This window comes from Equus przewalskii, chromosome 8 (genome assembly GCF_037783145.1).
Source record: "Equus przewalskii isolate Varuska chromosome 8, EquPr2, whole genome shotgun sequence".
In the NCBI taxonomy this organism is placed as follows: domain Eukaryota; kingdom Metazoa; phylum Chordata; class Mammalia; order Perissodactyla; family Equidae; genus Equus; species Equus przewalskii.
In genome coordinates, this window is record NC_091838.1 from 27219913 (window position 1) to 27360811 (window position 140899).

Sequence of the window (140899 nt, forward strand, 5' to 3'; positions counted from 1 at the left end):
TAAAGTTGGGTGGAAAAAATAATTTACAAAATTGAAATGGCACAATGTATGCAATCTGTTAAAATTCAAAGAAGAATTCTAATTTGATTCATTTAATTCTCCACAATTTCCTCTTTTGATTTTCCTTTGATTTTCCTGTTCGATAGGAGGAAAAGTTGTAATAGAAAACGTAGATGACTTGATTATCTGGAAGTTTCCATATCAAAGCAAGTGTATTGTGGTCCACAAAAATGTGTTCACTTAATGAAATCAGAAAAGCCTCTTTTTGTCACTCAATTGAATTCTTTTCTCAGGCGTGCACACTGGAATGTGAAGGGAAACTGCCTTCTCTCAAAACCTGGGAAACCTGCAAGGAGCTTCTGCAGCTGTCTAAACTGGAGCTTCCTCAAGGTGGCACCAGCGCCCTCAGAGAAAGCAGCAAACAGGAGGAGAGCCATTTGCTAGCCAAAAAGTATGGAGGCTTCATGAAAAGGTACGGAGGCTTCATGAAGAAAATGGATGAGCTTTACCCTGTGGAGCCAGAAGAAGAGGCAAATGGAGGTGAAATCTTGGCCAAGAGATACGGGGGCTTCATGAAGAAGGATGCAGAGGAGGATGCCGCCCTGGGCAATTCCTCAGACCTGCTGAAAGAGCTGCTGGCAACAGGAGACAACCGAGACAGCAGCCACCACCAGGAGAGCAGTGACGATGAAGAAGTGAGCAAGAGATATGGGGGCTTCATGAGAGGCTTAAAGAGAAGCCCCCAACTGGAAGACCAAGCCAAAGAGCTGCAGAAGCGATACGGGGGCTTCATGAGAAGAGTGGGTCGCCCAGAGTGGTGGATGGACTACCAGAAAAGGTACGGGGGCTTCCTGAAGCGCTTCGCTGATTCTCTGCCCTCCGACGAAGAAGGTGAAAGTTACTCAAAAGAAGTTCCAGAAATGGAGAAAAGATATGGAGGATTTATGAGATTTTAATGCCCTTCCCCATCGGGGCCCCCAGGCCCCCACAAGCCTTCCTCTCTCCCCCAGTGAGAGACTGCCTCGTGGATAGCCTTTTATTGTCATGTGTTGCTTGCATTGTATAGTTGACTTTATTGTCTGATAACTATTTACACGACCTGAAAGCCATCATTTCAGGTGCTGTGTTCTGAGAGTCTTCAAGCTTAGTATTGGTCTATTACAGCTATCTGGTGTTCATGCTAAAATAGTTTTTGCTACCTTGTCCTTTATTTTTGACAAAACATCAGTAAATGCTTACTTGTATATAGATATAATAAAGCTATTTCCCCAACTGCACAACACTCTTGCAAGTCTCTTCTCCTCCAAGGCCCTCATTCGCCGTTGGGTTTCCACAGCAAATCCTAAACTCAGAGACAGTGAAACCATCTGCTTTTGACAGAATCATCACTGGCCTCCTTCTCTTCCAACAGCTGAGGCTGCAAAAACATTTTTCATTTAATTCTTATACATGAAATCTTAGATGAGTAAACACAGTGGAGATGTATTTCCACTCTCATTTCTGGAAATTAGATACATAAAGGAAAAACAAAACCTGATAAAGAAACAAACTATGCCCTCCTAAATATGGAAATCTGCATTTACATCCAGATGTCTATGTCTCTTTTCTCCGTCAAAGTATTTTAGAAGCTAATACGAAATTAAAGAAAATTTAGTCCCATTTTGCAAATAAAGTGAAGCCCAGAAAGGTTAAGTAGTTGCCCCAAGGCTGCCCAGCAGTTGAAGGATAGAAATAGAATTAAGACTGCAAACTTCCTGCTCCCAAGCAATGTCCTTTCCACTCCAGTTCTCTCTCTCATCCAGGTCACTACCAAGAATTGGAAGGAGTCGGGACTATATCTTATTACTATTGTACACCTCCCACCAGACCATAGTGGGTTCTCCAATATCTGATGAATGGATATATGTGTGACTAAAGGAATGAGTAAAGGAATTTGGTGACCAGATCTCTGAGAAAGGTATTATGAAGGTTTTATAAGGCAAATTCTCATCACACAAGTAGCCATGACTACTTCATGTTAATTTAACCATATGGGACAACATTCAGGTACAAAAAGGTAACATTTCTTCCTTTTTCTTATTGAAACTACCTGCAGCTAAACTCCCATCTACTAAGTCATTTTTCCAGGACCCTCACTTACCCTCTCCTTTGTGTTCTTCCCCCCAAATTCAGAGTTTAGAAACTCAGGAAAGTGGAAGACAAGTCTCTGCTCTGTAGTTCACCACTGTGCAAGCCCACAAGCTCCATTCTCATGAGGGAGCTCCACTGTCCCAGGCGGTCCATCCCTCTGAGCTCAGCCCTGCCAGGGTTCCCAGGACATCCACCCAGCCATGTGCCGTTAGAAGACCCATCTCCTTCTGGCCAGTGCAAGGGGTCACAGGACCCGCCACCCCCAGAGCCCCACCACCGTCTATCTTCCTGATCCTTGACAGATTAACGTTTTCTTCCAGGCAAGAGCCTTCCTCCTTTTGAACTAGAGATGCAAGTAACGTAAGTGTTTGAAGCAGATGAGAAGGAGGTGATAGAGAGCAGCTGGCCCTTGGAAATCAGTGTCGGGAGCAATAAAGAGTGGTGGGGCTGTAGACATTAGGTCTCTAATCAGCCACAGCCAATTGTTTCCCTTGGAAATGCCAGCCCAGTATTGCCAGATTTTTCCAAAGAAACCCCAAACCTAGATTTTCATCATAATGTCCCAAATTTTTAATTGTGGCCTTTGATTCCAATTTAAAACAGTGTGGACCAAACAAAACCCACCTGCAGATCATATTTGAGAGACATGGGGCTAGTCTTTTGAGAGAAAAAAAAATCGCTTAATTCTCTCCCCTAGAACAAAGGATTCCCAAACCTTGAAAACAGGGATCTGGCCTACACTCTAGAGATGCTAAGAGCGATGTGCACTGTCCTTCCATGATAAGATAGGAAAACCTCATTATGTTACAATAACACAATGTGTATGCATACATATCTCACACAATATGTTTGAGAAAATAACACACTCAAATGAATACATTATTTTTCAAATCAAGCACAGTTCTTTGTCTAGAAGCCCTTTTCTACATTGGGGTAGCTGTTAACCACTCAGATTGGTTAACAGACAAATATCTGTCCCTCTGTTTCACCACCTGTCACCTCTGCCAAGGGCCCGGTGATGCCCCAGGTGGCACAGAGCCGCTCACTCTTGTGTTTCTTCACCCCCTCATGCCCGGTGGAGAACCAAGGATGTGCCACAAATGTTTCGGGAGGGAAGGAACAGAGGAAAGGGACAGAGAAGCACGAAAAGGAGGAAAGAAAGAAGGGAAAGGCCAATGGGGCGAGATGGCTCCTTCTCTTTAGGCAGTGATGAGGCTCCTGTGCTGATGGCGCTCCAGCCCCGGCCGACCTTAGCAAGAAGTATGGCAGTTGTCCACAAAATGTGACTTGAGGGGTGCTATACAGGTCTCCCCATGTCCTCAAATATCTCCCGTCCTGTCTGGCCTTCAGTCTGAAAATCTACCCTTAGAATTTTGCACCTTTAATTCTTAATGGTTTTGATTTTCAAGAATTTCTTAAATTCTGAGAGGCATTTGCCTAAGCGTCACCTGGAAGGCTATTTTAAACACAGCTAATTGGACTCTGACTGTGGAACTCAGCGTGTTCTCAGCCAGGTGTTCTGGCTTCCATGAACACAGGAAGGGCTGGAGTCAGAACCAGCCTAGGACGAGGACTAGGGTTAGATGGGCCGGAGTTCAGGGTAAGATGAACTCAAAACTGCTGCTGACTGAAGAGGCTCTGGGAGAAACTCTGTGTATAGAGTAGACTGGAGAGCCACACTAACTGCAGAGGGCGCTGCTGCTCCATTCTGGACCTTTCCTGGTCCTTGGGCTTCCTCTTCACCTCAGTTCCACTCTCTTGGCCTCCCCACTTGCTCCTCCAAGGCTGAGTCCTGGTCTGGATTTCTTCTGAGAGTTAATAACTCTGTGAATCTGTGTGTAAATTCTGGGAACAGATTGCCTGGGTTGAAATCCCAGCTAGCTGTGTGATCTGGAGCTCTCACGGCCACACCTTCCTCATCTGTACCTCCTTACGTTCTTGTAATAAGTAAACATGTTACATTCACAGAGCGCTTAAGCCCAGGCCAGCATACGGTCAGCACTTACAGGGTTGGCTACGCTATTGCTCAGTGTCCCAATTCTTACAAGTGAGTTTTGGGCTTTTCCTCACCCAACCCTGCCTCACCCCAGGCCTCTCAGGGACTGGGCACCATCCCACCCAGGGCCTCTCAGAAAGCAGATACTATCCATGAACTTTAGTCCTCATCAGAGACTGAGAAGGCCCAGGGAGAGGGTTTCCTCTCCTGATGGTTGTATCCCATGAGACAGAAACTATTTGCAGAGCCCCTTAATACTCATCTTCACTTTCTCAGTTTTCTACTACAAACATGCAAAACCCATGTTGTAAAAAAAGTTATCCAAAAACAAAAAGCATGAAGAATCTGAGCCTTGAGCTACAAAGTTTTCTTCTTAGGAGAAGATGGGGGAGTGGGGGACAGCTTTGAATACTTTGAATATTTATGGGTTTTTTTCTTGTGTATTTCAAGAAAATAAGGACCCCACATGAATCAGTTCACTCATTCAACAATGAAGCCAGCTACATAAATATCTGGTGAAACAGCTTTCCAGACTGAAGAACAGTGAGGGCAATGCCCCCTAACGGGAACATGTGGATTACTGGAGGAACAGTGGGACACATGAGGCCTTGTGTTGGTTGTGGAAAGGGCTTTGGGTTTTAATCAAAATGATAGAAAATAATTCAAGGTTGAGAGCAGGTAAATGACAAGATGGGCTAACGTATTTAAACTTCACTGTCTGCCATACGGAACAAATTTCCTCATTCCTCGTTCTCCTGAGGGAAGGATGCAGTAAGTATCGGTAATCATTTTGCGTCCTTCGAAGCGTCTTGGTTTACTTGGGGAAAAAATGTTATATAAAGCTCTCATGTTTTATAATAAAAATTCAATGAATGAGTTTTCTTTATCAATTCCTACACCAAAAATCAGAGCTTAACAATGCTCACGCATTGCTTAGAAAATGAAAAACAAAAACACAACACATGCAATTATGTTATCGACCAGGAGCACACGTCTCTGCAGAGAGGGCGGGGCACAAATCGCAGCAGCACTGGGAGTGTGACAACCACTTAAACATACCCATCCGTGTTACGAGCTTTTACTTTTGCCTTAGCTTTTTTATCAAGTATAACATATGTACAAATAAGTTCACACATCGTAAGCGTGCACTCACTGAATTGCTACAAGGCAAACATAGCCGTGAACCATCAGCCTGGTGAAGAAACAGCATCACCAGCGCCCGCTCACGTAGCCTCCAAATAACTAGCTCCCCCTTCTCCCTAAAGGGGACCACTCCCCTGACTTCCATAACCATAAATTAATTTGCCTATTTTTAAATTTTCTATAAAAAACACCTTTTTTAATCTAAATTTATGAGATCCATCCATGCTGTTGCATCCAGCTGTGGTCAATCATTTTTATTGCCATACAGTATCGCATTGAGTGAAAATATTACAAGTTCCATTCTATTTTTGATAATCGACAACAAACAAACAAAGAAGGTAATTTCAGATAGGTCTAAGTTCCCTACTTGTCCCTCATAAGAAGATTCAGACAAATACAGAACTTTACAGCGTTAAAAATGAAATTTCTCTCCCCTCCCGTACCTTCCACACAAGTAATCACTATTAGAAGTTTGATGTTTACCCTAAATATATATTTTTTCATTAATGAATACATACGTGCATGCACAGACACACACACAGTTTTATTTTTATTGTTAACATGAATAAAATAATTCTGTGCATATTTTTCTGCACCTTTTCTTTCACTTAATATATCTTGGGAATATTTCTACATCAACATGTAAATCTGCCTGATGCTTTTTAATTACTGCAAGGTGTTGTATAATACGTATGCTTTGCTTTTTTTAACAACTCCGCTAATAATTGATTTTTTTCACATTACAAACATTGTCGCAGTAAACATTCTTATAAATATGTGAGCACTATACATCCTATACTATATACAAAAGGCATGTATGTTTGTGTGTGTATGTAGTAGTTGTCAAGCATAGTGCCATGCAATCCTAGGGGAGGACTCTAAACACTTCTGCCCATTGCGTCTTGGTATCAGAGTCATCAAGGAAAACAGAAGGCAGTCAAGCACTAGACTGAAGAATGTTTCACTTACAAAGAGAAGAGACAGAGCAAAAGCAGCTTCAACAGTGGGTGCCAGTTCCCCATGGCCAGCAAGTCTCTCCCTGGGGGCAATGCGGGACAATTTGCCTACCAGCACCCCTCCCATGCTGCAGAAGGAACCCCATCCCCTATCTGCAGTGGGCTGATATAGCAGTAGGGTTGACAAGTGTCATATCACACACACCATGCTTTAAGCAAAGACGAAAGAGCGCTCCTCGAGATGAAACAAGGAGAGAGATTTCCACCCCAGGCACTAAGGCTGGCATAGGCTGTGTGGGCTCTTTATCTCTTGGTAAGAAAATGCTCCAGGCTCAAGGCCCATTCTTATGCGGCTGAGGTGGGGTCGCGGTGCCAGGGACTTGGGACACACTGCTCACTGCTCCTGAGACTGCCTTTCCTAACAGTAGTGTATATTGCAACTAAACCATAGGATTAACTCCTGAAAGTGGAATCGCTGGGTCAGAGGATATGCATATTTTATGGTTATTGCCACATAGCTTTCAAAAATACCACACCAATTGATATTCCCATCTACAATATATATGTGCCCACTTATCTTTCGGTTTGTCCTTAATGATTTATACATAACCTTTTAACATATTGTACTAAATAATCCTTTTTTCTGTATGTGTTGAATTATGTAATTCAGAAGTTGAAGCTTTTCATCATTGTATATTTTAAGCAGGAAATGTAGTGCCTTAAATTACAAGTCTCTTGAAAAAGCTTTGGAATTAAATTTTTTTTAAACTCTAAGAATCACAATAATTGTCTTCTACGTAGGAAGTTATTCCAAGTAAGAAATGAGTCTAAATGTCTCCCTATGGTTGCTTTGTTAATGTTAAATCGTTCTTTGTACAATAAAGCGCAAAAAATGTGGAAGCATTTGAAAGTTGGAGTACGATGCATGGAAACTCCTTTGTGCACAAATAATTTCACAAAACAAGCTGTCAACCCCTAATCCATGCATTCAGTTATTGACCCAATCAGCTTTTCAAAACTGTAGCCTGATAGCAATGGCTGCCATAGCCAACAGAGTGTGCAGAGCCTTTGAACGAAGAATAGTGAGCCACAAAAAGAGATCCAGGCAGAAATGGTTTGATATGATCAAGGATCTCTAAACTGAAGCCTGTAATCCTCCTTGAAACAGCAATAGGAAGATTTGTTTAGTTGAAAGTCTTCCAGACGTGAAAGTCAAGTGAAACAAAAACTAAATTTTTTGTTTAGTTGACTGGCTCCTTGCTACACAGGGTCTTAAAAGACGTTCTAGCAAAGGAAAAAGCTTTATAGAATTTGATCAGAAGTTAAAAGCCACTAAAACAAGACATTTCACTTCAGATCAATCAAACATTGTAAATCAATTGCACTGGAAAGCTAGTTACTGATTTATTCTATGATTGATGGAATCCAAGGGTCCACTTCCACTCTCCTCTCTGCTTAGATTATAGTCTTTCCTGCTTAGATTTCCCAATCTGATCAGGTTCTTTTATTATAGCTCTCATAGAACACATTTTTGTTTGACTGTTTGGGTTTTTTTCCTTCACAGCACATGTTTCATTTTATAATTATTTGTTAATTTGTGTGATTGATTTCTGTCTCAACAAGTAGAAAAGTAGAAACTATCTCTGGTTTGCTTGCCATAGGCATTCAAAAAAATATCATTAGGAGTCCATGCTCCCATTTAAACTCACAGCAAAGATATGTAAATTGTTTTAATTTAAAAGACATATAATTATGCTCAGAAGAAGATGAACCCATGTGCAGCCTAGAATCAGAATAGAAACACACCACACGAAGCAGGTGCTGAAACGGTGGCTGCTGGCTCTGAGTCTAGAGTCTCCTGGAGGCAGCCTCCTACTTTACTTCTTCGTGATATCTGGGACTAAGTGGCAAGGCACAAGAGCTAGGTCCCTTGTCAAGGACCTTAGACCTTAAGATTTCACCCATCGATTGAAAAAGGCTTTAAAAAAAAAGGCAAGGATACTGACCATGGCTACTGGTTATGTGGGGTGGAAGGAGTGAGCAGACACAATTGAAGAACCAGCATCTGGGCAAAACCACCTACTGGCCTGGCCACCAGATTTGCAAAATGATTGACTTCATTATGAGGAAGTGGCCCCAAATCTCCAATGTAAATTCTATTTCTGAACCAAAATGCTAAGTAAGTAAGAATGAGGAAAGAGAGAGAGAAAAAAAAATACTCCCATTTGATAAGAGTAGCACTATAAAATTCCAAAATATATAAGGAAAATAACTTTAAGCCAAAAATTGCAACAATAATGACTTCACTTGTGATGAAATACAAATATTAAGACCATTTGAAAAGAGAGTTTAAAGCAAGTATTTCAAAATTTTCAAAGAGGTAGAGGCAGAAAGGCCATCCATTAAAAAGCAATAAATTATGACATTAAAATGTATTAGCGATAAATGATATATAATTATTGCGGGAAAAATAATGAAACAGGATAAATTCTAAACTAAACACAGTTAAGTATTGCATTAACTAATAGAAAGTTAATAATGGAGAATTCAGCCACAGCAAAACAAAATAAGATTTTTTTTTTTTTTTTTTTGGTGAGGAAGATTGGCCCTGAGCTAACATCTCTTTCCATTCTTCCTGTTTTTGCTTGAGGAAGATTGGTCCTGAGCTAACATCTATGCCAATGTTCCTCTATTTTTGTATGTGGGACACTGCCACAGCATGGTTTGATGAGTGGTGTGTAGGTCCGTACCCAGGATCCAAACCTGTGAATCCCGGGCTGCTGAAGAAGAGCACATGAACCTAACAACTACGACATCAGGCCAGTCCAAAAAAGATTTTTTTTAAAAAAATTGAGGAAAAAGTGACAAGAATAGATTGAATGGCTTCGATAAATATCCTTTAGAAGTTCCAAAAGAAGAGAGTACAAAGTATGACAAAGAAGAAAATAATAGCCCTTCACACCCACTAGAATGGCTATAATAAAAACGATGGCTAATAACAAGTGTTCTCAAGGACACAGAAAAGTTGGAACTCTCATACATTGCTGGAAAACAGTTTGGCAGTTCCTCAAAAAGTTAAAGATATAGTTACCATGTGACCCAGCATTTCCACTCCTAGATTTATACACAAGAGAATTGAAAACATATGTCTGCACAAAACTTGTATACAAATGTTCATAGCAACATTATCCATAATAGCCAAAAAGTGGAAACAAGCCAAATATCTATCAGCTGATGAACAGGTAAGTAAAATGTGGTATATGCATAGAATGGAATACTATTCAACCATAACAAGGAATGACATACGCATTCATGCTGCAACATGGATGAACGTTGACAACATTAGGCTATGTGAAAGATACAAGATGCAAAAGATTACATATTGTATGATTCCATTTATATTAAATATCCTGAATAGATAAATCCGTAGAGACAGAAATCAAATTAGTGTTTGCCAGAGGCAGAGGGACAGGGTGAAGGGGCAGTGACGGCTAATGGTTCTGAGGTTTCTTGTTGGGGTGATAAAAGGGTTCTGGGATTAGATAATGGTGATGGTTATGCAACTTGGCAATATACTAAAACAACCGAATTGTACACTTTAAAAAAGTAAATTTTATAGTATGTCGATTATATATCAATAAGGATGTTATTTAAATGTACAATGGCTGCAAATTTTATGGGATTGAAGACTTTAAACCAAAGATAGAAAACATGAAGAAAGTGCCAGCAGTAAATCCATAAAAGTAAATCCATATCTAGCTACGCCACAGTGAAACTTAAAACACCATCAGTAGAGAGAAATCTGAAAAAACTACCAGTGATAAAAGTTAAACTACAAAGGAATAATAGCAGACAGACTGAAGTTTTTATATCAGACATAATATATTCTAGAAAACATTGGAAAATATCTTTTAAAGAGTGAGGACAGTGGAAGGAGGGTGGAGAGATTGAAGCCAAAAGCCTATATTTAGTTAAACTAGTATTTAAGAGCGTAAATTGAGAAATTTTGAATACTATAAACATTAGGAATATTCATAACTCTTTCTGGAAGATATACTAAAGGATATACGTAGCAAGGAAAATGGTAAATGGAGAAGGAAGGGGTAAAAGGAAAGAAATGAAATAAATCCAGAAAGGTAGGTGAAAAAGTTAAGTCTAACTAACATAGAGACTCTTGTAGAATTTACCTCTTTCCTGCTAAAATATTAATATTAATTAACAGTGACTATTTGAAAAAGCAAATTTGACATTTTTTAAAGTGAAATAAAAATTCCAGATGAAAATAACTAGGAAGTAAAGAGGCAGAAAATTCAGTGGGTAAATAGTGCTAGAGTCAAAACTGCTTTCAAAAATAGCAAGAGAAGAAAACAAGCTACTCAATTCTTTTTCTAGGGCTTGTAAAACCTGTAACAGCTTTATTGGTGTAAAATTGATATACAATAAACTGCACATATTTAAGGTGAGAATGTTGATGAGTTTTGACATACATATACAACAGCGAAATTATCATCACAATCAAAATAATAAACTTAATTAGGCCCTAAAAAAGTTTTCCAGTGCCACTTTGTAACCCGTCCTTTCCCTTCCAACCCTGCCTAGTCTTGAGTCTTTCAGCGTTAGGCATGATGTTATCTATGTGTTTTTCATAGTTGTGCTTTATCATATTGGGAAGGTTTCTGTATAGTCCTAATTTGGTGGAAGTTTTTAAGAGGACGACTGTTTTATTTTGTCAAAGTCATTTACATTTTCTTCCAAGCACTGTTTTACCTAGATCTCACAAATTTTGATGTCCTATTGTTGCTTTTATTCAGCTCAAAATTCTTTCTAATTTCCATTTTGGTTTTCTCTTTCACTCACTTTTTTTATGTGTACTGTTTAGTTTCCAGATCTTTGGGGATTTTACAGATATCGTTTTGTTAGACTGCTAATTTAATTCCATTGTGGTCAGAGAACAGACTTTATATGACTTGAAATTTTTGCATTACCCAAGAATTATTTTAGGACCCAAAGTATGGTTTATTTTGGTAAATATTCTATGTATTGTTCACTTGTTGGGTAAAGCATCTCTAAACGTCATTCAGATCAAGTTGGTTGATAGTATTGTCAAATCTTCTATATCCATTCATATTTTCTGTTTCCTTGTTCTATCAATGATTAAGAGTGAGGTACTGAATTTCTGGCTATAATTGTGGATTTGTCTATTTCTCCTTGCAGTTCTATTGGGTTTTATACAATGTATTTTGAAGTTCTGTTACTAGGTATATAAGTATTTAGGATTATTATATTCTCTTGATTAATTGATTCCTTTATCATTATGAAATAACCCTCTTTATTCTTTGCTCTGACATCTACTTTGTCTAATATTAGTATAGCTATTATAGTTTTTTAAAAACTGGTATTAAAAGAGTGTATCTTTTTCCGTCCTTTTGCTTTTAACCTATTTGTATCTTTATAGTTTAAGTTTTTTCAAAAACAAAAACAACTCATAGATACAGAGAGCAGATTGGTGGTTGCCAGAAGGGAGAGGAGGTGAGCAAAATGGGTGAAAGGGGTCAAGAAATACAAACTTCCAATTATAAAATAAACAAGTCCTGGAAATATAATATACAGCATGGTTGCTATGGTTAATAATACTGTGTTGTATATTTGAAAGCTTCTAAGAGAGTAGATCTTAAAAGTTCTCATTACAAGAAAAAAAATTTTGTTACTATGTGTGGTGATGAATGTTAACTAGACTTATTGTAGTGATCATTTCACAATGTATACAAATATCAAATCATTATGCTGTATACCTGAAACTAATATAATGTTGTATGTCAATTATATCTCAATTAAAAAAATAAAATAAAAAAATAAAAAGCGTTTTTCTTATAGACCCAACATATGGTTGGGTCTTGCTTTTCTTTATCCAATGTGACAATCCTTGCTTTTTAATTAGGATGTTTAGACTGTTACATTTAATGTGATTATTTACATGGATGAGTTTATATTTGCCATATTGTTATTTGATGTATAGTTGTCTCATCTGTTATTTATTGTCTTTTTCCTCTTTCACTACCTACTTTTGGATGAACTAAATATTTTTAATTATCCTGTTTTATTTCCTTTATTGACTTATTAGCTAATCTTTGTTTTATTTTTAGTGGATGCTTTAGGGTTGGTAGATAATTCTTTAACTTCAAGTTATACCTTCAAGTAATATTATACCACTTCATATGTAGACTACATATCTTACAACAGTATACTTTCATTACCCCTCTCCTGGCCTAAGTATTATTGTTGTCATATGTTTTACTTCTACATATGATATAAACCCCACAATACATTATTAAACTTTTTGCTTTACATGATCAATTATCTTTTAAAGAGGCTTAAAAATAAGAAATAAAAGAATATTCATTTTCCATCGTATTCATTCATTCCTTTGTGTAGAGTCAGACTTCTACTTGGTATCTTTTTTTTTTTTTTTTTGCCTGAAGGACTTTCTCCAAGTATTTACATTTCTTGTGGTGCTGGTCTTGTGGTGATGAGTTCTTTTACCTTTTGTATGTCTGAAGAAGTATTTTATTTTTGTTTTCGAACTGAATATGGAATTTATACCCAGTATAGTTTTTAAGGTATACTCTTTAGCTGGGTATAGAATTCTAGTTTGATGGGGGTTTTTTCCTTCTGTACCTTAAAGATATTGCTTCACTGTCTTCAGGACTAAATGCTTCTCACAATAATTATGCTGTCATCCTTATCTTTCTTCCTCTGTTTGTATGATATCTTTTTTCCTCTGCTTTCTTTTAAGAATTTCTTTCACTGGTTTTCAGCAATTTGCTTATGATGTGCTTTGGTGTATTTTTCTTCATTTTCTTGTGATCAGGGTTTGTTGCATGCATTAAATCTGTAGGTTTATAGTATTCACAAGATTTGGACAATTTTTGGTCAATATGTCTCCAAATATTTTATTTTGTCTCTCCCCTCTTCATTTGGAGATGCCAAATATACATATGTTTGTGTCCTTGAAGTTGTTCCACATCTTAATGATGCTCTGTTAATTTTTTCCAGGACTTTATCTCTGTGCCCAACACTCTTAAGCATTTTATGTATATTACTTCATTTTTTTCTCACAACAAATATATAATTTAGGTAATATTATCCCCTTATTTAGAGCACTAAAAGTTAGGTAACTTGCCCAAGATTACATTGTTAGGAACTGGAATATCAGTGTTCTAACCAAAGCCATCCACTTCCAGCACTTATAATTACACTTATAATTACCCTTATTTATAGTGAAAAGAACACAGAGAATATCTAGGGATATTATCTCTAGCTGAGGAAACCAACTGCCACTTTCCTTCTCTTCTTTGCCCCAGAGACATGTCACTCAAAACATCTCAGAAGTGAAAGCTGGCCACAATTTATAAGCACACTTCCCACAATTTACAAGTACTGTTCTTCCTAAAACATTCTGTTCTTCCTAAAACATTCTTCCTAAAACATAATGCTGGATGGCATAAACCATAAGCTCCAAGCCTTCCCTAGAACCCATCCACAGCTGTCATCCTAGGTCCAGGAAGAGCTGAAAGAGGAACTGGAGCTTGGCTCAGTCCATGAACAAATCCACCAAGTCAACCTTACCTTTCATCCAGTTCATTAAAACTAGAAATTCAGTATTAAAAGATGTGAGGTTTATATATTACAATCCATATCCCACTTCTCATTTCTTAAGAAATGTTTGACATTTGTCCAACCTTAAAAGTTCATAAAGGAGTTCCTGTCCAGAGCAAAAAAGTAATAACTACTAAAATAGTCTCAAGATGTATAGGAAAGAGTTAAATATGAGCCACTGCATCTGCCATATAAAGACTCATTAACATAATAGCTACACTGAAAATATGCTTCCAAAAGTGGGAATCTGGAGGAGGATGTAAAAATTCTTAAAAGAATAGGAAAAAAGTTAGAAAAATCAATGTTTCTAGGACTTCTGTCTTCTCAGGTCCATCCCACCCAGAAGTTATCTCTTCCATAGGATAGGAACAGAATAAAAACATATAACTCAAGGATGGCAATGGGGGCCATCCACCAGGGAAGAATCTGGGTCATGGGAACCAGGAGGGCTCACCAAACCAGAGTGGTAGGTTGAATAGAGGATTAGTCAAGACAGGACAAGCTATTTATTTGCTCATTCCTATTAGGCATTCTTCCAGGTTGCACCATCTTAAAAAGGTCTTCACAGTGGCAGTAGTGCGTCACAAAGCCAAAATCAAGCTGTTCAGCAGATATTGGGGGAGGGAGGGCCAGAAGTTGGGAAATGAGGCAAAGCAAAGGGTACCAGAGTTCAGAAGCCATTGTGTTGAAACAGTCAAGCTTTGCCTGAAATGATTGCCCCAACTTGCCTCTCTTAAGGAGGCCGGGTTTTTTTTATAAGCTTGGGAGTGACGATCTGATAAATAACCTCCACTGGATATTTTTCATTTCCCTCTCCAGTTCAAGCTCCATCTTCTCCACTTTGCTCTGTGACCCCAGGAGGCTGCCTAAATGGATTATATCAATGGGATGCATTGCTCTCTGACTTCCTATTGGGTTTCACTGAGCAGAAGCACGAGGGCATCAGAGAATAAGTGGCAGATTATTTACACGTCCACCTTCTTCCCTGCAGGTTAGCCACAGGCTAACTGGGCCCCTGGACTAAAGGTCTCTGATTCCAGAGGGGCCCTCTCCATGCTGCCCCTCTGCCTTCAGTTCTGGTGATGCTCCCTCCTTTGCTTCTTTAGACCTACAGGTGGCAAAGGCACCTGCGGTTTCCAGCCACTGGATATTGCACTATCACCTGTGGTTTTCTCAAGCCCTTCCCACACCTCTATATCTAGTCTCGTTATGCAACTCAACTTGAGTTATCCTAATTTGAGTGCTTCCTGCTGGGGCCCTAACCATAGAGTTGGCTGGGACCATGCATGCAGTGATGAGAAAATTGAAATCTCTGATACGCAAAAATAAATAAGTAAATAAAATAAAAGTGAGGTACTATATTAAAAGAAAGAAAGAAAGAAAAAAGAAATCGCTGAGATTTGAGGAGAAGAAAAGACAGCAGAGAGGCAGTGCCCATGATGGGGCTGGCACACGTGGTCGGTACAGATTATTCTGTATGGTTAGCCATTTGTATAGCCATGCTAATAAGGAACCTAGAAAAATGTGACTGGTGAGATCACTGTGGGGTTAGAGGGGATATGGAATTCCTCAGACACCCAGAATTGTGGCCATTTAAAAGATACTGTGATTAGAGTGAACAAGGCCACTCATCAGAAATCCACTCAGGATCTATCCTTCACTTTTTGGAGGGCATCAAAATATAACAACATTAAATTTGCATCCTGGAGGGAATACTTAACTCCAGGGAAGAGATCATTTTTTCTGAATAAAAACACAAATGCAGTAATTTTAGTAGATTATTTTAATGAAACATATCTCTAGTGCCCCTAAACCCTGGGAATCTACCAGATCTGAATTGCTATAGAATATTACATTCCACAACCCCTGTTTCTCTTAAATGCATTTTGTTCTGTTAAAGTTGTTTCTATTTTTATAAAAATAAAATTTTTTTCTAGGTATGTTTTTAATTTTATAGATGCTTAACTGTATAAATTTTTCAGATGTGTTGTGGTGGAAAGAGTAGTAGGCTGTGAATGAGGAGACTGGGTCAGGCTTTGGGTCACCTGCGTGACCTAAGCATGACCTTCGCAAGCTCTGGGCTATTTATTGGTCAATTAGGGAGGGATGGTAGCAATCAATCTCATTTTGAGCATTCTTGCAATAAATGTCTTCGTGCTCTGCCTAAAATAGAATACTATATAAATATAAAGCCCAGTATTCTGATAAGGAAGAAGCGCCTTTGTAAATTTTATTAAAGTGGGTCAGATGTGCATTTCTATTGTCAACAAAATATTTCTTGAAAGGAGTTTTATTTAATTCTCTGCTACCACTATTAGTTCACTCTAACTAGTTTGAGCAAAATAACATTTGTTATGATTAACCTTGTACCTATTATAAGAATTTCAAAATGAGCTGCGTAATCAAGAAAATTTCACAGCAGCCCAAAATATTAATCTTTCTATCTATTTTTCTATGCCACCATATTAGCAAATGCTGTTTCTTCATGTTTGGCTTTACCTGACTATTGAACTCTAATCTGATTTGTCAAACTTATGGCAAAAGACCAAATAACTTCAAAACATCAAATGCTGTTGTACAATTCCATTTCAGCATCATGGGACAAAGTTCAGCAAATTCCAGATGGTAAAAGGAAACCACATCTACACATACTAAACTTTTCTTTAAGTATAAGAAACTCTCAACATGTTTATCTTTAAATCTATTGTGATTTTTCCCCCATTTGACAAGGAGAATTAGGTTATATGTGTTTTATGGATGCCGTCAGTCCTGAGTTGCTCATTAATCAATTAATAAATAGCTACTATATACCTATCATATGAAAAATTCTATATGGTAACAAAGGACATCAATCTTACTAGGAAGATCTATTTTAGATTCCCTGATTACACTGCATTTTTCCTCTGTCACATATAACTGAAATGAAACATTTTCACTCAATTAGTTGTTTTCTATTTGTCTCCCACTAGACTTCTAAGAAAAAAATAGTCCTTGGTACTTTGTCATAGCTATATCCTGGGAGCCAAGCATACGAGTTTCAACAAAACAGGTATTTGAAAATATTTGTTGAATAAATGAATGGCTTAAAAATTAGTTGGAAGACAACGCACATTTTTTATTTAGAGTTAATTACCAGTACAAAGAACAACTGATAGGATCAGACAATAATTCAGAAAAAGAGGTGTCACTGTGCACTGTGTAGAACAGATGGAATCTGAACTGTGATTGGACAGAGGACCTGCCCATCACAGGATGTAGTGTGGGGGCAGGATGGAAGGGAGTGATAGGGAGGGAATCTAGCCCAGGCCTCACATAACTCTTACATATATTTAGTCGTAGAAGTCCACTCAGGGTTCTGGAAGCAGATTATGCTCATTACAGCACACATCACCTGAACAGCACCATGAATTAATATTTTTTAAATAAATCCAGTAGTTGTGTCATTATCAAAATTATACGTCGGTGTGTCTTCTAGGTTACAAATGTGACTCATTAAATGCAATTTTAAAGCCATACTTTTGGTTCAGGTATGGGAAGGCACATAGACTTCACCCAAGCAAGTGTGATTAATACCTAGTGAGGGTTGACAAGATCTGGGCCATGTCAGGGTTCAGCTCATACCAGATAGCATTATCCACCAATGCATGTGGAATGGAGAATGGCTGCAGGTGACCCCTGATTTATATCAGAGCATGCCTTCATAGGACTATTGGTAAATCATCCAATCTAATGAGAAAGCACAGAAGGCAGGAACAAGGCAAGAATACCCAGTATTACCAGTACTACTTAACATTGCCCTGGAGGCATCAGTCAATGCATTTGACAAGAGAAATCATGAGTATAAGGATTGAGAAGGAAGAGATAAAACGATGCCCGTTTACAGGTGCAAGAATATCAACTGAAAAGCTACAGTCAGAAAATTCACTAAAATAATAGGATACAAAATTAACGTAGAGAAATTTACACAGAAAATAGTGGAAAAGAAGAGCAAATATTGAGTGGCCCTAACAGATAATAAAACAAAAATATAAAGCCTCAACATCCAAAACAGTGCAGTCCATGAGTAAATGGGTAAAACAAGAAAAATAATAGAAAGTTAGAAACAGGCACAAATACACACAAGAATTTAGTATATGATAAGCATAATTTCCACTCAGTGTGTTAAAAATGAACTTTTTAAAGAAATGATGTCAGTATAACTGGTAATCATCTGAAAAGGTAAAATTGAACCCACATTTCACACCATAAACATATACTTTGGAGATTGTTGAGCCAAAGGGTAAATGCATCTTCACTGTTATGATCTCTAGATATTGCTGAGTTCTGCTACAGGGTTGATATCACATGATCCAAATGATCTAAGATATAAAAGTAAAAAATATAACTATACAATTGTCAGAAGAAAACATGTGTGAATTCCTTTACTTTTAAAGTTGGACTGTGGTAGTCCTTTCTAACTGTGACCCAAATTTCAGAAACGGTAAAAGAAAACATTGAGAAATTCAACTACTAAAATAAATTTATTCATAGCAAAAAAAATCATAAACAATCAAAGGACAAAAAGCAAACTGAGGAAAAAAATATTTAGTACACTTGTCATAGTTAAAGTTTAATCTGACTAATATATATATAAGTGCCAGTATAAATCAACAAGAAAAAACAATATCCCATTGAAAAATAGGTGAAGAGCATAAATAATTTACGAAAAAAGAATTATAAATGGCCCCTAAACAAATGAAAAAATACCCAATTCATAATTAGGAAAAGGAAAATTAAAGCTACACTTGGATGCTGGTTTTCATTCAATAGGTTGTTAAAAATCCAAAAAGTTAGCATAGACTATTGGCAACACTGGGGAAGCAGACGCTTCTCATGTGGGAAAGAAGGAGCACAAACCCTAGAGGCAGGAGTTTGGCAATAATGAACAATAATAAGTGGATTTACCTCTTGATGCCTCAAGCCCATATCTGGTGATCTATCCTATAGGTATGCCTGCAAAAGACAAACTGAAATTTATGCAAAGCTATTGGTTTCAGCACTGTTTGAAATAGCAAAAGATTGAAAAGTAGCCATTTGACTACCATGCAGATGTTAAAAAAAAAGAGAGATACGTAAAAATACACCCAAAATATGTAAATATTAACATGCAAATATGTAATACATAAATACATTTCTAAGGGAAAAAAATCAAAGCACACCAAACAATATATACAGTGCTTTCTCTGTGTGCACAACAAGTGAAAAGTAAGAATATGGATATATAAATAGACACATGCAAACTCAAGTGTTTGTATTGTAAAAATAAGGACAAGAATGAGAAATAAGGAAATACTAAAAATTATATGTATGGGTATAAATATGTGTGTGTATATATATATGTATGTATACGTGTGTGTGTGTGTGTGTGGAGGGGGCAGGGAAGCAGGAAAAAATGGGTGGGAATAGGCATGGCTTGAGTAGAAGGAGGACCTGTCTGGGCATAGCTTTCTGTACAATTTTGTTCTTTGAATAATGAAGATAAATTACCTATTCCAAAAAATAAATAAACCAAATTTCTTCAAAAAGTTTTCTTTTTAAACAAGCTGAAACAAATGAACTTATCTGTACATCAAATTGACAACACAAAGCACACAGGAAGAGATTGATCTCTATCGACTTTAATACATAGTACTTTATATACTTGTAGCAAAATAGTTTCTACAGATAAGAAGAAACTCAAAGAAATTTTAAGTTCCTGACTCTCTTGCCTCCATCTTCCACATCTAAGGAAACTTGCGATCACAGTGGGCCCACCCAAGTAATCCAGAAAAATCTATTTTAAAGCCAGCTGACAAGCACTCTTCATTGTATCTGCAACCTTAATTCCCCTTGGCCATATAACATAACATATTCAGAGATTCTAGAGAAGCGTATGAACCCCTTCTGCAGCCACTGTTCTGCCTACCCGAGTTGGCTTCTATATTAGTGTCTTAGGGATGCCATGCCAAATTATTACAAACTGAGTGGCTTAACACAATAGTAATACATTCTTTCACAGTTCTGGAGGCCAAAAGTCTGAAATCATGGTGTCAACATGCTCCCATTCCTTCCATGAGGCTCTAGGGGAGAAGCCATTCCTTGCCTCTTGAAGCTTCTGTTGGCTCCAGGTATTTCTTGGCTTGTGGCCACATCACTCCAATGTCTGTCTCTGAAGTCACATTGCCTCAGCCTCTTCTCTGTGGGTCTGTCTTTCCTTCTCTGGGGGTCTATCTCAAAACCCCCTCTGCCTCTCTTATAAGCATACGTGTGATTGCATTTAGGGCCCAGCCAGGTTAATATAGGATAATCTCCTCCTTTCAACATCCTCTACTTAGTCACATCTTTTGAAACATTAATACTGAAAGGTTCCATGGACTGGGATGTGAACATATCTTTGGGGCCACCTTGTCTGATCAACAATAAATATCTGATGATCACCATTACCACCTGCCTTGACTAACCCTTAGAATACGGGTACGGATTTCACAGCAGCATCCTTATCTGCACTAGCAGGGTCACCAGATTGCTTCACATCTATTAATTCATGCCAATTGCTAAAATGATGAAACGAGCCCTTACTGCCATAAAAAGATCTTCTGCAGTAGCTTTATAATTACTATTTTCTTTCAATGTGACAACTAGCTTCAACATTTTGACTGCATGCTAGCCAAACTAGTTGAATTTTTTTTATTGTCTTCAAAGTAGAAGTAAATACTCCATTTCAATCATAAGCAGCTTTGTATTCATACAGCAATTTAAACTAAAAGATGTTGAAGCATCTTTACCTTGTTTTTACATTCACAGAAAATTTCACTATAGTTTGTACCAAGCTCCATGCAGGCCTAGGTCTTATTCTATCTTCGCTTTACTGTCAACATATTCAAAACTTCTAATCAAATCTAGTCTACTTTCAATGTTATCAGTTTTCATCTCTTTGCTGCACTTTTATCCTTTTTGGTCAATTCCCTCTTTCAATTATCTATCTATATAAAATGTCACCTGGGTTTATCATGGGGAGACAAGGAGTTAACATAACTACATATTTTGCTGTCTGCGTATGAGCTGAATAATAGACACATGGTGACCCATCACTGACAGACGATGAAAGTGGCATGACTGGTCACAAATCGTGATTGCATCTGTTATTTATGTAATGATTTTTAGACTGAAAAGCTAGCAGCAAAGTTTGGACTTTATGCAATTACTCACAGTTAATATACCATGGTAAGTGAAATTCGAACCATGTTTTTGGGGGATTGGTGTGACAACTAAACTGTAGTAGCTGAAATCCATGCATATAAGAACCACACAAAGAGAGGACTGCCTGTATTCACCAGAATGGCTAAAACTTAAAAGACAGACAATACCAAGTGTTGGTCAGGATATGGGGCAACTGGACCTCTCATACACTGCTGGAAGATCTAAAAATTGGTACCATTTCTTGTAAACTCTTTGATGATATTTCCTAAAGTGTAATATACACATATTCTTTGATCCAACAATTCCATTTCTAAGTTCTTACGCAACAGAAATTCATATTTATGTGCACCAAAAGACATGTATTAGGAAATTCATAGCATTATCTGTAGTCACTCAAATGTTCATCAATAGCAGAATGGTACATCAATACAATTGAATATTATACAGCAATGAAAATGCACAACTATTGCTACATGCAACAACATGAATCCCATGAATATCACATTGATCAAAAGAAGATTGAAACAAAACAAAACAAAATACCATGCTATAAAACTCCACTTACGTGAAGTTCAAAAACAGCCAAAACTCACCTATGGTGTCAGGCCAGTGGGGTGAGAGAGAACAGTGACTGGGAAGGGACACACAAAGGACTTTAGAGTGCTGGTAATTTTCTTTTTCTTGATCTTAACTTTGTGTCTTATTGAAAATCCATTGAGCCATACATTGATGATGGGCACTTCTTGGTAATAACAATATACTTCAATAAATACAGGCATTGTTTTAAAATGATGGGGCCATATAAAAAGTATTCTGACACCAGTTGGAAGGTGATCCCAGATGTCAAAGTTGTGACAATTTCAGCATCAAAAACAATAATGAGTTTAATTGATTTAAGTGCATTTAATCAATGAAAAATTATGTTTCTAATAATCCAAAAAAATAAGAGAATTTGAACTATTGATATATGTGACAACGTGAATGAATTGCTAAAGAATTATGCTAAGTGAAAAAAATGACAGTCCCAAAATGTACATACTGTATGATTCCATTTATATAACAGTTTTTAAGTGATGGCATTCTAGAAATGGAGAACAGATTACTGACTGTCATGGGTTAGAGATCAGGAGGAGGTGATGGGGTATAGGATTTTGGGGGCTGGTTACAAAAGGGCAATTCAAGAGATCCTTGGAGTGATGGGACTATTCAATATCTTGACTGTGGTGGTAAATACACATACCTACACATGTGAAAAAATTATATAGAACTAAATACACATGCACGCACAAATGAGTACAAGTAAAATTGAGGGCATCTGAATAAGATGAGATGGATTGTATCAATGGCAATATCTCGGCTATTATATTATACTATAGCTTTGCAGATTGTTACCAGCATAAGAAACTGGGTAAAGGGTACACAGGAATCTCTCTGTATTGTTACAACTGCGTGTGAATCTACTATTAACTCAATTTAAGAAAAGAGAGAACTCAAAAACAGCTACGATTTGAGGCATCTATTAAACCAGCTCCTTTCTTAGAAAATCAGTAACTAAAGAGAAATAACTCAGCATTTCCAGTAGGCATCATATTTCAAGGAAACCAAATGAACACAGATTTTTACAGAAGAAAGCTAGCTAACAATGTAAAAGGAATGATCAAATTAGAAAATCATCATTGTGTAATACCTAATAAGATTATTGATGATACAAGGATTATGTCAGTATTAAATGTATTAAGTGTATGTTTACTTCTCATAAATGGGAAAATATAATTGTCTAATGAGGTAACCAGATGATCATTACACTAATCTAGCAGACAATCTCAGCATTCCAATCTAAATTAATCAGATATTTTAATTTCCTGATGTGATACAATACAAATTACACATTACTTATCATTTGTCTAGATAAAAATGCTTAACATTTATCCTGTGAGATAATACAAAATATAATAGTAGTCTCTGCCCTTGGTTCCTGGCACAGAGCTCCTCAAACCCTTGTAATTTCCTAAGTGATAAGAGCACTAGGAGCATCTCTCATTCTAATATTTATCTTTGACCTCTGCTCCTGAAACCTTGGAATTTCATGGGTGATATGAGTGTCGTTTGTCCAAATGAGGCCACTCTGGGTGGGCTTCTGCATGGCTCCTAGTTGGGGGCTGGTCACTAGAAATACCAAGCCATGATTAGAAGCTTGGAATTTTCAGACCCACCACCCATGCTCTAGAGAGGCAAAAGGGGCTGGAGATGGAGTTAATAACTGATCATGCCTATGTGAGGAAGCCTCCATAAGATCTCAAAAGTTCAAGATTCAGAGAGCTTCCAGGTCAGGGAACACATCTACATGGGGAGGGTGACATACCCCAACTCCACAGGGACAGAAGCTCCTGCACTCAGAACCCTCCCAGACCTCCCCATATGTATCTCTTCACCTGGCTGTTCATCTGTATCCTTTGTCATATCCTTTAACAAACTGTCAAACATAAGCAAATGTTTCCCGCTCTAGAAAATTAATCAAAACCAAAGAGGAGGTCATTGGAACCTCCAATCTACAGCTGCTTGGTCAGAAGGCACAGGTGATAACCCTGGCTTGTGACTGGTGTCTGAATTGGGGTGGGGAGGGCAGTCTTGTGGGACTGAGCCCTTAACCTGTGGAATCTGATACTATCTCTGGGTAGATAGTTTGGAATTGAATTAAGTTGTAGGACACCCAGATGCTGTCACAGAGAATTGCTTGGTGTGGGGGAAACCTCCACATATTTGCTGACCAGAGGTGAACTGTTTTATGTGAGTAGTAAAGGACACTCACAGGAAAGAAACTCGTAATAGGGAAGAACTGGGACTTTCCCTACTCAGGAGGTAGAAGACTGAGTTTTTCTCTTTATAATCCTTAAGGTTTATACCTAACTTCTAGTTTATAGGAAATGCAGGAGATAGAAGAACAACCTAAACTGCACCATGAGGAAGCAACCAAAGAAATTTAAAGATGTGACAACCCACAGGATAACACCTGAACCTCTTCAACATGCCAGCATCAGGGGCTTAGAAAGGGAGGGTCTTATGGCAGGGAGGTGCTCACTACAGTTCCAGGCACTCCTCTACATTTTCCAACTTCCCTTGCTGGTAGGTTTGGACTATGCAGCCAGTTCTGGCCAAAGAACGGTGAGCGTGTCAATTCTGGGCCATGGCAGTTGACAGCCAGGGGCCCTCCTCCATCCGTCTCTCGGAGGCCACCATCCAGATCCAGACGGCCAAAAGAAAGGTGAGGGGGGGCCACCCAACCTTTGTTGAATTAAGCAAGTGAAACCTCAGGCTTTGTCAGCTGCAATATCTAGCGTTAATTATTCTTCACCAATGCAGGGCCTGTACTAAATGAAAAAGAACTCAAGCACAAAGCAACAGATGTACTGCATGCTTCTGGATTAGAGCTAAGTCTGGATAAACTCCTGAAAAACATATTTGGGAGTCAACAGGAGAAATTCAAATATGGCTTGGGTGTTCAACAGGAGGTAAAATTTTGACATGCAGAGTTGGAGGTTGTCAACTTAAGAGAACAAGTTATAAACAACTTTGTGGTATGATATTACTTATGTGTGTATTGTGGATGTGTGTTTATGTCTGTGAATAAGCACACATGTACATTTATAACATGTAGAAGCGTTAACAGTGGTAAACTTTGGGTGTTAGGGATATAGTTGTTTTATTTTCATATTTTTGCTAATCCACGATGAACAAATAACTGCTCTCATAATAGCAGTTTACATAAAAGGTTATTTTTTAATTTTAAAAAAGATTACTGGTAAGACAAGCATTATGCTTGGTCATGTTAAAAAACAAGATTAAACTGAGTAAATTTTAAGGATCTGATTGGCTTTATTCAATGATTCATGAATCAAGCAGCATGCAATCTAGCAGACAGAAAGAGCTCTGAGGAGCTGTACAAAATGAAAGGCTTTTATAGGCAGAAGGGAATAGAAATAAGGGAGTTATACTAGGCAAAAAACAGATTGGTTGTGGCAAGGTCACTTTCCTTTAGGGGACGGCAGGGGTCTCTCAGGCAGGTGGCCTCAATGCTGCTGATGGGCTGATTCCTGAGGGGCTGGTTAAGACTCCACTTCTGGGAGAGCCGAAACTGTAATTAAGTTAACTCTTGGTTCGGTGACATGGGGCTTAGCAAGTGATTCCATCTGGGGCCTGTGTTTTCTAACAGTCACTAATAGGGGTGGGGTCCAGGTAAACAAAGTTTTGGTCAAGGAACAAATGTGGGAACAGAACAAAGTTGAGGCCTGAGAAAAACACCAGGAAAGAAATCCCAGGGAAGTTTGCTGTTGCTAAAATTGCTTAATTTCAGAAGCAGCCTTTTAGCAAAGGCAATTAAAATCTTCCCTAAATAGCCTATGCTATTCCAGTTAGGCAGGTCTTCCCCAGCTTTAAAAGGCCCTGAAATGGTGTTGTCCAACAGGACTCTCTACGATGAAGGAAACATTCTAAATCTCCATTATTTAATATGGTGGCCACGAGCCACATGCCGCGACTGAGCACTTTACATGTGGCTGGTGGGACTGAGAACTGAATTTTTTATTTTTTATTTATTTTATTTTAATTACACTTTAAATGTAAATAGCCGAAAATGCAGATCTCAACCACTGATCAAGGATGCTGGACCATAACCCAGCCACTGAAAGCCCGCTCTGTCAGGGTGGAAAGGCATCACACATCCTCAGGGATATGGGCCCCTCCAGGAGAGAGGCAGACTCCGCTGCGTTTGGAATTCTCCCCTCGCTGAACGTTTCTGCCTCCAGTGTCTAGTCTCTCGCATCCCTCTGCCAGGGCTAGGGCAAAGGTCCTCATTATGGCGGGAACAGAGGCGCTGCCTCAACTCACACAGACCCGAGAGAAGGACATACGGCGCTTTGATGACGCCAATTACAACAGAAAGCAAAATGATGATTTGGAATATCTGTTCATAGAGTGAATTCAGTAAAAACTAAATAAGCCAGCAAACACCTAAGTGAGCATGCCTAGTACTGCACTAGTTAGAACTGCTCCTGGACGTTGCGGGAGAGAGGGCCATCTAATCAATACCTCTGCATTCATTGCTGCTGGTCCTTCACATCTTCTCCTCAATGTCAATCCCAGACAATTGCAAAGAACCATCAGAAAGCCATAACAAAAATATACAAATATATGTGAGTGTATAATATATAATGGATATAAATATATACATACATGGTTTACATGCATATGTATAGGTAGATACATACCTATGTGCAAATATAATAAATATAAGGGCATACATTTATGCATTTCTGTACATATATGTGTGCATATACATGCATACATATACGTGTACATGTTTATAGATGTATACATATATGGACATGTGTATATATGTACATGTATATCAAAGTACTGTCTCCACAAAATCATAGCAGAAGAGAAATTAGAAGGATTGAATTCAACTAGAGTCAAGACAACTCTACTAAGGATTTCAAGATAAAAAAATAGGAAATTTTGCCCCAAATTGAGTGTGCGTGAATACTATCCCCTTCTTACCTGGTAACAGAATGCTAATTTTACTGGAGGGGCAATATGTCCAGCTGCAAGATGACATTTCCCAACTTCCTTTGCAGCTAGGAGTTGCCATGAAAATGTAAGCAGAAGTAGCAGAAATAGGCATCAGGGGAAAATGCCCTTTTGCCTCTCACTTTCCTCTTCTCTCCGAGTAGAACTCAAATGTGATGATTGAAGCACCAGCAGCCACATTATGAACCTGAGGAAGGAAGCCAGGAACTTAAAAAACAGACGGAAAGGACAGAAGGAGCGTGGAATCCTGATGACTTTGGGGAGCTGTCATACTAGTCCAGGAACACTTAGCCACTGTATGTGTATTTACATTTAAAGAGCAGTCCCTACTTCAAAACAATAGCTCAACAGCCAATCAATCTTACATCTTTTTTTCAGGGATTCATCAAATATTCATGGAGAAATGACTATGAGCTACACCTCTCATTGGGTGCTGGGGAAACAGAGTGAACCGGGGCAGTCTTTTCCCTTAAGAAATTCCTAGTCTGGTGGAGGAGAGAGACACGTAAACCAGTAATTACAGAATGGTAACCTAAAAGATGATGTGGCAAACTCGAAGCTTCTATAGTTATTGTACTTTCAAATATTTCTCTTCTGCCATAATATATTTAATTCATATCATTGTCTGTTTTCCAAGGCCTTGAAATGACATTGAGAGTTTACTGACCATATCCATAATGGCATTTGAAGCTCATTATTCAATTTAGTTCAACAAATAATTACTGAGTACTTGTTATATTCAAGGCATTGGGCTAGGTTTTATGGGGAATACAAAAAATGACGGAGTAACAGTCAACCTTCACGTAGCTTTCTGGAGTCCCTGAGGGGTGCAAAGCATGGTTAATCTACATGGCCAAGACAGTCATTCTTTTCTCTAAAATTCCCCATGCTGAGAAAGAATTTAAAAAAAAACAAAACACAGCAAAGTGTTTTCTCTGTTACAGAAGAAGGCTGATTAATAAATGTAGAAAGAATGCTAAATTAGACAATCGCCATTTTGCAAACCCACTGTAAACATCAATTCAGGCAAGGGTCATGAGTGAACGTTAAAATCGTTGGGTGTACTACAACCTATTAGAACAACTAAAATGCAAAGCACAGACAACACTCAGTGCTGGAGAGGATGTGGTGCAACAGAAACTTTCATTTATTGCTGATGGGAATGAAAAACAGTATAGCCGCTTTGGAACAGAGTTTGGCAGTTTCTCACAAAACCTATAGACTCTTTCCATACGATCCTTCAGTCATGCTATGTACCCAAAGGAGTTGAAAACTTATGTCCACAGAAAAATCCAAACACAGATGTTTTTAGCAGCTTCATTCATAATTGCCAACTAAGATTAAGCTAAGATGTTCTTCAGTATGTGAATGGATAAATAAACTGTGGTGCTTCCAGACAATGGAATATTATTCAGCTATAAAAAGAAATGAGCTCTCAAGCCATAAAAAGTCATAGAGGAAACTTAAATGCATATTACTAAGTGAAAGAAGCCAACCTGAAAAACCTACGTACTATATCACTCCAACTATATGACATTCTGGAAAAGACAAAACTATGGAGACAGTCAAAAGATCAGTGGTTGCCAGGGGTTGGGAGAGGGAGGGATAAATAGGGGGAGCACAGAGGATTTTGGGGGCTGTGAAACTACTCTGTATGATACTATAATAGTGGATACATGTCATTACATGTCTGTCAAAACCTAAAAATAGAATGCACCTTAATGCAAACTCCATAGTTTGACTTGGGGTGATAATGACGTGTCAATGTGGGCTCATCAGTTATAGGTAATGTACCACTCTGATGCAGATGTTGATAGTGGGGGAGGCTTTGTATGTGGTAGGGGAGGGAGTATATGGGAACTTTCCATGCTTTCTGCTCAGTTTTGCCGTAAACCTAAAACTGCTCTAAAAAACAGTCTATATAACCGTATTTTTAAAAATCACTAGGTGAAAGATTGTAAGAAGCAATATAGTCACATGGTGCCCAAGTACCATCATCAGACCACTGGTAATTGTAAAGGTGAAATCAGCCTTTACAACAGAGAACACTTGTGGTTGCTGCCTTCTCCTAGGGACTAAATTTAGCATCTCTAATGGTGGAACAGCCTGATACTAGACATTATGACAGGTTGCAATATGACGTATTCCACAGTATGTATCATATTTTCTTGCCAAAAATGTTTAATCTGAAGATAATCAATTTAAATAATCTAAATCTAACTTGAAATTTGAAGAAGATACAGGGGATAGAGGTTCAGTTAAACAATACCATGAGAAAAGTAAGTCAGACAAATAGAGAATACAGGATGTTCTGTAAGAGAACTTCCCTGAGCTTTTCAAAGTCGATGGCATATATATTTTTTTCAAAGTTGAGATGGACAGACTTATTCTAGGCAGAAAGTTATTAAACAGATATAACAACCAAATACAATGCATGAAACTTGATTGGATCTTTAGGACAAGTGGGAAAATCTGGATATGGATCAATATTAGATGGCATTCTAGAATCAATGTTAATTTTATTAGGTATGATCATTGCGTCATGGTTATGGATGACAACTTCCTTCTTCGGAGTTGAGTGCTGGGTACTTGCAGTTGTGTCATATTAACAACTTACTTTTTTTTATCCCCAACTAAAAGTTTATTAAATTTTATACATTTTAGAGACTTCAATTAGTTAACATCTACGTTGATTAAAATACTTAATAGATATGAACATGAATATAGAACAATTGAAAAAGTAGAACAACTGGAAAATAATCACAGGCAATTTTTCATTTTTACTTATTTTTTTCATTTTTACTTTTTTATTGAGGTAACATTGATTTATAACATTATGTAAACTTCAGGTGTACATCATTACATTTCAATTTCTGTGTAGACTACATCATGTTCACCACCCAAAGACTAGACCACCCACCACCGTACACATGTGCCCTGTCAGTCCTTTTGTGCTCCCCACTCCCTCCCTTCCCCTCTGGTAACCACCAATCTAATTTCTGTATCTGTGTTTGGTGGTGGTGGTTGTTGATTTTCTTCTACTTAAGAGTGAGATTGTATCGTATTTGACTTTCTCCAGCTGACTTATTTCACTTAGCATAATACACTCAAGGTCCGTTCATGTTGTCACAAACTGTAAGATTCCATCTGTTTTTTTAATAGCTGAGTAGTATTCCATTGTGTATATATACCACATCTTCTTTATCTATTCATTCCTTTTTGGGCACTTAGGTTGTTTCCAAGTCTTGGTTATTGTGAATGATGCTGCAGTGAACATAGGAGTGCATATATCTTTTCGCATTCGTGAGATTTTTGGATAAATACCCAGAAGTGGAATAGATGGGTCATATGTTATTTCTATTCTTAATTTTTTGAGGAATCTCTATACTGTTTTCCGTAACGGCCGCACCAGTTTGCATTCCCACCAGCAGCATATGAGGGTTTCCTTTTCTCCACATCCTCTCCAACATTTGTTATTACTTGTTGTTTTAATAATAGTCATTCTGACGGGCATGAGGTGATATCTCAGTGTAGTTTTGATTTGCATTTCCTTAGTAATAACTGATGTTGAACATCTTTACATATGCCCATTGCCCACCTGTATATCTTCTTTGGAAAAACGTCTGTTCATATGCTCTGCCCATTTTTTAATTGGCTTGTTTGTCTTTTTGTTGTTGAGTTGTATGAGTTCTTTATATATTTTGGATGCTAATCCCTTATCAGATATCTGATTTGCAAATGTCTTCTCCCCATTGTTAGGTTGTCTCTTCATTGTCTTGATGATTTCCTTTACTGTGCAGAAGACTTTTAGTTTGATACAATCCCATTTGTTTATTTTTTCTATTGTTTCCCTTGCCTGGTGAAGTATAGTATTCAAAAAGATGCTTCTAAGATCAATGTTGAAGAGTGTACTGCTGATGTTTTCTTCTAGAAGTTTTATGGTTTCAGGTCTTATATTCAAGTCTTAAATCCATTTTGAGTTAATTCTTGTGTATGGTATAAGATAATGGTCTATTTTCATTCTTTTGCATGTGGCTGTCCAGTTTTCCCAACGCCGTTTATTGAAGAGACTTTCCTTTCTCCATTGTGTAATTCTTGGTTCCCTTATCAAAAGTTAGCTGTCCACAGATGTGTAGGTTTATTTCTGGGCTTTCAATTTTGTTCCATTGATCTGTGTGTCTGTTTTCTGCCAGTACTTTGCTGTTTTGATTACTATTGCTTTGCAATATATTTTGAAATCATGGATCGCAATGCCTCCAGCTTTGTACTTTTTTCTCAGGATTCTGTTGGCTATTTGGGGTCTTTTGTTGTTCCCTATAAATTCTAGGTTCTTTGTTTCATTGCTGCAAAAAATGTTGTTGGAACTTTGATAAGGATTGCATTGAATCTGTAGATTGCTTTAGGAAGGATGGACATTTTAACTATGTTAATTCTCCCAATCCAAGAGCACAGAATATCTTTCTTTGCTATTTCTTTGCATCTTCTTCAATTTCTTTCAAGAATGTTTTATAGTTTTCGGTGTACAGGTCTTTCACCTCCTTGGTTAAATTTATTCCTAGGTATTTTATTCTTTTTGGGTTGCAATCGTAAATGGGATTGTATTCTTAATTTCTCTTTCTGCTACTTCTTTTTAGTGTATAGAAATGCAACTGATTTTTGTATGTTGATTTTGTATCCTGCAACATTACTGTATTCATTTATTATTTCTAGTAGTTTTTTTGTGGATTAATTAGAGTTTTCTATATATAAAATCATGTCATCTGCAAAGAGTGACAGTTTCACTTCTTCCTTTCCAATTTAGATCCCTTTTATTTCTTTTTCTTGCCTGATTGCTCTGGCTAAGATTTCTCATACTATGTTAAATGAGAGTGGTGAAAGTAGGCATCCTTGTCTGGGTCCTGTTCTTAAAAGGATAGCTTTCAGCTTTTCATCATTGAGTATGACACTAGCTGTGGATTTGTCATATATGGTCTTTATTATGTTGAGGTACTTTCCGTCTATACCCATTTTATTCAGAGTTTTTATCATAAATGGATGCTATATCTTGTTAAATGCTTTGTCTGCATCTATTGAGATAATCGTGTGATTTTTATTCTTCATTTTGTTAATGTGGTGTATCGTGTTGATTGCTTTGAAGATGTTGAACCATCCCTGCTCCCTGAAATAAATCCCATTTGATTGTGGTGTATGATCTTTTTATCATATTGCTGTATTTGATTTGCTAGTATTTTGTTGAGGATTTTTACATCTATATTCATCAGTGATGTTGGCCTGTAATTTTATTTTTTTGTGTTGTGCTTGTCCGGTTTAGATATCAGGGTAATGTTGACTTCATAGAATGAGTTAGGAAGCTTCGTCTCCTCTTCGATATTCTGGAAGAGTTTGATAAGGATAGATACTAAGTCTTCTTTGAATGTTTCATAGAATTCCACAGGGAAGCTGTCTGGTCCTGGACTTTTGTTTTGGGGGAGGTTTTTGATTACTGTTTCAATCTCCTTACTGGTGATTGGTCTATTCAAATTCTCTATTTTTTCATGATTCAGTTTTGGAAGGTTGGATAATTCAAACATTTCTTGCATTTCTTCATAAGTCGCATTCCTTCTAGAATATCCAATTTGTTGGTGTATATCTTTTTGTAGTATTCTCTTATAATCTTTTGTATTTCTGAGGTGTCTACTGTAATTTCTCCTCTTTCATTTCCGACTTTATTTATTTGAGTCTTCTCTCTTTTTTTCTTGGTGCCTCTAGCTAAAGGTTTGTCAATTTTGTTTATCTTTTCAAATAGCCTGCTCTTAGATTTTTTTCTATTCTTGTTTTAGTCTCTATTTCATTTATTTTCACTCTGATTTTTATTATTTCCTTCCTTCTACTGACTTTGGGCCTCATTTGTTCTTCTTTTTCTAGTTCTTTTAGGTACACTGTTAGATTGTTCATTTTTCTTGCTTTTTGAGGTAGGCCTGTATTACTATAGACTTCCATCATAGTACTGCTTTTGCTGTATCCCATAAATTTGGGCATATTGTGTTTTCATTTTTGTTTGTCTTCAGGTATTTTTTAATTTCTTCATTGACCTAATAGTTGTTCAGTAACATTTTGTTTAATCTCCACATATCTGTGGCTTTTTCAGTTTTCTTCTGGTAGTTGATTTCTGGTTTCATACCATGGTGGTCAGAAAAGATGCTTGATATTATTTCAATCTTCTTAAATTTATTGAGACTCCTTTTGTGGCCTAATATGTGATCTATCCTGGAGAATGTTTCATGTGCATTCAAAAAGAATGTGTATTCTCCAGTTTTTGGATGGAATAAGTCCATCTTGTCTAATGTGTCATTTAAGGCCAATGTTTCCTTATTGATTTTCTGTTTGGATGATCTATCCATTGATGTGAGTGAGGTGTGAAAGCCTCCTACTATTATTGTGTTACTGTCTATTTCTCCTTTTATGTCTGTTAATAATTGCCTTATATATTTAGGTGTTCCTATGTTGGGTGCATAGATATTTACCAGTGTTATATCCTCTTTTTGGATTGTTCCCTTTATCATTACATAATGCCCTTCTTTTTCTCTTCCTATAGTTTCCATTTTAAAGTCTATTTTGACTGATATAAATATTAGTACCCCAGCCTTCTTTTCTTTGCCATTTACCTGGAATATCTTTTTCCATCCCTTCACCTTCAGTTTGTGAATGTCTTTAGGTCTGAAGTGTGTCTCTTGTATGCAGCATATATATGGGTCTTATTGTTTTATCTGTTCAGCAACCCTATGCCTTTTGATTGGAGCATTTAGTCCCTTGATGTTTAAAGTAGCTATTGGTAAGGTCATAGTGATTCAAAGCCCAGTTTATTGAAAGTTATTTGGGGAAGTTACATGTGCAGTGGTCAAAGGAACAGGACTTCTGGAATCATGGTCTGGGCTCAAATCTCATTTCTACCTACAACATTTGCCTCTTGGTGAGTTAGGGGCCTACCTGAGTGTCATACTTACCCCTCTGGGATATTCTGAGGATTAAATAAAACAAGGCATACAGCACACATAGTGCAGTTCAGACTTGATTGACGTTTGCTCATCATAACAATTGCGTAACGATTTTTTTTTAACTGTCGGATTGCCACAACTAACCAAGGATCCACCTGTGAGCAATCGTCTTTTCTAGACAGCATTCTCTACATCCAGGTCTTACGTGTGCTTTTCTTTCTTTGTTCCAAAGTTAAATGCTTTCAGCGGCCTGACAGCACCATCTCTCAGTTGAAGGAACATTTAAACAATGAATGATTGGCGAAATATCATTTTAAGTATAATATGTCTTGGTGTGGGCCTCTTTGGGTTTATCTTGTTCGGTGCTCTCTCTGCTTCCTGTACCTGGATGTCTGTTTCCTTTCTTAGGTTAGGGAAGTTTTCAGCTATAACGTCCTAGGTTCTCTGCCCCTTTGTCTCTCTCTCTTCTCTTTCTGGGACACCTAGAACACAGATGTAGTATGCTTGATATTGTCCCAAAGGTCCCTTAGAATGTCCTCATTCTTTTTCATTCTTTTTTCTGTTCAGCTTGAGTGATTTCCTCTACTCTTTCATCCAGCTCACTGATCCATTCTTCTGTGTCATCTGCTTTGCTGTTGATTCCCTCTAGTGAATTTTTCATTTCCTTTGTTGTATTCTTCAGTTCTGATTGGTTCTTTTTATGTTTTTCAATTCTTGTTAAAGTTCTGTGTTCATCTATTCTTCTCCAAGATCAGTAAGCACCTTTATGACTATTAATTTGTACTCTTTATCAGGTAGATTGTTTATCTCTGTTTCTTTCAGTTCTTTTTCTAGGGGTTTGTCCTGTCCCCTTATTTGGAACATATTCCTTTGTTTCCTCATTTTGCCTATTTCTCTGTGCTTATATCTATGTATTAAGTAGATCAGCTACATGCCCTGTTCTTGGAGATGTGGTCTTATGTGAGAGATGCTTTTTGAGGCCCAGCAATGTGCTTCCCTCTAATCAACAGTTCCAAATGTTCCAGGTGTGTCCCCTGTGTGGGCTACATGTGCCCTTCTCTTATGGTGAGGTTGCTTTTGCTGCAGGTGCATGGGTAGGCTAGACTCTCCCCCTGGCCAGCCAGTTATAAGGCTCAGCTGTTTGCAGCTGCTATGATCACTTTAGTCACTTCATTGGGTGGAGGAGCCCCAGGACAACTGATTCCAAGGTCTAATAGCACACACCTTCTGCTGTTTTGCTGTTAAGTGAGTCAGAACCCCAGCACGATTGGTTGCTAGTCTCAGGGGCTCACAATTGCAATAGGCCTCTAGCTTGAGAGGCTGTTATCAGCTCTCTCAGGAGCACAGCTGGGTTGGCCCAGCCCCACGTGTGGCAGCACACAATCCATTCAGGCTTTGGAATGTGGGGCTGGTCCCCTGTGTGGCTGTTTGAGAAGGCCAGTGGCACAAGACTTCATGCAGCCAACAAGCCCCACCACCCACACACCGCATCAATGCAGTCCTGCCCTGTGGGTGAATGCCCCACTGAAGGAGATCCTCTCTTCCAGACCCTGCCTATGCCAGCCCACCCCTGTGCATGCCCTGCCCCATGGAGGTGGACCTACTTGCCCTACTGCATAGGTCACATACACCCTGCTTATGAGGGTGCACAAGTTCCCTGCTCATTTTCTGGTGGGCAAGGCCAGTCCCTAGGGTGGGCTACCTTCACCTGGCTGAGCTGGATTAAATCAGTGCTCTAGTGGGTGGGGCAAACCTCTGCACTAACAGGCCAGGGGAAGAAATCCAATGGCATCTGAAAGCATCTGTGTCAGCACACCTGTACTACATCACAATAATGGCTGCCACCAGTTTCTCAGCCCCTGGTGAGGTGGTCCCAGCCACCTTCTGCCTCTCTGAGACACACTCAGAGCTTATCAAGTGACTCTCTTTTACCAAAGGCCTGTGCATCTTTCTTTCTAGTGACTTTGCATTGGTTTTCAGAATGGGTGAATTTGTGTGTGGGCCCTTCAAGAGCAGGTTTTTCTTTCTCTTATGTTCAATAGTTTTTCTGGGAGTATTCCCTGTTGGTTTTAATAGCCAGCAAAGCCAAGTACTATAACACTCATTTCAGTTGTGCTGAATTCAAAAGCTGCTTATTGTGGCATAGCTTTCCCACTCGGATCACTTGTTCCTCCAGGAAAAGTTACCTTAAGATTGCTCCTGGCCGTGAAGCACTGCAGCTAGAACGTGGGTTTTTCCTCAGCAAAGGGGTATTTCTGCCTCTTCCACCTCAGTCAGTGTTATCTCTTGTTGTCGGGTTTCTTTTTATCTAGTTTCTGGCTCTCTCGGAGATAATTATTCCATAGGTAGTTGTAAATGTGTTGTGTCCGTTGGAGGAGGTGAGTTCACAGTCCTGTGCTACCACCTTCCCAGCAATCCAGCAACTTACTTTTAAATAGTTCATCAAAAGAGAAGAGGAACAAGCAAGCAAATAGGGTAAAATGTTAACAATTTTTTGGTCTAAGTGTAGGTTCTTGCAACACCTATGTAGTATTTTTTCAAGTTTTATGTGTATTGGAAAATTTTCATAATAAAAATTTGAGGAAAATAATGTATCCTGATCATCAAGTTGTTTTGATGAGTCAGAAACTTTCACTTTTTCCTAACAGAGCTAAAGAAGCATTTCTGTTATCCTAATGATGTGGATTAAGGCTGCCCCAGCTAGAGAAGCCCAAGGTGACCTCGCCTACATGCCAAACTATATGACCCGGTGGATTTTTTTATGGTATGAATTAGGGCTGCCCCAGGGAGAGAAGCCCAGGGCATCCTCACCTACGTGCTGATCTATATGGCCAGATTCGTATCTAAAAGTTATATGACTGCACAATAACCAGACCACATCTGCACTGAAATCATTTAATGACTTTTTACATCATCTTTTCTTTTTCCAGTAAAAATAAGTCACGTACCCATGCCTTATAAAATTAGCCCTAACCCTCAACTCAGGGCAGCAGCAGGAGTTCTGACTGTCCATGGATCCTGTCCCCATGCAGGAGCAGAAGCTCTGACTGCCCATGGGTCCTGTCCCCATGCTATTCTGTACTATTCTCCAAATAAAAGAGCACCACTGCCAGACCTTGAGAGTTCAAGAAATCTTTCTTTCTACTCCTCGGCTCACCGACCCCACATCACTAACATAGAAGTAAAGATTTCCTTATCCCCATGGAGTTGAGGGGGTGGGGAGGGCAGGGCTGATGGTAATGGCAGTATTATGCCTGTAAATTACTTCTCAGGACACACCTTTACTCCAGGCCATTTTGGAAACTGAAAGTGCCACATTGCTGCAATGTAAATGTGGGTGGAATCCCAGGTAAATTCTCACAATTGACTCTCTTTATCTGGCACCCACAGAGAAAATAAAAGCCATGAGAGAAGACATAAAACGAGCATCATTTAAGAGCTTCTGGCTGCTGACATGAGCTCTGGTTGCTTCATTTCCTAGAAGGATTCTTGTGCTGCTGGAGTGCAACCTTATCCTGCAGGTGAGACTTATGTATTTTGACCACTCAGGAGAAAACATTAGGTACCTGCTGCTGAGAGCTAGTTTCTCTGGGCACAATGTAGTGCAGTTCCCAAATAGCGGCAGGAGGTAATTCTATTATCATCTCAAATGTCTCTTTATTCTTCTTTTCTAACTGTTTTTGCACATTTACCAACAGCTAATGCGAAGAATGTGACTCAGATGAACTCCTGTGCAAACCCCTCTCCCAAGTTCTCCTCCACAATTTCATAGCAGATGCATCCTCTGAAAAGTAGAGAGAAGGTTTCTAGGCCTCAGTGATTAATATGTTTATGGATGGCTAGCTGCAAACTCAGTACCATTATCAAAGAGTCTCCTGCCAATGATAAAAATCAATATTTGCAAGGCATTTTACAATTTACAAAATGCCTTGTTATATTTGTTATTTCAATATTTTGAACATTCCTGAGTTGGGTATTTGTGTGAATACTCACTCCATTTCGTGGCCATTCCTTTAACCTGAAGCATTCAGTATATGCCTGAAAAATGAAAGAAGGTCATCGTGATTCAAAGCCCAGTTTATTGAAAGTTATTTGGGGAAGTTACATGTGCAGTGGTCAAAGGAACAGGACTTCTGGAATCATGGTCTGGGCTCAAATCTCATTTCTACCTACAACATTTACCTCTTGGTGAGTTAGGGGCCTACCTGAGTGTCATACTTACCCCTCTGGGATATTCTGAGGATTAAATAAAACAAGGCATACAAAGCACATAGTGCAGTTCAGACTTGATTGACATTTGCTCATCATAACAATTGCGTAACGATTTTTTTTAACTGTCGGATTGCCACAACTAACCAAGGATCCACCTGTGAGCAATTGTCTTTTCTAGGCAGCATTCTCTACATCCAGGTCTTACGTGTGCTTTTCTTTCTTTGTTCCAAAGTTAAATGCTTTCAGCGGCCTGACAGCACCATCTCTCAGTTGAAGGAACATTTAAACAATGAATGATTGGCGAAATATCAAAACTCTTGTCCTCAGAGTGCTCCTAAAGCATAACAATATGTTGGTGAAATTTAGTAATTTTTATAAAAAGTTACTTGAATTTCTTTCAAGATAAATCATCTACTTTAAGAATAAACTTTCTCCAACAGAAAAATTATGAGAAAGGTCACAATCTTCTCTTGTTCTCCACATAGAAATCCTTTGACTCAGAATGCCCTCACCATCACATTTGCATTTGTTTTTAACAGATGCTAAGATATGGGTTCCTTTTACAATTGAAATGTGCTACAAGGTTCCAGGATTGTGCTTGAGCCAGAAAAGTCTATATAAACTTGAAGAAGAGAGTGAGTTTTCTATAGCTTGATCTCTTTCGTAACTATAAACCTGAAATCTGCATTAACTCTTAATGAACATTAAGGCAAGTGGAAGTTCCTAAATTTTCCAAGGATAATACCTTTAGGTAGATACTTAATATTCTTAATAAATCCAAGTGAGTTAATGGGAGAGATCGGTAATGCCCTTTCTCCTTGCTCTGTCTCAAAGAGAGCCTTCTAGATAAAACTCAAATGCACTCCTCCCTGCCTGTCTTCCTCATTCCCCTGCGAGGCACCACACTCCCTGTCCTCCAACCCCAGCCCCTAGGCCTCTGTCCAGACTTGACCTGCAGCACTTTTCACTCTGTGGCCATGTGCTTACTGGTGAAGCTCCAGAACCACATGCCATGCTCCTCAATGCCAGGGACTGTAACTTAGCATCTTTAAAATTCAACACCTGATGTTTTGACTCTAACTCATGTTCCATAAATATTCATTGAACGCAATGAAGGCCCAAATGCTTTCCCAGGGATTTTTCTTCTCTTCCATAATCGACATAAATTTTTATAACTGTGTTTTGGCAATAATGCTCTTTTTCTATCCTTTCTCAGTGGAAATTTCTCACGTTCAGGGCTGACAGCAATATGAAGGCAGCCTAGGTCCTTTGGCATCCACACTTGGGTCCCAGGGACATCTCAAAATTAATTCCTGACTGACTTAAAATGCAGTAGATGTAATGCAAAGACAATTCTTTTTACCAAACTCAACTTTCGCCCATTTTTTTGGCTATATCTCTTAACCTTTGAGAGCTTGGACAGTGAAGTCACTGCGCTGGTTGTGCTGGTTCAAATTCCATTCTCACTATATTAACTGTGTGACCATGGGCTAGTTTGCTTAGCCTTTTAGTAACTCTCTTCTCTCAACTCTCTCAACTGTAAAACAGGGCAACCCTTGCAAGAGGTAAATGAATTGATACATGCAGAGCACTTAGAACTTGCCTGGTAGGAAGATTCCAAATGTATTGCTGCCATTCTTATTATTATTGTGCTGCTAGTGGTTGTTATTTCCTCAAGCAGCTGTGGTCCGTTTTAATGTGGGTTTTGTAGATGTCCTGTCTAACTTCAATGTGAAATGATTATGTAAGAATGCTCAAGTGTAGCAGAATATGATTACCAAAAATCAAGGAAGTGAGGCCGGCCCCGTGGCCGAGTGGTTAAGTTCGTGTGCTCTGCTTCGGCAGCCCAGGGTTTCACTGGTTCGTATCCTGGGTGTGGACAAGGCTCCGCTCGTCAGGCCACGTTGAGGCGGCATCCCACATGCCACAACTAGAAGGACCCACAACTAAAAATATACAGCTATCTACTGGGGGGATTTGGGGAGAAAAAGCAAAAAAAAAATTGGCAAGTTGTTAGCTCAGGTGCCAATCTTAAGAAGAAAAAAAAAAAATCAAGGAAGTGTCACCAAAACCAAAAAATGCTCTATTATTTCTTTAAAAGATGGGTCTGGGAAAAGGACACGTTAGCTCCAAGAAAAGCCTGTTCTATTGGTAAAGGCCTGGACTATGGACAGAGGAGATCTCCGTCCTTGATTCTGATATTGCCTATTTTATTAGCTAGTTATGTGACCTTGAATAAAGCTACTCAATCTTTCTTACCTCAACTTCTCGCTATAAAATAGCAACAACTGTTGCTGGCGTGACTCTCTCAGAGGAATATTGAAAGGATCAGGTGAAAATCTATAAAGACGTTATTTGTATTACAATGTAATTTTTATATTATTGAACAACTGCCTCAGGAAAAGCAAATTTCTATTATACATGAAATCATCAAGTAAGTTCAAATAATAGAAAATTGGCTGGACTGACAATCCAAAGTCTTGGTTTACTAGTCACATAATGTTGGGCAAGTCAAGACTCAAAGACCTTATGTCTTCAACTGTAAAGCTGTGCTAGTAATCTATAACCTACCTGTAGGTCAAATTAGATTACGTGTAAGAAAGTGTCCTGCAAATTGGAAAGATTCTTATTAATATAAAATGTTTTCATACTCATTATTTATACTATAATTTAAAAATTCAACAATTTTAGCAGTTGTTAAAATATGTATTCCGGAGAATTAACGTCTCAGAGGTAAGTTCCCTTGTACTAAATGCTGTATGTGTATTGCCATTGTTTTGATAATGTAATGAATATATCAGTTATCTTTTTCCTTACGAGGACATTTCTTCCTTCAGTGAATCAACATGGATTTAATTTTGGACACTGTCACATTTTGGGGAAAAATTCTACGTTGTCTTTTAGAATCTTTAATTTACAAGATAATTTCCAAGAAAAAAAAGAATGTTGCTGGAGAGATTGTACTTATAACAGGAGCTGCAAGTGGACTTGGGAGGCTAATGGCCATAAAATTTGCCAGCCTTGGAGCCATTTTAGTTCTATGGGACATTAATGAAGAAGGCAATATAGAAACATGTAGACTGGCCAAAGAAAAGGGTGACGTGAAAGCATTTGCCTATAAGTGTGATTGTACCAACAGGCAAGATATCTACCGAGTTGCTGATCAGGTAAGCTGACTGGTGTTTGTAACTTCTCTGCCCAGGAAAAATACTGTATCTAGTATGTACTTTTACAAAGAAAGGAGAAGAAAAGATCTTCATAAACTCCCCCTGAGATCTCTAGGCACCTCTCGCTTGACTCTGTATGTCAGAAATCTCATTGTGTAGCTTCCAAAAAAGAGGCACAGAATAAAATAATGCATGTGGGAATTTGATGAGCCTTCTGAGCTGTTGCCCAGCTGGTTTTTTTGGTGACTTGTTTACCATTGGGAGTCAGTAGAAACTAACACTAGTCCTGGCTCTGCTGCTCATTGGTTGTGCAATTTTTACCAAGTCACCTGCGCTCTCTAGGTCCCTGATTCTTTATCGGTAAAGTGAAAAGATCAGACTAGACAATCTTCAAGATCACATCCAGCTTTAATTTGTCCATATTTTATGATTCTAACACATATCCATTATCATCACGGACTGAGGATCGAAAGGGTGTGGAGTATAGGCTAGAAGCATTTAGCATATTTCTAGACTTAATTTCATCTTTGATTTAGCCTATTGATACTCATTCTAACTTCACACTAAATATTGATAAGTACTCTAATAGTAAGAGCTAACATTTATTGTGTAGTTACCAGTTACTCTAACAACAATGGTCAAGCTTTTGAGTAGAGTTTTACCCATATTACCTTGAGTGAGGTGTGGTGAAACCAGACACACAGATCAAGATAGGGAAACTGCAAAGAGTTTTACGGTTACGCTCACAGTTCCCTGGGGAGGACACAGCATGCCATGTAGGGCCACCAGCGGAAACACTTGGGTGGTCAGGAGGGCATTGGGGGAAAAAATGGACAACAACATTTATTCTGGTTTCTGCAGGTAGGAACAGGAGAGGCAGGGTCAGCAGGTTTAGGATTGACAATTTGAATCATTTCGGCAGGTTCTGGGGCATAGAGGTTGCCCCTCATTGTCTAGTACCTTAACAGGCAAGTGGGAAACGTTTATAGTAGCACATGGTGTGAGAACCCAAAAAGGGGTTGGGTTGTGGTCTTAAGCAGCTGCTCAAGAAAGGGAACTGACTGGCCTCTAGCCAAGGTCTCAAAACTGGGTGAAGATAAAACAAAACAAAAAGCAGCAAAAAACTATATTGCAGGGAGCTATTCTAAGCACTTTATACACATAATAACTCATTTAATCCACACAACACAGGCTTCTTGGGAGTATATCATTATTATCATCCCAATTTACAAATGAGGAAACTGAGGAACTGGGAGAATATGCAACTTGCCCAAGAATTAAAACTAGTGATAGGCAGAGCCAAAACTCAACGCAGGTAGCTTGAAGTCAAAGTCTGATCTCCCATCCACTGCCCTATGATTGGAAAGGGTGCTTACAATGCAGTTTGATAACAGAATCCCCAAGGGATTTTCCCTTCCTTTGGCAATCTGAGCTCCAAGTTTAGAATTCACTTACTTATTCATTCAAAAAATATTTATTGAATCTCTATTCTGTGACACCTACATTCTGAACCATCCTCTTCAGTTTTCCCCTTCATTTTCAACTGCCTCCTTCTTTGTTTGAGATCCCATAGGATTTGTTCTTTGCCATTCATCACCATATGAATATGGTATTACAGATCTCTAAGTGTATTTTAGAACAGATCAAGTGGAATCAAAGTTAGTTCTTATTTTGCAAAAGGGAAAGAAATAGAGCAGGAAAGAGTCACAGATAAATGTCTTTGGAGTAAGCTCCAAGAAGTAGTCTATCCAGCAGGGGGTCCAGTTCCAGTGCCACCACTGACGAGCCAGAGCAGGACTCCTGAAAAAGTCTGAAGCGTTATCACATATAACCTTCCTAATGAAGTAGGTACTATAACTTTGTCCATTTTACTGATGATGAACAGAGGCGGAGAGTGATTAAGGAACTTGACCAGGTCATAGAGCAGATAAGTGATGGAGGTGAGTTATGCCTCTTCCCACCCAGCATCAGAGCCCATGCTGCATCCCCAGACAGTTAGCAACGAATGGGTGAGCAATGAAAAGACTTCTTCATAATCCTCTTCCTTTGATCAAAAGTACTATACCTCCTGCACCTCCCCCCAATAAATCTTTCCTTCTTGTTTAAAATTTTCTTGCTGTCTAGTAAAAAGCCAGGCTGAAAAATTTAACCAAAAATTGTCTTTTCACCTTTTGAATGTATCTTAAACTTTTTTTCTTTTCTCACAGTCCTATAAACAGAATTATTTTAAGTCAACTACGGTACCTGCTTTTCTGTTTAGCTTCAATTATTCGTCAGCTCCCAAGAAACCCAAATACTAGCATTAGACTTTGCCAGAATTTCAGCAAACCATGGGCCTTACCCAAACCCCTGAAATTTGTGGGCGAGTTGAATAGCAATAACAACATTCTAAAGGGACAGAGTCATTAACTTCCCAAAATTCGTTTGAGGTGACATTCTCATCTCTACCATAGTAACTCAGTATACAAATAAATTGTTTTTGTTAGAATAACTAGCTTTACACCTTATTCCCAGATGTCCAGTTCCAAATCAGTTATGAATATTTATTACTGTGCATATGTGCACGTGCATACACCTGGGATTGGTTTGTTACAGCAACAACCATTTCAGCTACAGAGTAGTAAATTTGGGTGAAAGAGCTTTTGCTCCTTTGTGTGTGAATCCAAATTGGGTGTGAATCACTTATTTCTGTCAAAAGCTGTGGGTCTTTTGGCAAAATCTTAATTTCTCAGAGCTCTGTTTCCTCATCTATAAACTGGGATAATAATGCTTTCTCCAACTCTCAGAGCTGCAGTGAAAATTAAATCTCATTGCCTCAGTAAAGTTCCTCTTGGCTCTGGGGTCCTGAAGGCTCAGCTCTCCTTGAACAGCATGACAGTGACCATGAGGTTTTGCTTAAGTATTCAAGAGTGTCTTACACCAAAGATTCCACCCTCGTCTTGGGCCAGGGTGCCACCCCCTCAATCAGTCTAAGATGGAACACTTCTTCATACTGTGTCCTTCATCAAGCCAATGAGATGTTCGTCTTCAAAAGTTAGCCTCTTCCAGATGTTTCCCTCAGTCTTGCCTCTCTCCAAAGTAGAGGCATCTAATCCCTCAGCCCAACTCCAGCTCAGCAATACCAACCCTTCCTTTCAGAGCTTGTTCAACTCGACCACGTCGGGAGCAATACTGACCTAATGTCTCCCATTTGTATGCTCCAGAAGGCTCAACACAGGAGTGCCTGGACCAAGAATTAGAAAATCAGTCAAGGCAGGTAGTACTTAGTATTTCCTGTTCAGAAGCAAAGAAACAGACTATAGTATCAGTGCGAAAGATCCAGTTCAGGGCAACAAAACCACCAAATCATTGTTTCAGCATGCATCATGCTTTGCCCCCAGATCAGTTTTATCGATGTCACTTAGAAAGCCATAATTTGAGACAAAATGGTAGAACAGAGAAAAACAGGGTTTTTCTGGAGCATGCTTTCCTCTGAGGAGGGCTGGTGGTATGTTGTGGATTATGCAAATAGGCAAGGTGGCCAGTTCAAAAGGAAAGTGAAGGAAAACACTGAGGACACATCAGCGGTAGCGCAGCTGGGGGACTCAGGGGACCATGAGCCACAGACAGTAATTAGATTTGGGGAGGACTTTTGGACAGAAATGCACAGGCTCACAGAGGTCTCTGGGTAGTGGGTCAAACACATAAGTGTTTGGGATGTCTTCATGCCAAGCACTGGCCAGGCTCTAGGGGAGTGGTATGTGCTCCTGCCACTCAGCTCACATAAGCCTCAGGAAGAAGACACCTACAGAAGTAGCTGTCAGCCACACCGTGCTGAGGAGAGACCTAACTGTCAGGTGAAGGAAGATGTTCAGAAGCCTTCAGGGAGACAGAATTGGACATGATGCGTACAACACATCATATGGCATTCCCAGCTAGCAGGAAAGGGTAGTCGCAAACAGAAATAGGAGGTAGAGAAAATATGTTGCAATTTTAGGTCACCTCTATACAAAAAAAATCAAGATTTTTAAAGCAAAACTGACAAATCAAGGTTTTTTATCTCAATATAATTGATCATAAAGTTACTTGAAAATTGCTAAATTTCTATGTGCAAGATAAAATACCTAGTTTTAAAGAAACTATCTGAATAAGAAAAAAAATGATGATTGGGAAAAATAAATATCAAAAGGTAACACCTCCAATGAATTAATGTTTGCCTCACTTGTGTCCAGGTTAAAAAAGAAGTCGGTGACGTGACCATCCTCATTAACAACGCCGGAGTTGTCACAGGAAAGATGTTTCTCGACATTCCAGATGACATGGTGGAAAGAACATTTCTTTTAAATGTCCTCTCTCATTTCTGGGTAAATCTTTCTTCTTCATTTTCTTTTGTTGATGGATATGAAAATTCCATGTATTTCTGCAAACAGTCATTCAGCCACTTATGGGTAATGTACCATTTGTGAGTTTTCCACTGATAAACTAGTGGCTTGTCCTGATCTCCAGGTTTCATCTAGCCAAATTCTCAGCTTTGTTTTTCCTATTCTTGCCCTATTCCAAATTCTCAGGGTAGGGCCTTTGTCTCTACCCTCTCTAGTTTGGTCCCAAGACTTATTAGGCTGTTCAGAAGTCTTCCTACCAAAACACAAACAGAATGTGACAGCCATTATACGAGAGAGATTTAATTTGTTCATGAGTGAAAGAGGATCTTGTGCAGAAAGACAGGGGCTATTTTTAGAGTGGTGGTTTATGTTCATGCATGACTTGGCATCACAACAAAGAAAACAACAGCAGGAGGAATAGTAATCATCAACATCTACTGAGCTCTTACTGTATACCAGGCTCCCTTCTAAGTTCTTTTCCTGCACATGGTAGCCATGGTGCTATTTCCATTCTTATTTTACAAATAAGGAAATTGAGGCTCAAAGGGTTTAAATGACTTACCCAGGTTGCTGCAACTGTAAGTGAAGGCTCACGCCTACAGAAGGGAAAAGTGAGAGAGAAGGAAAAACTCTTTACAGAGGAGAATTAGTAAATTTATAACTCAGGGGTGTCTTCTGGAGTGTCTAGACCAATGCTGTCCAGTAGAACCATCTGTGATGACGGGAATGTTCTTTTTCTGTGCTTCCCAATATGGTAGCCACTAGTCACATGGCTATCGAGCACTTGAATGTGGTTGGTGGAACTGAGGAACTAAACTTTTAATTTTATGTAATTTAATTCATTGAAATGTGTATTTAAATAGCCACATATGCCTAGAGGCTACCATCTTGGACAATACAACTCCAGAAAATAGATAGGAGGCCAAAGGAGACTTGAGTTACCAGGGGAATTTCCACCTAGACAGCTTAAACTTGAAGCAATAATGGAATTAAGAGGCACAAGTAGTGATAGGGCATGCAGGTGGCACAGGTGGCTGGAACCAGGGCCTCCGGAGCCATGGGGAAGGGAGGGAGAGGTAGGGCCTCAGTCCCCTGTGGCTCCAAGGATAGAACCTTGGAATGGGTTTGCTTTAGGTGTCCCAGGCTCCTCCTTCTTTCCGCTCAATGCTCCTATACCCACTCTCTGAGGCCCTCAGAACTGTTTCCTTGATCTTTCTTAGTCACTAGAACACCAATGGGCACGCCCACTGGAACCCAACAAAACTTTTTCAACCAATATTTAGTGAGCATCTAGAATAGTGCTTAACATACAGTAGATATTCCATAAACATTTGCAAAAATCACTGATTTCTTTCCCTCTCCAACTTTACCCCACCCCAAAACATTTTTGGGTAGGAGGAAATACCATCTTGGCCAAGAGAGCTAGGGTGCATCCATTTCTAATCACACCACTAATCTAAAAGCCATCCTTGATTCCTCCTTTCCCTTAACACCAATATCCTTGGCTCTCCCTACAAAACATGCTCAAGTGAAGTCATTTCTCTCCTTCTCTTCCGCCAGCCCTGAGTCCAAGCCATTGCCCCTCTCACCAGCAGCTCAACATGGCCTTCCATCCTCAACCCCAATGCCTTCTAACTGTCTTCAGACAGGAACAAAGTCATCTTTAAGCACCTTAACAAAATCACCTCATTCCCCTGCTCAAAAATGTTCAGAGGATTCCAAATGCACTTAGAATAATATGCAGTTACCTACCATGGCCTGTAAGCCTCTACCTGACGTGGCCGTATCCTTCTCCATCTGTCGCCCATCTCTCATTTTCTTTACCTTCTGCTCACTTGCGGTACTCCAAGCATCCTAATAACACCCCAGAGCACATGGGGCTCTCTCCTACATGAGGCAAGCTCTCTGACAAGAATATTCTTCCTCCTGACTCTCACACAGTGGCTCCTTCTCATCCTTCAGGTCTCATGTAGTCTCTGAACTTGTACATTTATATCGTGTGTTTTATTCTGTTTTGCTTGATTCATTCACATACTTATAGTAAAAGGTATTAATAAACACACATAGCCCTCTTGTTGAATGTCAGCAAATCTTGAGAAAAATGATGTTGAGCAACCACTAAAACCAAAGAATCTAAAGATTATGGAAGGAATATTCATTTACCACTACAAAATTCCAAGGTTTTTTTTATTTTTTACTGATCTTATTAGCTCCTGTATTTCCAGACTAGGGGACCAAAACCAAGAAATGTCTCCACCAAGGTTCACTCCTAGTATTTTTAACTATGACAGATTTCCTTTTTCTTGAGGTCCCTCAATCCCCGCCCCCCCCCCCAAGATTCCTGGCCTGCCAGGAAATGAACTTCCTTAATACCTGTAAGGCTGGGAGAGATCCTGTAAGTCTCAGTACAGGTATCAGTCCAGCTTCCTGAGAAGGCAGCTTGGTAGGCATTGCTTCCACAGACGAACTATAACCATTGTCCCTAAAAAGTGAGTTTGTCATACATGATTAAATGAAATTTATCCTTAGATAGGACACATCTGTGCTCTGGTTGCACTATCAATCTCCTCAATTATATCCTGGGAACAAGAATATCTGGCTCTAATTGGACCTATGATAATAAGCACATGGCCATGAAAGAGGAAGGATCTCAGTAATGGTCACTGTAATACAGTCATGCATTGCATAATGATGCTTCAGTCAACAACAGACCACGTATACAACAGTGGTCCCAGAAGATGAGTACCATGGAGCCTAGGTGTGTAGTAGGCTATACCATCTAGGTTTCTGAAAGTACGCTCTATGTTGTTCACACAACAAGGAAATTGCCTAACATTGCATTTCTCACAATATATCCCCAACATTAGGTGACACACGACTATAGAATCTGCCTACTGCCCTAAGTAGGTTTGTAAACAAGGGCAATTAATATCTTTCACATTATCTATAAAATGGCTTGATTGTTTAGGGATATATGGTGGTTAGAATAAGTAAATTTCATTCCATATATTTGTCTGAGCTTAAGATGACATTCATTAAGAAGACATTCATCTAAAACCCAAGTTCAGAACTAGAATTATCGTCATCCTCATGTTCCTCTGGAGAGGTGTTAGTTTATAGTCCATGCTAAGATTCTCCATAAGGTATTTTTCCAGAATTCTGAAGGTAACAGTTGGAGTGAGATACATTTCCAAAAGAGTGTCATTGCAGGTTGCATAAGTATAGCTTCCCTAATTGAGGATTAGAAATAGATCAAGAAGAAAGGAAAAGGACTTCATATGCCCAACAGAAAATAGATCATTGACCACATTTAAATCTCCTCATTGATTCTGTAATCCACCCCTATACAGTTATTTGTGTTTTGCTGGTTCCTGGCCAGAGTCTGCTTTCATATTGTCAGCTGCTTCTGGACTAAAGAGGCCCTAGGGACCTGATTCAGTCCCTGCTGTGGCCTTACAAGTGTTCCCTCACAGTGGCAATGACAGCTCACACTGAAAAGCCTGTATCAACAGTCAACTCCTAGGTGCAGGCCTTTCCAGTGTGACTTTTAGTGAGTCCTGCTGTCCTGTCTTCTGCAATACAAAGTTTCTGTCTTGTAGCACCACAGGCTTCAGGCAAGATGCAGGAAGCCTGGAAACTTCCTATTGATGACAAAACTGAATGGATCGGATTAATTTATTTGTTCTCAATTGAAGAAAGTATAAACCTCTATTGAGGTATAATCCACAACTATTTCATACAAATTTGGTTAATTTTTGCAGTGAGAGCACTGACAAATCTTTAGAGCCCCTCTCTCCATCCTGGCAAGTATACAATTGCTGATGAAACATATTTGTATTAATAAGCTTACTCGGGAAAGGTTGAGTTTTTCTTTTTGACTTGACAGATCTTCCCCACATTTCCTCAAGGCAGATCCTAAAATAGTGTTAAGCTAATGAAGAAAGGTGGAGCATGCCAAATATACCTCATTGTTCCTAGCATCCCTGTTGCTGCTGATTCCATGTCATGGGTTTCAGCCAAGGGAAGAGGTCTTGTGTGCTTTAGTCACCTACAAAGTGCCAAAGATGACTCTGAATGCGGTAATACCTCCATAGTTTTATTTCTCTAAACAAAAGCATAGCTGAATGGTTATTGATATCTTAATAGCTAGAGTGACAATACAGTCTTTTTTAAACAAGCCTACAGAAGGTGACAGCATAATTAACAAGGAACCTAAGAGCTTTCAGACGTGACAAATTTTTGTTCTTTGTTTTAAGAATTCAATAGTGTGACAAAAGTTAGCTAAAGGGCTCAGAATATTCTGACAAGCTAGGAATCTCCACTCTTGGGGCAGATTACAGGAGGGTAAACAATAGCCTTTTAATACCTTCTTTATAGCAGACTGAATATTCTAAGGCCAATTTTAAGCTACCAGGTCCCTCAGCTTTATCATACATACCTTTATTTTGCTTATTAATTTTAATATGCATTATATACATGTATAATCTTAAACATATAAAATATATATATAGCTACATAACAATATCATTTTTAGCTGTCAACCTAACTTCAAAATATAATTAACTTTATCACCCTGTTAGAAGATAAGGTGTATGCCACATGGAACTCACCTTCTCAATTTCAGCTTTACAAAAAACAAGTCAAAACTGTGCTAAGAGGCTCCATACCTTTGCTCTGTGAATTTTTATTTCTTTTAAAACTTTATGGGGAACCAAAGATTTCCCATAAATTTACCCAACTTTAATATTATCCTAAAGCCTTCAAGCACTTACTTTGACACTAGAGGGTAATACGACCACTGGTGATATTAAAAGGTTGTCAAAAAGATGACATTGAAAAGTTGTAAAAGACAGTGCAACTAGACTAAGTCCAAACAATTTGCAAAAACTAAAGTTCAAAAACGTCAATCCTTTTCTGTGCTATAAAGTCACCATCTGTCATAATTCAATTTAACTGAACACAAATATTTGTATTCTTCATAACCTGAAATATTTTGTGGAAACAATGATAACTTATCTGACCCATAAGCAGGGTGAAAAAATTTAAGTTCACTAATCAGACTTTTCCATAAGAAAAATCAAGTCTTACATCAAATGCAATAAAATAAAATCAAGCAAATCCGATACTTGTTTGCATTAAACCCCACACATGATAAAACCAGGGGAAAATAGATATAGCTGTTTATCAAACAAGTTTCATTAGTTCACAGATTTCTCTTGATTATGAGTAATGTGTAAACCTGGACCCACAAATAGCTCTCTATTGAGTTCCCTGGTTAAAAATTCTTTACAAGTTTCATTAATACTTTTTTTTTTTCTGGTGAGGAAGATTGTCCCTGAGCTAACACCTGTGCCAGTAGTCCTCTATTTTGTACGTGGGACGCCACCACATCATGATGGGCAGTGTGTAGGGCTGCGCCTGGGATCCAAACCCGCAAACCCCAGGCTACCAAAGCATAGCATATGAACTTAACCACTACACCACCAGGCTGGCCCCATCATTAATACGTTTTTGATGACTAATTGCTCACTCAACACTTATTTGCATTCCTTTTTCTTCTTTTTAATGGTGGATATCTAGATAGTGAGAACAAATGATGAATTTCTGTGATAAATTCAATTTCCAGAATATTCAGGAAAAGCCCTGCACTGATACATAGCACTACAAACACAAACAGATCCTTGAAATACCTAGTCCCTTTCCCTCTTTGAAGGAAAACTTTCCTTAATTGGAATACAGAAAGCTGGCAGCAAATACATACACACACACATTTGAAAAAAAAACCCTCGTGGAGAAAAGTGAAAAAACTGAACCCCTGCAAGTGGTTAGCTCCCTGTGAGTAGATAACAGCATACACTGATCATTTTTTTAATTTCTCCAGTGTTCAGCCACATCACAAACTGCTATGCTACAGGCCTCTACTTTCTCTCTCTTTCATCTGGGGCATTTCGCTGCCCCAAACCATGAAATTTCTTATCAAAAGTAACACTGACATATATTTTCAATTCCGTTACTCAGGTTCACCTTCTTGAAAGTTTTAAAAACTTTCAGACGTTCATAGTGATGCTGCAGCTGGACCTCCACATCCAGGCTTTCCAGTCCCTAAATTCCATGAGGTCTACCAGATGATCACCCTAGAGATGCCCTCTGGGACCTAGCCAAATTCTTCACACACTTGTGTTGAAAGACAATAACTAACTCTTGCCATCTCCAACTAGCCTGTAGTTATGACTAACCAATGCAACAGGATTTTTTGTTTTAAAGATTTTATTTTTCCTTTTTCTCCCCAAAGACCTCCGGTATCTAGTTGCATATTTTTAGTTGTGAGTCCTTGTAGTTATGGCACGTGGGATGCCACCTCATCATGGCGCGACAAGCAGTGCCATGTCTGTGCCCAGGATCCGAACTGGCAAAACCCTGGGGCCACCAGAGCAGAGCGCAAGAACTTAACCACTAGGCCACAGGGCCGGCCACACTACAGGATTTTTTAACTTGTAGATTTGAAAAACAAAGATGTCGTAACCACAAGAGACAGACGCATAAAATACCACCACACTTGGACATGAAATGTCAAAAGAAGCCAACTGTCTGCATTAGGAAGAAATTCACCAACCAGTTCAGCAGCTCTGAAACAAAGATAGTAAGATCCAGAAGATCTTGGAAGCAAAGGTGACATTCTTTGATCCACTGGCTGATCTCTACTGTACAGGGTCCTTGTAGATAAGCACATTTCTCAGACTCCCTAAAACTCAACACAAAATTCTGACATTGTTAAAATCACATATCTCATAGAAACAGATGGTGAGCATTGTCTGTCAAGGTTTTATATAATTCATTTATGGGAGAACCAGCAGAATAACACAGCCGATAAATTGATAATATGTGGAATTTGAAATTATATACTCGATGAAAAAGAATGCTGAAATATGACCTCTTAACTCTTACCCCTAGGATTATCTTTTCTATTAGACAAAAAGAAAAATCACATCTATTAGTTTTCTACATGTTAACCTCTAATTTTACAGGACTGTAAAATATCTGGGTCCTAATAATTCTTAGGCAATGTTATATTGCCTAGAGAGTTAGATAAACCTCAGGCAACATTATTAGAAAATGCTCTAGCATGTTGAAAGTCACGGAATCATCTCTTTGCCTTATTTCAAGTTTCGGATAATTATTTCTGAACAGAGATTAGATAAAAGAACCCAGTATTGGGGGACAGAGGAATGGAAAAGTTTCCTGAGAGAAGCTAAGAAGCGCAGAGGGAGGGAACTGGGACTTTTTCACAGCATGGAGACTTAGAATACTGAATTAACTTCTTGCTTGAGGATGAATGAATGAATTTTCCAAAAATAGCTGAGAAAATATCGAAATTACGGTAAGCAATTCCAAACCACTTTATTCACCAGAGTGTGTTTTCCTTGCATTGAAATTCCTCTTTCCTGGAACAGTTTTTCTCATTCTGCCAATCCGTTAGAGTGAGAGGGAATCTTATTTACAGTAAAGCCAGGAAGGTGAATGTGATTCAATTTTAATACAAATGCTGAACACTACATGGAAGAGCTCAGCATACTAGAAAAACCAGGTTTTAAGTTTTTTAGCAAACTATAAATGTGAAGTGATGATTTAATTCAATTAGTCTAGTTTACATAAAAGGAAGAACAAGCCAAACAATACCTCATAGATTAACACATAGTAAATTTTAAGATCCTTGAGAACGGTGACTACATGGTACTGGTGACTATTTGGTGCTGCCACAATTTAAAACATCAAAAGTGTTAAATAAGTTGGTAGAAGCAGAAGGAGGAGTTTGAGTCGGGACGCAGAGGCAACCAGCAGCTAGCTCCTTGGTGGTCATGGGCCTTGTTCGTTTTGGGCCTCCTTGCTCCCTGAGAGGGGAGGGGAGCTTCGCTGCCGAGTGGAGCCGCCACCGCCCAAGGCCCCAGCGTGAAGTCGCCAGGACTTCTCTCAAACTTGTGGGCTGGGGAGACTCAGATGTTGGCCTCAGCTCCTAGGCTGAACTCAGCGGATCGGCCCATGAAAACTTCTATATTGAGACAAAGGAAAGGATCCGTCAGAAAGCAACATCTGTTATCCCCGGCTTGGCAGCAAGAAAGAGGACAGGTAGTGGAAATCCTGCAATCTGAAAAGCAGACTGAAAGGTGACAAAGAAGCTGAAGATGGGTGGTGGAGAGAGGTAGAACATTCCAGCCCTCAATCTAGAAATGTTAGTAAGGACCAACAACAGCTTAATAGACAGAAGACCAGGGATCAGAATTCCCAGATGAAGATTGTTCGTAAGAAAAAAAAAGGGACATGCTTATAACTTCTCAGTAGTTGCATGGCAGGCCATGCAAAATGGGGGAAAGAACAAACATTTTCCAAATAATCCCTCTGGCTTCTCAAGTCTCAGCTTACTTTTTAAGTCTCAGAACTATGCTGGAGCCAAATTTAGTGAGCGGCCGTCACCAAGTGTTCTGCCTAAACCACCAAGCCGGTGGGTTCCTGTTTCTTTTTATCCTTCTGATAAGGAAATAGTGACATTTCAACTTAAAACTTTACTTAAAGTCTGGGTATAAAACAAGAAAAAGTACTAAGGTTTAATTTTAGTTACATTTAAGGGTAGTTGTCAGGTGTTTCAGACCAAATTCACTAGGGAATTAATCTATTTGTGTAAAACTGCTAATTAACATAGAAAACATAATTAGACTTCATCTCGTTTTGTACTGTGTGCACTGTGATGTAATGGTAATATCAGTGCAACTTAAAATATCTAAATTATTGATAATTGTACTTGATATTAACTATTCTCAATTGAGTAACTCTTAAGTGAAACCATTCGAGTTTAGATTTGGGGAATGATAAAGGAATCAACTCTTTGTGTTGCCTGTTGGAGGAAAATACTGATTCAAGATTATCATTCATGGATCAGTAGATTTACTTGTTGAAAGCTAGTGAATCTCATTATAAGCATCTAGTTAGGGCACACAGATTGAAAACTAGTTGAGTACTGGAAAGTTTAATGTCCTAGAAATACCCAAACCGGTAACATGCCAACAACCTGATGCACTGCCAAAAGAAAACGTGAATTTTTCTTAGAGTTACATTTTAGTAAACTGTACAGTGGTGAATGTGGAAGGAGCACTAGGGGCTATTTAGATGCGACAGTATATACCCCAGTGGCCCTGTTTCTTACAGACAGTGGGGGTAAGTGTTTGCCAACAAATGCACCAAAACAGTGTTTGTAGAAATAGTATTTGGTGGTCACTGAGTAGCTCTGAAAATACATTTTTGTATTACAGCACTGCACAAGCTATTCTGACAGTGATCTGGCTGCAAATCATCCCTGCAAACCTTGCTTAAAGCGGGGAGCTGTATAATCTGAAAGTTTAAAGTACCTAGGAAAGAGCCATGCAAATACATGTAATAAACTTGTAGCATCTGTAAAGTTTTGTTGGCATTTATTCTACAAAAATAGAATATTTTAGTATGAATTTGCCAAATGTAAGACCATTGACTCTTTCTTATACTATGGCCTAATTTCAAAGGTCCGAAATAATTTGTTTTTAAAGTTTGCCCTTGTGCTAAAGTGCCAGTGATATGCATAGCTGATTTGGTTGTAAGCTATATTACAAAGTAAATCCTAGTGTAGTAAGTTTTATATAACTGAAAGGTTTTAAGCTGCTAAAACACTTCCTATTTTTAAGAGATTTGAAATTCAGTATGGGTCTATTTTTTCTTCCTTAAGCCCAAAGATTAACTATTAAAGGGTCCCTTCATTCTTAAAGATTCATTTTGGCTGTCAACAATTTTTGTAACCTATGATACAAGTATAGTTTACTGTACAATGGCAGTGTATTTTTGTCACCAATAAGTGCAACCCGGGGACTACTTATACAAAAGATGTAATTTCTTCCTTCAAACCTCGATCACATGTTTTACCTCCTTTAAAGGTAAATGCTAAGTGTAACAGTTAACTCAATAGTAAAAGAATGTGTGTGGAGGGGTCAACTAAAAATGTCTGATTTTTTCTAATTTGGCAGCTTTTATTGTTATTTTTATGCAGAATGGCTAAGCTGTATTTCTCCAAATAAATTCAGATGAGATAATATTGCCCAAGTCAAATAATATCCTAAAGACAAGTTTATATAGTACTTACCATACATATACGAATTCGAAGCATGAAATTAAGTAAAATTGCTTTTCTCCTGCCTCCAAAAAAAGTGTTAAATAAATAGTAAATGAATCTGTAAAGTCATCAAATACTTGCTGGGCAAATAAAATAATAAACGAATGACATATTGACACACTCTATTTATATCTTCTAGACTTGTAAGGCTTTCCTTCCTTCCATGATCAAAGCTAACCATGGTCACTTAGTCTGTATTTCAAGTGCAGCAGGACTCGTTGGAGTTAGCGGGCTATCAGGTGAGTACTTCACTTCACCAAGTCCCTTTGTATTCTCCAGTCCACAGCACCCAGAAATTAGGACTCTTCCAAGGTACAGAGAACTCTTCCTGTGCCAAGGGGAAATCTCTGGAACATTTGGCTCTGTGTATATTGCCAGCATTCCTTTCCATTTCCCTCCTTAAAATGGCAGTGATAAAGGGAGAGAGTCTCTTCTATTTAAAAAACAAAGAGAAGAATGTGCCTGTTGGCTCATTAGTCTTCTTGGGTTAAGAGAAATTGAAATAATTTCCGTCTTGTTGTTGGATATATAGTGTGGAGATACAGGAGTAGAGCAGCCACAAAAATGACTTTAACAGTGATGCTTTGTCCCCAAGGATAAGCCGGAGAAAGGGGAGGGAATTTCGATTTTTAAAATAATTCCAAAAATTAACTTGTCAAATTCTATTACTAACAGCGCTTCACTTTGTTTCAGATTATTGTGCCAGCAAATTCGCAGCTTTAGGCTTTGCAGAGTCTCTCTTCCTTGAATTAAATCTGGTAAAGAAAACTAAAATTAAAACCACCATCATTTGCCCATATTTCCTCAAAACTGGAATGTTTGAAGGTTGTACGACCAAGTAAGTGAACTCTTACGGTAATCTTTGCTCTTATAATAATCTTCCAATATGTGTGAATTACCGTCTGTTCATTTTGAAGTTTTGAAATATGGACAGTAAAACAAAAGAAATTATTTGAACGCCTAACTTAGTAAAAGAAAAAGTTCAATATGCATTGGATTGATGAATTTATTCAATTTAAAATAAAATATAGTAATGAAGTTTATGGTATGGTGAAATTGAAAACTAAATAGCTAGTCAGAATATCACAATATAACAGGAAAATTGGTAGTGAGAAGTTATTAAAATATTTAGGATTGCAGTGTTGAAAAGATCATTTCTTTCCTAAAAAGAATACTGAAGTAAAAATAATCCAAAAAATACAATATTTTGTAAGATTGATTAATACATGTGGGGAAGTATTGGGGGGTGATATTTTGCCATAAAAGTTACATTTGTTTAAACAGTACAAATGCGGATACAAATAAAATATGAGGGTTTTTACACAAAGGAGCCAATCAGTAGAGTATAGTGAAAAGTATAAACAGGATTTAGGGCAAGTGTAGACATTTGAATTACTAAAAAGAGGACTGACATGATCCAAATAACATAAATCAGCTGTATTTGCAGGAAAGAGAGACAGCCAACAAAAAAGGCTCTCTAAAAAGCAATGAGGCTATTCAGAGTCTAGTGAAACTACAAATTTACATAGAAAGCACCAAAACAGGAGGTGAAGAGTATAGAGGGAGAAAATCTCTCACAAAGAGACATCTATTAAGATGGTCAAAATTAGCAAAAACAATGGTCTACTTTCATTCTTTTGCATGCGGCTGTCCAGTTTTCTCAACACCATTTATCGAAAAGCCTTCCATTTCTCCATTGTATGTCATTGGCTCCCTTGTCAAAAATTAGGTGTCCATAAATGCGTGGGTTTATTTCTGGGCTTTCAATTCTGTTCTATTGATCTGTATGTCTGTTTTTGTGTCGGTACCATACTGTTTTGATTACTATAGCATTGTAGTATATTTTGAAATCAAGGAGTGTGAAATCTTCAGCTTTGTTCTTTTTTCTCAGGATTCTTTTAGCCATTCTGGGTCTTTTGTTGTTCCATATAAATTTTAGGATTTTTTGTTGTACTTCTGTGAAAAGTGTTGTTGGAACTTTGATAAGGATTGCATTGAATCTGTAGATTGCTTTAGGAAGTATGGACATTTTAACTGTTAATTCTTCCAATCCAAGAGCACAGAATATCCTTCCATTTCTTTGTGTCTTCTTCTATTTCTTTCAACAATGTTTTATAGTTTTCAGTGTACAAGTCTTTCACCTCTTTGCTTAAATTTATTCCTATTTTATTCTTTTTGTTGTGATTATAAATGGCATTATATTCTTAATTTCTCTTTCAGCTACTTTGTTGTTAGTGTATAAGAATGCACCTGATTTTTGTATGTTGACTTTGTACCCTGCAAGTTCACTATATTCATCAATTATTTTTAATAGTTTTTTGGTGGACTCAGAGTTTTTTACATATAAAATCATGTCATCTGCAAATAGTGACCATTTTACTTCTTCTTTTCCAATTTAGATCCCTTTTATTTCTTTTTCTTGCCTGATTGCTCTGGCTAGGACTTTGAATTACTGTGTTAAATAAGAGTGGTGAAAGTGGGCATCCTTGTCTTATTCCTGTTCTCAGAGGAATAGCTTTCAGTTTTTCACCATTGAGTATGATGTTAGCTGTGGTTTTGTCATATATGGTCATTATTATGTTGAGGTTCTTTCCTTCTACACCCATTTTATTCAGAGTTTTTATCATAAATGGATGCTGTATCTTGTTAAGTACTTTCTCTGTGTGTACTGAGAGGATCGTGTGATTTTTATTCTTCATTTTGTTAACGTAGTGTCTCATGTTGATTGATTAATGGATGTTGAAGCATCTCTGCATCCCTGGAATATATCCCACTTGATCATGGTGTATGCTCCTTTTAATGTACTGTTGTATTCGATTTGCTAATATTTTATTGAGGATTTTTGCATCTATGCTCATCAGTGATATTGGCCTATAATTTTCCCTTTTTCGTGTTGCTTTGTCTGGTTTTGGTATCAGGGTAATGCTAGCCTTGCAGAATGAGTTAGAAAGCTTCCCCTCCTCTTCAATATATTGAAAGAGTTTGAGAAGGATAGGTATTAAGTCTTCTTTGAATGTTTCATAGAATTCACCAGGGAAGATGTCTAGTCCTGGGCTTTTTGAGGGGGAAGGTTTTTGTTGTTGTTTCTTGCTGAGGAAGGTTTGCCCTAAGCTAACATCTGTTGCCAATCTTCCTCTTTTATTCTTTTTTTTAATGTGAGCTGCTCCCACAGCATGGCTGCTAACAGATGAGTGGCATAGGTCCACACGTGGGAACCGAACCCAGGCTGCCAAAGCAGAGCACGCCAAACTTAACCACTAGGCCACCAGGGCTGGCCCTTTTGCTGAGGTTCTTGATTACTGTTTCAATCTCCTTGCTAGTGATCAGTCTGTTCACATTTTCTTTCTTCTTTATTCAGTTTTGGGAGGTTGTACAATTCTAAGAAGTCATCCATTTTTTCTAGATTATCCAATTTGTTGGTATATAGCTGTTCATAGTATTCTTATAATGCTTTGTATTTCTGTGGTGTCTGTTACAATTTCTCCTCTTTCATTTCTGATATTATTTTTCTGAGCCTTCTTTTTTCTTGGTGTGTCTAACTAACAGTTTGTCGATTTCGTTTGTCTTTTCAAAGCACCAGCTCTTGGTTTCGCTGATTTTTCCTTTTTTATTTTTTTTAAGTCTCTATTTCATTTATTTCTGCTCCAATTTTCATTATTTCCTTCCTTTTAATAAGCTGGGGCTTCATTTGTTCTTCTCTTTCTAGTTCCTTTACATGTATTGTTAGATAGTTTATTTGAAGTTTTTCTTGTTTTTTGAGGTAGGCCTGTATTGCCATAAACCTCCTCTTAATTCTGCTTTTGCTGTATTCCGTAAATTTTGGCATGTTGTATTTTCATTTTCATTTGTCTCCAGGTACTTTTTGATTTCTCCTTTAATTTTTTCATTGACCCAATAGTTGTTCAGTAGCATTTTGTCTAATCTCCACATATTTATGGCTTTTCTAGTTTTCTTCTTATAGTTGATTTCTAGTTTCATACCTTTGTGGTCAGAAAAGATGCCTGGTATTATTTCAATCTTCTTTAATTTATTGAGACCTGTTTTGTGACCTAAACTGTGATCTGTCCTGGAGAACGTTCCATGTGCATTTGAAAAGAATGTGTATTCTGCCGTTTTTGCATGAAATGTTCTGTATATATCTACTAAGTCCATGTGGTTTAATGTGTCATGTAAGGCCAATGTTTCTTTATTGATCTTGTCTGAGTGATCTATCCATTGGTGTAAGTGGAGTGTTAACTCCCCTACTATTATTGTGTTACTGTCAATTTCTCGTTTTATTTCTGTTAATTATTGCTTTATATATTTAGGTGCTCCTGCGTTGAGTACATAGATATTTACAAGTGCTATGTCCTCTTGTTGGATTATTCCCTTTATCATTATGTAATACCCTTCTTTGTCTCTTGTTACAGCTTTTGTTTTAAAGTCTGTTTTGTCTGATACAAGCATTGCTACCCCAGCTTTCTTTTCATTTCCATTCACATCGGGTATCTTTTGCTATCCTGTCACTTTCAGTTTGTGAGTGTCTTTAGGTCTGAAGTGTGTCTCTTGTATGCAGCATGTATATGGGTCTTGTTGTTTCATCTGTTCAGCCACCCTGCATCTTTTGGTTGTAGCATTTAGTCCATTGACATTTAAAGTCAGTATTGATCACTAGGTACTTATTACCATTTTGTTTCTTTTTTTTCTGGGTGTTTTTGCAATTCTTCTCTGTTCTTTTCTTCTTCTCCTGCTTTCTTGCCTTATGATTTGTTGGCTTTCTTTAGTCTTATGTTTGGGTTCCTATTTCTTAACTTTTTGCGTATTTATTATAGGTTTCTGATTTTTCATTACCGTGAGGTTCACATATAATAACCTATGTAAAGAGCAATGTATGTTAAGTTGATAGTCTCTTAAGTTTGACCTCTTGCTAAAAGCCCTACACTTTTACTCCTCCCCCCACATTTATATGTTTTTTGATATCATATTTTACTTCTATTATTTTCATGTATTCCTTAACCTCTTATCATGGAAATAGATATTTTTAGTATTTTTGTCTTTTAACCTTTGTACTAGCTTTATTGGTGGTTGATCTACTACCTTTCTTGTATATTTCCCTTTACCAGTGATATTTTTCTTTGATAATTTTTCATTCCTATTTGTGGTGGTTTTTTTCCCACTTAAATAAGTCCCTTGAATATTTCTTTTAAGGCTGGTTTAGCGGTAACGAACTCCATTAGTTTTTGCTTGTCTGGAAAACTCTATTTCTCCCTCTGTTTTGAGTGATAACGTTGTTGGCTAGAGTATTTTTGCCTGTAGGTTTTTCCTTTCAGCACTTTGAATATACCATGCCACTCCCTTCTAGGCTGTAAGGTTTCTGCTGTGAAGTTGGCTGATAGCCTTATGAGGTTTCCTTTGTATGTAATTTGTTTCTTTACTCTTGCAGATTTTAGGATTCTCTCTTTAATTCTTGACATTTTAATTATAAGGTCTTCGGTGGGCCTCTTTGAGTTCATACTATCTGGTGCTCTCTGTGTTTCCTGTACCTGGATATCTGTTTCCTTCCTCAGGTTCAGGAAGTTTTCAGTTATTATTTACTCAAATAGGTTCTCTGCTCCCTTTGTCTCTCTCTTCTCCTTCTGGGACATCTAGAATACAGATGTTCATAGGCTTGATGTTGTCCCAGAGGTCCCTTAGGCCATCCTCATTCTTTTCAATGCTTTTTTCTTTTTTCTGTTCAGCTTGGGGGATTTCCTCTACTTTTCTATCCAGCTCACTGATCCATTCTTCTGTGTCATCTGCTCTGCTGTTGAGTCCCTCTAGTGATTTTTCATTTCCATTATTGTATTCCTCAGTTCTGATTGGTTCTTTTCCATATTTTCCAATTCTTTATTGAAGTTCTCACTGCATTCATCTATTCTTCTCCCAAGATCAGTAAGCACCTTTATGACTATTAGTTTGTACTCTTTATCAGGTAGATTGTTTCTCTCTGTCTCATTTAGTTCTTGTTCTGAGGATTTGTCCTATTCCTTTATTTGGATCATATTCCTCTGTCTCCTCATTTTGCCTGCTTCTCTGTGCTTATATGCATGTGTTAGGTAGATCGGCCACATCTCCTGATCTTGGAAATGTGGCCTTATGTAAGAGATGCCTTATGGGGCCCAGAAACATGCTCCCCTCTCATCACCCATGCCAAACGTTCCAGGAGTGTCCCCTGTGTGGACCACTTATGCGCTTCTATTGTGGTGGGGTTGTTCTTGCTGCTGGTGCCTGGCCCCCAGGCCAGCTGGTTGTAAGGCTCAGATGTGTGCAGCTGCTACAGCAGCTTTATTGTGTGGGGCAAGTCCTGGCATGGCTGACTGTGAGGTCTAATAGCACACAACTACTGCTGTTTTGCTGTGAAGTGAGTCAGGCTCCCAGTGTGGCTGGTTGCTAGGCTCAGGGACTCACAATTGCTGCAGACCTCTGGTGGGGCTCTCTGCCTCACATAGCTGTTGTCACACTCTCTCAGGAGAACAGACGGGTTGGGCTGGTCCCAGGCACAGCAGCACACAAGGATTTCAGGTGTTGTGAGGTGAAACAAATCCACTGTGTGACTTTTTGAGATGGCCAACAGCACAAATCTGCTGTGGCCGACATGCCCCACTACCTGCAGAACCATATGCACACCATGTAGGCCCACACAAAGACTTGTACGTAAATGTTCGTAGCACCATTATTCATAATATCCAAAAAGCGGAAACAACTCAAAAGTCCATCAACCAGTGAAGTGATAAATGTGGTACATCTGTACAATGAAGTATTATTAAGTCATTAAAAAAATGAAGTACTGATACATGCTACCACATGATGAACCTTGAAAACATTATGATACTTACAAGCCAAGCACAAAAGGCCACATATGGTATGATTCCATTTATATGAAATGTCCAGAATAGGCAAATCTACAGAGACAGAAAGTGGCTTATTGGTTGTCAGGAACTGGAGGAAGGGCAAATGAGGAGTGATGGATAATGGATACAAAGTTTCTTTGGGGAGGGGTGAAAGAAGTCTGGAATTAGGCAGTGATGAACGACTTTCTGAATATAGTCATGTGCTGCATAACAACGTTTTGGTCAATGATGGGCCACATATATGTCAGTAGTCCCATAAGATTAGCACCATATACCCTAGGTATGTAGCAGGCTATACCATCTAGGTTTATGTAAGTACACTACATGATGTTTGCACACTGACAAAATAGCCTAACTACACATTTCTTAGGACATATTCCCACCATTAAGTGACATGTGACTATGTTCTAAAAATCACTGAATTGTATATTTTAAAAGAGTGAATTTTATGGTGTATGAATCGTATCTCAATAAAACTGTTATAAAAAATACAATGAGATAATTCTTCACAACAACTAGGATGGCTATAATAAAAAGGATAGATAATAACAATGTTAGTGAGGATATGAAAAAATTAGAACTCTCACACATTGCTGGTGAGATTGTAAACTGGTACAGCTGCTTTGGAAAATAGTTTGACAGTTCCTCAAAATGTTAAACATGGAATTACCACATGGCCTAGCAATTCCACTACTAGGGATATACCTAGAAGAAATGAAAACATACATCCCTACCAAAACTTGTACAAAAATGTTCATATAGCCTTATTCGTAACAGCTAAAAAGTGGAAGCAATCCAAATGTCCACAAACTAATGAATGAATAACCAAAATGTGACATATCCATACAGTGAAATATTTTATATGGTGAAATAATGCAGCAAAAAATCAACAAAAGCATTCTATGAGAAGCAATTGGCTACAACTGTCCCTCAGTATCCATAGAGGATCGGTTCAAGGACCCCTGTGGATACCCAAATCCACGGATGCTCAAAGCCATTATATAAAATGGTGTGTTATTTGCATATAACCTATGCACATCCTCCATATACTTTAAATCATCTCTAGATTACTTACAATACCTAATTTAATGTAAATGTTATGTAAATAGTTGTTATACTCTATTGTTTAGGAAATAATGACAAGAAAAAGTGCCTGTACATGTTCAGTACAGACACAACCATGGTAAGCCTTTCCATCTGCAGTTGGTTGAATCTGCAGATGAGCAACAGAGGGTTGACTATGCATGCAATTCACAATATTTTATTATTATTTGCAAATTTTACATTATAAATTCTTTATATAGATAAAATTTATAAGTTTATATATACACATAATGTATATGTGTGTGTATATATATATACAATGTACGTATATATATACATTTTTTTTTCAGTTTGATTTGTGCTAATTCCCTCATTTACAGAATTAGTGTGCCTTGTCTCTGATTGGCCAGGCCAACTGTTTAGACCATTTATTGTCGCAGTATTATTGCTAGTCCACTTTCCTCTTTTAACTGTCACAATAACTTCCAAACCTTGGCTGACTGCCTCTCCACTCAGGGTCAACATCTTTCATCATAAAGCACGCAAAGTGATTAAGCCTCAACACTTGGCAGCACAGAAGTCAAAGGACTTGTAGATTCATCCGCTTGTCCAGGTCCTTGCCTCACAGGCTGTCTGAACTCTTCTCCATCAGGGACCTTTTGTAGTAACAAGTGCTGAGCTTGTCTTTGGCATTGACTCAAGGCTAAGAACGAGACGAACACAGCTTTCTGAACTGCCTGGGAATACACACCCATCCTCCCACCCACCCGTGTTCTCCAATCCTAGTGTAAATCCAAGTAAGTCAGAAGGTGAAGTTTCTGTCTCATTTTACACCTTCCTGACTAGCCAGTAACATAAATATAGCTAATGGTAATACTTTTCTCATAATTATTGAGTATTGATCATTTTCCAGAGATTGTGCTAAGCACTTTTCAAGTGTCATCCCATTTAATTCTCACAACCATATAAAGTACACACTATTATTACCTCCATTTTATAGGTGAGTGAACTGAGGTAAGGAGTTATGTGGTAACACACTCAAGGCCACATAAGCAAAAGAGCTGCATTCCAGATTTGCACCAAGGCAATCTGAATAGAGAGTCTGCTTAAATACCACGCTAAATATATAATATGTAAAAATAAAAGGCAAATAACAAATCGAGAGACAATATTTTCAATATATATAATAATTATCAGCCTTAGCATATAAAGAGATAGAAAGGATAGGAAGAGGCAGTTTATGACAGAATTATGAAAGCTAATAAGCACATAAGAAATCTCTACATAAATGAGTAAAGAGATTTCAATATGAAAATATAAAGTTTTACTGAGCATATTGGAAATATTTTTTTACAGTAATATATAGCATTGGCCAGTGTATAAGGAAAATTTCCACATTCATAAATCATGAGAATGTAAAGTGTTCTTCACTTTTGGAAGAGACTTGGCGTTAGAAATTGCCTATCTTTTGGCCCAACAACTTTATAATTAAGATTTTATCCCAAGGAAATAATTGTGGATGTGTATCGAGAATTATCTACAGAGATGATCATTGCAATACTGCTTTTTCCTCTCAGCTTTACTGAGATATAGTTGACATATAGCATTGCATTAGTTTAAGGTGTACGACATAATGATTTGATGTATGTTTATACTGCAAAAGGATTACCACAATAAGGTTAGTTAACATCCCTCACCTCACATAGTTACAATTTTGTTTTCTCGTGATGAGAACTTTGAAGAACTACTCTTTTAGCAACTTTCAAATATACCATATTATATTGTTAACCATAGTCACCATGCTGTACATTATATCCTCACAACTTCTTTATCTTATAACTGAAAGTTTGTACCTTTTGACCAACCTTCACCCATTTCTCCTCCCCCTACCCCCCACCTCTGGCAACCCCAATCTGTTTTCTGTTTATAAGAGTTTAGTTTTTTTAGATTTCACATATAAGTGAGATCATACACTATTTCTCTTTCTCTGTCTGACTTACTTCACTTAGCATAATGTCCTCAAGGTCCATCTATACCAATGCAAATGGCAAGATTTTCTTTTTATGGCTGATTTATACTTCATTGCATGTGGCCACAAATTTACATTCTCACCAACAATGCACAAGGGTGTCCTTTGCTCCACATCCTCATCAACACTTGTTATCTCTTGTCTTTTTGATAATAGACATTCCAACAGGTGTGAAGTGACATTTCACTGTGGTTTTACTTTGCACTTCCCTGATAATTAGTGATGTCGAGCACTGTTTCATATACCTATTGGCCATTCAAATGTCTTCTTTGGAAAAATGTCTATTCAGTTTCTCTGCCCTTTTTTGTGAGGAAGATTGGCCCTGAACTAACATCTGTTGCCAATCTTCCTCTTTTTGCTTGAGGAAGATGTCCCTGAGCTAACATATATGCCAGTCTTCCTCTGTTTTTAATGTGGGATGCCACCACAGCATGGCTTGATGAGCAGTGCTAGGTCTGCTCCCGGAATCTGAAACTGCAAACCCTGGACCATGGAAGCAGAGCACACAAACTTAGCCACTACGCCACCAGGCTGGCCCCATCTCTGCCGACTTTTTAACCAGGTTGTTTTTTTCAGTGTTGAGTTATATGAGTTCTTTATATAGTTCAGATATTAACCCCATATCAGATATATGATTTGCAAATATTTTCTCCTACCCTATAGGTTACTTTTTCATTTTGTTAATGGTTTTCTTTGCTGTGCAGAGGCTTTTTAGTTTGATGTAGTCCCACTTGGTTTTTTTGCTTTTGTCTTTGCCTTTGGTGTCAAATCCAAAAGTCCAATGCCAAGACTGATTATCGTGTTCTTCTGGGAGTCTTATGGTTTTAAGTCTTATGTTCGAGCCTTTGATCCATTTTGAGTTAATTTTTGTGTATGGTGTAAAATAGTGGTCCAGTTTCATTCTTTTGCATGTGGCTGTCCAGTTTTCCCAACACCATTTATTGCAGAGACTATTCTTTCTCCATTGTAGATTCTTGGCTCCTTTGTGGTAGATTAATTGACCATATATGCATAGGTGTATTTCTGGGCTCTCTATTCTGTTCCATTGGTCTATGTGTTTGTATTTATGCCAATACCATACTATTTCGATTACTAGAGCTTTGTAATATGGTTTGAAATCAGGAAGTGTGGTGCCTTCAGCTTTGTTCTTCTTTCTCGAGATTGCTTTGGTTATTCTGGTTTTTTTGTGATTCCACACAAATTTTAGGATTATTTGTTCTGTTTCTGTGAAAACTGCCATTACAATTTTCATAGGGATTGCATGGAATCTGTAGATGGCTTTTGGCAGTATGGACATTTTAACAATATTGACTCTTCCAATCCATGAGTATGGAATATCTTTCCACTTACTTGTGTCTTCTTCAATTTCTTTCATCATCGTCTTATAGTTTTCAGTGTACAGATCTTTCACCTCCTTGGTTACATTGATTTCTAGCTATTGTATTCTTTTTGATACAATTGTAAATAGGATTTTCCTTTTTTTTTTCCTTCTGCTTTTTCTCCCCAAATCCCCTCAGTACATAGTTGTATATTTCAGTTGTGGGTCCTTCTAGTTGTAGCATGTGGGACACTGCTTTAGCATGGCCTAACGAGTGGTGCCATGTCTGCACCCAGGATCCGAACCGGCAAAACCCTGGGCCGCTGAAGCGGAGCACAAACTTAACCACTCGGCCATGGGGCCAGCCCCAGGCTTGTTTTCTTAATTTCTCTTCTGATAGATCATTATTAGGGTATAGAAACACAACTGATTTTTGTATATTAATTTTGTATCCTGCAACTCAGTTGAATTCATTTATTAGTTCAAGCAGTCTTCTGACGGAGTCTTTAGGGTTTTATATACACCCTATCATGTCATCTATAAGGAGACAGTCTTACTTCTTCCTCTCCAATTTGGATGCCTTTTGTTTCTTTTTCTTGCCAAATTGTTCTGGCTAGGATTTCCAGTGCTATGTTAAATAAATGTGGTGACAGCGGGCATCCTTGTCTTGCTCCTGATCTTCGATGAAAAGCTATCAGCTTTCCACTGTTGAATATGATATTAGCTGTGGGCTTGCCATATATGGCCTTTATTATGTTATGGTAAGTTTCATCTTTAAAATTATTTTCTTCACTTCTTTGTTTCTAATATTATTATTAAAATAGCAGTAAGAAATGATAATATGTAAGTGCTATAAAAGAAAAAAGGTATTATGAGAGAGAATAAGGGGCATATACAGTCATACACTGCATAATGACATTTTGATCAAGGACAGATTTCATCCACAGTGGTGGTCCCACAAGTTTAGTAACATATAGCCTAAGTGTGTAGTATGGTATGCCATCTAGGTTTGTGTAAGTACACTCTATGATGTTCACACAACTATGAAATGGCCTAATGATGCATTTCTCAGAACATATCCCAGGTCGTTAAGCAGTGCATGACTGTAATTTAGAATAGGGTAAGGTGGCCAGTGATAGGCTCTCAGAGAAAGTGACATTGAAACTGAGACCAAAAGGGTAAATAGGAACCAACCAGGTAAAAAGCAAATAGGAAGAGCATCTAGGTAGCCTGCATAAAGCCTCTGGGATCAGAAAGAACCAAGAAAACTTAAGAACCTGAAAGAAGATCACTGTGTCTGAATAGAGTGAGCAAAGTAGAGAGTGAAGTCAGATGAAGTTGGAAACTATATATACATTTTTTCTCTCCAGAGGAACCATTGTTAACCATTTATCAGCACACCTCTGTTCGTTATAGTCTTCTACTTTTGTTTCTTTGAAATTCTTCATGATAAATATTTTTAAATAAAAAACCCATATAAGCTAAGGAAATGGTCATAAAGGAAAAATGTGGTATTGGGAAATTTCTAGAAAATTTGAAAGAAGTGCACCTACAAAAGAAATCTTTTTGTTGTTGTATTTTTTTTAATTGCAGTAACATTGGTTTATAACATTATATAAATTTCAGGTGTACATCATTATATTTCAATTTCTGTGTAGATTACATCATGTTTACCACCTAAAGACTAGTTGCTATCCACCACCACACACATGTGCCTAATCACCACTTTCACCCTCCACCCTCCTCCCTTCCCCTCTGGTAACCATCAATACAATCTGCTTCTATGTGTTTGTTTGTCATTTTTGTCTTCTGTGTATGAGTGAGATCATACAGTATTTGAGTTTCTCCCTCTGACATTTCACTTAGCATAATATCCTCAGTGTCCATCCAAGTTGTCACAAATGGCCTGATTTCATCATTTCTCATGGCTGAGTAGTATCCCATTGTGTATATCTGCCACATCTTCTCTATCCATTCATCCCTTGATGGGCACCTAGGTTGCTTCCAAGTCTTGGCTATTGTGAATAATACTGTGATGAAGATAGGGGTGCCTGTATCTTTATGCATTTGTGTTTTAAAGTTCTTTGGATAAATACCCAGCAGTGGAATAGCTGGATCATATGGTAGTTCTATTCTTAATTTTTTGAGGAATCTCCATACTGTTTTCCATAATGGCTGCACCCAGTTTGGACTCCCATCAGCAGTGTGTGAGAGTTCCCTTCTCTCCACATCCTCTCCAAGACTTGTTGCTTCCTGTCTTGTTAACGGTAGGCATTCTGATGGGAGTGAAGTGATATCTCATTATAGTTTTGACTTACATTTCCCTGGTGGTTAATGACATTGAACAACTTTTCATGTGCCTGCTGGCCATCAGTAAACTTTGGAGAAATCTCTGTTCAGATCTTTTGCCATTTTTTAATTGGGTTGTCTTTTTGTTGTTGAGATATATGAGTTCTTTGTATATTTGGCATATTAACTCCCTAGAATATATATGGCTTACAAATATCTTCTCCCAATTGTTAGGTTATCTTTTTGTTTTGTTGATGGTTTCCTTTGCTGTGCAGAAGGTTTTTGGTTTGATGCAGTCCCATTTGTTTATTTTTCCTATTGTTTCCCTTGCCTGGTCAGACACGGTACTTGAAAATATGCTGCTAAGACTGATGTCAAAGAGTGTACTGCCTATGTTTTCTTCTAGAAGTTTAATGGTTTCAGGTCTTTATCTTCAAGTCTTTAATCCACTTTGAGTTAATTTTTGTGTGTGGTGTAAGATAATGTCTACTTTCATTCTTTTGCATGTGGCTGTCCAGTTTTCCCAGTACCATTTATTGAAGACACTTCCCTTCCTCCATTGTATGTTCTTGGCTCCCTTGTCAAAAATTAGCTGTCCATAGATGTGTGGGTTTGTTTCTGGGCTCTTGACTCTGTTCCACTGATCTGTGTGTCTATTTTTGTACCAGTACCATGTTATTTTGGTTACTACACCTTTATAGTGTATTTTTAAATCAGGGAGTGTGATTTCTCCAGCTGTGTTCTTTTTTCTCAGAGTTCCTCTGGCTATTTGGGATGTTTTGTTGTTCCATATAAATTTTAGAATTCTTTATTCTATTTCTGTGAAAAATGTTGTTGGAACATTTATAGGGATTGCATTGAATCTGTAGATTGCTTTAGGAAGTATGGACATTTTAACTGTTAATCCTTCCAATCCAAGAGCACAGAATATCTTTCCATTTCTTTGCATCTTCTTCAATTTCTTTCAACAATGTTTTACAGTTTTCAGTGTACAGATCTTTCACCTCTTCAGTTAAGTTTATTCCTAGGTATTTTATTCTTTTTGTTGCAATTGTGAATGGGATTGTATTCTTAATTTCTCTTTCTGCTGCTTCGTTGTTAGTGTGTGGAAACACAACTGACTTTTGTATGTTGATTTTGTATCCTGCCAGTTGACCGTATTCATTTATTATTTCTAAAAGTTTTTTAGTTAATTCTTTAGGATTTTCTATATATGAAGCACATCATCTGCAAAGAGTGACAGTTTCACTTCTTCTTTTCCAATTTGTATCCGTTTTATTTCTTTTGCTTGCCTGATTGCTCTGGCTAAGACTTCCAATACTATGTTAAACAAGATTGGTGAAAGTGGGCATCCTTGTCTGGGTCCTGTTCTTAGAGGAATAGCTTTCAGTTTCTCTCCATTGAGAATGATATTAGCTGTGGGTTTGTCATATATGGCCTTTATTATGTTGAGGTACTTTCCCTCTACACCCATTTTACTCAGAGTTTTTATCATAAATGGATGCTGTATCTTGTCAAATGCTTTCTACTTGTCTATTAAGATGATCATGTGATTTTTATTCTTCATTTTGTTAATGTAGTGTATCATGTTGATTGATTTGCAGGTGTTGAACCATCCCTGCATCCCTGGAATAAATCCCACTTGATCGTGGTGTATGATCTTTTTAAAGTATTGTATTTGCTTTGCTAGTATTTTGTTGAGGATTTTTGCATCAGTGATCGTCAGGGATATTGGCCTGTAATTTTCTTTTTTTGTGTGTGTTATCCTTGTCTGGCTTTTGTATCAGGGTAACGTTGGCTTCATAGAATGAATTAGGAAGCTTCCTCTTCTCTTCAATTTTTCTGGAACTGTTTGAGAGGGATAGGTATTAAGTCTTCTTTGAATGTTTGCTGGAATTTACCAGGGAAACCATCTGGTCCTGGACTTCTATTTTGTGGGAGGTTTTGATTATTGTTTCAGTCTTCTTAGTGGTGATTGGTGTATTCAATTCTCTATTTCATCTTGATTCAGTTTTAGAAGGTTGTATGATCCTAAGAATTTATCTATTCCTTCTAGATTGTCCAATTTGTTGGTGTATTGCTTTTTGTAGTATTCTCTTATAATCTTTTGAATTTCTGAGGTGTCCGCTTGTAATTTCTCCTCTTTCATTTCTGATTTTATTTATTTGAGCCTTCTCTTTTTTTCTTGGTAAGTCTAGCTAAAGGTTTGTCAATTTTGTTTATCTTTTCAAAGAACCAGTTCTTGGTTTCATTGATTTTTTTCTACTGTCTTTTTAGTTTCATTGATTTCTGCTCTGATTTTTATTAATTCCTTTCTTCTACTGACTTTGGACTTTGTTTGTTCCTCTTTTTCCATTTCCTTTAGGTGCACTGTTAAATTGTTTAATTGAGATTTTCATTGTTTGTTGAGGTAGACCTGTTTCAATATAAACTTCCATCTTAGAACCACTTTTGCTGTATCCCATAGATTTTGGCATGTTGTACTTTTATTTTGATTTGCCTCCAGGTATTTTTTTATTTCTCCGTTGATCTCTCCAGTGACCCAATTGTTGTTCAGTAGCATTTTGTTTAATCTCCACATATCTGTGGCTTTTCTGATCTTCTTCATGTAGTTGATTTCTAGTTTCATACCTTTGTGGTCAGAAAAGATGCTTCGCATTATTTCAGTCTTCTTAAATTTATTGAGACTTGTTTTGTGGCCTAATATGTGATCAATCCTAGAGAATGTTTCATGTTCATTTGAAAAGAATGTGTATTCTGTGGTTTTTAGATGGAATGTTCTGTAAGTCCATCTGGTTTAATGTGTCATTTAAGGCCAATGCTTCCTTACTGATCTTTTGTTTGGATGATCTATCCATTAGCGTAAGTGGAGTATTAAATTCCCCTACTATTATTGTGTTACTGTCTATTTGTCCTTTTATGTCTGTTAATTTCTTTATATATTTAGGTGCTCCTATGTTGGGTGCATAGACATTTACAAGTGTTATAGCCTCCTGTTGGATCGTTCCCTTTATCTTTATGTCCTGCCCTTCTTTGTCTGTTGTTACAGTTTTTGTTTTAAAGTCTATTTTGTCTGACATAAGTATTCTACCCCTGATTTCTTTTCATTGCCATTTGCATGGAGTATCTTTTTCCATCCTTTCACTTTCAGTTTGTGTGTCTTCAGGTCTGAAGTGTGTCTCTTGTATGCAGCATATACATGGGTCTTGTTTTTTATCCAATCAGCCACCCTATGTGTTTTGTTTGGAGCACTTATTCCATTGACATTTAAAGTGGCTATTGATAAGTATGTGCTTATTGCCATTTTGCTACTTTTTTTCTGGGTGTTTTACTAGTTCTTCTCTGTTCCTTTGTTCTTCTCTTGCTCTCTTCCCTTGTGGTTTGATGGCTTTCTTTAGTATTATGTTTGGGCTCCTTTCTCTTAACTTTTTGTGTATTTATTATAGGTTTCTGATTACCATGAGGTTTATATATAATAACCTATGTATATAGCAATCTACCTTGAGTCAATGGTCTCTTTAGTTTGACCTCTTTATAAAAGCTCTACTCTTTTACTCCCCTCTTTTCACGTTTTATGTTTCTGATACCATAGCTAACCTCTTTTTTTGTGTGTATCCATTATCCCCTTATCATTGAAATAGGCAATTTTAATACTTTTGTCTTTTGACCTTCATGTTATCTTCATACGTGGTTATCTGCTACCTTTATTGTATATTTGCCTTTACCAGTGACTTTATTGCCTTTTTTTTTTTTTGGATAATTATCTTATTCCTAATTGTGGTCTGCTCTTTCCCACTTAAATAAGTCCCTTTAGCATTTCTTGTAAAACTGGTTTCTTGGTGATAAACTCCTTTAATTTTTGCTTATCTGGGAGACTCTTTACCTCTCCTTCTATTCTGAATGATAACCTTGCCGGGTAGAGTATTCTTGGCTGTAGGTTTTTTCCTTTGAGCACTTTAAATATATCGTGACACTCCCTTCTAGCAAGTAAGGTTTCTGCTGAGAAGTCAGCTGATAGTCTTATGGGGTTGCCTTTGTATGTCACTTATTGCCTTTCCCTTGAGGCTTTTAGGATTCTCTCTTTATCTTTAATTTTGGACATTTTAATTATAATATATCTTGGTGTGGGCCTCTTTGGGTTTATCTTGTTTGGTGCTCTCTGTGCTTCCTATAACTGCATGTCTGTTTCGTCCTTAGGTTAGGAAAATTTTCAGCTTTATTTCTTCAAATAGATTCTCTGCCCCTTTGCCTCTCTCTTCTCTTTCTGGGATACCTATAATACGAAAGTTAGTGCAGTTGATGTTCTCTCAGAGATCCCTTAGCCTGTTCTCGTTCTTTTTAATTCTCTTTTCTTTTATCTGTTCGGCTTGGATGATTGCCTCTAATCTTTCATACAGCTCACAGATTCATTCTTTTGTGTCATCTACTCTGCTATCGTGTCCCTCTAGTGAATTTTTCATTTCCAAGATTGTAGTCTTCATTTTTGATTGGTCCTTTTCTATATTTTCCAATTCTTTGTTGACATTCTCACTGAGTTTATCCATTCTTCTCCCAAGATCAGTGAGCATCCTTATGACTTTTTGTTTGAACTCTTTGTCAGGTGGATTGTTTACTTCTGTTTCATTTAGTTCTTTTTCTGAGATTTTGTCCTGTTCCTTTGCTTGGAACATATTCCTTTGCCTCCTCATTTTGCCTCTTTCTCTGTGTTTATATCTATGTACTAGGTGGGTCAGCTATGTCTTCTGATCTTGCAGAGGGAGCCTTATGTAAGAGATGACTTATGAGGCTCAGCAGTGTGCTTCCCTCTTGTCACCAGTTCCTAATGTTCCAGGAGTGACCCATGTGGGCTACATGTGTCCTTCTCTTGTGGCTGGGTTGCTCTTGCTGCAGGTGCCCAGGGAGGCTAAGCTGTCCCCCTGGCCAGCTGGTTGTAATTCTCAGCTGCACGTGGCTGCTATGGACACTTCAGTCACTTTATTGGGTTTGAGGAGCCCCAGCACAGTTGGCTGCAGGGTCTAAAAGCACAGCCCTGTTGCAGTTTTTCTATTAAGTGAGTAGGTCCCCAGAGTGGCTGGTTGCTAGGCTCAGGGGCTTACAATTGCTGTAGGCCTCCAGCCTGCAAGGCTGTTATCAGCTCTCTCAGGATTGCAGCTGAGTGGGTTTTACCCCAGGCACGGGAGCACCTACTTGTTTCAGGCATTGGAAGGTAGGTCCGATCCCCTATGTGGTTGTTTGGGAAGCATAAGTCTTCTGCAGCTGACAAGCCCCACAGCCCGCAGGTCAAAACACACCATCAACATGGTCCTGGCCCATGCACATGTCCCAACCCCCTGAAGTGGACCCAGTTGCCCCACTGCAGAGGTCCCCAGACACTCTACCAATGTCCCACACACTCCACACACTCCTTGCTCATGCCGTGCCCCACAGAGGTAGACCCCTTGCCTGCCTGCAGGGGATACAGGCACCCAGTATGTAAGTCCATAAGTTGCCCAAAGGCTTGCTGTTGGGTAGGGCCAGTCCCTAGGGCACACTGCCTGCTCTGGCTGAGCTGGACTAAATTGGCCATCTAGTGGGGGGGGGGGGGGGCGGGGGCAGACCCTGGGCTAACAGGCCAGGGGAAGAACTCCAATGGCATCTGCAAGTGTCTATGACAGCACACCTGTACTAGGTGACAATAATGTCTGCTGCCAATGTCTCTGCCCCTGGAGAGGTCTCACCTCTCACCAAGATGAGCCCAAACTCTATCAGATGAGTCTGTTTTCAAAAAAGGACTGTGCACCTTTGTGTCTGGTGATTTTACGTTGCTTTCTGAAATAGGTGAATTTGTGTGTGGGTCCTTCAAGAGCCAGCTTTTTTCTGCTTATGCCCAATAGCTTTTCTAGGGATATTCCCCATTGTAGCTAATAGCCAGCAAACCAGATATTATGAGACTCATCTCAGTTGTGCTGGGTCCAAAGGATGCTTATAGCAGTAACGCTCTCCCACTCAGTTCCCCCCACTCCTCCAGGGAAGGCTGCATACTTTAGGATTGCTCCCAGTGAGCTGTGAAGCTCCACGGCTTATGAAGGTGGGTTTTTTTCCCCTCCAGAAAGGAATTTCTGCCTCTCCCACCTCAGTCAGGACTGTCCCTTGTTGCAGGAGTTCTTTTTATCCAGTTTTCAGTTCTCTCTCAGGGGTAATTGTTCCAAGAATAGTTGTAAATTGGTTGTGTCCATGGGAAGAGGTGAGTTCAGAGTCTGGCTATGCTGTCATCTTGACACCAACCCTCCTACAAAAGAAATATAAACAGGAGAGTTAGAAAGCTCTGGGGTTAAGCAGTCATTAAAGTCAATAAGAAAGTTTACCTGGTCAGAGTGGACAGCCGTGAATGGGAGGAAGAGTTTCAAATGGTGAAAGAAGAAATGACACCTTTGCATTGGCTAAGGAAGTTTTTCTGACAACTTAACATAACATTAGGATAAAAGCTAGATCACAGAATGAATGTGACCAGCTGAGAGAAGGTGGAATGGTAGCTAGGGAAGGGAGTGATGTTAAATGACGGCTTTTGTAAACTTGGAGTCTGTATGCACATAAAAGCTAAAAACAAAGTCTCCAGAAAAGTAAAGACTAATAATCCTAAAATGGTACGGTACGAAAGAAACAATGATGTGTAGATGATATTTTTCTAGCTTTATTGAGATATGATTGACATATAGCATTTCGTAAGTTTAAGATGCACAAATGTGTTGATTTGATACACTTATTTACTGCAAAAAGTTTACTACCATTGCATTAGCTAACAGCTCCATCCCATCAATTAATAACTATTTATTCGTTGTGGTAAGAACATTAAAGACCTACTCTCTTAGCAACATTAAAGAATATAATACAGTATTATTATTATTAGCTGTAATCAGCATGCTGTACATTAGATCCCCAGAAATTCTTAATTTTATAACTGGACGTTTGTGCCCTTTGGTCAACATCTCCCCATTTCCTTCTCTCCCCAGGCCCTGGTAGCCACCACTCTACTCTCTGTTTCTCTGAGTTTGGCTTTTTTAGATTCCACATATAAGTGAGATCATATGCAATTTGTCTTTCTCTGTCTGATTATTTCACTTCATATAATGCCCTCAAGGTCCATCAAAGTTGTCACAAATGGCAGGATTTCCGTCTTTCTCATGGCTGAATTATATTCCATTGTGTGTGTGTGTGTGTGTGTGTGTGTGTGTGGTACCACATTTTCTTTATCCCATCTTCTGTTGATGGACACTTAGGCTCTCTCCATATCTTAGCTATTGTGAATAATACCACAATGAACATGGTAGTGCAGACATCTCTATGAGAAGCTGATTTCAATTCCTTTGGATACCCAAAAGTGGGACTGCTGGATCATACGGTAGTTCTATTTTTAATTTTTTGAGGAACCTCCATAAGGTTTTTCATAGTGGCTACACTAATTTACATCCCCATTAACAGTGAATAAGAGTTTCCTTTTCTCCCTACCCTCACCAACACTAGTTATTGCTTGTCTCTTTGATGCTAGCTATTCTAACAGGTGTGAGGTGACAAGTCGTTGTGGTTTTGATTTGCATTTCCCTAATTACTAGTGATGTCGAGCACCTTTTCACGTACATTTTGACCATTTGTATGTCTTCTTTGGAAAACTGTCTTTTAATAAATGTTGGAGCCCTTTAGGCTATAGTTCTGAGGAACTTTTAGGAGACTAAACTGTAAAGACTAATTACCTACATTCAATTATGAGAAATCAATCCAATTTCAAGAATTAACTGAGATAAACAGAATTTTTTTGAAGAGGTGAGGTTCAAATAATAGAAAATCATAATATAAAAGTATAGAATATCAAAGTAATACTTTATGGGAGCTATATTTATACACTCATCCCATTTCAACTGCAATTGATTTCACAAACATCTAATTCTACTTAATGTTTTAACAATGGTCTACCTACAATGAAGACATGTTACACATGCTCAAGAGATTCTGGGGTTTTTTGTAAAACAGTCTTTGCAATTTTGCTTCTTAATAGTATACAATTACTTGATGTTTGGGATGAAGGAGAGGGAAGAAAAATATTTTAAAAATCTAAAACAATTCCTTCCATATGTTCAGACTATCACATCACAGAAAATCAATAAAGGCAGGGAGTTCACTCCAGGGAATTAAATGTATTAGCACTGGTCCCAGTACTGCTCATGAGAGAAAACACAAGGTAGTTCCTAATATTTACATTTTGTTTGAAAATTTACAGCTATATGTTATAACCCCCATCTCAAATTTAATAATTAGTGCTCATGGTGACAGCAAAAAAAGACTACTCTGACAATATACTTTTTTTGTTATTTTTATCCCAGGTATCCACTTCTGTTGCCTCTACTGGACCCGGAGGATGTGGCCCAAACAATTTTAAATGCTATTTTAGAGGAACAATTATACGTAATAATACCAAAAATCATAACATTCACATTGTTCCTTAAACAGTAAGTTAATAATGACCTATCATTTTGGCTATTTGTGAACAACTTGTCCCATCATTGCTATCTTTTTTGCCAGAAAGCAACTTCATATTTTTTGAAATGATAAAAGAAAGATCTTTAATAGCACAAGGACAATTTATTAGACTCTTGTTAGCTGCGTGTTGGTTACTCCAGACACTGAGAAAATTTAGCAAGTATTAGGCCTTACAGAGTATAAATTATTTGCTTCAGCAGAAACAAATAGCACCAAATTTTTTTTTTTTTAGTGAATTCTTTTAGTTCAACTAATATAGAATTCTATTTTGAAAACAAAGGACAAAAAAACCTGAGTAAACAAAGGACCAAAAAACCTGAGTGTGTTGCCAGAAAAATATTAAGGATATTTGGCAAATTCCTCATTTCATTTAGTGAATGAGCACCTACAACTTCATGCAGGGCAATGTTATGAGTTCCAGAGCATTCGTGCATGGATTGGGCCAGGCCCCCTGTCTTCTCTGGAGAGAATACAGACAATGTCTAATTCACTGAGTGCCTACATGTGTCAGACTCTGCGTGACAGCTTTGTATGCGTTTTATCACACTTAAGGAATCTGAGGCTTAAAGAGAATACGTGATTTTTGTGCGATTAAACAGTTAATAAGTGCTGGAACGAAGTTCCAAGCCAAAGTTTCAAATTTGATTGCAGATCTTACCATGAGGATATATTCCTCCCCCGTTGTAAGTTACTAGCAGAGTAGAAAACACAACCAGTAAGTCACTATTATAAAATTGTTATTAATAAATCTAGTACTTTCTTTACTATTTATACCTTATTCAACATATTTTTGTGACATGTTGGGTTTATTCATGCATTCACTGAACATATATATACACAAGGAAGTTCTAAGATGGCACCTTCTATTCATCCGTACTTCAGAGCTGCCCTGACTGCTTAGCTTGGTCAGAGTTCCTGATCTTCCATCCCATCACACCTGTCCCTGCCTTTTGTAGCACTCATCGTTCCTAACGTTGCTTGTATAACATCTGTCCTCCTGGCTAGCTTGCATGCTCCATGAGGACAGGACACAGTTTCTGAATTGTTTCCTGCTCCATGCTCTGGGCTTAACACAGTACCTAACCCAGAATGTGCCCACAATAAATATTTGCTAAGTTGGGTTGAGTTGAACAGAACTGAGCTGATCTAAGCAGCACTAAGCCTAGATCTAAGTTGATCTAAGCAGAACCAAGCTGAAGGTAAAGTTCCTCTATCTTCTAGGAACTAAAGTAATGGTTCTCAACCTCGGGTACACACTGGAATCACCTGGCAAACATCTAAAACTACCAGTGCCCAGGCCCGAGAAATTCTCCTCTCATCAGTCTGGCTTTCTTTCTAGCTTTTGCTACCACTTATTAGTCTAGTAAATCAGGATGACCGTAGTCTATCCACAGTACTCAGTGAGTGCAATATATGGAGAAATCATGGCCTGAGCACTGGGATTTTTCCAAGCTCCCTGGATGTTAGACAGCACTCAATGTATGTGACACATCATTTCTTTGTTCATCGCTCTCGTTTAGTGACACACAGCATGAATCAGGACAACTCACGCTTTCCGTTAATTCAAAAGTAATCTTTGCAAAGAAATCTCTTTGACCCCTTCTAAAGGATTGTGATATTTTTCTCTGCTTTTCTCTAGAATACTATCTACAGAAATGACGATTGCTCTTGCGGAGTACCTTGGAGTACACACTTGCATGGCTTCTTTCAAAGGGAGAAACAAAGCAGACGAAGTTCAGACTGAAACCGAGAGAGAACACCTATAGGTGAAGCCTTAAATGTGGTAATAAAATAAAGTGTTAGAAGGATAGACTATTTGGAACTGCTCCTAATGCTTAAAGCATTCCAGTTCACCAAGAATTACTGAGGCTTTCAAAAGTGCCAACCTTCTCGCCAGGACACGGTTTACACACAGATCATTTTTCTAGGCGTTCAAATTACGTATGCAGTTTTTGCTACCATTTTTTAGTTTGGCAAATAAGGACATCACAGCCATTCCAATGAACTAAGTGAATATAATGTATCTATAAAAATATATTAATGTAAATTGATCCTAATTTAATTTTTAAATAGACAATATATGATACTTTTAGGAAAGAGGCCATTATAGATAATGATCTTGTAAATCAGTGTTTTAGGCTGATAATTTTTCAACATCAGATTTAAAGAAACATATTAGTTTTGTGATTAAGAAAAATACAAAGTGAAGGCTTATTCGGTTGCCCATTAATTCCTACTGGAGTTGGATGACCATAACAAGGCCCTTAGTGGGATTGAATCTGCTTATTTGATAAAATAAATCTGTAACTAATCATGTCTGTTTGCATCTGAAGGTATCAAACAATTCCTAACTTCTTTCCTGCATAATGAAAAAAATTTCACATTAGACTTCTGTAAACTACTGGTTGAGAAGGCAACTTATTTTCATAATTAGGTCAATAAAATGTTCTTAACAATCATGTATTTGAACACACGATGTCAACTCCTCCCTTTAAAAAAATGTATTCTCGTTTGAATGTGCACCACACATGCCAGCCATTTGGCAAACATTCTTAACAATGGCACCTTCTGGGTTTGGCATAGTTCTTCAGCTGTAATCACTAAATATCAATCTAGCTTTACCTCCATCAGGTTCAAGAGCTAGAGAGCAGTGGTAAAACCAAAAAATGAAATTCCAAGTAAATTAAAGTACATATTTTGTTAACCAAAGCATGAGCACTCAATACATAAGACCTATCGCATTATTTGGGACACAATATTTCTATATTCATTCAAAGAAAGCATAGGTTAACTTGAGATGAACAAATTAGAGAAAAAATTTTGAACAAATAGAGGAACATTCCAAAATGCAATGCAATATTTTTAAGGAAATGAGTTATCTTTTAACAGTTCTGTTAGTAAAAACTTTGCAAAATGTTGACCCCTCTCTGCCTTCGTCAACCAAGTATTCAAATAACAATTTAAATTTTCTTTATGCCTCAGGAGCATTAACATACTTTTGTCTAACTGTGTTGACACCCAGCAACGGCTTTTGAGGTGTCATTTATCTCTAAATAAACTGGTCCACATCCCCTCACTTGGGTATCAGAAGACCTGTCCTGTCAGCTTTCACGTCACTCACCCAAGAAGGTATCTTACTACTTCTAGGTTAGGCCTGTCTTATTTTCAATTGTCCAGCCTAAGGAGAGTCTTTTATTCATTCACTTATTCATTCAACTGAGTACTATGTATGGCACTAGAAATTAGTGGTGAATAAGACAGTCACTAAATAAGGTATAGGATCATTGTGACAGCTATTAGCCACATAGGGGCTTTGGTTCAGTTTAGTATTGCCTATTTCCTAGTTAATATTGTTGGAAGTCTGGCTTCCTATCTATTAGCTTTACACTGCATAGTCTGCTCATCTGTTATCTTTCATTTGTATTTACATATTAGGAGTAAAGGGTTAACAAAACCTGCTTTTCTGCAAGAGAATTTTCTTTTAGGTTGACCCCCTAGCTCTTTTCTCTCTAGCAACGCAGTAAGAGTCACAGGTGAAATATGGCTCTAGGCAACGCTGCTTATGATGGAAAGGATCCCTGGGGCCCGCCCCGTGGCAGAGTGGTTAAGTTTGTGCGCTCTGCTTCGGTGGCCCAGGGTTTCACTGGTTCGAATCCCGGGCGTGGACCTAGCACCGCTCATCAGGCTATGCTGAGGGAGCATCCCACGTACCACAACTAGAAGGACCTACAACTAAAATATATACAGCTATGTGCTGGGGGGCTTTGGGAAGCAAAAGGAAAAATAAAATCTTTAAAGGATCCCTGATGGTATACTGCAGGCAAATCAAAGAAAACAGTGAGTAAAATACGCAATTCCCTCTTAAAATAAAGAAAAGATGTCTCCAGCAGGTGCCTCAGGTTCAAGAGCAGGAGATAGGTTCCTGAGGCGCCACGGCCCCAGTCAGCTTCAAGGCGCTCCAGGAAAGAGGGATCCCACCCTGGGGGAGAACAACTGTGCGGGGCTAGGGCAGAAGGCGCAAGGCCCCACGCAAAATAAAAAGGTGGGCCCTTTGTCCGAAAAGCAGGGAAAAAGTGCCATAAAAGGTACTAAAATATAAGGCTCTTCCTTTAAAAATATTTTATTACTTATAAAACATAACAGTGATGATTGTGATACATGGGTAACAACAAACTTACAAATTATAAAAAATTATAAAATTTTTGGTTTCGTCATTTTATAAAATATAATAAATAATACTTTATCAATATGATAACTTGATTGGTGATAAGATTTTTCTGACTTACTTTTTTGCAAATTCATTTATTAGATCATCAAAATCTATACTTTTAGCAACTTCATTTTCAATCAATGTAAGTGAAAGTGACATCTGTCACTCTAGACGAATAAAAGATTGCAGATAATTTTTAATAATTATTGTAACTTTGAAAACGAACTTTTTGCTGAAGCAATTGTTACTGGAGCTTTCAAGTGTATGTTACAGACTATGACAACATTAGGATAAATTTCTGATAAATTACTTTGAAAACTTAAAGGTTAGTGTATTTAGAGCTGGTGAATCTCATACAATAATTTTTCTAAAAATATTTAACTTTTCATACAAATCAGATGCATGTAAATCTATGTAAGTCTATGATTTCAAATGCAAATTTATACAATGGCATTTTAATGTTTCTTCTGACATTTCCTATAATTTGTAGATATCATATGAGGAACCAAAATTTATTTCATGATTTGCACATAATTCAAAATGCCTATTTATGTATTCTGTCACAGTATCTTCAATTACAACGAAAAAATTAATTTATAAATGGCGTTTCTCACTCAATTGGTTCATGGGAAATTTCAAATAAAAAGTGTTTTTTCATCCACTGCAACGATCTTTAAATTTAATTCCTCTTTCTAAGCCTGTGAATGTTTGCTTTGCAATGTAGCAGCAGTTTTCACAAGCAGAACTTCTAAATCTTTGAAGGATTTTGATAACTCTTTGATATGCTTTATTACCATGTCCAAGGGTACACTATTATTTTTCAATGATTTACTAACAAAGTTTACAGCCTGAGCACCGGCAATTCTTGTTCTGGTGCTCAGACAGGAGAGTTAATGTTTGTGCCAATGCCTTAGGGAGAGGCTGTGGGGACAGTGGGCAATCCAGCCTTACACCCCAGGTCTTAGCACTGCCTCCACTTGGAACCCTCTGTCTCCTGCAGCCACAACCACTGCCACCTCTACTTCTGCTGCTGCTTCTGCCAGCAATACCAGCACCAATCTGGGCAGTTCCAGGCCCAGCGACCTTCTTGGGGCCCTGTGACACCCCAAACTGCCTCACGTGGGCACATGAATGCAGCACCAACTGCTACATGTGCACTGGCCACTGTGCGTGTGGGCGGCTGCTGGACCACAACCCCATGTGCACACTGCCACCCAGCATACTGTCTGTGCTCGTGCACACACTCCATCGTCTTATCGAACTCAACTTACAACACACAAGTTCAAAAATAAATGATGAAGAATTTTAAGCCAGCAAAAGCAGAAGATGGGATATGATGCAGTTGGCTGATCTGCTCCTGGGGGTCGACTGTGCACTGCATGCCGGCACAACCCAGAGCCCCTTGACTACTCCTGTGCATCTCCAATGGCCTCAGGAGGATGACCAAGGGAAGGCCCTCTCACATGCTCAACATCCCACTTTGCTAGAGGTCTAGAAGCTGTTGTAGGAGGGGAATCCCTCAATTTCTAAGGAGGGGAATCCCTCATGAGGTTCAGCTGCAGCTGATTTACAGGGAGCTTTCTCCAATACAGGGAGGTTTCTCCATGCGGGATGGACACCTTTTTGTTCTAAAGATTGCTAGAGAAACAGCAAATGGCCAGCTGCCTGCCACCACTCCTTCAGCCTTTATGTACAAAAATTAGGGGCCGAATACTTGCAAGTTCCTTGTTACCTGGGTCCAAATTACTAAAGATGATCTAAAATTACATTGGCCACAATGGGGCTCCTTTGATGTTCCCAAATTGATTTATTTGCATGCTCAATTGGAAAAAAGGAGATATCAAACCTCTCAAAGACTTTGTGAAGTCTATTTTAACTTTTTTGAGGCTTGTAAACAAGACCAGGAATCCCTTACTGCCTCGTTAAAAGAAAATAATTAAATAAAAAGCATGCTAGATTGGAGAGTGTCAGCTGCTGACCACACTAGTGCTAGCGCTAGCAAAACAAAATCAAATCTGCTGCTCCTCTCTCCTCTCTTGCTGTGCTCCCCTACTTCGACGCCCCAAAATTCCTGATCTAAAATTAAGCAAGTGAAAATGGGTAAACTTCTGCGATAATTTGAAATTATAATGGCCATTCTAGAAAATCTCTGTTTCAGGTAAGTCCACCTTAAGGGTCACCTTTAAAGAAGAGGATTCAAAACCCGCTCACAATGGAAGGCATTCTTTGATTAACATGCAGAAGCTTCTAAAAGACAAAATGACTTCAAAAACAACTCTAAAAACAATCCTTAGAGCAAAAAAGAAAAAAAAAATCCTTAGTAAAAGTCTTTGGCCATCTGAACAGGTCCATCTGCCAGGGAACAATTTGGATCCAACTATTCTTTTGAGTTCTGTGCCTGAGACATAGCTAAAATCTTAAAGATCTCTGTTTAGGTTTATCTCTCTGTACATGTCCATGTATGTAAGTCTCTCTATATATATGTATTTATCTGCCTCCTGATGATATAATTTCTAAAAGAGTTCTATATAATTGGCTTGAAGTAAGCACTTATATAAATTATTTGTAACTGTAATACAAACTAGCCCAGATATGTTTCAGATTAACATGATTTAAAAAATGATCTTTGGTAAATCAAAGTATGTTTAAGTTTGTTGGTTTAATAAAAACAGCAGGCATGTCTTCAGAGTTATCAATATTGAATATAATGCAAACATACAATTTCTCCTACCTGGGTTACTGGGCAGATGGGCTCATGCTGTTTCTGTTGTGGAATTTGTCAGTGGAGAGAATGACTTGTGATGATGGTTAACTATTTAACATCTAATCCGAACACAGTTGTTAAAAGCAAATGTTTAAATATATGTAAATATGATAAAAGCATATACTAAGTTAACCTAATAATGGATATTCATTGAATATCTAAATCATTTCTGGATAGGATGGTATATTGAGACATTGATTGCTAAACATAAGTTTGTCTAGTTTTGGCTTTCTAAATGTTTTTTATAGAGACAAACAATATTTGGGTATATCAGTAGACATGTTTTGTGCCACATTGAAAAGCTTGCTGTAAAAAGAAATATGCTTCTAAAAATTATGAAATGTGTTTATGGGTTTGCTAATCTACTATAGGATGCTAATATATGATAGACAGTTCACGATTGCCTGCTTCCTAGTTTTCACTGGAAAGCAAAGAATACAAATAGTTTTTAAAAGGTGGAAAAAGAGCTAAAAATACAAAATGAAACAAAGTGAAAATGTCAGAACACTTAGAATAATAACCATAAATTAACTCCATGCAAACTGGGTGCATGGATGCTGAGGGAATGCAGGCAAAGAAGCAGGAGACCCTTTGGAAAATGAGAAGCAATGGAAATCTCATGAGAGCTTTCTCTCTCATCTATATATATGCTGGGCCATAATATACAGTATATATCTTGCTATGGAATGATCCAACATGTTTGAAAGTCACGGCTCCTATCCCACAGTAAACTGAAAAACAGAAGGGTCTATGCGGCCAGATGGAGAAGCCAATACGAGGACAACCACCCTTTCTGTTCTGTACACACACAATGATAACTCCTCAAGGCCAAGCTGCAATCACTCTCTGATAAACCCAAACTCTGTGCCTTTCTTTTCAGATTTACAGCCAAGAAACAGTCTTTATTTAAAAGAACTTCCCCCGTTTCTTATAAGTATTCGCAGGGCTGAAAATTCTGGTGGTGGCTTCCCAGATATTTATAGCTCTGCCATCAGTTTAGAAGTTGTTCCATCTTTCAAATCTTTATTCCGCCTACTCAACTTAAAGCAACTCTCTTCAGCAATAATGTGGGGATCTTCTTGCCACTGTCTGTTCTATCATTCCCAGTTTGGTAGAACAATGTCAGGATGAACCTATAGACACAAGTGGATCTCATATTGTAATTTCCAAAAAGTGTATGGTTTATTTTAACTATATTATTTAAAAGGAGTTTATATTCATTCAGTATAATGCATAGCCAATTACACTATCCTCTAATACTAAAATCTGTAGTTATCCTCTAACCACTGCCCTGCATCATTTCTTTTCTAGATAAACTGTGCAAGTTTTAAAATTGAGAAATGACTATACATGAAAAGTAGACAATAGGAGGTTTTTTCAGTAAGAAGGTATAAAGAAAGGATATATTTTTCTTTGTTTTGTTAAGGAAGATAAATTCATCCTCAAGCACTAGGGAGGTAAAACAGAAAGGAAGGCATGGAACAAATTCTAATGTAAAAAGCAAGTGACACAAGGTTTATGGAAGTAAAACCTTGAGGAAAGAGTTTTGTACACAGTCAATTTGGCTAAGATTAAAATAAATCCAATTAAGTAAATAAGTTTTAATATCAAAAGTAAGCTGGTACAAAAATTAGAATGTGGCTTTCTCTCTCTCTTAAAAGGATAATTTTCCTGAACTTTTACTTTACTCTCGATAAGAAATTTTAAAAGGTTTTTCTTTATTTTTTAGTAAGTCTACCTAAAAGACAGAAAATCCATGTTTTGTTAAAATAATTTCCTATGTTCAAAGAGGGTGAGGTCTGTCTTTTAGGGTTTGATTTTTTTTTTACCTGTTTAACGCTGTATGTTTGCCTTTAACATCTTCTTTGTCACCTTGGTAAAATAGATAACCAAGCATTATTTCCCATTTGACCAAGTGTTTTAAAACCTTTTGATATTTTTGACAAACTTTCCACAGGGTTCAAATCCTGGGTAAAATCTTTCTTTTGACTTAAAAAAGGAACTGCGGGAATTTTCAATGGGCCCTGAGACTTCTCAAAAAATTTGTTCTCTCTGTCTATAAAGAGGGAGATATTAAACTAATTAGACATATTTTGTAAGTTAAATTACATGGGAGGCATTATCTGAAAAAAAATAACATTAAGTCTTCTTTATGTTGTCTTTATATGTTATGAGAGCTCCTGAAATTATGTGAAATTCCTAGAAATCTAATATATCCTGGTATAAAATGTTGTTTGTCATGAAAATTGAGGTTCATGCTAAATATAAGGAAAGTGCTCTCAGCTGACTTTCACGCAAAGGCAGCAAAAACAGAATCTATAAAGCTTATGACACATGTGGATGAAGTCCACACTGCTTCTCTTGCAAAAAAAAGAAAAAAATGACCCCTCATTGCCAGACTTTCACCATCCTTATGTCCTTGTAACATGGCAACAGTCTGCTCCTGGATCAGAGAAATTATGATGAGTGAACACTGGCTATAAATGAAACAAACAGTTAGTGCTATGGGAAACCCAAGACACCACTTGGTTCTTCCCAGCTCCCTGGAAAACCCCATTTTTTTCATTTTTAAATCCATTCACCCACCATGGTGCATTAAGAAAAATTATTTCTTTCCCAAGAGGCCTCAAAAATCCTCCCTCTGGGTCCTTTGAGCACCCGCAGCTGGATTTCATTCAAATGCTAGAGAGTATGGGTTATCATTATGTTCCTTTATTGTACGTATGTTTTCAGGATGGGTTAAAGCCCTCCTTTGCCACAAAGCTGATAACCTCAAAATGGCAAAGAAATTATTAGAAAATGTATTTCCTACTTGGAGTATACCCTCCACAGTCTCCAATGATCAAGGCACCCACATCGCTGGGCAAATTGTACAAACTTTAACAGAACCCTTTTAAACTTCTTAGACTTTTAACCTTTTTTAAACTTCTTGATTCCTATCATCCTCAATCATCAGGCATTGATGATCCTCAATCATCAGCCAAAGTTAAAAAAAAAAAACTAATGGAAAAACTGGGTTCAAGTAGAAGAACTATTCAATTACATGCGATACATGAACCAAGGAAGATGCTCCAATGTTTTGCTTTGCCAGATTTAAAGAAATCTTTTCTCTTAAGCTAACTAAGACTTATAGCAATTTGTAAGTAGAATTAAAGTATTTATCTTTTTCTCCATATGTGATCCCTCCAGAATTTGGAAACTTTCGATAAGTGAGTATTCTTATTTTCATGGCAATTTATTTGTTTGCATAATTTCAATAAAAATCTGTTCTCCTTATAGCAAGACACAATTGGAAACACTAGATATATTACCAAGGTTTTGACTGAAATGTCATATTTGAGAAAAGCATGCATAAACTCAGATATGGCCAAACAGCTTTAAGGAACAAGGATTGACTTTATAAAATAAATAAAGCCATTTGGAAATATTGGCCTGATACCTTGCTTACAGGCTTCCTAGCAGCCTTACCAGGTGAGTAAAGAAGGTCACTTCCCTGGCAGGTGCAAGAACCTCAGGATATTTGGGGGACCTTAAAAAGAGAGGAATTCACCTAAATCTGTAGGTATTACAGGCAGAGTCTAATGAAAAGCCCTTGGCTTGCCTTTCCTGGCCTCAAGAGGCCTTTAAAGTTCAATCTGAGATTCCTTATAAAAAGTTCCAGCAAAGCAGATTTAAAAGAGCCCGTATGATCAATTGTCATTCTTGCTGTACTCATGTAAATAATTGGGCCAAGTTTTTTAAAACTAAACTATTTTGCAAGCCAGTGAGTCTTCATTTGGCAATCTTTGGCAAAAATGAGGGTGATTATGGAGAGAAAAATTATGTTTCAGTAAAAACTATAGTACACATTTGTGGGTAATGGATTCTAGTTCTGTTAATTGTCTTTGAGGTTTTTGTTTTCTATCTGTAAACTGGGCTGGATCCTGAATTCTCCTAGTTTCCTCAAATATCTGGTACAGATCTCCAAACTAATGTTTTCAATTCTTTCTATCCTTTTCATGTGGAATCATTGAGAACTGAAACCACCCTTTTTTTCTGAGGCCCTGCAAACTGAAACTGGGCAGCTTGGTATAAACTTAAGAGAGATCACTATAATGGGCCATGTTTAGACAATCTCCATGCCTGTTCTAAGCCACTGCTGTATAAGCCACTCAAAAAGTTACCTGAACACCCTCATGACATTATCAGAGACATTTCAATCTGCAAAAGGTGCTTCAACCCTGATATCTAGAAATCTTCTTGATTGGCTGTCCCTAGGCTCAGGAATTAATTTATAATTTGCCCCAAGTGTTAATTTGTTTTTGTTTCATCAGATTCCACATGAGTTTCCAAGCCCTAACTTTGATTGGGTTACAGGCCTCTTTTCCTGGATTCCCCAGGGATTGAGGTCCATTATGGAGGGGATACTAAAATTTGGGCTGTCTATTATGCTAATACATGTGGTTGTCTATGTAATTATAAAATGTGGACTTCTGTACTGTTTCAAAGCCATTAATCAGAGTACTAAAATATTAGTCATGTCAAGCATTCCTCGCTCTCCCCACCTGGTACCCAAAAATATTTTAAAGTAAAGGTAGAACAATTTCATTCCTCTGACCTTGATCTTTGCCCTTTCACAGCAGGAAGTAGCTACAACAGTCTTTGCCCCCATTCCCCAAGATTGAGGAGTGATCATAAGACACTGGGATTGAAACTGAGAAAGAAACAGTTAGAATTTCCCCTGGATTAGGGTGAAAGCATGCCTCATACCCACATGTTGATGTGAGAAACAAAGTAACCAAAGTTTCTGAGTTTGCTTTACAGAACAGGAGAACTGCTGAAAAGACAGCAATTTGCTGACAGCTCCCCGTCACCTGACTAAACATCTCGCAGTGGTGTCTGGATACCACCCCACCACTGGCAACCCATAGGATGTTGGTTCAAGTCATGACCTACATTCAGCCCATGCCACCCTCTCTGATGCCTCGTCTGTGGGACTAGATAGAACCCAAGCAGCCAAGAGGGCACTCGGGCATCAAAGGTCCTGAATATTCTCCTAATTGATCAAAGGTGTCACCCTGGTGAACCTATGATCAAGAAGGGGAACTGATAAAAGAAAGAGATAAGAACCAAGCCAAAGTCAACAGGACAGTTACCATGTACCTCAAGGATGAACTATAGGCAGAAATAAAAAATTACATTTTAACCTTGACTGTTGCCAGATGGCTGAAGAACAATGTGGCAGTTTTTCCCTGCAGTTAGGACATTTGGAAAGCCCCAGGCACAAGATAAACTCTAGCTGGAAAGGTCAACCAATCAGAACTGGACTCAGCCTGAAGCTTGCATACTCTGCACTTTTTGCCTTTAAAACCCAACCACTCCAAGACCGAGGGGGGTCACCTATCAACTTACAGGTTGAGGTGTAGTTTTCCAGTTTGCACTTTGTGTGTCTGTCAGACCCATTCTTCCATGCATTTTTACCTGTATCACACACACACACAGACTCCCAAATAATATAACCATAAAGTTAACTTCAATGGAGTAATTGTGTCCTTTTTTTCACTTAACATACTCTGGAGATCTCTCCCTGCCAGTAAACACACTTCTAACTTCATTCTTTTTGTCACCTTCATAGAATTCTGTTCTATGACTACACCATGATTAATGGAACAGATGTGCATCTAAGTAGTTTCTAATTTTTTGCTATTGCAAACAAGCTTCAATGAGAATTTTCTCCACACATGTGTCAATATTGCTATGTGATCCATTCCTAGAAGTGAAAGAGCAGAGACAATAGGCATGATAGCTACTGCCCAATAGCCTTCCATAAAGCGTACGCCAACTTATACTCTCACACACAATGCATGAGAATGCCTGTATTCCAATACCCTCACCATTTCTGGATTTTTATCTAACTTTTTAATATCTCAATACCAATGAATGAAAGATATTCCTTTTCAAATTGCATTTTTATGAATACCAGTGAAATTTAGCATCTTTTCAGATGTTTTCAGTCCTATGTATCTATTTGCCTACAAATTGCCTGAGTATATGCATTTATGTATTATTTTCTTCCCAAATCCCATCAAAATGAAAGGAAAGATACAAAAATGTGAATAAAAACATAATAGTGCCAGAAAAAAAGAAATGGGCATTTCTTCACCCATTTTTCCTACTGCTTTACTCAAATTGGTTTATAGAAATGCTATAAATTGTGGCTAATTATCAATTGTCAATTCTTTATGTGAAAATATTTTCTCCTAGTCTGTTCCTTGTCATTTTACTTTGCTTTTGATATTTTGTTTTTGCTGTACAAATGTTTACATTTTTTATGTAGTCAAATCACCAACTGACAGTTTCTGTGGAAGTTTCCTTGCCCAGTCCTAAATTATAAAATAATCTTCCCGTATTTTATTTCAATACTTTCATAGTTTCATTTTCAATATCCAGACTCTTATTACTCCTGGATTCCCCATGTCCTATTTCGCCTCTCCGTGCTTGTTTACTGGCTAGGAGTTACTCAAGGTTTTTGTCAGGAAAAACAACTCACTTCTGTGGTGCCTCCTGGATGTGTCTGAGGTTAAGAGATCTTTCCATCTGGTCTCTGGAAATGGGATCCATCTGCTTACCAACCTCTAGTCAGTGTTCACTGCTAGTCCCTTTCTCTCTAGTACTATTATGTTTTTATTCACTTTTTTATATCTTCCCTTCCATTTCAGTGGAATTTTGGAAGAAAATAGGATATAAATCCATATGTTCAGTCTGCCATCTTGAAGAGAAATGTCTGTGTATGTATGTTCTAAGAAACATTTTTATTATGGATAAAAATATGTACATTATGAAAAATACAAAAAACAGAGAAAAAATAAAAATCAACCAAAATTCCACAATTTGATAATTAAAAAAAGTTAAGATGTTGGTAGATTCACTTCCAGTGTTTCCAATGCAAATAAAATTTTCATAGGAAAGTAGGATCATATCATATATATAGTCTTAGACTATCCTTTTTAAACTCACATAATGTGAAGAGTATTTTCCTATACCCTTGAAAAACATGATTTTATTTTTTTTAAGTCTATAGAGTACTTTATTTGCACATAATTCTTAGAAATGAATGATTAATTTATTTTTTATTAATGTACCTATTTCCAGAAAGAGTAATATATTCCCATGATTCAATACAGTCAAAAGCCTCCTTTCTAACCCCTGACTCCCAGTGATCTGGCCCTTCCTGGAGTCAACAAAGGATACTTGATTATTTTGTAAAGATAAAGGCCCACAAGTAGAACCCACAGGTGGAATTGGGTGAGAGGATATATACCTTTCTAGCTCCTGATACACACTTGCTCTCCAAAAATGTATAATTTATAGCCCCTCCCATCCCCCCATATAAAGACATTCTCTTTTTTTAAATTTTTGGCAATTTGGAAGGCAAGAAAGTTTTTTGGGTTTTGTTTCTTGTTTTATGAGGAAGATTGGCCCTGAGCTAACATCTGTGCCCATCTTCCTCTATTTTGTATATGGGACGCCTGCCACAGCATGGCTTGATAAGCAGTGCATAGGTCCATGCCCCGGATCCCAACCAGCCAACCCGGGGCCACCAAGCGGAGTGTGCAAACTTAACCCCTACGCCGCCAGGCAGGGCTCCCCCCCCCCACCCCCGGCCACCTGCAAGAAACATTTTAATACACATTTCTGTGACTAACAATGAAGTTAGAGCGATTTTTCATACGCTCATTAGCGCACTCTGTATCTTCCATCATAAATTGTCTGTTTCTAGCCTTTGCCACACAGGACTCTTTAAAAATACTTTCTTAACTTTCAGGATTATGGTCAATGCACTGAGTTTCTCCCACATCAAGTCAAAGTGAGGCCTTCTCCAGACAGCAGGGCCTCTAGTTCCCTTAATTACATCACCAATGAACTCTCACTGCTTTACCTTCATATCCTGTTTTAATGAGATTTCTAATAATGCTTGAGATTTCTTTCTTGAGCTCTACTCTGACCCTCTGCCCAGAAAACGAGTGACAGCCCAGGCCTTTGCTCAGAGAAACCTGGAAGATTTCATAAGGCTGGTGTTTGCCAATATCTCCCCATCTGCACTCTTGCAGGTAGGCTGTATGACCTGGAGTCCATCACCCAACTTTTCTATGCCTTAGTCCACTCATCTCCACACCCACCCTTCCACCTACCTCTCCCTATCCAGGCTGGCTAGGTGCCCCTCTTCTATGCACCCGGGGTAGTTCCCCAGCGTCACGCACAGAGCCCTGCACAGCACATGCCCCTGGGTGATGACTGCTAACCTGAAACCAAAGCACACACCTGCCCCATTCACTTTCCAACAGAGCAGCCACTTGAAGGCTTTCCACAGCTCACCACTGCCTACAGAACACAAGTAACCTCCTAAGCACTGAAATGACAGTCCAGGCTCCACCCTTCATCTACTTTTCCAGGCTTCTACAACCTGTTTCTTCTCACAGCCAAAGAGAGAACAAACGTGCAACTCTTCACACACCCAGGTCTGTGCCAGGTATAGGTTGGCTAACGACGCTCTCCTCTGAGCCTTCGCACTTGGGTGTGTCCGACCCAACCCTGGGTGAATTCCAAACCCAATCTTGTCCTGACTCCTCGTTTTTTCTTCAACACCTCCTAATTTATTGATACTTCTGCTCCTTATGCCACCCAGCAAACTCCATCCTTTTATTATAAGCATTTCAGTGGTGATATGCTTACAGGAACTTGATGATTAGCTAATGTTATTAACTGATTTTTATCTTTTTTTTTCTTAGACGTAGCACTGCCGCATCCTCTTGATCTTTGTACACAGAGAAGATGTTTAGTAAATACTGGTTGGATCAAAGTACACTGTTGACTTTTCTTTTTTTCTCAACCTCATCTTGTTATAAGAAACTTCTCGCTCACCACTTCTCCTCTACCTCCTGCCAGCGTGGCACCCACCCCCGCCCGCACCTCCCGACCCTTTACCTACACCGGGAGGCAACTGACCAAGTTCCCAAGTAGGGCAGTCAGACGCCGCAGGAGAGCTCCGCACCCGTGCCCTGCGCTGCAGGCTGCAGAGGCATGACCTGACTCCCGCTTCCCATCGACGCCTCCACCTGTCTGCCCTCTAACACAAGGTTTCCCAACCTCAAGACTGTGCTTTGGAAACACCTGGGGAACTTTTTAAATGCTGATACCTGGGCCCCCTTCCAACGCAGAAATTCTGATTTAATACTCCAGAGTGCAGCCTGGGCATCGGGATTTTCAAACGTCCGCGCGTGATTCTTATGTTCGAAATCCCGGCGTGCAGATCCAGTCATCACAACCGAATTTGCAGCTTCCAAATGTGGCGGCCGGGGCAAAAAAGGAAGGGAGCGCGGGCCCACGTGGCGCGGGACCTGGGCGGCCCCACCCCAGCGGGGCGTGGCCGGCGGCCCTTGGGCGTGGTTTCCGGCGGACGCTGGGATAAATCCTTGAACCTCGCTCAGCGGCGAGCCAGGGGCCCGGTGCCATTGGCAGGCGAGCGCGGCTTCTCGGCGGGCAGCGAGGGCAGCGTGTCCGGGGTGAGTTGCCGAGGTCCGGGCCCGGGCACTGGGCAGCAGCTCGGGGAGGAGGTGGCGCCGGCTGACTCCGACGCGCCGCGCCTCCGCACCCCGCCGGCCCGCAGCGGCCCGGGTGGTGAGAGGCCGGCCGGCCGCGGGCGTGAGCGCGGGCAGGTAAACCGAGGCCGAGTGGCGCGGGGCGAGCCCGAGGGAGCGCCAGGCTGCAGCGTCCCTGCGGCCGCCGTGGCCGAGCACCGAGGGGTGAGCTGCCAGCTTCCCTCCCCACCGGAGCACAGAGCGGGAGCCTCCCTGGTCCGCTCTTCTTCTTTGGTCCATTCTGCCCAAGCGCTCTGCTCTCTGCTGCTCAATGCATCTCTTTCTTGCTTCCCACGGCCCCCAATTCGCCCCATGCCCCTTACCTGCCCCCCTTCCCAGGGTAAACATCCTGCCACTGCTGGGAAGCTGACGTCACTTGTTTACATTGCACCAAGTTAGTTCAGCTTTTGGTTTAAGCGGCTAGGCCATGGGATGGAGACACCAAAAAAGTCTTCAGCCTGATTAAATTAAATATGCTCTGTAACCTCTAAGGAAGAGTCTATACAGTAAAACTGAACCTTACATTTACACTTGTTTGTAAGTATACTTACTATAACCGTCTGTCATTGGTTTAGCCAAGGGTCATTAATTCATACGCTAGCAGGAACACCAGTCATAGCTCTAACTAATATTTATTTTGCTGTCGTTGTGTGCCTGGCACTGTTCCAGCAAGGCCTCCACATCATGGGAATTTGGAGCAGAGGGGGAGACGATGTGTAATCTGGCAGGTGCTGAAATCCAGCCCAACTCGTCTTGCCCCACCCCCACCCCCACGCATGCATGCATGCTGGAGAGGGCTGTCTTAGAGCAAGAAGGGCCTGTTCTTTTTTTCCAACTTGCTTAGTAGTTCCGTGTGCGGTATAGTGACCATTTAACACTCCTTAACACTTTACCTGTATTAACTCATTTTACTTCCACACCTCCCCTATTCCATAAGTATTGGTACATTCTACTAGAATCCCCCTGTTTAAAGGAGGAAACTGAGGCACAAAGATGAAATAATTTTTAGCAAGATTGCAGAGAAGTCAGGGGCAGATCCAGAATTCCAACTCAAACTTTAATGCCTAGACCTCATTACCTGTGCGGGTACCCAGCAGACACCCTAAACCCCAAATTGGGGAGACCTCAGGATGCCAACTTTTTAAGAATCTAGTAAGCATCTGCCAAGACAGGGGTAAACAATGCGTTTGTTCTAGGTCTTGCGTCATGCCAACGTTGAGACAGTGGCATGTCCCATCATATTGAGACATGAGTCAGTCCCATCTGTAGAATGAACCAAGAAACGACAATTTAGGTCACAACAATTTCCTAAGGGTTTGACCATGCTCCAAGGCCTCCTGCAGATAACCTATCCACCTGTAGTCATTAATAGTAACTAGTCTGTCCTTAGCAAACTGCACAGTAAGTGAAGACCTGCTACTCTTTTTTTGTTTTTTTTTTTTTGTGAGGAAGATTCACCCTGAGCTATCATCCGTTGCCAATCCTCCTCTTTTTTCGCTTGAGGAAGAGTCGCCCTGAGCTCACATCTGTGCCAGTCTTCCTCTACTTTGTATGTGGGATGCTGCCACAGCCTGGCTGATGACTGGAGAAGGTGCGCACCCGGGATCCAAACCTGTGAACCCAGGGCCACTGAAGTGGAGCACAGAAAACTTTAACCACTTCGCCACAGGGTAGCCCCCCTGCTACTCTTTAATGAAGAACTTCTCCTGCCCTCATCTGTGCCTCTCAGTTGGACACCCCGTTCAGGGAAGCTCCCTGTCCCCAGCACAGTATGCCCTCCACTACACATGTCTTCTCACCCTGGAAGAAATAAGACCTTCCATTCTTTCTCAACTGGTTGTTAGTAAAGCATCTTATAAATTCATTCTCACTGAAGTGTGAGTAACTGATAGCAGGATGTAAGCAGTGAGCCCTGTATGAGTTTGTCAAGGGGAGGATTTTATTCATTCAGCAAACCTATTGAGTGACTTCTTGGTGAGCAGCAGTATGAATCTGAGAACCATGGTAAGATTTGCAAAGTGCTTCCTGTGAGCCAGCATTGTGGTCAAGCATGTAACATACATTCTTATTTCATCTGCAAAACCACCCTGTGCCACAGGACTAGTAGAGATGAGGAGACCGACTGAGGCTCACAGAGACTCCACAGCCTGCCCAAGGCTCCACAGCTAGACAGGGACAGGGCAGGACAGGAATCCAGGTCTCTCTCTAACCGACATCCTACAATCACAGGGCCCAGTGGTAAGTGATGTGGCACGGAGACAAAAGAGCCTGGGGAAGGGGTATCCCGTGCCGACAGCAAATCTATCAGAAAAGGTTTAGAACATCTAATTATTCCTCTTCAAATACGTTATACAAATAGGATTTTACATTTTCCTCTTGAATCTCAGATTTTAAATAGTGACACAGTGCAAATTAGAAAACAAATCCAAAAGGAGATAAAAATAAAACCAGAAAGATAGTAGTCATCCCATAAACATTATGATGTAGTCAAGATTTTGAACATAAAATCAACAGGACTCGTGATCATTGTGAAGAATGGTTAACTGTGAAAACAGTGGACTTCTCCTTGGCTTAAATTTGGATATGCTTTCAGTTCCAGGTTAATGAACATTTCTGTCACGCCCAATGCCCAGCAGGCATGCAGGTGTGTATCGAGCTTGGTGCTGTGAATGAAAGTTGGCTAAGATACCTTTCCTGTGGGTTCCCTCCCCTGTGTAAGGTCAGAGTCTGCTACCAAGAGAAATGTTTAAATCATGCTTCTCAGTTGGCTTCACTGTTTCAGAAAGTATGAGCTCCATGTAGTAGGCAACCCGGAAGGAATGGACACCTGGGTCTTTATAAGAGTCTATCTTTCTTTATAGGTGTCAGCCAGAATATGGCACCTGACCTGAACTCAACAAAGGACTTGTTCGTTTTCTTAGGAAAATCAGTGTTTAGTGTTCTGGAGGACATGGTTTTTACCTTAATCCCAAAGCCACAGAAGAACGTTGCTGGTGAAATAGTGCTCATAACAGGTGCTGGGAGTGGACTCGGAAGGCTCCTAGCCCTCAAATTTGCCAGCCTTGGATCTGTGCTTGTTCTCTGGGACATCAACAAGGAGGGGACCGAGGAGACATGCGAGATGGCTCAGGCAGCTGGAGCCACGAGAGTTTATGCCTACACCTGTGATTGCAGTCAAAGAGAAGAAGTGTATAGGGTGGCCGATCAGGTAAACCTTGAGTGCTTACTGGCTTCGTCGGGTAGTAAGAACTCCATGTTAATCTTTTAACATACATCAGTTTCTTTGTCTATTTCCCTTTGTCAGTGCCATTTTGCCTGTCTCCAATATCTCTTTAATTTAAAAAATATTGGGAGTGGGAATTAGGATTTTTGAGTTCTCACTGTATGCAATACAGCTTGCTAAGCACTCTGTATTATATCATAATCCTATAAAGTCTAGCCCATTATTATCTCCATTTCACAAATAAGGAAACCAAGACTTAAGGCAGGTAAGTAGCGTACCTAAGAAACATAGCTAACAAGCAGCAAAGCTACAGCTGGGACTTGAGTCTGATAACTCCCAGTGTGTGCTCTAATCACCACGCTATACTGACTGTGCTGGCCCCCATTATAGTATAGGAGGTAGGTGGCAGCACCCTTCTTTGAGGATAAAGCTGAGACACAGAGATATTAAATAACCTGCTCAGGGTCACAGACCTAGCACATGACTAAGCCAGGATTTGAAGCCATGTTTGGTCTGACTTTAAATCCAGCCATTTCCACCCTACCACAGTGCCTTTCATTTGAATGTGTATTTCTCTTAAGCAGTCATAAGAAAATCATAATATTTTATTCATCCTAAAGACTCTTAACCACAGTTACTCCTTTGGTGATGATACAGATTCGCAGATAAAGAACACCTTCAGGAAACCACAGCTCCAATATGCCAATGGTAAGGGTTTCCTTCCTTCAGAGAGGCATATGCTTGTTTGGTGGCTGCCTCCTTTCCCTCATAAGGATTTCTCTGTCCTCACATTGGCATGACTACTCCAGACATCACACTCCTGGGCCACTTTTTTTGTGGCTCCCAGAATTCACCAATGCAGTGAGAAGAAAGGAACCAGACCGGCCTCCAACGAGCAGCCCTATCACATTGGAAAGTCCTTGCATATGCAAAAAGGAAAAAGGGAGTCTGATTATTCAGATGTCCAAGGACAGGTGGGTTCATCAAACTCTCCTTAAGGCCTTAAAGGCTATGTCATCCTATTCTTCCCATAAAATTGGATCGGGGTTGTTGTTCTTTAGTAAAATATACAGAGGATTGGCCAGAAGAGAGAAATTTGGAATCCAGTTTTGGCAATAACCAACTAGCCTGAGAAAATCTTGCAGTTGGCTCTTAGTTTTGGGTTTCGGGAAACTTAAGACATCATGAAGCCTGTCTGGATCTAAAGGTAGCCCTTGTTCTCATATCAGAGGTGTTAAATATCAAACGTGAGTTTGTGCAAACTACAAGTTGCCCTTGGCGATTTTATGTCCCTTTAAGGCTAAAAGCTTTAGCAAGTGGCTGCTGTCTTCCTATGAGGAGACTTGTGAGGGAGAGCAAGGAAGCATATCATCCACATATTCTAACAAAGTAGAACCCCTGGGGAGCTTATATCATCCAGATCAGCCTCCAGGATTTGTGAGAAGTAAGAAGGGCTTTCAATGAAACTCTGCTGAAGTTTTCACTTCTCTTCAGCATACACTGCTGTCCGGTGAATTGTTTTCCTTCCCAAGTGAAGACAAAAAGGTATTGACTAGCTTCATCAACTAGGATGCTAAAGAATGTACTACGTAAATCGACTGGCATAGAGAATTTGCTCCCAGTGGGAACGGATGTTAGGAGCATGTGAGGGTTTGGAACAACAGAGGTGAGGGCTAACAGTGTAGTTTATTGCTTGGAGGTCCTGGACAAACCTCTGCCTTTGGCCGTTGGGTTTTCTCACAGGTAAAATACAGTGTTACAGGGGCTACTACAAGGGATAATAAGGCCTTGAGCCTTAGCAATCCTCTATTATGGGCTTTCTATCTTGAAGGGTCTCTTTACTTATAGGGTACTAATTAATCCTGGGGAGAGGTTTTGAGGGATCTTTTTGAATCTTGAGGGGAGGTGTGCTGTGAATTTTACTGATATCATTTGGAGATTTTGCCCATAAGGAGGGTGGCAGCTGATTCAATAGGGACAAATGATCGGTGTTTCCAGAATCAACACTAGTACTGTCAGGGGCAGCGCAAATAAAAGATGTCAAAGTGTCATTTAATTCACCTGGTTGGCCATTTTGATAACTACTGTCAAATTCTAGACTTATTTTCCCCTTTTGGGAGAAAGAAATTCTGGCATGATACTTTTCCAAGAAGTCTCAGCCTAAAAGATGAATAGAGGTGAAGGGACTTAGGAAATAAGGGTGTATGTCTCTCATAGGGCCTCAACAAATGGGAATAGGTTCAGAGACAGGAAGCTTTGGAGGTTTGTTAGAGATCCCCACTATTTGAACTGTCGTAGTACTCTGAGCAGGGCTGCTTTATAGTAGTGAGGTTGAACCTCAAGAGGGTGGCTCCAGTGTCACTTAGGACAGAAAGAGATTGATCGTCAATCTGGAGAAATGTTTCTCCAAGCCAAATAAGAAGGAGGATTGCAAAGAACACCTGTAATTCCTTGGATCCCTGTCATTGGCAATTTGTAGGACATTGGAAAGGCTGGTTAGAGGGCTGAAGGCATCTGAAGTGTTTAAATTTGTAACAATCTCTTTTCCAATATTCTGGTTCTTTGCAATAATAACAGAGACTAGGTTTTTGGTTTCATTTAGGGGCCGTCATTTGCTGGAGGTGAAGACTAAGAATTTTAGCCGTCTTTCTTCAGGTGACTCATCTAGAGTGTGAGAGAGTTGGTTTGCCAGATTAACTAAATCTGCAGTGGACACAGTTTCCCATTATATCCTGGTCCTTTTTACTGGAAGGGAAAGATCCCAGGTCAGCCCATTGATAAACATAGAGTTAAAAGCTACCCAGGTAGAATCAGCGTCTGAAGGAAGACCAGAATTTTCTTTAAAAACAATCTGGAGTCAATTATAACAGTCATGAACAGGTTCATCAGGTTGTTGTGCACAAACCTGAATTTGTTTTGTTTTGTTTTCCTGGGGAAGATTTGCCCTGAGCTAACGTCTATTGCCAATCTTCTTCTTGTTCTTCTTTTTTTTTTTTGGCTTGAGGAAGATTAACCCTGAGCTAACATTAATGCCAATCTTTGTCTATTTTATATATGAGCTGCCACCACAGCATGGCTGAAAAGTGGTGTAGGTCCATGCCCGGGATCCAAACCTGCAAACCTGGGCCACCAAAGTGGTGTGTGCCAAACTTAACCACTACACCACGGCATGGCCCCAACACAAGCCTGAATTTTGTTCCAATCAACAGGCTTTGGGAAAGCCTTAGGAATTTCCCAATGAAGTTGTCTAGCTATTGCCTGAGCCTGATCATACAACAGGTCCAAGGGTTGGTTTCCTGGTTGTAATTCAAGAGACCTTGTAGGATTTTCTCAATTGGCAGTTTTCACATCTAGTGGGCCTGGCCTTCACTGACAAGCATATGAACTAGCTGCTATAAGTTAGAGAAACCAAGTTAAATGGTTGATAAGAAACCAAGTTAAATGACCATACTAAATTCTTCAGCAAATTTGTGAGGCTCGTAGGGAGCTTTGGAAAAATCTTTGACTGTGGCTCGCAGTTAGGCTTTAGTCCAGGGATTACATAAGGGTTTAGCCTTTGGATCCTCAGAAGGCTTAATTTTAAAGGGACAGGTTCTGATAGGTTCAGAGGAAGAGGGAGTGCGAGCGGTTCCACAAAAAGGGGAAGTTCAGTGAGAGTGTTAGTATGGGGTGACTGAGAGTATAGCGGAGGTGTGGACTGTACAGAAAGGAAGGAGGAAGATGGTTCCCAAGGCGGAGCCTTAGATGAAGAAGCCAAGAAAGAGGAATGTGAGACTTCAGAAGCCATTTTTATCTTTCTTTAACCGTTTGTTTGCCTCAGCCGACCTTAAAATTTTATTTTGCAAACAGGGAATTTGAGACTCCTGGTACTGTTTGGAAGCCTGAAAATACCAGTCAATATAGGCGTTCCATTCAGCTTTGGAAATTACAGAGCTAGGGTTGTCCAATTCGGCTTTAAGAAAAGTAAGTTTGGGGAGTTCCGAAGTTTCCCAAATTGGCCATTCTTATTCTGAATTACTTTTGGTCAAGTCAGTCCATTTAGTTGGAAATGCGCATGAGGAATGACCACAGTTTGTGACCATAAAATCAGCCAGGGTCTCTGTGCCAGAGGCAGGGCAGGGCTCAAAATATTTAGATAACTGGGATCTCATTTCCTAGGGCTTTTTTTAGAGCAGAGGAATAATTCTCAAACAGCCTAAACAGCTCAAACAGCTGAAACAGCTTGACCAGCTCCAACAGCCTGCAGGCTTCACACCAGCCGGTTCCAATAGAACAGTCCGATTTCAGTAAGGTGGCCTGAGGGTTGACTTGACACAGTTCCAAAGAACAGTCTGAGTCCAAGTGGAATCAGACCGAAAGTTGATCGCTGCATCTCCGAGGAACAGTCTGCTTCCAAGGGAGGCGGGCCCGCGCAGCTCCAACGGACCGTCCGAAGGTCGGACTGAAGGCCAGCACCGTTTCAGTAGAAACACTCCAGTTCCAAAAGGAATCAGGGCCAGCCCCAGTGGCCTACTGGTTAAGTTCTAGGCACTCTACTTCAGTGGCCTGGCTTCGGTTCCTGGGCACGGACCTACACCACTCGTCTATTTGTGTCCATGCTATGGTGGCAGCTCACAAACAAAAAGAGGAAAATTGGCAGTGGATGTTAGCTTAGGGCGAATCTTCCTCAGCAAACAAACAAAAGGAATCAGACTGAAGGCTAGCACAGTCCCAAGGAACAGCCTGATTCGATGAGTCAGGCTGAAGTGCCACCTGAGTACACACAGACAAACAAGGCCTTAACCAGAAAAAGACGAAGCCTTAAAATAGATAACCGATGAAACGTAGAGAGCTTCAAACACACAGAGGACAGAAGCTCGGATCCAGGAGAAAGACTCACCCTCAAACTGTGAAGTTGGTGAGAAAAGCAGCGGGCTCAGTGGGCTCTGTTGTGGGTACCACACCTGTTTGCTCACCATCCTCAGAGTCTTCGGGGGTCTTCTCTGGATCCCCTTACAGGCCGCCTAAGTGTTGACCTTAAACAAATAGACAGCTAGTTATTTCTCCAGAAAAAATGCATTCATCTGAGATCGGCAAAAAATTGCAGTTCAAGGTCCGCAACCACAGTGAGCCGCATGCAAGTCCCAGAGCAGCAAGGGAGGAGAAACTCTTTTATCGAGGGGAGGAGGAAGTTGGCGGGGCTGAAGTAAACAGAGGTCGAGGTGTCGTGGCTTCTCATTGACTGAGTTAAGTCTCTCACTGGCTGAGCTTGCTGGTCAAGAAGAGGGAGTCTTTCTTCTTCTTGTTGGGCTCTGCTATCAACCTAAGGCATGAAAGCTCCCCCTTTTGGCCTCCTGACTCCAATTTAATGCGGTTTTTCTTTATTCATATGCCCACCAGACAGTTGATGAAAACAGGACAGATGGGTGCTGAGCTACACTGTGTGTTTAAAACATGAATCTGAATATCATACTTCCTCCACTCTCTCCCTGCTCCACCCCCATGTCAGTGTGTGCCAGGTCTTGATTTATGACATAGATCTAATATCTTACGTCCCATTGCAATGGTTAAAATTATGTACTAGTTATACACAGCATAGAACAAAATTACTAATCGCTGAGTATAAGAATAGCTTTAACTGTAGAAGGAAAGTAACATTGCAGCATTGGCACTATCATAAGAAGGGGAGGAAATGAGAGGAATGGCATCAGACTGGGATCACTGGTGCGCTGTAAACTCAGCGAAAGAAATAAGACATACTTTGTTTTTAGAGTGCGTAAACTCAATCTGCGTTAACAAGGAAAAGAAGCGTATAAAACTGTGGCAAAAATTAAACCTAGATCCTATGAGGAATTACTGCATGTGCAGTGTTGCTCTTGCTGTTCGATTCAGGTTAAGAGAGAAGTTGGTGACGTTTCCATCCTCATCAACAATGCTGGAATCGTAACTGGCAAAAACTTCCTCGACTGCCCGGATGAGCTTATAGAAAAGTCTTTTGATGTGAATTTCAAAGCACATTTATGGGTAATTATTTTTTCTTCTCATAATAAATATAAAGTTACTCTGACATTTAGAAGTACCTTCCTCTTGTTCTCTTACAATAATAACAGCCTCTAAGTAAAGCACAGACTTCTCAGTTTTAGATTTGTCCTGGTCTACTCAGACATCCTCTCCTGATCCAACTTAACCTACACCTCCCAGGGCCTCTGTTCAGGGAATCCTGCAAAGACACAACTGTCCTTGTGGTCATTTATTGATGGTCAGCCTATGTCGGATACTATCCTAAGCACCTCACGTATAATCCCTAAAACAGCTCAGTGAGATAAGGGATCACATAAGTTAAAAGATTTGCTCAAAGCTACACAGCAAGTGATTGCACTTAGACGTGACCAGGGTGACCTTATCACTTGCCTAAGCTGGAACTCTTTTGAAAGTGAAAGGAGGCATCGTTAATAAGCAAGCATTCATCAGGTCTGTTCTGGGCAAACGAAGACCTAACCAGGGAAAGGAGAGTTTCTACCAGTCAAACCTGGTGACTACGTGCTGCAGACGTGAGTGGCACGGCCCCTGACTTCTAAGATGATGTGCCTACTTTCAGAAGTTGCATTTCCCCAGCCTTTGCTGAGACCAGTCATGTCAGGCCTCCCCACACCACGCACTTCTCGTTCTGCCCCTCCCAGCCCTTGGGCCCATTTCATTCTGCCTTGTTCACAGCTCATCCTTCCCTGGGCAAGCTCTCTCCTTCTGGGAGAGTGTCTTTGCTGGAGATTTCTGAGATCCCCCTCCATTCTCTTCACCTCTCTCCAGATGGACTTCCTGCCCAGCTCTCCTTTGACCCACCTTTACATATTATTTGGAGTTTGTCAGTTTTCTGTCCCCTAGTTTCACCAAAAGGATAATGGTGCCATTAGTGTAATGGTGGCATTCTTGGTGTTCCGTCTAGTTTTTGGCGAAAGATGGAAAGATTCAGAACTAAGTGGCCACGATGTTCCTTCAGGAACTACTGCAAGTGATTTCTCTTGTCTTGTCCCAAAGGTCCTTCTTCATTAGCATATGTGGTCAGGATGAAGATAAAGACATGATCTCCTTAAAGGTCTCCACTCCTGTAGCTTTAGTGTTCTTTTCCCATCTCTCTGTTTTTCTCCAGTCTCCTTCACGGTCTCCCCTTTCTCTTCTTTTCCTCTCTCTTCTAGTTGTTCCTGAAGTGCTGGCATTTCTCTGGCCCTTGTCATCCCCTCCCCTCTTCTCACCCTATATGCTCCTTCTGGGCAAGTTTGCATACACTCTTTGAGCCCCTGCATGGAATGGGCATTTAATTGCTAGTGGGTCAGGGAGCTCATGGTGACCATGCTCCCAAGCGGAGTGTCCCCGTGGAGAAAGGAAGTGACCACTGCAGACTATCGAAACTCAAGGTGTTTTTATTATGCTGCACTGTTTGCTGGTTTTGATTTTCTAGCTCTGTCTACATGTTAGTTTCTCTCTCAAACTCACTGCAATGCAGACAAACAAAGGTTGTTTGAGTTTTATAGGAGATCCCTTTTCTCATATTTATTCATATTGTCAATGTAAATAATCAATTGTCATTCTATAGCAGGGAGTTTTATTCCAGCCAAGCTGAGGACCATAGCCTGGGAGTGCAGCCTTTGCAAGGGAACATAGTGCTGCAAAGAATGGTTTTCAGCATCATTATATACCATTTCCTAACAAAGAGATGTACATCAAGCGTGACAGGAGTGTATTCTTTCAAGGATTTAAGGAGATATTTTGTTACAAGTCAGCACGTACACAGCAGGTCAATATGACCCTGGTGTGTGGAAAGGGAAACTTATCTTCAAAAACTACTGAGTCATAAGAAGGGAGGCATCAATTCTTGTCTTCAAAAAGTACATTGTTTCCTTGGGGATAATGATTAAAGCAGACGTACAATGAATGTTTCATAGGCCATAAGTCAGGCTTCTTTGGTTTAAATAAAATTTAGGCCAAATCAAGTTTAAACAAAGATGGCTTTCCCATATACCTCAATATATAAAATTTTCTTACATCAATATTATTCATATTTGAAAAGAAATATGAAATATAAACTTATGTCATATGAGTGTGCAGTTATTCATCTTTGATTAGTTATTTTTTTGTTGCAAAATATATCTTCTCCCAAAGCTCCTTTCTCCTTTACCTTCTTTCTCCAGATCCCACAGTGAAGGTGGAGGTGTTCTATAGACTGAGACCCAGTACATGCCCCCTCTTCATAACAGATACTCTTTTTTATGACGAGGAATAAAAATAAGAAACCATTATTCAAAGAAGTAGAGATGAATTTAAGAACCAAGTGATACTTTTAAACTGAAGCCAAGAGCAGCAAGTCCTGTGAACAATGTTCAGGAAACACTTGAAATTCAAATATGATCCAAGGAGGAAAAAAAGGAAATATAAATCTAAATAACCATATCCTTGATTATAGTCTAAATAATCATATCCTTTCCTTTCTGGACTGTGACTGCCACAACTAAGATTTTCCTATACTGCTTCAATTATTGTCTTAATATTGTGTTTTTAAAAGTCAAATATGAGCAAAATATGTCTAAATAAATTATTTTTAATAATATTGGAATTGCCACCAGGCAAATATTGATTTAATAAGTTAAACAAGATAAGATGATTACTTGCCAGATGTTTGTTTTCATATCCCAGTGTCTTCAGGTATTTTTATGAGCTTAAAATTTTTTTAATCAAAATGATCATATAAACATCTAAAAAAAATATGGAATGTGGTGTAAAATGTTAAAAGTTTTACTTTGCTCTTCTTAGACTTATAAAGCCTTTTTACCTGCTATGATTGCAAATGACCATGGACATTTGGTTTGCATTTCAAGTTCAGCTGGATTAACTGGAGTAAATGGACTGGCAGGTAAGAGAAATTTAATATTTTGCAATTGTAAAAATGTCTTAGAATTTTAACTTACATGATAGTTCTGAAGAATCAGCATTAACTTGATGTACTGATGATAAAGGATAGTAAATTAAGAAGTACATTCAATGAGGTAAGTTATTGAAAACTTCATTGTGCAGCAAAACTGCCCATCAGGTATACATAGATGAATTTGAACTATGCACTTGGGAATCATTAGGTTTTATGCAATCCCCTTGGTTTAAAAAAAGAGAGAGAGGCTTTACTGATAAATTTTTGATACAAGTGATTAGCATAGCCACTGTCCTCCAAAATTCACCTAGCACTCTTTATCAGGATGGTGGAAGGACCACTATGCTTTCTGAATTTTCAGTAGGTAGAGTGGAAACCCCTGCTGTGAGTTTGGAGAAAGTTTCTTGACCCCAGGAAACCTAAAATTAACTTCTTTGCTTTTTTGCTGGTTAAAGACTTACCGAAAGTGGTTGTCATTTCCATCTCCTTTGCAACTGACTTGACATTAGCAGTGGGGAGGGGACAAAGAGAAACACGAAGATCTTCGGTGAAGGCAGCCCCACTCAGAAGCTGGCCCTAGGGCGAACAGAAATCTTGTCCGTACCTACCAGGGTGTCCCTTCGAGCAAACACCCTGGGTCCTGGCTTGTGCAGATCCCTGAGACTCATCCATCAGAAACCCTAGCTGCAACATTCGGATCACAGATTGGCCAGTTTGCTAATCAGGCACTTCCTAATCCTTTTGAGCTGAGCAGCATAGTTCAACATTCACAACACTAGTCTAAGCATAGTTCATCTCAGTTATGTGGATAGGTTTTTCAGAACCACCAGTCACCCAAAATATTACCAGTCTGTACACATCTCCCTGTACCCTAGACTTCCCTTCCTCTATCTTTCTTAGAATTCTTTTTATTACCCCTCTCTCATATGTCTGATAAGTCATGGGGCTTTAAAATAATACAGGTGTATTTACAGCTCCTATTAATCCTTTTTCTGACATAGTATTTCTATCTTCAGATACAAGACTCTCCCACCCCCAGTGAAGTGTCAGCCTTTTGTAATTTGCACAGCGTGGGGCTCCTGTGCATCAGACCACTAGGGGTGCTATTTAGAATGCAGGTTCCCTGGATCCTGGGCCATGTCTCTTCATCCGAATCTCAGGGGTTGAGGGGCTCAGTTAGCTGCATTTATGCCAAATGACTCAGACGATCCTTGAAGCTGCTCAGGACCCCTTCTCTCCCCTTTCCTCCCTCTATCATCTTACCCACTGTCTTGGAAAGAGCAGGGCCCGTCAACCCCATGCCTGGCACTTGTAGCCTGGTTCTTGCCAGTTGTAGTAGCTACTCCTTAACAGAGTACTAAGTATGCCTCTGACTGTGTGAGGCAAAGGAAAGAATAAGTCTACCTAAATGCCTTTTCTACTCCAAACTTGGCCATTCAGTGAATTGAATATTCAGGTGTTTACTTGAAGTGAGAGTGTCTGAAGATAGAAAGCTCCAAACTAACATAAATGCCGCTTCCCACTACCCCTGCATTTTCAAGATATTTAAGAAGTTGATGTTGAAGCTACTGAGTCCTTTCTTTTTCTTCTAGAAGTAGGAGAAAGAGTTATAGTTGGAAGAAAACTTGATCCAAGTATCACAACCCACACTGATCTCTCTTGCTGAGACTCCTACATCACTTATTATTTTGCTTCTTCTTTTGTGTGTCTTCCTGCCCTGATTGGGTTGAAGCTCTTTGGGACAGGGACTGGATGCACCTTTTGTACCCCGTGTAATAGCTAGCACAGTTTCTCCTGTGCTAACCCTGCTTCTCTTGAGTCCACTTGGTCGTTATCAACTGACCATGTTCTCTCCCACTCATTTCACTCTTCTTCCAGTGGGAGTAGACCAAGATCATACAAAATAAGAACCTGAGATGTTGTCCCAGTCTCTGTCAGTATGAGTGTTTCGAGAAAACCTTAATGTAATGCCATTTAAAGACGTTAGAATATACATTAGCATTGTTTGTCTTTTTCAGATTATTGTGCAAGTAAATTTGCAGCCTTTGGATTTGCTGAAGCTGTGTTTGCAGAAACAGTCGCTCAGAAACACATGGGGATCAAAACCACTATTGTGTGCCCACTTTTAATAAACACTGGAATGTTTGAAGGTTGTACCACTAAGTAAGTATATCCTTTGATTTCAAAGAAACTACATTTTTAAAAATGATTGGCCATCTATTTTATTTCGTTCTTTATCTGTTTGTTAAAGTTGCTTAAGAAGACATTTTTCTAGGCTTTGGCCTGATTTATAAATGGTTTCCCAATTTCTTTTTTTCCTCAGACGTGTTTGTGTTTAAGGTACTGAGTTTAATGTGAATGGGTAATGAAGGCTGTGTCCATCTCATAGCCACCCTGCAGCCCGGATCTGCTCATCCATCTCCTTGGGGCTCCTGGTCACATCCACTTTCCGCCACCCAGCTCCATTCTGCCCTCTTCCCTGATTCCGCAGAAGGACTGGACATCATTGAAGGGGCACAAATGCCCAAGTCTGTATCTCAGGGAGATCACAGGCAGTTGGTTTTCAAAGACTTGCTTTACATTATTTAGACCATTTGTTTAATATGATTTTACGTATATGCATATTGTTACATCAGTGTATTAATTAGAATCATCATTTTCCATTTCAAATTCTAGTTATGTTATTACTCATCATGTTTATAAGGGCATAAATATAGAAATAAATCACATATGGAAGGGAAAGAAGTAAATAGATGATCATGTCTTACAACCCTCTTATCCCTAATTTGTAAGAATTGTTTTTATGAGTTTGTTAATTTGGGGATTATTTTACCCTCAGGTTTCCTTCTCTGTTACCAGTTCTGGAACCAGAATATGCAGTGAGAAAGATAGTAGATGCTATCTTGCAAGAGAAAGTGTACCTGTATATACCAAGGGTATTGTACTTCCTGGTGTTTTTAAAAAGGTAACAATATAAGCTTCTGTTATTTCTCTAATGTGCCAGTCAACAGCTTATTCCAAATCCTACCCGGAGGAGCCACTTAGAAACTACCTGTTAAGTGAATTTAGAGCTCTTCATTGTGCTCATTTGCTGGCACAATCTCAAAGTTGCATAGTTGCAGTGCCCCCCGAGTCTAGAAAATGGAATTGGATCCTTCTAGTCATCTTAGTATTGCATTGTTGTCAAAAAGAAGTATATTTGCTAAATGATCTGTGGACAGATTGAAATGATTTTTTTTTTTTAGGCAAGACACTTTCTTGTGCTCATAATGGAACAATCATCTTGGAATAGATATTGTGTCCATGCCTTCTCAAGTACAGGGCCCCAAAGTCAAGACCAGACAATAAGCCAAATATTTCAGGAATTTGTGGTGTGGGTAAAGCTGATAATAGATGATAAATTTGAGCTATCAGATGGTTAAAGAACTTGGGGGGAAAAAACTGAAAAGATAACCACCTCTTAAAAGCATGAGAGAGCATCTTTGCCCATCCTTCTCCGCTCTCCATTGGGTTTCACACTGAGATTCACTGGCTGCAGTTTATGAACATTTGACCCCGTTACAGAAATTCTGAATTGCTGATGCACCTGCTTATTCCCACAGTCTCAATTCATTGTCTAGACTGTGACAGGTCCTCTAATACTGCCCCCTCATCTAATACTTCCCCAGACGAGGCTTTGCAAGGAAGCACATTTCGTTACTGAACCACTCCCCTCTATTGAGTTGAATTCTGCCTCGTTTTCACTTCCATTGTTTCTAGCTTTGCCCTCTAACACTGTGAGTGATTCCATTCCTCTTGATAACAACAATTCTTCGGTTCTCTGAACACAGATATCATGCCTCAAGTCCACTGCATGGCTAGCAGCCGTTGCCTTTCCTGCATAAGGAAATGTCTTCTTTCTTTAGCTAGTTGTATCTACTTTGTGTAATGAATAAAAATCATTCTTACATCCTTCCCCTTTGTCACACTTCGCCTAACACAAGAGTGGTATGGCTGACTGAGGCTGTTTGGGGCAGGGCAAAGGGTCTCTGACAAGCAGTTTGAGATCTCAAGTTTTGATCCTGCTGTTACTAAGTCTGTGGCTCTGAGCATGCATTTTACTCTCCGGGTCCGGTCTCCTCTTTTACAACATACAAGGCAGCACTGGTTATGGCTTGTGGATTAGTGAGTTTAATGCACTGTTTATTGGGCAATGTGTGTGCTCACTACCTCCTGCCTAATAGATAGAGGTTTATAGGATAGTAATGCCAATTGTAAAGAACATGGGACTTAAGTTTTTTAACATTTTGAATAATTATTGAGATTATGTTTACTTTTACAGGATATTAGTTCTGGGCCCCAGTTTCAGAGAGCTCTACATAGCTCCTGAGAAGGCTTGGAAACCTGAAGAAGTTCGGTGAAGGGGATCAGATCACACACTCCTTCAAATATTCATTCAACAAGCATTAGAGAGTGCCTACTGTGTGCACACATTGCTGACCATCCTAGGATCTGAGGTTTACAGCAAAGAACAAGAGAGAGAAGAGTCCCTGCCCTCATGGAAATTGTCCTCTTAGTGGGTGGGTGGCAGGGAACAAACAAGCAAAAAGGGAAAGAAAAAGAAAAGGTATGGTCAGAAGTGCTATGAAGAAATGTACAGCAGGAAAAAGAAATCCCAGAAGGGGAGGTGGAGGGGTGCAAGTTGAGATTTAATTTTCAGTATGGCATTCAGGGGAGGTCTCACATAGAAGGTAACATTTGACCAGAGACCTGAAGCTGCAGAGGGCAGGAATCACCTGGATATCTTGGGATGCCCCCAGAGGGACAGCGAGCACAGGGTCCTTTTCTTCACCCCCCACTTAGGACAAGTCTCAGGTTGACTGTGCCTGTTCTGTTTACCGTGCTTCTCCTTGCTCTGCAGTGTGGACATCAGGATCTGTGGAGTCAGAGTGCTCTGTCGGGAGGGGCGAGTCGGGGTGGAGAAGATGAACAGTCATAATTGGGTCTTGCCAAAGGTCTGAGGAGTTACTGCATAAAATCCTCCAAGTAGTCCCAGAAAGAGTAATGATCTCATTTTACACTGGAGGAAACTGAGGCTTGTGTGCTAAGTAACTTGCTTGAGACAGCGTTGTAAATGACTGAGCTAGGATTCAAGCCAGGCTCACCCATCTCCACAAGACTTCACTGCTTCCCATCAATCGTTACATAGAGTATCAAGGAGTATCAAGCAAGGAGAGATGTAGAGACCCTGGGCCAGTGTTCTGCCCCATAGTGGACAAGCCCTGGTGACCCTAAGGCACGCACGCTAATGTGTGTGTGTGAATGAGTTCATCTGCAACAAATCAGTGATGCTGCTTTTCGGCTGAGCTGGTAAAGATGCTTTCACGACTGATAACCAAGAAAGTTTTCTCTTGTCTTCTCTTTAGCATCCTTTCCAGCAAGATAGCAACACTTTTGTGTGAATATTTGGGTATCTTTAATGTAATGGATGGCTTCGTTGGCAAAAAGAAGAAAGACTAAAGACCAACTTTATGGCTGATGTCATCTGATACCCAGCATTAAATAATGCTTATTTCAATGAAGAAAAGTGTTTTTGTCCAAAAAGATATATCTGGAGACTACAAGTACCATTCTTATTCTTCTATCTGGACTAGTATTTTCAACCAATGCCTTTAAAAATAATATTGCTATCTGCTGTTTTACTGAGTTTTAAAAATAAAAAAACAGCCCGTTTTGTCATTTCTGCTTGCAGCAGATGTGAAAGAGGGATAATCTGCTTTCTCATGGACTACCCTTCACCTTGGGCATTGGGGTGGTGGCTCAAATGGAGCAGGTGTCTGTGCTTGAGCCCGCATTGGAGAGCTTGGCTGAGGGATGGAGAGTGTGAGTGAGTGTTTAGTTGGCGTGTTCTCTCTCCAGAGGACTCAGAGCTCTGAATTGCCTGTCACCTTCCTCTCAGTTTCGGCCTTTTTTGAACTTGTGCCACCTAATGTATAAAAGGTCAGCCTCCCTTGTCCTTCTTTCCAAAGCATCCACACAAACACTTACTTATACACGCCCTGGGTACTCACAGACTAAGTGCCAATCCTGCAGAAAGTCCATCAGGTGCCACCCTGTCAAGGAGCCTTACTGCACATTCCCTGAATGAGCTTAGCAAGCAGTGATCTCAGACCAAGCTCTAAATAGGATCACATTTTTTTTTCTTAGAATATATCAAAGAATGGTTGCTTCTTCTCTGAAAATGACTTTCTACTAAGTTACATGAACTCTACCTATTAATCCAGAAGACATAGTAATGTGGTTAATTTCAGGTGTTTAATTTGCTATTTCAAGTTGGGATTCATGTTGAGATATTTTTCTACAGAATGGAAAGTTTTATGCACTTGTATTCATCAGTGCTGTCTTCATTTCAGATCTATTATATTCTTACAGTTTAATTAACTGGCCAACTGCTTTCATGCTTTGAAAATTAACTATAAAAGCATGACTAAGAAAAATCTGTTAATTACCACATCCCTGGAACTCCTTCCCAGGCTGGTGGGCAGGCTCCTTCCTTGCCTTAGGAGAAAAACAGCAGCCCTCGTGTCCTACCTTCTTTTGAGTGGGGAACGGGAGAGGATGAGAGGTCCCGTGGAGGACCCTGTGAGAGTCAGACGAAAGCTCACATATCTTGGGGGTAACATGCTCTTAGAAGGGCAACGGTCTCAGGGAATGTGGAGTCTGGAATCCACTGTGGACTCACTTATTTTGAGCTGATTGCATGATTCTGACAACACTGTCCCTGTATTTCTTTTACGTTCAGAAAGCCTTAAAAAAATTAAAAAATAAAAAAAAGCTTGTTTTATGATATTAAAAATCAAAGTATTTATTATGCCTAGCATGAAACTGAGCACTTTGCACACGTTCTTTCATTAAACACAACTATCACATTATTACTCAAAGAATAATAAAGGTATTTGGTGTATGCCAAAGAATAAAAGGCATTTTATTTCACAAAAGTGACATCCTGCTCAACTGTAGATGTGTACTGAGAGGATCAAAAGGCCCTCTTAGACTAACCAACTGATGTTCCAAATCCTTGGTTAACAAGGTTAATTAAGAGAGAGGCACAATATTGCTCCTATATTACAATTCCAAAAGCGTATATTCCAGGGGCCTGTCTATTTAGTTGTAGAATAAAGAAGAGATTCTTAGCGGATTTAGTAGAACAAAGTTCTGGGGTGTAGTGGGCATCCACCACATCATAACAGCATTAACAGCAATTATTTCTAATTGGAGTGCATTTTCGCTGGATGACTACAAAGGCCTGAAATTCAATTGTGGTTTTATAATACCCATAAAATTGTCTAAACAAATTCAGATTTACTTGAAGCACTCATATGAGAAGAGACCATGTGTAAATTAGAGCATTCTAGAGGGCGATAAATAACAAGGTGATTTAATACCACTGGGGAGCAAATGTTCTCAGCATGTGTTTCATAACCAGTTTCCATCTGAAATTTAATCCTAATGAAGCCATAATCAAGAACCCAACACCTAAGCAAGCCCTATGAAATGGAAAGCTAACGGACAAGGGCTGCACCCCAGGATTGGGCACTCTGCCCTCCAGGATGGCATCATCTAGCACCCTGGAGTTATCGTGCTGCTCAAGAACTAAGAAGAATTTGTCATAACAAAATACTACAGACTAGGTGGCTTAAGCAACAGAAATTTACTTTCTCTCCATTCGTGAGGCTGGGAAGCCCAAGATCAAGGTGCCAGCTAATTCCCTTTTTGGTAAGAGCTCCCTTCCTGATTCAGGATGCCTCTCCTCTCACTGTGTCCTCACATGGCCTTTCCTTGGTGTTTGGGCATGGGGAGAGAGATGTTGCTCTCCCTCTTCCTATAAAGCCACTAATCCCATTATGAAGACCCTACCCTCATGACCTAATCTAACCCTAGTTACTTCCCCAAGCCTGCAGCTCCAAATGCCATCACCTGGGAGTTATGGCTTAAACATGTGAATGTAAGGGCATACAAACATTCAGTCCCTATGGATACCAAGACAGAAAAGTAAATCTGGGCCACAGGGTTCTTTACACTCCTAGTATCCTAATGCTGAGGTGGTCACAGTTTGTCAATTAAAATCGTTTACAGTCTTGGAGGTAGAGTAAATTGGAGATGCTTGGAAAAACACCTAATTCAAACCTCTGAGAGTCAGCACTTGAAAGAAACATGACTAAGAGTTTGGACCACCAAACAAAAGCTTATGTGAGGGAAGACGTTCCATGCAGAATGGTTCTGTGAAGAGATCATATGGCAGTCTAGGTACCTTCAACATTTCCAGGCTAGTGACCTGTTTAGGGTTTATCCAAGCATCCCCAGCGCATTTCCCTTCCAAGCGGCTGAACAGTTTCCCTTTGCTGCCGTGGAATAGGCCACAACTGTGCCATAGAGGAGAGCCTGGGGCCTGCATTCCCTTTTTGTTTTTTCAAAAGTTTGCTATCAAATTGGAAACCAAACCAATATCAGGTGCATGACTCATTGGTGCTCATCCCTTGGGGAGTCTGCTTGTAGGGTGGTAATGGTGAAGGCTCTGTCATTTGTGCCTATGCGGTACACATGTGCCTGGATATCCTTACTGTGGATCAGCACTAATTGAAGCAGTGATGAATCAGATAAGACAGCTCAGCTCATCATTATTAGTTATAGCTTCCAGGCCTAGGACTTCATTGATTTGTCTCACATTGGTCTTTATCATCACATTTTACAAAGGCTAGCTAGTATTGAAATCACACTAGCCCTCCATACAAAGCCAGGTAGACCTGTCACCCCTTAGCTCTGTCTCCTCTTTCCCATGGTGGTCTTTCAGACCGGCTTCTTTCTCAAGCCCACCACAATTCTGTCACCTACTCTTTCCCAAAGATAAGCTTTCTCTCCTACCCCACCAAGAAAATTGAAGCTGAAAAGTATAAACTCCCTCAGCTCCCCAAAGCAATATCTTCAAAGGCATTTATTTCTGCCTCCACCTCCCTTTTTCTCTCAGCCTCAGAGGAAGCAGTGAACTTGCTCAGGCTATCCTGAGGCTGATCAGGCTGATCCACTGAGGGCTTTCCAGGGCTTCCTCAGAGGTCCCCTCTCCCATATCTCAACCTCTCCACCTCAAGCTGCTCCCCCGTGTCTAAAAGCATACTAAAGACCATGGTCTTTAACTTAAACTTAAATTGTAACTTAAAAATAAACTTCCATCTCACTATGGCAGTAATTGTCCCTCCTTTCCATTAGCTACATCATTTAAAATGCAGCCTAGTGTAATTTGTCTATCTCCTCGCCTCGCCTTTGTCACTGGCTCCTTAAGCCATCCAGCTTTCACGTTCACCAACTCACAGCAATTTTTATGAAAAAGACCTCTGGGGATTTCATCGCTCATCTTATTTTACTTCTCATGACAGATATTATTAACCTTTCTGTCCTTGGTTGTGGTATCATCTGCCTACCAGCCTCTTCCACTGCTCACTCCTTAAATTATTACTGTTCTTCAAGCTTCTCTCCTTGGATTTCTCACTTTGTAGATTACCCTGGAGGCGCCTAACCATGCCCATCGCTCCTCGTCCCATGCCCCTTCAAGCCAACCAAGCTGGAAACCCAGGTATGATGCTCTGCTTTTGCTTTCACTTCATTTCTCACCTCCCCATTCAGTTAGTAATCAAATCCAGTCTGCTCTGCCTCTTGATCATCTTCTAGCAGCTTTCCTCACCATCCCCACTACTACTGCCTTAGTTCAGGCTCTTATAATCTGTTGCAATATTTTCCCAGCTAGTCTTTCTGCATCAAGGCTTGCTCACTGTATTAGTGAGGATTACATTCAGCTAAGATAACTGAAAAGCCTCAATGTAACAAGGACTTAAAGAAAATAGAAGTGTTTTTCTCTCTGAGGTTTAAAAAGCCTAGAGGTAGCTGTTCAGGCTGGTAGGGTGCTTCACAGTATCAGGGACCCAATCTCCTCTATGTATTTGCTATGCATGGCTTACAGGCCAAACATCATTTGTAAGCACAGTCTACAATGACCACTGAGACCTCAGCCATTATGCCACGTTCCAGCCTGCAAGAGACCAGAAGGCAGAAGGCACATCTATGTCCTTTAAGGATGATCCATGTACATTACACATCCCACAAACAACACATTCTATTAACCAGCATTAGTCACGTGACTAAACCAACCTGCAAAGGATGCTGAGTATGGTCTCTATTTTGCACTGCCATGAGCCAGCTGAAGATCAGGAGTTCCATTACTGTGGAGAAAGGTAAGAACAGATGTTAGGTGTCAACTTACAGTTTCTGCCAGAGTCTACATCCCCAAATATCTATGTATCTTCCTATTATTGGATAGAACCCACAGATCCGCTCCACCTCAAACCCCTGCCCAGTTCCTGCATGCCACACAAAGCTCAGAATTTCTGGTGCAGGGCAGCACTCTCCATCAGATCCAGAAATGACTCTTCACGGCCTGATGACCAGGTGCTGCAGGAGATCATAGCAGCATTCTTGCTAGGGTTTAAGCCTAAGGAAAATAAATTCAAAATGAGTGACTGGCGGGATATGTGATCTGCTGATTCTCATAATCATTATACCAGATTGCTTGTGCTTTGGACTCTCAGGCCCGAGGGGAATATGTTATTGGGCATAAAGGCAAGGGGCTTAGGATCCCCGGGCCCTTGCAGGAACAGAACACTGCCTGCATACGTTGCTGGTTGTCCTTAAGATACTCCCCAAGGGAATGACCTGGGATGGGGTGGTGTGCTTTGGGGGATGAAGAATAGAACCTTTGGACTCTGGCCTGCGTGTCCCTGCAGGCATGAGTTTCTGCTATTGTAATTGCTTGTGATTCTTTACCAGCAAATAAATATGTGGCGATCCGAGGGACCTCACCTCAGTCCTTGCGGCTGATGGTCCCCTGTCCCATTGAATAATATAGATCGTGTTCTGTCTATTAATTCCATCCGCCCCTTCGGCTGGCTGGCCAGCTGGTCTCGGCAGCAAGTGGCGCCCAACGTGGGGCACGAAGGAAGGGTCGCCAAAGAACGACGGTGGAGTTTCAGCGGTGCGGAACCTGGAAGCGGTGTGAGGCCTCGGAAGATTCCCCGTGTGGGTAAGTGCTTCCAGAAGTTTTAACAGGGTAAACGGGTAATTTTGAAAGTACAGAACGGTATCTCCCTTACATCTGCTTACTCAGGCAATTGCTGAGGGTAGGGGCGGGGCCAAGGTCAGTAAAAATAAATTGAGATGTTGCAAATCATAGAGAAGCATTGTACTTGGTTTCCTACTCTAGGTACATCAGATTTACAATTATGGGAAAAGGTGGGAACTGAATTAAAGAAGGAATATCAGAAGGGCATTCTGATGCCTGTGACAATATGGAACACTTGGTCGTTAAGTCGTTCCGTACTAGAGCCCCACCAAACCCATGACTCCTCAGAGGAGAGCGAAGGAGAGACAGAGAAGATGGAGGCTCCTTTACTGATCACATAAAGAGCCCTGAATATGCAGTCCCTGAAGGGACGGCTACTAAAAGGAAGGAGTGCATGTGGCCGATGGCACCTGAGCCTGATGATATATTTCCACCGCCCCCTCCGGTCCCACTCCTTCCTCCACCCTTCTGTAGTTTGTTGGCCGCGCCATAGCTGAGCGTCCTCCGGCTTCCACACTTTCACCTTTACAAATGGAAATTAGACAAGCAGTAAAGGAGGGAGATCTGGAAGCCCTTCACGTGGCATTCCCTGTAACGGTTCATGAGAGAGTGGCTCCTGGTGTTGATCCTTAAAATCCCAGTGGCATATATGAAGCTGTTCATCATCCTTTTCCTTTGAAGATCTTAAGAGTTAAAACAGGCAGTAGAGAACTATGGAGTTAACTCTCCCTTCACAATCGAGATAGTTCAGGGGATTGCTGAGGGCAATAGACTGATCCCTGCGGACTGGTCAACTTTGGCAAAAAGTGTCTTAGCCCCCGGGGAGTTTTTACAATGTCGTACGTGGTGGCAAGATCACACGGAGACAGCAGCCGTGCATAATCAGACCAGACAGATCCCGATCTCTTTAGAACAACTGATGGGCATCGGACCTTGAGCTGAAGTACAAAATCAACTAAGGATGAAGGATCAGGCTGTAGAACAATTAAGACGCTGTTGCCTGAGAGCATGGGAAAAGATTGAGACGAAAAGTATTGCCACTGTCTCATTTCAGAGGATCATTCAAGGGCCTAAAGAATCATACACAGATTTTATTGCTAGACTACAAGAAGCTATTAAACCACAGGTAACTAACGGAGAGGCAGCAGACACAATTTTACAATTACTGGCTTATGAGAATGCTAATTCTGATTGTAAGAAGGTACTTGGGCCATTTAAGGGAAAGGGTAATTTGACTGATTATATAAAAATGTGCCAGGGAGTGGGAACTGAGACTTTTAAGGCGGAGATGTTAGCACAAGCCATGGCAGGGCTGCGAGTGGGCGAATTTCCCGGAGTATGTTTTAGTTGTGGGAAATCGGGCCACACTCGAAAGGAATGAAAGATAAAAAGGCAGAAAAGTGATAATGGCTCTAACCAAAAAATGAGGAAAACACCTGCCATTCCTGGGCTGCGTCCTCGTTGCCAGAAAGGGAATCACTGGGCTAGTCAATGCAGTCTAAATTTCATAAAAATGGGAATGTACTATCAGGAAACTACCAGAGGGGCGGGCTCCCAGCCCCAACAAACAAGGGGGCCTTCCCTGCTTAGAAGCAGGAAAACGACACTGACGATTACAATGCCGTGCCTTGGATTTATCCCCCGCCACAAGCGGAAGTGCCGCAGTAGACCTAACCAGCAGTGAGAATTGTATAGTCACTCCCTCTGAAACTCCTACTCTGATTAACACTGTGATATGTGGTCCCTCACTTAAAGGCACAGTTGGACTACATTTAGAGAGGTCAGGATTGACTTCACAAGGGGTTAGGGTGCATACTGGGGTTATAGACAGTGATTATCAAGGGGAAATAAAGGTTATGATGTCTACATCAATTCCCTGGCAGATAAAAAAGGGAGATCGCATTGCTCAACTTTTAATCTTGCCCTTCATTGCTATAGAAAACTCATAACAAACTAGAGGGCAACAAGGATTTGGCAGTACAGGACAAGTGGGGGTTTTCCTTACTGAAAAAATTTTAGAATCTCGACCAACCTGCAAAATTAACATCAATGGAAAAACATTTGATGGGTTAACTGATACCGGGGCAGATGTCTCTATCATCAGCTCTAAACACTGGCCTTATCATTGGCCTACCATTCCTCCCCTGATTTCAGTTATTGGCCTTGGGGAAGCACAGGGCTTGTGGCAGAATTCAAATATATTATATTGCATGGGGCCAGATGGACAAAAGGCTACCTTACAGCCTTATGTCACTGATCTTCCCATTAATCTATGAGGATGAGACTTAGAACAATGGAAAGCTGAAATATGTATTCCTCCTCGGGTATTCTATAGTGAGCAGTCACAAAAAATTATGGAAAAACAACAATATGTCCCAGGTTTAGGACGAGGAAAGCAATTACAGGGAGAAGTAAGCCCTGTAGCCCCTAGTGGGAAACAGAATAAGCATGGATTAGGATACTCGCCTTTTCAATGGAGATCACCGCTCATATAAAGCTTCCCCCACCGATGCCTATAGCACTGGTATGGAAATCTGACAAACCAGTGTGGGTAGAGCAGTGGCCTTTAAAAAAGGAGAAATTGGAAACTCTTAAAGAATTAGTTAATGAACAACTCGAAAAGGGGCATATCAAAGAGACGTTTAGCCCGTGGAATTCTCCTGTTTTTGTAATTAAAAAGAAAACAGAAAAATGGAGAAGGTTAACCGATTTGAGAGCTATTAATGCTACTATAATTAGCCCATACTTCTCTTCCAGGACCTCTCACAGAGGGAAACGCCTGAGCAGATGCATTACTATTCTCAATTTTTTCTGACGCTCAACATTTTCATGCTTTAACTCACTATAATGCTAAAGGTTTAAAGATGCAATAGGACTTAACATGCGCCCAAGCTAATCAAGTTGTACGAACTTGTCCCACTTGCCAAGAAGTAAACATAGTCCCTGAAACTCATACAGGAGTTAATCCTAGAGGTTTAAAACCTAATGACCTCTGGCAAATGGATGTTACTCATATTCCCTCCTTTGGGAAGATGTCATTTGTACATGTTTGTATTGATACTTTTTCTCATTATATTTGGGCAACTGCCACTATGGGAGAGACTGTCAAACGTGTGATTATGCACTTTCATAGTTGCATGGCAGTAATGGGCCAATCTAAAGCCATAAAGACAGATAACGGTCTGGCCTATACCAGCGTCTCTCTTGCTAAATTCTTAACAGATTGGGGTATCCGCCATTCTGCAGGCATTCCATACAATCCTCAGGGACAGGCCATTGTAGAACGAGCAAATCAAACTCTGAAAGCCGTGCTACGAAAACAAAAAGGGGGAGATGCCACTATCTCCCCTCCACAAAGAATTTATAAAGCATTATTCACTTTGAATTTTTTGCAACCATATGAGGAAGGGACCCCAGCAGAAAAGCATTATGCACAAGAGCGGAAGAAGAAAAACAAACCATCTATCTGGTGGTTCGATCCTGGGAGTAATACATAGAATAGGGGGTCACTAATAACATGGGGATGAGGTTTTGCTTGTGTTTTGACAGGAGACTTAGAAAAGGCGATCTGGGCTCCTTCTAGACATCTTAAGCCATATCATGAGCACCCCACCAAGAAAACGTCGATTCACGTGGGACGTCGAACCACCGGTGATGAGGTTTCAGGGTCTAAGCCTGAAGACTACCAAAATCACATTCGCACTGCCACAGATGCATCGTGCATCAATTCCAACCTGGGGACAAATAAAGAAATTGAGTCAACAAGCAGAGAAGTTGTTAGAACAAGAAAATACATCTGTCACTCCAAATAACTTGGCTCTGGCAATGTTCGCGCTGGTGTTGGTGGCCGTAAGTATACCCAGGGCCATAGCCCAGCCGAATAACAGTACTTACACATATTGGGCTTATACTCCTAACCCCCCATTGATCAGAGTAGTGAACTGGGGAGAAAATTCCATCCCTGTATATGTTAATGATTCATCCTGGGTCCTGGGGCCCGAGGATGTCCGTCTACCTATATTTGAAAAGGAAGAAGGTACCCCATATGAAACAACTGATTTTGGTTTCGACCCTTGGCCTGTTTGCATAGGAAGAGGAAGAGGCTGTTTAAATTTCACTACACAGGCTTGGCTAACTACTTACATGCTCGATAGAAATCACAGCAAAACACAATTACACATGTTATGGGGCTACAGTTTCCACTATTCTATTGCCCCCCAAAACAATCTTACTGCTCCAAATCATCCAGTGTGTGCTAGCCAAAGATTATGGGTGGACAACATTGATCAAATACAGTGAGATGTTTGTCGTGGGACGGAGGGGGTAATTTTGATTAATGGTTCCTATGGAACAGTATGGGACTGGTCCCACAAGGGGTATGCACTCTCAAATTGCTCCCATACAGACTCCGCCTGCAATCCCTATAAAAGGTTAAGATGGCAAATTTCAGGGTCTAAGCACACTACTATTACAACACTTAGTGTATATCCCATTTTATGGCACGGGGAAGGATTTTCTCCTCTGCAACCTCAATTTAATATGGGTAGACCACAGATTGACTTATGGAAACTAGCCTTCAGTCTAAGGTGATTCAGAATTTGGGATGGAAACTATGAGAACACAAAATTGTCTTTCAACACATCTGCCAAGTGGACTTTTTACATCAAAGCCTGTGTCCGAGATCCATATGTATTGGCCGTAGGTACGGTATCTATTAATGAAGCAGGTAAAACTGTGAATTGTGAGGATTGCAAATTATACACTTGCGTCAATAGCTCCTTATACAATGATTCTCACTCATATATGCTATTGAGGCGACGTTTGGGCGTTTGACTTCCAGTAAGTCAAAATAGGCCGTGGGAAGGCTCTCCTGATAGCCACGCCTTACTACAAATAATTGAGAAAATCTTAAAAAGATTTATAGGATTATTAATTGCTGCTATATCAGGCATTATAGCAATAGCATCCACTGCCACTGGTGCTGGGGTGGTACTGCATCAAGCAATTCAAACCACTACCTTTGTTCAACAATGGCACAAAAATGCTTGTGAAGCATGGAACAGTCAGATAAGAATTGATCAGGGAATCAGTGAACAGCTAGTGGATCTGGAAAATGCTGTATTAATTTGGGAGACGAAGTACATAACTTTAAAAAGCTAATCAGGGGCTGGCCCCGTGGCCAAGTGGTTAAGTTCACTCACTCTGCTGCAGGCGACCCAGTGTTTCATTGGTTCAAATCCTGGGTGCGGACATGGCACTGCTCATCAAACCACGCTGAGGCAGCGTCCCACATGCCACAACTAGAAGGACCCACAATGAAGAATATACAACTATGTACCGGGGGGCTTTGGGGAGAAAAAGGAAAAAATAAAATCTTTAAAAAAAAAAAAAAAGCTAATCAGACTGCAATGTGATTGGAATGTTACTGAATTCTGTATTACACCACATCCTTATGATGATAGTGAGCATGCCTGGAGCACTATAAGGTGGCATTTAAAGGGCCACTTCAAGGACAATCTCACATTAGATATAGATTATTGCAAGCTAAAGTAAAACATATGCAAGATGCTAAACTATCATTGCTACCTGAATCTGAACTATTTGATAGTATACATACTGACTTATCAAAGATGTTTCCTACTGACTGGATAAAAACCATTGGCAGTGGCCTTATTGGAACTGTTATATCAGGATGTATATTTTTCATTATTTTCTGCTTAGTCCTCAGATGCATGAGAAAAACCTTCCGAGAACTGACTAAGAGAGAAACTGCCCGGACCGCCTACCTCCTCTTACAAAAACATAAAGGGGGAAATGCTGCAGGAGATCATAGCAGCATTCTTGCTAGGCTTTAAGCCTAAGGAAAAGTAAATTCCAAATGGGTGACTGGCGGGATATGTGATCTGCTGATTCTCATAATCATTATACCAGATTGCTTGTGCTTTGGACTCTCAGGCCCGAGGGGAATATGTTATTGGGCATAAAGGCAAGGGGCTTAGGATCCCCGGGCCCTTGCAGGAACAGAACACTGCCTGCATACGTTGCTGGTTGTCCTTAAGATACTCCTCAAGGGAATGACCTGGGATGGGCTGGTGTGCTTTGGGGAATGAAGAATAGAACCTGTGGACTCTGGCCTGCGTGTCCCTACAGGCATGAGTTTCTGCTATTGTAATTGCTTGTGATTCTTTACCAGCAAATAAATATGTGGCGATCCGAGGGACCTCACCTCAGTCCTTGCGGCTGATGGTCTCCTGTCCCATTGAATAATATAGATCGTGTTCTGTCTATTAATTCCCTCCAACCCTTCGGCTGGCTGCCTAGCTGGTCTCGGCAGCAACCAAGAAGGTAAAAGGTAAGTGATTTATCCCCATCACACTCAATATGCAATGGTGCATGGGAAGCAGGATAGCCATATTAGAAAGATAGAGAAAAGAAAGAGAAAAAATAACCTTCCATTCAAAAACAGGAGGGTGGCAGAGGAAACACAGCAATGGTCTATAGTGACAAAATCCTGCTGAGCAAGAATCAGAAGGCCTCCTGAGAAAGGAATCACTTTCTCAGGTGGTTCTCTCTGGTTCTGCTCTGTGAACTGTCCCCTTGTCTTTGCCTTCCATAGCCCTGGAAACTCTTTGTTGTTTGCTTTTTTCCAAGGCCACATGTGAGGTAAGCTTTGCAGACTATAATTGCGTATGTCACACTAGAGGGATGAAGAATTACAGACTGTTTCGAGCCTGGCCTCTGTTTGCCAAAAAGTATTTCCAGACTTCTAGTCTGTAAGATTCTGAGCACTTGCCACCCCTCACCTGAAAACCTAACCCTAGTTATACCACGTACTTCCATTGCTCTTATGTGCAGCCATCCTCTACAAGGTGCTGAGCTCTCTATTAGTTTAAAATGAGGTTCAGCTGTAACAATGATCCTAAATAACAGCGATTTAAGAACTATGAATGTGTACTCCATCGCGTCAAAGTCCTGAGATAGATGAACCACGTCTTCTATGTTGGTTCTGCTCTGTGAAGTTCCAGGGATCAGGGCTACTGACAACACCCCACTCGCCCATCTTGAGAGTGTGGCAAGGATCATTGTCATCAAAATGGCAGCCATTCTGGCCACCTTCCAGGCAACAGATGTAGGAAGGGATAAAGACAAAAAGGCCAAAGGCACCAATTTTCCTTTTAAGAATATTTCTAGAAGCAGCTACACAACACTCTCTTCAAACGTTATTAGTCAGGTGTAAGTGAGGCTGGGAATTATAGTTTTTATCATAGCAGCCATGATTCTATCTAATAACTGCAGAGGTTTCCAGGAATGGGAAAAGGGGGCATTAGTAATCTTGGCCATAGGCTCTCCAAAGTCACCCCCCCCCCCACAGGTGGGGACCCAAATCAGTTTAGCAATGCAACTCAGGTCAGGCCATTTGCAATTTCCGTAACCCTTTTCCGGTTCTTCAAATGACTGTAATTCCTCATATGACTGTTGTAAGGATTAGGTGAGCTGGCAGATATAAAATGCCTAATGTAGGGTTTGGTACATATTAATGCTCAATAAACACCAGCCTCTACTCTGTCCCCAGCTAAACTCTGACCTTGAACTTCTAGTTTGTGACAATGTGTCTGGTACCACTTGAAATCTCTTTAGATCAGATTTATGTTGACATTTTTTAACTAGTATTTAAGGGTATTTTCTTATTTTGTTGTGGGGAAGTAGAATTATTTAGAGCTATGGATTTTTATAGAATGAGGATTGTTTCAATGCTTTGTAATCTGAAAGCCTTGGAGAGTATACTAGGAAAGAGAAGATATAATGCTCTGCTTTGAGTTTCTACTCACATCACTATTCAGTATACTCTTGGTGGGCCATTTATATTGATCTAATTTTGGATAAACTTTGGATCTTGGCTCTCTTTCTACTTATGATTCCTATTTATGCCCCCTTTCCTCCTCATTTTCTTCTTTCTAACTTCTCTGTCTCCCTACCTCTTCCTTTCTTCCTTTCAAAAATATGTACTGAATGTCCATTATGTTTCAATCACTTTGCAAAGTACTATGTGGTATGTATGCAAATATATATTATAGGCTGTTAAATGGAACATTTACTCGATGTCTTGAAATTTTGGCTGAACCAAATTAGCACATGGGTGGTAAAATAAGTACTTTTATGTTCTTAAAAAAAGTAGCATTTGGGCTGGCCTGGTGGCACGGTAATTAAGTTCCCACATTCCACTTTGGCAGCCCAGGGTTCACCAGTTCTGATCCCCGGTGTGGACCTACACACCACTTATCAAGCCATGCTATGGCAGGCACCCCACATATAAAAGAAAAAAGTAGAGGAAGATGGGCATGGATGTGAGCTCAGGGCCAATCTTCCTCAGCAAAAAGAAGAAGATTGGTGGCAGATGTTAGCTCAGAGGTAATCTTCCTCAAAAAAAAGAGTACTAAATATATCCATGCAAGACAGGTTAATAGATAGCAACCTCAGGTTTCAGGTTTTATCTTCCAAATCTCAGGTTTCATCTCTGACATGGAAGTTGTCATTCCCATCTTTTTCTTTTTTTTTTCTTTTTTTGGTGAAGAAGATTGACCATGAGCTAAAATCTGTTGCCAATCTTCCTCATTTTGCTTGAGGAAGATTGTTGCTAAGCTACCCTCTGTGCCAATCTTCCTCTATTTTGTACGTGAGACACTACCATGGCTTGATGAGCAGTGTGTAAGTCTACACCCACGATCCAAACCTGTGAAACCCGGGCTACCAAAGTGGCGTGTGTGAACTTAACCATTATGCCACCAAGCCAGCCCCACATCATTCCCATCTTTAACAACAAAAACCAGGATAAACTGAAAATAAGTTACTTTTTCTTTAACCCACCAGAGAACTGAGGGCAAACTGCCACCCAAAATCTGGAGAAACAAGATCATTCAGAGAGACATAGCAGAAGCCACTGGAGCTATAAACTAGGAGGAATACTTAAATGGCAATTTTGACAAATTGTTGCAAGCTGAGTATGAGTTAGCATGGAAGTGAGAAACTCTTGGGATCAAAGTCTTTGGAGGGCCCCTACACCTAAGTGGGCTTTATCTCCAGGAATTCCAGCAGGTCCTCACAGTGAAGCTCCCAGAAAGATCTCCTCCTGGCTCTAGGGAAGAGGAACCATTGTGAAATAAGCCCCAAGCCTTCCCCATAGCAATGCCCACTCTCCAGGGAAAGGACTTTGCCAGAGCCTTATTCCAGCTGGAGTAAGGACATTCCTCCCCATTCTACCCCCTTCTAGCCCTCCTGTCTCACCTAAGGGGAAAAAATAGTTCATGTGGGCCAGGGCTTCAAGGAAGTGGGGCCATCTTGTGGGATTGAGCCGTTAACCTGTGGGATTTGATGCTATCTCCAGGTAGATAGTGTCAGAATTGAGTTAAATTGTAGGACACCTAATCAGTGTCCACTGAGAATTGGAAAATGGCTTAGTGTGGGAAAAAAAATCCATACATCTGGTGTCAGAAGTGTTGTGAGTGGATAGTAGTATGAGAGTCAAGGAGAAACACAGGAGGAATATGTCTTTCCAATTTGGTGGTGTTGGAAAACACGCATCAGAGTAATGTAAACAGAGAGATGGAAACTCTAAGAAGGAATCAAAAAGAAATACTAGAAATAAAAAACACCATAGTAGAAATGAAGAATGCCTTCAATGAGCTCATCAGTAGACTAGACACAGCCAAGGAAAGAATCAATGAGATTGAAGATAGATCAACAGGAACCTCCCAAATCGAAAAACAAAAAGAAAAAAAGAACGGGAGAAAAGGGGAAAAAAACCCAGAACAGAACATCCAAGAACTGGGGGGCAATTTCATAAGGTGTATCACATGTGTAAGTGGAATACCAGAAGGTAAACAAAGAGAATAGGAAGAAGAAGATATATTTGAGAACTTTCCAAAATTAATGTCAACACCAAATCACACATTCAGGAAGCTCAAAGAATAACAAGCAGGACAGACACCAAACACACACACACACACACACCCCATATTCAAACTGTAAAAAATCAAAGACTAAAATCTTTAAAGAAGCTGAAGAATGAAAAACCTGACATATAGAAGAACAAAGATAAGAATTTCAGGGGGCCTTTCATCAGAAACATGTTAGAAAGAAGAGAGTGCATGTTAAATATTTAAAGTGTTGAAAGAAAAAGACTACCTACCTAGAACTCTATATCCAGCAAAATTATCCCTCAAAAGTAAAGGAGAAATAAAGACTTTCTCAGGCAAACAAAAGCTGAAGGAATTCATCACCAGTAAACCTACCCTGAAAGCAAGAAATGTTAAAAGAAGTTCTTTTGAGAGAAGGAAAATGATATATAGGTCTGAAATTTGGATCTACATAAAGAAAGGAAGACTGTTAGGAATAAATGAGGGTAAAATAAAACCTTTTATTTTTATTATTCTTAATTCATCTAAAGGCCAATTGTGTATTTAAAGTAATAATAGTGACGATGTATGTCTGATTATGCATAGGGAGAAGTGAAATGAATAACAGCAATGTCACAAAGAATGGAAGGCAGGAATTGGTAATACTCTGTTATAAGGTACCTGCATGCCACATGAAACTGTATAATGTTATTTAAAAGTAGATTTAGATTAGTTAAAGCTATATATTGTAAACTCTAGATCAACCATTAAAAAAAATTTTTAAGAAGTATAAATTGATACACTAAGAAAGGAAATAAAATAGAATTATACAAAATGGTTAATTAAAACCAGAGAAAGAAGAAAAAGGGGGCAGGGAAGAAACAAAGAACAAATTCAACAAGCAGAAAATGCTTAATTAATCTATATGAAAAATCACTTCAAATGTGAATGGTTTAATACACCAATTAAAAGGCAGAAATTGTCAAAGTGGAGTACAAAAATAGGACTCAACTATATATTAGAAGAAACTCACTTTAAATATAAAGACTCAAGTTAAGAATAAAGGGATGGAGAAAGATATACCATGCTAACACTAACCAAAAGACAGCTGAAGTAGCTGTATTAATTTTAAGACAAAGTAGGCTTCAAAAAGCTTTATCAGGGATAAAGAGAAACATTACTTAATCATAAAGGGGGTCAATTCTCTTTGAAGACATCATAATCTTAAATGTGTATGCATTAACAACAGAGGGTCAAAATAGATAAGGTAAAAACTAATAGAACTGAAAGAAAAATTAAGCAAACCTACTAGTATAGTTAGAGATTCAATATCCCTCCATCAGTAATGCATAAATAAAGCAAGTAGAAAATTAGGAAGGATACAGATCATCTGGATAGCACTATCGATTGATCTAGTTGACATTTATAAAATACACCATCCAACAATGGCAGAATATACATTTTTCTCAAGCTCATCTGGAACATCCATCAAGATAGACCACATACTGGGCCATAAAACACACCATAACAAATTTACAAGAATTGAAATCCAAAGAAGTCTATTCTCTGACCAAAATAGAATTGAACTAGAAATCAATAACAGAAAAATATCTAAAAAGCTGCCAAATATTTGGAAATTACTCACCACACTTCTAGATAACACATAAGTCAAAGAGGAAGTCTGAAGAGAAACTTAAAAATACTTTCAATGAGGGGGCCAGCCCCGTGGCCGAGTGATTAAGTTCACGCGCTCTGCTTCAGTGGCCCAGGGTTTCGCCAGTGCGAATCCTGGGCGCGGATATGGCACCACTCATCAAGCCACGCTGAGGCAGCGTCCCACATGCCACAACTAGAAGGACCCACAATTAAAAATACACAACTATGTACTGGGGGGCTTTGGGAGAAAACAAGGAAAAATAAAATCTTTTAAAAAAATCGCTTTCAACTAAATACAAATGAAAATACAACTTACCAAAATGTATGGAATGCAGCAAAAAAAGTGCTTAGAGGAAAATTTATGTCATTAAATGTATCCTTTAGGAAAAAAGAAGGCTTTCAAGTCAATAACCTAAGCATCCATGTTGCAGAAAAGAGCAATTTAAACCTACAGCAAGGAGAAGAAAAGAAATAATAAAAATTAAAGTAGAAATCAGTAAAGTTGAAAACAGGAAAACAATAGAGAAAATCAGTGAAATGCTGAGATAGGAGATAAAATGGAATCATACAAAATGGTGAAAACTAGAGAAGGCAGAAAAGAGACCAAGAAAACTGACAAACCTCTAGTTTTCTTAATGTCTGGCAGAGCAGTCCTCAATACGTTCTTCTTAAGATTGACTTGGATTCTCATGGCCCTTAGTCTTCAATTCCTCCATTAAATTTTTAGAGCCAGTGTATTAAAGTTTCTTTTACTAAGATCATAAATGTGTGATTTCTTTTAGTTTTCTGACGTAACTTATAAAACTGGAATTAGCTCTTCCTTGAAAATTTGATAAACTGTACTCATAAAACTGCATGGGTTTGCAAGTTTTGAGAAGGAGGATCTTTGATCATCATTTTCATATGTTTAGTTTTTACTGGTTGATTCAAGTTCTCTATTTCCTCTTGCATTCATTTTGAAGTTTTATCTCTTTCTAGGAATTTAGCCATTTCATTCAGGCTTTCTGTTATCATGTAGCTATTTATAATAATCTTTAATTATAGATCTCTCTCTGTAATTGTTTCCCCTCTTCTGTATTACAAATGATAGCAAATCCACCTATTTGTTCTATACCCACATTGCCTTTATTGGAAGTTGGAGCTTGTGTATTTATTTTAACATCTACATATTTTTTTCTAGAAAAAATTAATAGCACTGGGATTTGCCAAAGAGGCTGCCTTTTTAATAGAGATGTGCACTGTTTAGCCTCCCAAGGCAAGTAGCTTGGCCAGGCCCTGAGACATGTCTGAAGCTGCACCAAGAAAGATTTGAAATTGGGAAAGGAGTGAGATTAAGAGATTTAGGAGCTAGAGGCTTTAATTGATACAAGGCTTTACAAACTTGGATAACAAATTGTGTATAATCACAACTACACAAAAAACATTTTAAGCAATTTAAGATCATTTGGGGAATACCTTATGTACAGGCCCCCAAACTATCTTAGGTGTTGCCTCAATGGGTAATGTGACTAAGGTTGATTTTTCACTTCTCTTTCCTGTATCTTTCAAACTGCAATGTGGGTGTCATAGATGCTGTTGGTGCTCCACCCAGATCTCCTTCACCCGCTGACACACCCACCCCCGCTGCCGCAAGTGATTGCTAACAGCTTACATCTGTAACCTTCTCCCCAGACTCTTCCTTGCCTAACTAGATCCAATCACCCACCTCAGGGCCTGTGTTTGCTTATTTCAGGAAATAAGGGAGACCACTCAGTGATACAATTTAAGCTCCAGACCCCCTCCACCCTGAGGAGCCAGTCAAGATAAGACCTTACTTGCCCACACTCTGCTTAGCTCTTTCCTCTTCCCTATACAACTTCCCTCACAGCCCTACAGGTTTTTAGCAACCAACCCATTTATTGAGTGGTGGGAAGGCTGGGAGTTTTAAGTGGCCCAGAATAAGAAAGGGCTCTGCAGGTGAGCTGTATAAGCTGTGGCATACGTAGCCCTACTACTTGGGCCATATGACCCGGAAGACTCCCTGATACTAGAAATCCAACAGGAAAGATGCTAGCATACTTCTGGGTTTCTGCAGCAAGATTACACTATCCGTAGTAGGAAATCAGCTACTGGCATCTAACTGGGCCGTGGTAGAGATAGAGCATCTGGCTGTTGAACGTTGAGTAACTATGTAGCAAGAACTTCCCATATGAGATAAGAACTGGCTGATGTCACCAAGACATAAGATTAGGCAAATCTAGCTTCATTTCATCACAAGATGGATGTGGTTTATCCAGGATCAAGCTTGGACAGGCTCAGAAAGCACAAGTAAGGTGCACATACAGATCAGTCAGGCTCCCAAGTCACCTTCCACTGTTGCATTGGTTCCACTCCTTTAACTCACACCTATAGAAAGTCCCCCATGACCAGGTGACAGAGGAAAAAACTTGGGCTTTGTTCACACTCCGGTAGCTTCCGTATGTTGGTACAAGTCAAAAAAGGACTGCTTCTACACTTCAACCCCACTGGGGCTGGGAAGCTACAAGACAGCGGGGAACGGAAATCATCCTAATGGGCAGAGCTTCAAGCAGTATATCTGGTCATCTCCTTTGTGAAAGAGAAGCGGTTCAAAGTGAGGATACACATAGACTCTTGTGCGGTGAGAAATGGCTCATGGGGATCGGAGCCTGGAAGGAGCAGATTTGAGCTATCAGAGAGAAGGAGGTCTGGGGAAGGGGCAGGTAGATGGGCAAATGGGAGTGGCCATAAAGCCTGAGGATCTTTTTATCACGTTAATGCCCACAGAGTATGAAGTTCTAACGTAAATGCCATATCAGAATTCCAGAAGAATGAGAAAATGGAAGAAATACAATATGTGAAAATGTAATGGCAGAAAATGTTCTAGAATTGATGAACTGGTGAAAGAACACTAATCCTCAGATTCCAAGGGTTCAAATAACTTCACGCAGAATAAAATAAAAATAAATCCACACCTAGATATATTACCTAAGCAGAAATGACCACTAGGGTTACTGCTGAACTCTCGAAAGCAATCTTTACAATCAGGAGAGAGTGAAATAATGTCTTCAAGGTGAGAAAAATTAACTGTCACCATAAAACTGTACAAAATATGTTTGGACAAAACAAAAATTCTTTTAGAAATATCTTTTAGAAGATTCTTTTAGAAATGAGTGATCTAAAATGTCTATTTTATTAAAAATATCTTTTTAGCAATGTATCCTTTAGAAATGAGAATGGAATAAAACAATTTCAGACACATGAAAACTGGGAGAATGGGCCACCAGCAAACCCTCACTATTTAAACTCTAAAGGATCATGCCACAGGTGGGAAAAAATGATCCCAGAGAGAACGGTGAGCACAGAAAGTAGTAAATTGTGAATAACTCTAAATGAACATGTGCTTTATAAAACAATAATAAATGTATAGTTTTGAAGGGTTAAAAAAAGGTGGGATTAAACACATCCAAAACTATTAAGAGATAAGTCAGGAGAGTATTCTGAGGCGCATGTACTACTTGAGAGGAGATATTGATTTCAGATTTTAAAAAATTAAATGTATATGCTAACATTGCTTGGGTTGTAAAATTTTTAAAAGGTAGAAATATAGTATATAACTTTCAACAAATAGGAGGAAAATCTATGAAATGAGAAAATATATTCAATAATTCTAAAAAGAGAGAAGCCATGGGAAAGAAAGAAAAAGTATCATAGAAAAAGCAGAATTGGGATTGTGGGGAGATGCCAGAGGCTGTGACAAAGCTTTTCAATTTATCCAAATCGTTACAGAGAAAAGAAAAACCAGACGGAGCCTCAAGAGCAAAAGCAAAACCCATAGTTAACATTTTCAGCAAAATTAGGTGACAAATAAGTGAGAAGAAATCATCAAGACCTGTGTGATATACAGCCCCTGTAAGGGAACTTGCCCAGGAAAGCAAGATGCCTGACAGGAAAATCCCAAAGAGCCAGTAGGAGCCTGCGAATGTGTGTCTGGCCACTTTGAGAACAGCGACCCAAGTAGAAGAGGTTTGCCACTCTTATGGAAGGTGAGTATGATGTGTCTACGGTGAGGAGGAGGGGCTGGAGGAGCCTAGTCTCTAACAATCCTACAAGCTGACTAACCAGAGCTCCCTTCCAGGACAGGGCACAACCATTAGGAGAAAGTCCTGGGAGTGGAATCAAAATTGTACAGGATAAGAACATCAGAAAAGAAGGAAAGAGAGTCTGTATAGAAGAGAGGAGAGGAGAAAGAGATAGGAAGAAAGGAGAGTTATGAAGTTAGAAAAGCTACCCTGAACACCACCACCTTCTAATTGTCAAGAAAACTAACTTCTCATTAAAAACACAACAGAAAAGTCAAGGTCAAATCTCACTCAAAGTTACTTTAATAAAAAAGAACAGGGAGAAAAATAACATCTTTTGAAACAATGGATGGAAGTATGCCAAAAGGAATGCCCATAGAACAGGTCAAAACTATAACTTTCTCTTCTTTTAAAATGAGCCCCCCAAAAATGAAGAAAACAATAGAATACAAGAAGGAAAAACATAATTCAGACCCAGAAAAACTCCGAAATAAGGTCACACAACTAAGGAAAAAGAAATAAAAAGAAAGTTTATTTCAGAAGTGAAAACTAAACCAGCAGGAACAAGTGAATAAACACAACAGATAATACTGACAAATAAATACAGAGTGGAAAGGAGAGAAATGATAAAAATCAAAGCTAAATGAAGAATTTTACATGACTGTTCATAGCAGCGCATTCATCATAGCCAAAAAGTAGAAACAAGTGTTCATCAATTGATGAATGGTTTAAAAAAAAAAAGTGACATATCCATACAATAGAATATTATCCAGCAATAAAAAAATGAATTATCTCCAGACTTTTCTACAGCAACATTTACGCAGGAAAAAAGGAGGTAACATATTTAGGATACTGAAAGAAAGAAAATGTGAGCCAAGGCTTTTCATATTGAGAAGAATATCAAGTATAAAGAGCACAGACAAAGTATGATCAGCACGATAATATTCAGGGAAGAGTGTTCCTATGAGTCCTTCCTGTGGAATCTACTAGAGCGTAAACTTCAGACAAGCAAAAAAAGACTACAGAAACATGTGTAGTAAAGAATTTAATCCTTACCCAAAAGAGGTCTGGCCTTTCTTGGGTTTCTGGAAAGTAATCTCTAGGAACTTAGAATATCATGACCGATAGGAGTGTTTTTGTTTGCCTGGGGACCTTGAGTCACACTGGATAGTCTAACAACTTGATTTGGAGTAGGGACTGACCTTACCTTAAGGTGGGAGCTGGCCACACCAAATAAGAACAATGATATGATTTGAGGTGGGCCTTTGAGTCAGATGGAATCGGTTAACCTGGAGATCAATCACAGGAGCAACCACGCCTAGGTGGGGGAGCCCCAGTAAGCACTCTGGACACCAAGGCTTGGTTGAAAAAACTGCATATATATTGTCACACATTGATGCCAAGAAAGTAACACATCCTGACTCCACAGAGAAAAGACGGGAGCTCTGCATTTGTTATCTGCCCAGACTCCACCCTATGTGCTTCTTTTCTTGGCTGATTTTATTTTATTTTTTGTTTGCTTGTTTTGTGTTTTTTCGAGGAAGATTAGCCCTGAGCTAACATGTGCCACCAATCCTCCTCTTTGTGCTGAAGCAGATTGGCCCTGAGCTAATATCTGTGCCCATCTTCCTCCTCTTTATATGCAGGACACCTGCCACAGCACGGTTTGATAAGTGGTGCACAGGTCCACACCCAGGATCCGAACTGGCAAACCCTGGGCCACCGAAGCTGAATGTCTGAACTCAACTACTACGCCACTGGGCCAACCCCTCCTCTTGGCTGATTTTAATCTGTAGCCTTTCCCTATAATAAATCATAACCACTAGTATAATAGCTTTCAGTGAGTTCTATCAAATTATTGAATAGGAGGATAATTTGAGGAACTCTTCCAAACTTGCAGTTGGTATCAGAAGGGAGGGCAGTTTTGTGTGGACTGCATACCCTCTAACATTTGTTGTTGGCTAAGGCCTTGCAGACATCAACATAAGGATTGGCAGTGAGCACTACAACATGTGATTACTAGTCGAACTAAAGTTAAATAGGGGCTAAAAGGGAGATAGTCTGACATGCAATGTCTGTTTGCTCAATTTAGATATTGTACACCTATAAAAATGGGGGAGTGGGGAAGCATATACAAAAAAAGTTTAGTCTTCCCAGTAAATACATTGATCAATAAATATATTTATTGGTAGTATTACTATTGTTATTCTGAAACTTATGTGTGTAATGTGTGATGAAATAATTGGACATTCTAATTCTGTAATCTCCTGTGTCCCCAAGAACAGTATTCTTAGTGTGAAGGAAAGGAGATAAAGATGTAACAGAGAAGAGATTACTAAAATTATCTTCTAGTCCTGATTTGAATGTGTGTGTATATGCTTTCTAGGCCTCCCATACCATATGGTATGTGGTATGGGAGGCCTAGAAAAAGTAACTCAGTAGCAACAAATATCCCCAAGTGCCCAGAGTGTGGTCTTGAAATATCATTTACCACTAAAAGAAACTGGAGCTTCTTGGAGCTGCTTGCAAGACTGGGGCATGAAATACACTAGATGTACCTAGAAAAGTTATCATACCCGACAGCAAGGAAGCTATCAAAGATTGCTAAGATTGTGTTAAAAGGATTCAGGGGTCAACTTGAAGAGGCTCCCACTTGCCAAAGATTGGACAATTTGAGTTTCAAAAAGCTCAAATTCATCAATAATTCATCAATTAATAACTCATCAATATATTTCAACACATGATTTCATAATGATATATTTTTTAAAAATGGGTCATCCTTAGAAGGATGATAGGGAAGAAATTATTATCTTGAAAACTATTACAGAAAAGGAAAGAATCAATATTTTAGCCTGCCTTTCCACTATGAACTACAACACACTGGGAAACCCAGCAGTAAATGAGGGGATCCATCTCATAATAAAGTGAGTCACTATAGGATGATAAAGTGTCCAACATACCAGTTCTTGCATTTACCTAATAAAGTATCCTCAAATGTGTAAAGCTAATATATAAAGCTACAGTTGACAGAACTAATAGGAGTCAAATACAAATTCATAACAGAGTAGGAGATTTTAACACACTCCGTTCTATAATTGATTGGTCAAGGAAACAAAAATCATTAAGAACATAGCAGTTGTGAACAGCAAATGAACAAACTTGATCTAATAGATGGTTCTAGAACATTGCGACCAACAAGTGGTATATTAGTCGTCTATTGCTGTGTAACAAATTACCCCAAAATTTAGCAGCTTAAAATAACCAACATTTATTATCTCGCATTTTCCATGGGTCAAAAATCGGGAAGCATCTTAGTTTGGTGGTTCTCATTCAAGTCTCTCATGAAGTTGCAATCAAGCTGTCTGCCAAGACTGCAGTCTCATCTGAGGGCTGGGCTGGGAGAGAATCTGCTCACTCTCATGGTTCTTGGAAGAACTTAGTTCCTTGCTTGCTGTAGGCCAGAGACTTCAGTTCCTCACCACATGGGTCTCTCAAACCCAGCAGCTTGCTTCCTCCCGTAGCAAGGGATCTGACAGAGAGAGAAAGCAAGTGAAAGCACCCAAGATGGAAACTGCAGTCTTTCTTTCTCCTCTTCCTCCCTTCCTTCTTCTTCTTCTTTTTTTCTAACAGCTGTATTGATCTATAATTCACGTACCATACAATTCACCCATTTAAGTGTATGATTTAATGGGTTTTAGTATACAATATTCACTATTCATAGAATTGTGTGATATTCTCCACAATCAATATTAGAACGTTTTCATTACCACAAAAAGATATCCCATTCCCATTATTTATCAACCCCAGTTAGCCTATCCCCCAGCCCCAGCCCTAGGCAGTAACTAATCTACTTTCTGCCTCCACAGATTTTTCCTATTCTTGACACTTCATATAAATGGAATCATATAATATGTGCTCATTTGTGATGGACTTCTTCCACTTAGTATGATGTTTTCAAGGTTCAGACATGTTGTAGTACATATTAATACTTCATTCATTTTTAAGCTCAAAATATATTCCACATTTTATCTATTCATCAGTGATGAACATTTGGGTTGTTTCCACGTTTTGCCGATTATGAATAACGCTTCTGTGAACATTCATGTAACAAGTTTTTATATGGAAATATGTTTTTATTTCTCTTGTGTATATACCTAGAGTGGAATTTCTGGGTCAAATGCTAACTCTAAGTTTAACCACGTGAGGAACAGCCAGACTGTTTTCCAAAGCAGCGGTACCATTTTGTATTCCCACCAGCAATGTATTAGGGTTCCAATTTCTCCACATCCCGGCCAACAATTATTATCTGACTTTTTTATTCTAGCTCCCCTAGGGAGTGCAAAGTGGTATCTCATCTTGGTTTTCATTTGCATTTCAATGATGACTGATGATGTCGAACATCTTCTTATGTGCTTACTAGCCATTTATATATTCTTCTTTGGAAAAATACCTATTCAGATCCTTTGCCCCTGTTTTAATTGGATTATTATTTTCCTTTTTATTATTGAGTTGTTAGAGTTATTGATATATTCTAGATGCAAGTCCCTTATCAGATATATGATTTGCAAATATTTTCTTCCATTCTGTGGTTGTCTTTTCACTTTATTAATAGTGTCCTAGCAACATCACTGATTGACATAGATGGAAAAATCCTAAACAAAAATAATGGCAAACTACCTCAACAATGGATTAAAAAATCGAATCAAGACCAACTTGGAGTTGTTCCAGGAAAGCAAATTTAAAGTAGAAAAAAAAAATCATATGGTTATCTCAATATATGCAGAAAAAGTATTTAATGATGATAAAATAAAAAAGAAACTCAGCAAACTGAGAACAGGAGAGTACTTCCTTAATCAAATAAGCACAATCTACAAAAAAGCAAATAACAAAGAAAAGGAATGAAAATCCAGACATGTCAGAGTGGAGAAAAAAGAAAAGGAAGATGCTCCGAGTGGATTACCACTTGTGCCCAGGGAGGTGGGGAGAGGTTTGGACACTGAAGCCAGATGGCACACTCAAACCTAGGCTTCACCACTTAAGAGCTTTGTGACCACGAGAAATTACTTTTTTACTTCATCTGTAATATGTAGATAATGATAGCATTTATCCTATAAAGTTGCTATGACAATTAAATAAGTTAATATATGTTCAGCAGTCTCAAGTAGTGCCTAGCATATAGGAAGCACTCAACAAAGATTAGTTTACAAGGTTCTACACTATTACTCCTCCATCTTTGCGTGATGTCTTCAGTTTAAACCACCCTCTATTTCTCTGATACCTAACAATTCTCCCAATTTTTCCTTCATTCATAGAATTTGAACCTAGTTCTCTGGTTCATGGCTCCATCCTGCCCCTTCATCCTACCACCCTTTTGATAACTTGGATGATGCTGTCAATGTACCCATGACTAGTTCAGCTCTCCAGGATCACTACTCCTCTCTAGCATCACCTTGTCTATGGGCTTCCCTATAGCTTGCTGTAATGGATGGAATGTTTGTGTCCCTCCAAAATTCATATGTTGAAATCCTAACCCCTCAATGTGATGGTATTCAGAATTGGAGCCATACAGTCTGTGGTATATACATATTTTTTTTTTTCCTGAGGAAGGTTCACCCTGAGCTAACATCTGTTGCCAATCTTCCTCTTTTTGCTTGAGGAAGATTCGCCCTGAGCTAACATCCGTGCCAATCTTCCTCTGCTTTATACATGGGACGCCTACCACAGCATGGCTTTTGCCAAGTGGTACCATGTCCGCACCTGGGATCTGAACCGGTGAACCCCAGGCCACCAAGAAGTGGAACGTGTGCACTTAACCACTGCGCCACCGGGACAGCCCCTGGTGTAGTTTTTATAGTAGCCCAAGCTGACTAAGACATTTGCCTGCCCTGTTCCCTCATCCCTGATGTCTTCAATTTCAGTATCCCGTTGTGATTACCATCTCCAGTTCCTCTAACTCTCTCATATTTACATCTTTCTCCCCTACTTCAGCAGGTTCCTTCCATTCTATCATTGTCAACCTGTATTCCTTTATAATACTATCTTCAATGAACATGTTTTTCAGTCTGTTACATAACAAAATTGTTTTATCACCTGAACTAACAGCTGGCTTCCTGTTAAAAATTTCCTTCTACCTCACTGATATTTCTTTTTGTTCTTCTTCACATCTTTCTTCAACACCTCTGAAGTGCAGGCCGTCCCTGGGGTTTCTTCCTCACATCACTCTGATGTTCGCTCTGGCACCTTCCTTGGTTTGATAAACAATCAAGTGTATTTCATAAAACAAAAATAATCATCACCTCCTATTTTTTCAGCAACCACAAATATGCCCATTGCTCCCAAATCTGCATCTGAGTCCCAGCTCTTGCCCCTGGACTTGGATATGTGAAACCTGATGGACATGGGCACTGATCCTTCCCCTTCAAATAAAACAGGACCCTCCGCCCTGATACCCTCTGTGTCGGTTGGTGGAACCACCATCCATCCAAGCACCCTGGAATTCATCCTCCATTCTCCCTCAGTAGTATTGAATTTCAAGGTACCAGCAACTGAAGGACACAAGAAAAAATATCTGGAAAGAATTCAATATTTGAAATAGCACACACACAAAAAAAATTTACTACAGGAAAAAAATCAAAAAACAGAACTTGGGTGAATTTCCTTATACTCATTATATGGCCCATTACAACTTTTAAAAATTATACGTATGGGGCCAGCCCAGTGGCACGGCGGTTAAGTTCACACATTCTGCTTCAGCGGCCCGGGGTTTGCCAGTTCAGATCCCGGGTGCAGACATAGCACCGCTTGGCAAGCCGTGCTGTGGTAGGTGTCCCACATATAAAGTAGAGGAAGATGGGCCAGTCTTCCTCAGCGAAAAGAGGAGGATTGGCAGTGGATGTTAGCTCAGGGCTAATCCTCCTCAAAAAAGAAATTCTCAAAAAATATATATATACATGTACAATGAGGCAACACAATCTTATCTGGGGGAGTGAGGGGTAAGATCACTAGATTTTCTTCTATTTAGAGATCATTAATCAGAAGAAGTATAGGGGCCAGCCCCTTGGCATAGGGGTTAAGTTTGCACTCTCTGCTTTGGTGGCCTGGAGTTCACAGGTTCAGATTCTGGGTGTGGACCTCACCCTGCTCATCAAGCCATGCTGTGGTGGCCTCCCACATAAAAAACAGAGGGAAATTAGCACAGATGTCAGCTCAGCAATAATCTTCCTCAACCAAAACAAAAAAAAGAAAGAAAGAATAAGTATAAATATATTTTTATAAAATTTTATTTTATAAATAAAAATACATTTATAAGAAATATAAATATACATTTATAAATTTTATAAGTATATAAAATTTTAAAAAGGAATTTTTGTAAACATGTAAAAAACTCAGAAATATGTAAATTAAAAAGAGAAATTCTACATAATAACACTATAGAGAAATGATCACTACCAACATTTTAGTGTAGTCTTTTTCAACTCCTTTATTTTGTGGTTTTTATGAAATTGGAATCAAAAAAAGCCTATCTTTTTTCCACTCACCATTATATCTTACATATTTCCAACTTATTAAAAGTCTCTAAATCATAGCGTTTAATAGCTATAAACTATTCTCCTAAATATATAGCACATTTGTTGCAGTCTAATCATTTTAAAGTACTAGAGTATTACTATAACTAAATGAAAAATTTCCCTTTGAAATAAAATAAAGATAATGTGTAGGTGAAGTGAAGACATTGCTATTTTGAAAATAAAATACAGTTTTAGCCTG

The 140899-nt window shown here is 39.4% G+C and overlaps 4 protein-coding genes, 1 long non-coding RNA gene and 1 pseudogene across 26 annotated transcripts in view; 4 read left to right on the plus strand and 2 right to left on the minus strand.

The window, feature by feature from the left end:
* Positions 1–1277, plus strand: part of PENK (proenkephalin) — a 5710-nt gene extending 4433 nt beyond the window's left edge. Inside the window, exon 3 of the mRNA XM_070630562.1 lies at positions 294–1277. Within this exon, the coding sequence (XP_070486663.1) occupies positions 294–956 (663 nt within the window). The 3' untranslated portion in view covers positions 957–1277. The remainder of the gene's footprint in view (positions 1–293) is intronic.
* Positions 1278–16971: 15694 nt separating this feature from the next.
* On the minus strand, positions 16972–94593 carry LOC139085059 (uncharacterized). 7 transcript variants are annotated; one of them, XM_070630584.1, is made up of 7 exons: positions 93799–94549; positions 75249–75405; positions 49364–49447; positions 47773–47881; positions 44215–45995; positions 37653–37697; positions 21693–26872 (listed from the first exon to the last, which is right to left on the minus strand). In XM_070630584.1, exons 1-2 carry the CDS (start codon positions 94477–94479, stop codon positions 75367–75369), a joined length of 720 nt encoding a protein of 239 aa, XP_070486685.1. In that variant the 5' UTR covers positions 94480–94549; the 3' UTR covers positions 21693–26872; positions 37653–37697; positions 44215–45995; positions 47773–47881; positions 49364–49447; positions 75249–75366. The 7 variants fall into 7 exon arrangements, with proteins under 7 accessions (XP_070486688.1, XP_070486685.1, XP_070486687.1 ...); XM_070630587.1 differs by lacking the exons at positions 44215–45995; positions 47773–47881; positions 49364–49447 and adding exons at positions 16972–18239; positions 18826–18873 and having other exon boundaries at positions 26656–26872; XM_070630586.1 differs by lacking the exons at positions 47773–47881; positions 49364–49447 and having other exon boundaries at positions 24951–26872; positions 45962–45995.
* On the plus strand, positions 36644–82519 carry LOC103561805 (short-chain dehydrogenase/reductase family 16C member 6-like). The gene is made up of 8 exons (XM_070630581.1): positions 36644–36840; positions 37050–37180; positions 40709–41038; positions 45250–45381; positions 55728–55827; positions 56282–56426; positions 77492–77617; positions 79288–82519. The coding sequence occupies exons 3-8, from the start codon at positions 40718–40720 to the stop codon at positions 79412–79414; spliced, it is 951 nt and encodes a 316-aa protein (XP_070486682.1). The 5' UTR covers positions 36644–36840; positions 37050–37180; positions 40709–40717; the 3' UTR covers positions 79415–82519.
* LOC139085060 (proline-rich nuclear receptor coactivator 2-like) lies at positions 48580–54126 on the plus strand (annotated as a pseudogene).
* SDR16C5 (short chain dehydrogenase/reductase family 16C member 5) lies at positions 94028–112076 on the plus strand. Of its 16 annotated transcripts, none has more exons than XM_070630577.1 (10): positions 94066–94164; positions 96833–96883; positions 97101–97447; positions 98120–98170; positions 98272–98436; positions 103334–103465; positions 106247–106346; positions 108377–108521; positions 109198–109323; positions 111764–112076. In XM_070630577.1, exons 4-10 carry the CDS (start codon positions 98162–98164, stop codon positions 111855–111857), a joined length of 771 nt encoding a protein of 256 aa, XP_070486678.1. In that variant the 5' UTR covers positions 94066–94164; positions 96833–96883; positions 97101–97447; positions 98120–98161; the 3' UTR covers positions 111858–112076. The 16 variants fall into 16 exon arrangements, with proteins under 16 accessions (XP_070486669.1, XP_070486668.1, XP_070486674.1 ...); XM_070630578.1 differs by lacking the exon at positions 94066–94164 and adding an exon at positions 95692–95830; XM_070630566.1 differs by lacking the exon at positions 98120–98170 and having other exon boundaries at positions 110680–112076.
* Positions 112077–136375: 24299 nt separating this feature from the next.
* LOC139085322 (uncharacterized) overlaps positions 136376–140899 on the minus strand; it is a 5867-nt gene continuing 1343 nt past the window's right edge. Inside the window, exon 2 of the long non-coding RNA XR_011543604.1 lies at positions 136376–136661. This is a non-coding gene — a long non-coding RNA (uncharacterized lncRNA). The remainder of the gene's footprint in view (positions 136662–140899) is intronic.

Excerpts from the sequence above, each read along its gene's own strand:
- LOC103561805 (XM_070630581.1), top strand. The coding sequence starts at position 40,718 with ATGGATTTAATTTTGGACACTGTCACATTTTGGGGAAAAATTCTACGT. Across the intron at positions 56,427-77,491 it reads TTTGAAGGTTGTACGACCAA|GTATCCACTTCTGTTGCCTC; the intron begins GTAAGTGAACTC and ends TTTTTATCCCAG. Across the intron at positions 77,618-79,287 it reads TTCACATTGTTCCTTAAACA|AATACTATCTACAGAAATGA; the intron begins GTAAGTTAATAA and ends GCTTTTCTCTAG.
- LOC139085059 (XM_070630582.1), bottom strand. The coding sequence starts at position 94,587 with ATGTTTACCCTGGGAAGGGGGGCAGGTAAGGGGCATGGGGCGAATTGG. Across the intron at positions 75,406-93,798 it reads TGCGTTGGAAGGGGGCCCAG|GAGGGTTGGTGTCAAGATGA; the intron begins GTATCAGCATTT and ends TTTCTTTTGTAG.
- SDR16C5 (XM_070630564.1), top strand. Across the intron at positions 98,437-103,333 it reads ATTCAGATGTCCAAGGACAG|GTTAAGAGAGAAGTTGGTGA; the intron begins GTGGGTTCATCA and ends TGTTCGATTCAG. Across the intron at positions 106,347-108,376 it reads TGGAGTAAATGGACTGGCAG|ATTATTGTGCAAGTAAATTT; the intron begins GTAAGAGAAATT and ends TGTCTTTTTCAG.